We start from the raw sequence: 144,179 nt of genomic DNA, 5'->3' as shown, positions 1-144,179 counted from the left end.
AGCTTAAACACCCTTAATGACCAGGCCACTTTTTACACTTCTGACCTACAGTACTTTCACCGTTTATTGCTCGGTCATGCAACTTACCACCCAAATGAATTTTACCTCCTTTTCTTCTCACTAATAGAGCTTTCATTTGGTGGTATTTCATTGCTGCTGACATTTTAACTTTTTTTTTTGCAAAAAAATGACATTTTTCACTTTCAGTTGTAAAATTTTGCCAAAAAAACGACATCCATATATAAATTTTTCTCTAAATTTATTGTTCTACATGTCTTTGATAAAAAAAAATGTTTGGGTAAAAAAAAAATGGTTTGGGTAAAAGTTATAGCGTTTACAAACTATGGTACAAAAATGTGAATTTCCGCTTTTTGAAGCAGCTCTGACTTTCTGAGCACCTGTCATGTTTCCTGAGGTTCTACAATGGCCAGACAGTACAAACACCCCACAAATGACCCCATTTCGGAAAGTAGACACCCTAAGGTATTCGCTGATGGGCATAGTGAGTTCATAGAACTTTTTATTTTTTGTCACAAGTTAGCGGAAAATGATGATTTTTTTTTCTTACAAAGTCTCATATTCCACTAACTTGTGACAAAAAATAAAAACTTCTATGAACTCACTATGCCCATCAGCGAATACCTTGGGGTGTCTTCTTTCCAAAATGGGGTCACTTGTGGGGTAGTTATACTGCCCTGGCATTCTAGGGGCCCAAATGTGTGGTAAGTAGTTTGAAATCAAAATCTGTAAAAAATGGCCGGTGAAATCCGATAGGTGCTCTTTGGAATGTGGGCCCCTTTGCCCACCTAGGCTGCAAAAAAGTGTCACACATGTGGTATCTCCGTACTCAGGAGAAGTTGGGCAATGTGTTTTGGGGTGTCATTTTACATATACCCATGCTGGGTGAGATAAATATCTTGGTCAAATGCCAACTTTGTATAAAAAAAATGGGAAAAGTTGTCTTTTGCCAAGATATCTCTCTCACCCAGCATGGGTATATGTAAAATGACACCCCAAAACACATTGCCCAACTTCTCCCGAGTACGGAGATACCACATGTGTGACACTTTTTTGCAGCCTAGGTGGGCAAAGGGGCCCACATTCCAAAGAGCACCTTTAAGATTTCACCGGCCATTTTTTACAGATTTTGATTTTAAACTACTTACCACATATTAGGGCCCCTAGAATGCCAGGGCAGTATAACTACCCCACAAGTGACCCCATTTTGGAAAGAAGACACCCCAAGGTATTCCGTGAGGGGCATGGCGAGTTCCTAGAATTTTTTATTTTTTGTCACAAGTTAGCGGAAAATGATGATTATTTTTTTTTTTCTTACAAAGTCTCATATTCCACTAACTTGTGACAAAAAATAAAAACTTCCATGAACTCACTATGCCCATCAGCGAATACCTTGGGGTGTCTTCTTTCCAAAATGGGGTCACTTGTGGGGTAGTTATACTGCCCTGGGATTCTAGGGGCCCTAATGTGTGGTAAGTAGTTTGAAATCAAAATCTGTAAAAAATGGCCGGTGAAATCCGAAAGGTGCTCTTTGGAATGTGGGCCCCTTTGCCCACCTAGGCTGCAAAAAAGTGTCACACATGTGGTATCTCCGTACTCAGGAGAAGTGGGGCAATGTGTTTTGGGGTGTCATTTTACATATACCCATGCTGGGTCAGATAAATATCTTGGTCAAATGCCAACTTTGTATAAAAAAATGGGAAAAGATGTCTTTTGCCAAGATATTTCTCTCACCCAGCATGGGTATATGTAAAATGACACCCCAAAACACATTGCCCAACTTCTCCCGAGTACGGAGATACCACATGTGTGACACTTTTTTGCAGCCTAGGTGGGCAAAGGGGCCCACATTCCAAAGAGCACCTTTCAGATTTCACCGGCCATTTTTTACAGATTTTGATTTTAAACTACTTACCACATATTAGGGCCCCTAGAATGCCAGGGCAGTATAACTACCCCACAAGTGACCCCATTTTGGAAAGAAGACACCCCAAGGTATTCCGTGAGGGGCATGGCGAGTTCCTAGAATTTTTTATTTTTTGTCACAAGTTAGCGGAAAATGATGATTATTTTTTTTTTTCTTACAAAGTCTCATATTCCACTAACTTGTGACAAAAAATAAAAACTTCCATGAACTCACTATGCCCATCAGCGAATACCTTGGGGTGTCTTCTTTCCAAAATGGGGTCACTTGTGGGGTAGTTATACTGCCCTGGCATTCTAGGGGCTCTAATGCATGGTAAGTAGTTTGAAATCAGAATCTGTAAAAAATGGCCGGTGAAATCCTAAAGGTGCTCTTTGGAATGTGGCCCCCTTTGCCTACCTAGGCTGCAAAAAAGTGTCACACATGTGGTATCTCCGTACTCAGGAGAAGTTGGGCAATGTGTTTTGGGGTGTCATTTTACATATACCCATGCTGGGTGAGAGAAATATCTCGGCAAAAGACAACTTTTCCCATTTTTTTATACAAAGTTGGCATTTGACCAAGATATTTATCTCACCCAGCATGGGTATATGTAAAATTACACCCCAAAACACATTCCCCAACTTCTCCTGAGTACGGCGATACCACGTGTGACACTTTTTTGCAGCCTAGATGCGCAAAGGTGCCCAAATTCCTTTTAGGAGGGCATTTTTAGACATTTGGATCCCAGACTTCTTCTCACGCTTTAGGGCCCCTAAAAAGCCAGGGCAGTATAAATACCCCACATGTGACCCAATTTTGGAAAGAAGACACCCCAAGGTATTCAATGAGGGGCATGGCGAGTTCATAGAAAAAAAAAAAAATTTGGCACAAGTTAGCGGGAATGGATTTTTTGGGGGTTTTTTCTCACAAAGTCTCCCTTTCCGCTAACTTGAGACAAAAATTTCATGGACTCAATATGCCCCTCAGCGAATACCTTGGGGTGTCTTCTTTCCAAAATGGTGTTATTTGTGGGGTGTTTGTACTGCCCTGGCATTTGAGGGTCTCTGCAATCATTACATGTATGGCCAGCATTAGGAGTTTCTGCTATTCTCCTTATATTGAGCATACGGGTAATGAGATATTTTTTTTTCGTTCAGCCTCTGGGCTGAAAGAAAAAATGAACGGCACAAATTTCTTCATTTGCATCGATCAATGTGGATGAAAAAATCTCTGCCAAAAAAAAAAAAAGGAGGGGAAAGGCGTCTGCCAGGACATAGGAGCTCCGCCCAACATCCATACCCACTTAGCCCGTATGCCCTGGCAAACCAGATTTATCCATTCACATCAATCGATGTGGATGAATAAATCATTGCCGGGATTTTTTATTTTTTTTTATATATACAAAGTGTTTGTCAAAGCATATGAACACCGCCGCCTCCCCAGCTCATATGCCTCGACAAACGTATCTTTTACTGCAGAGGAGAAATCTCGTCTTGCAGCACCGCATACACCGACTTGTGTGTAATCTGACAGCAGCGCAATGCTTCTGTCAGAATGCACATCAGTGCTGCAGCTAGTCGATCGGTTGGTCCACCTGGAAGGTAAAAAAAAACAAAACAAAAAAGAAAAAACCAGGCCGCAACGCAATAAATTTTATTAACTTTATAATAACTTTTGAACAGAACATATAAGCTTTTTTTTAACTTTTTGAACTGAAGTTAACTTTTTTGCTTACTGGTGTTTTTTTTTTTTTACCTTTTATAGGACAAACCTCTCCTTCCCCATGGGACAATGTGCAAAGTGCAAATCGCCCAAAGATGTGGCTAAGTACATTATGCACTTTATCCCAGGTGAAAGGAGAGGTTTGCAGCAGCTGTGAGTAAAAGGGCCCTAATAGCCCTGTGTGCCTGTCCTGTGAGATGCAATCCCTATGCTAAGTGTACCTGTGTGTGGTACTTCCGGAAACACTCTCCAAAGCATAGGGCAGGGTGGTCAGGACAGTCAGGACAGAAATAGCGGGTGTCACGCCTTATTCCACTCATGCTACAGACACAACATCTTTTTCGGGGTGACAGTTGGGTTGAGGTACCAGGAACGACACTGGGGAAATGTCGCTCGTGTAGATGGCTAACTACACTGGTGGATGGGGCCACGGAACCTTCTGGATACAGGAGGTTCTCGATGATCTCTTCCTGAAATTTGAGGAAGGATCGTGTTCTCCCAGCCTTACTGTAGAGAACAAAACTATTGTACATCGCCAATTGAATTAAATATACAGACACCTTCTTATACCAGCGTCTGGTGCGTCGGGAAACTAAATACGGAGACAACATCTGGTCATTGAAGTCCACCCCTCCCATGAGCAAATTATAGTCGTGGACACAGAGGGGCTTTTCAATGACACGGGTTGCTCGCTCAATTTGTATTGTCGTGTCTGCGTGAATGGAGGAGAGCATGTAAACGTCACGCTTGTCTCTCCATTTCACCGCGAGCAGTTCTTCGTTACACAAGGCAGCCCTCTCCCCCCTTGCAAGACGGGTGGTAACGAGCCGTTGGGGGAAGCCCACGCGACTAGTTCGCGCGGTGCCACAGCAGCCAATCTGTTCTAGGAACAAATGCCTGAAGAGGGCCACACTTGTGTAGAAATTGTCCACATAAAGATGGTACCCCTTGCCAAATAAGGGTGACACCAAGTCCCAGACTGTCTTCCCACTGCTCCCCAGGTAGTCAGGGCAACCGACCGGCTCCAGGGTCTGATCTTTTCCCTCATAGATCCGAAATTTGTGGGTATAGCCTGTGGCCCTTTCACAGAGCTTATACAATTTGACCCCATACCGGGCGCGCTTGCTTGGGATGTATTGTTTGAAGCCAAGGCGCCCGGTAAAATGTATTAGGGACTCGTCTACGCAGATGTTTTGCTCTGGGGTATACAAATCTGCAAATTTCTGGTTGAAGTGGTCTATGAGGGGCCGAATTTTGTGGAGCCGGTCAAAAGCTGGGTGGCCTCTGGGACGGGAGGTGGTGTTGTCGCTAAAGTGCAGTAAACGCAGGATGGCCTCAAATCGTGCCCTGGACATAGCAAAATTTTTGATTTCGGAAACTTGGACTGGTTTCCACCGGAAAGGCTGGGCATAAAAGTTTCCCGGGTTGGCGGATATAAATTGAGTGGCATACCGATTTGTTTCTGCCACGACTAAGTCCAAGAGCTCCGCAGTCAAGAACAGCATAAAAAATCCCAGGGCCGAACTGATCTGAGCTGTCTCAACCCGAACTCCAGACTGGGCGGTGAAAGGGGGAACTAATAGTGCGGCTGAAGTTGGTGACTGCCAATCAGGATTTGCCAGCACCTCAGGGACTCTAGGGGGTCTACGGGCCTGTCTGTGCGGTGGCTGCGACGGGGTAACTACTGCACCTGCCACCGTACCAGCTTCAACTGCCCTTCTGGTGCTCGCCACTTCACCATGTTGTACGGCAGTGCTGGTACTAGGTTCAGGGAGGGCTGCGCTGCTGGTGTATGCCTCACCACGTGATCCGACAGCGCCAGCCCCACTCTGCTGCTCTTGAAGCGGATCCTGCGCAACCTGTGGTCTAGCGACAGGGGGCCGGGTACGCCTGGTTCTATCAGGGACCTCAACCTCCTTGTCCGAACTTTGGGTCAGACTGCCACTGCTTTCTACAGGTTCATATTCTAACCCGCTAGATTCGTCAGATGAGGGTTCCCATTCCTCATCTGACTGGGTCAGAATCCTATAGGCCTCTTCAGAAGAATACCCCCTGTTTGACATTTGGACTACTAAATTTAGGGGTATTCCCTGAGACTACCCAAGAAAAAAAGCAAGCCTGTCTTACAAAGGGGAGGCTAGCGAAGTACCGGAGGCCGCTGTGGTTGATAAAAAATATCAAAACTGATTTATTTATCGCCGCAGTGCTTGGAAAGTGATTGTGCAGTGATCAAAAAAATATATATTTTTTGTCACTGCGGTGGGGCGGGTGTGCGTGAACGCACGTGTGGGCGACCGATCAGGCCTGATCGGGCAAACACTGTGTTTTGGGTGGAGGGCGAGCTAAGGTGACACTAATACAATTATAGATCTGACTGTGATCAGTTTTGATCACTTACAGATACTATAAAAGTACAAATGCTGATTAGCGATACGCTAATCAGCGAATCAGTGACTGCGGTGCGGTGGGCTGGGCGCTAACTGACGCTAAACTACCTAACCAAGGGGCCTAAACTATCCTAAAACCTAATAGTCAATACCAGTGGAAAAAAAAAGTGACAGTTTACACTGATCACTTTTTTCCTTTCACTAGGTGATTGACAGGGGCGATCAAGGGGTTAATTCGGGTGATGGGGGGTGATCTGGGGCTAAGTGTGGTGTTTGGTGCTACTCACTGTGATGTCTGCTCCTCTGCTGGAACCAACCGACGAAAAGGACCAGCAGAGGAGCAGACAAACCATTTAACACATCATATTTACAAATATAATGTGTTAGATGGCTTTTGATTTGATTTTTTGAAAATTGCCAGCCTGCCAGCCACGATCATTGGCTGGCAGGCTGGTGACGAAATACTTCTTTAACTTTTGCCGGCCCGCGATGCGCATGCGCGGGCAGGCTTTGAGCGAAATCTCGCGTCTCGCGAGATGACGCATATATGCGTGACTGTGCGCAGGGCTGCCGCCTCCGGAACGCGATCCTGCGTTAGGCGGTCCGGAGGCGGTTATAAACCCATTTTTACATTTTGAGGGGTTCTATGACAGTAGGAAAACATGGCTCCGTTCTTCCAGAAACAGAGCCATAAGCTGTGTCTTGTATGAGCTGCAATACTGGCCAGAACCCATGGACAAGAGCGGCGCTGTTCGGGAATGTTTTTCTAATCTCATACAACCCCTTTTTGATGAATTTAACTGTTTCCTTTTCTCTTGGAGTACTAGTAATAGAATACACTTTGAAGAGTAGTTATTAAGCCCTGCAGTCTGGAAAACTGGCTTCAAAAAGTAAAAATAAATAAATATAGGGATCTGCAACTTTTTCATTTTATTTCAGCATTTGACATTTTATTCATTCCAGTATTGAAAAGTGGGTGGGGTAGTGGGTGTGGTTAGCTATGCTAACGAGTTTCATTCCAGATTTATCAATGCAACTTTTTTTTTTTTTTATGTTGCAAAATTACTCTAGTAGAAGAGGAGTGGAGTAAAAAACAAACAAACTGCATTTCCAGACAAAAGTGTTAGGCCTCATTCACACATACGTGGATTTTCACGGAACACCTGTCCGTGAACACCCGTCCTGCTAAGTGCACGAGCAAGCGGCGTCATTGGTTGCTATGACACCGTGAGCTTCGTGCCGCCACTGCTGTACAGTAATACACTCGTATAGACCATTCACGGATTGCATTTGATACATTTGGCAAAAATAGTACTCTAATACAGACTCAAGAACTGACTTAAAAAATTGCATTTTACATTTTATTATTTTATTTGGGACTAAGGCTACTTTCACACTAGCATTTTGACTTTCCGTTTGTGAGATCTGTCATGGGCTCCCACAAGCGGTCCAAAACACAGATCAGTTTTGCCCTAATGCATTTTAAATGGAAAAGGATCCGCTCAGAATACATCAGTTTGCCTCTGATAAGTCTCCATTCCGCTCTGGAGGCGGACACCAAAACGTTTTGCTATCCGCTTGACGAAACTGAGCCAAATGGATCCGTCCTATGTAAGTCAACGGGAACGGATCCGTTTTCTCTGACACAATCTGGCACAATAGAAAACGGATATGTCTCCCATTGACTTTCAATGGAGTTCATGACGGATCCGTCTTGGCTATGTTACAGATAATACAAACGGATCCGTTCATGACGTATGCATGCGGTTGCATTATTGTAACCAAACTATTTTTGCAGATCCAAGACGGATCCGCCCAAAACGCTAGTGTGAAAGTAGCCTTAGTAGGTTTTCATTCAGACCATCATATGTATATGATTTAATGTATCTGGTAAGGTCATATTTTGTCTAGATGGGGACATTTTAAAGGGTTGGTAAGGTTTGTCTGAATTCCTCAGAAAAAATGCTGTAAATGAAGAATGAGTATTCTGCTTCTTTACTATGGGTGGCAATAGGACCCTAGTGAGCAGGATACTTGGGCAGTAATTTCCAAAATCATAGGATTTGTTAACCATTTGTCAGTAGGACCATACAATTCTACAGGCCACACTGCTGTACTGATACAAAACTGTCAGCAGTCACAGTGGGAGCTGCACTTCTATTATCCATCAGGATGAAAGATGTCCGGTTAGGCTCCATTCAGAAGTCCGTAACGTGTTTTGCGGATACACGGATCCGCAAAACACGGACAGCGGCAATGTGCGTTCCGCATTTTGCGGACCGCACATTGCCGGCACTAATAGAATATGCCTATTCTTGTCCGCAATTGCGGACAAGAATAGGACATGTTCTATTTTTTTCGGTAACGGAATTGCGGACCCGGAAGTGCGGGTCCGCAATTCTGTGTCCGGGCAGCACCATAGAAATTAATGGGTCCGCAATTTTTGCGGAGCGAAATTGCGGACGTGTGAATGGACCCTTATCGGCAGTATATCTCCGTGTGATCAGGGAAGCACTGCCGATAGTAAATAGAAGAATGAGGGAGGAACAGATCATTCCTCCAGCATTTTGTTTGCATTGGCCAGTGTTCTCAACCATGGTCGCTCGCACCAACTGAACATCAGGGAGTGTAACAGCAACCTTGCTATCTGCAGGATATAGGATGAGGTAGTCACATGACCTGGGTATATCAATACACTGGGACATTGAGTTATTTGTACATTATATTTCACAGGATCATCAAGAAGTATTTACGTATATATATCCTTGTGGCTAGTTACATTAATCTCTTAGATGCAGCCAAAATACTGTGTGATATAAGGAGTATAAAACAACAGGAGGGAGTTCCATTAGTTTCACCTCCAGTACTGTGATTGTCAGAGATGATGCTTTTATCCTTATAGCCCAGGGAGTATGTACCTGGCTTTAGCTCAAAATCACTGATGGGGGGGGGGGGGGGGGGGTAAATGATTTGTGGCTTGCTCATGGCGGAGTAAGACGCACGTTGGAACAGCTCTCACACCTTCCCTGTCATATTTGGCTATCCGCTGTGCAATTTGCCTCACCAACCTTCCAGATGGGCCAGAAAACAGCAAAGGGTCTGGTGGAAACCGAACCCCAGCCTGAGAACACCGGCATTCAGAAGTTCTTTGGCTCCCAGGCGAGTGCTGCCAAGCATCAAGCTATGCCTAAGATGGCCGCCGCTTCCTCCCTTCCTAGCGCTGAACGCAGTGCGCACTCATCGCCTCCTGAAATGGATTCTCGGAGCCCCTCTTCATGCGCTTCAGACAGCGGTTGGGATCTCCATGCTCAGCTGCAGGCATTACCCACCAAAGAGGACCTTGAGAATTCGGTCTTCAGGCTGGAGAGGACGTACAAGGCCGAGATGGAGGTACTAAAGGGGGAAATCAAACACCTGGGCCACCGGGTAGAGGCCTCTGAGAAGGCGCAGGAGGCCATCATGGGGCATCTGGAAGATCACCACAAGGTGTTGGAAGCCCACTCCCAGCATCTCTCTCAGCTCCTTTCCCACTTAGATGACATCGATAACCGCCATTGCCGGATCAGAGGGGTCGCGGAATCGATACAACCCGGTGACCTAGAGAACACCATACAGTCACTCTTTGGCTCCTTATTAAATGGTGTGGTCACACTACCTATTGAGCTCGATCGTATTCACAGGGCTCTTGGGGCCTAAATCGATGGACCCGGCCAGACCACGCGACATTGTATGTCGTGTCCACTTTTACAAAATCAAGGAAGCCATCTTAAATGCTGCTCGCCAGGCAAAGAAAGTGGAGATTGAAGGGTCTCAGATCCAAATTATGCCTGACCTCTCCAGAAGAACACTCCAACTCCGCAGAGCGGTGCATCCTATCCTTACCCTGCTAAAAGACAAGGACATTACCTACAGATGCGGCGGACCTCTCCAAGTTCCTAGAGACTTTCTCATTACCTCAGGTCTCCCTCCCGGACTGGCCGATAGTCCCATCTTTGCTGCACATGCCAGACAGGGAGCAGTGGTCTAAGGTGTCCCCAAGATCATCGAAATAGAGGAAGACATCTTGATAAACTTCTTGTTTATTAATCTTTATTCGCATCTAACTGCGTTTATACAAAGGGCCTGATAGTGTGCCCTCATGCGGAGCACTCACTGTGCTCCTTAATGCTTACATTGCTGTTAGGAAGTTTGTAATTCCCATATGCTTCAATTACCTCATTTGAGGTCTATACGTCTTAGGTTGGTTATAGTTTACTATTGATGGATAGTTCTGTTCATTTAGTATAAATTTGGTTCAGGGTCGGTGGGGGGGCGACATGCTTCGTCTGGGCCTCCACTCTCCTTCCCTTTACTTACATATTTTGGGTTGCAGGGTTACCCATAATAATTTCCGAGTTTTTGGATTTGTATGTTTAAGTAGATGGTTCACAAGAGCTGTTTGACCTATCTGTTTTGTCCCCCTGTTTTGTTCTGTCTAACCTCTCGTCTCCCCCCTCCCAATCCTTCCCTTGCGAGGTACAAAGATATTCATCTATATACTGATTTATGGCTTCTATTAAGATCTGCTCTTATAACGTTAATGGTCTAAATGACCCTGCTAAGAGAAATCAAATTTTGTATAGCCTTCATAAGCAGAGGGTCTCCATAGCTCTTCTGCAAGAAACACACTTTAAAACTGGGCATGTCCCTACCTGCAAAAATAGGTATTTCTCTGAGTGGGTTCATTGCACATTCCCAGAGTCCAAATCCAGAGGTGCGTCTATAGCTATACACAAGTCGACCCCTTGTACTATTTTAAATACTGTAGTAGATAAGTCAGGTCGGTTTATCTTCCTTAAGGTGTCTGTACATGCTAGAACGTTGGTAATAGCGAATGTCTATTTTCCTAACACAGGTCATTCCAGGTTCTCCCCCGCGATATTTGCTGCTCTAGAGGAATTTGCTGGTGGCCTACCGATTATACGTGGTGGTGACCTGAACTTCCCCTTGCACGCCTCTGCTGACGTTTCCTCAGGTAGGTCTTCTGCTCCTGCTGGGGTGTCCCATGGATTTAAGAGACACCTACAACACCTTAAACTTGTTGACATATGGCGTATTCTCTACCCCACAGTTGGAGATTACACTTTCTTTTCTGCCTCTCACAACAACTACTACCGTCTTGACTATCTCCTCCTTTCTCATTCTCTCCTCGATGCTCGCCCTTCAGCCGGTATTGAACCGATCCTTTTCTCGGATCATTCCCTTATTTGGGTGACCCTGGAAATTGGTGACCATACCCGCTCCCAGGGTTCTTGGAAACTTAATGATAACATACTAAAAGACCCGGTTTGTGTGGCTGATGTTAAAACTGCTATCTCAGACTTTGTGGAGGTTCACAAAACTGATCCCTCAAGCCCAACCATCCAGTGGGAGGCCTTGAAATGTGTAGTACGAGGTAAACTCCTTATGCATGCCTCTAGATTAAAGAAAATGAGAGTTGAGTAGATAGGGTCTTTACTGCAGAAACTGGCTGCTCTTGAACAGAGTCATAAAGGCTCCCTCTCTTCTGAGGTATATCAAGAGTTATGTGACACATGTTTGGCTCTTAAAGGGATTCTGTCATGACATTTTAGCCCTATAACCTAATCATATGGCCAGGTCCGTACAAATAACATGAATCCGAAACTGTACTTATTAAATCTGCCCGTGGCTCTATTAGCACATAAAACAGTTTTTTATAACCGGTCAATTGCCTACCTAAGGTGCCCAAGGGGACGTCAGTTAATATAGGGTGCCCGGCCGTCTGGTGCCCAGCGCCTCCTTCCCAGTAATAATCGCCGCCTTCCTCACCTCAGTGCCGCCTCCGCCAGATCCGGCTGGCTGTCTGCTAGATCCGGCGCCTGCGCACTATTCTCAGCCTGATGCGCCGCGGACTCCTGGCAGCGGCTTTGTTGAGCGAAGTGCGCATGTGGCCGGGCGCATGCGCACTTCACTCAACAAAGCCGCTGCCAGGAGTCCGCGGCGCATCAGGCTGAGCATAGTGCGCAGGCGCCGGATCTAGCAGAGGGCTGGCCGGATCTGGCGGAGGCGGCGCTGAGGTGAGGAAGGCGGCGATTATGACTGGGAAGGAGGCGCTGGGCACCAGACGGCCGGGCACCCTGTATTAACTGACGTTCCCTTGGGCACCTTAGGTAGGCGATTGACCGGTTATAAAAAAAAACTGACCAGAAGTACCTGGGAGCCAGAGATAGACTCCAAAAGCTTTTCTATGGTCAGGGAGATAAGTGTGGTAGACTGCTGGCAAGAGCTTTGAGGCCAAGACCTAACTCCTCCTATATTACCTCCCTGAATAGGAGGGTAGGGGGCCGTGTTCATGCTACAGGGGATATTTTGTGAGAATTCCAAACATACTATGAGGAGCTCTATAACATGAAAGGGAAGTATGCTGATCTTCACTTAAACGTTAAAACACAAAAAAATTAGGAATTGCTTAATCGGGTTTGTTGGGCCCCAAACTCCCAGGAGAACATAGGGACATACTAGAAGGGGAAATTTCAGTTCATGAAGTAAAATGCAACATTAATAGGCTAGTTGTTGGGAAATGCCCTGGCTCAGACGGCTTCACACCCCATTTTTATAAAACATTCCTTGAGGACATCTCCAGCCCCTTTACCAAAATGCGTAACTCTTTAGCAGACAGCTCTTCTTTCACTCCTCAGGCCCTGGCAGCTCATATTTGTGTTATTCCTAAGCAGGGGAAAGATCCTTTGGTCTGTAGCAATTACCGCCCAATTTCCTTAATAAACGTTGATGTGAAAATTTACTAAAGACTAAAACCTTACTTACCCTCTTTGATTCACGAAGATCAGACTGGTTTTGTTCCGGGTCGGGAATCCAGGGATAATACCATCCGTTCTCTCCACTTTGCCCTCTCTCGGTTGATGCCGAAAAGGCGTTCGACCGTGTAGATTGGACCTTTCTAAGTGAATCTTTGAGGGCCTTTAGTCTAGGCCCTAATATGATTTGTAGAATTATAGCTCTTTATCATGGCCCCAAGGCTCAAGTCCGGGTCAATGGCTCTCTTTCTGCCCCTTTCCAGATACATAACGGTACTAGACAGGGATGCCCACTCTCCCCCCTGCTGTACGTTATAGTCATGGAATTCCTGGCTAGGGCCCTTAGGGCTAAGGAATCCATCAAGGGCCTTCAGATAGGGGATATGGAGTCCAAAATTGCAATCTATGCAGATGACTTGCTCATTTATTGTTCTGACCCAATAGTTAGCTTTCCCAATATTCTAAAGGAGTTCTGGCCCTTCGGCGATCTTAGCAACTTTAAGGTCAACCTTCACAAATCTGAGATAATTAACATCACGCTACCTTCTAACTTGGTACATACCCTACAGGCCTCTTTCCTCTTTCAATGGTCACCTAGATACATCTCCTACCTTGGTACAGCTATCTCCTCCAAGATTTCTGATCTCTTCCCTCTAAATTTTGCCCCACTTTTAAATGAAATTAAAAAGGATCTGATGGCTTGGAAGAATCTTCCATTGTCATGGTTTGGGAGAATTCATACATTAAAAATGAATGTTCTACCGAGGATACTGTATCTTTTCCGCACTATCCCTATCCCTCTCCCGTGCAGTTTCTTCTGGGCTCTTAGAGCACTGTTCCTGAAGTTTATCTGGGCGGGCTCTGCCCCCAGACTGGGCTGGCGCTATTTAGTCCGGCATAAATCGATGGGTGGCGTGGGGGTCCCAGACCTTCAAAGATACCATAGAGCAGCAATTCTCTCTTATGTGTTGGATTGGTTTCATAGTGGTCTTTCCAAACGCTGGATTCAGTTTGAGAGGAAAGAGGTGGGTTATCCTACCCAGAATTTGCTTTGGATACCTAAGGTTAAAAGACCCCTGCGCCTCCCTTCAATAACATCAGGTATACTGCAGGTGTGGGACAGAATAGCTGTGCCTTTGGGTCTCTTCTCGCTCCCTGGCCCTATGACCCCCATATTTAACAACCCTGACTTCCCACTGGGAGTAAGAAGGCGTATGTTATTGGGCCTTCAGAGTGAGGAGAACACCCGGGTGTCCCAGCTAATTGTGAACAAAGCCATTCACCCACTGGATTCTTTCCTGGAAGGTCATTCCCAAGGTGCCTGGTTCAGCTATACTAGCTTGACAAACTTTATATGTAAGTTAGGCCCCATAGAAGTTCTTGCCAGAGATTTCACTCCTTTTGAATCTCTTTGTCTCCAACCTTCACCACCCACACATTCAGTGTCTCTGGTTTACGGGCTGCTCCAGGAGGGCCCCCTTCTTCCTTGCTTTATGTGAGGGCGTGGGAGAGGGAATTGGGTAAATCCTTCTCCACTGAACAATGGGGAAAGGCATTCGCTTTATCACATAAATTGTCCATAAGTTGCAACTTACAAGAGAAGAATTTTAAGATCATGTCTAGGTGGTATAGGACTCCTGATCTCTTGCACTCTTTTTATCCGTCCTGTCCAAGCACCTGTTGGCGATGTGAGCAAGAGACAGGTACCATGGCCTATATATGGTGGCACTGTAGTCGGTTAATTTCCTTTTGGAAGACCTTAAACGATCTATATGACCGGGTTAGTGGCACCACTACACAATGGACTGGAAGGGTCCTTGATTTCTATGCTCCATGGTTCTATATCTATCCTGAAAAGGGGTCTATTACGTTTTTTTGTGCAGGCCGCTCGCTTGGTCATACCCAGATATTGGAAGACTACAAACACCCCACACTTTAGGGATTGGCTCAGTACCTTTGAAAAAATCCATAGAATAAAGGAGCTCATGGCAGAGGATGAAGGGAATTTTGCTAAATACCTAAAAATCTGGTCCCCTTGGATTCTAAATAAGGATTCTAGCGACTACCAGTCGTGGCTGCGGAGATTAGATGCCACTTTATAAACAATTTCTGTTTTTTGTCAGCGCAAATACGCCTCCCCACCCCCTCCTTCCCTTGTCTGATTCTTGTTGTTTGTCATTTATATGTCTGGTATCCTCCAGGGCCAAGATCCTCCATATCTGGGTGGGTTTGATCGCCATCTTCCTGTCTGCCTTACTGATGTATCTCACCCATGCTGTGTTTATGCTTATATAATGTTTACGTGTCGCGTGATGCTTTATCGTGATTTCCAAGACACTGCATTGTACCATCTGTGCCTTCTTCTATTTGCTCTTTAATAAAAGATATTTAACAACAAAATCATTGATGGAAATAACTGACATGTGAATGAGGCATAAGGCGTATCTGTAAAAGCTGACATGGCAGCCCCCATATTAATGTTCAGGAAACAGAATAAAAAATTGTAAGATTTCTGTTTTAAGAAAATAAAAACAATAGAAAAAAGGACGCGTGTAACTATCCTGCAGAAAAAAAATATAGGCAACACATTACCTTTAAAATGGCAACTGAAACTTTTCTGACAGAACAGTAAGGTCCTCGGCACTGACTGATGTATTATACTGTAGAAGGAACATGTAAAGTGTTTTGATATGGTGTTCGTTTTGTCTGATAACACCCACAAGCTGCATTGTATGATAGTCGCCAACTGTTTCTTATTTCCAGGAACAGGACAGTATACTTCCTTGTAACTGTGTTCCAGCAGTGCCAGCACCGTAAGAACAGTCCAAACTCTTCATTCTACATGCATCTGGAGAGGTTGAGATATTTCATGAAAGCATTTTTTTCTTCTTTTTTTGTACTGTACTCACTGGCACTTTTTGGCGGCACTTGAGAAGAGTTGTCACTGTACCATTTCATGAATTCAAATTACAAGTATTTGTTCCAAGTAGGTATCAATACACATGAACAGATTCAAGGTCCAAATACTTGAAAGCCCGGTACTTGTGGCAGAAATGCTATAGTAAAGCATATAGGTTCACAATTAACCCCTTCTACCCCGGGCCAGTTTTCACCTTCCTGCCCAGGCCATTTTTTGCAAATCTGACATGTCACTTTATGTGGTAATAACTTCGGAACACTTTTACTTATCCAAGCCATTCTGAGATTGTTTTCTCATGATACATTGTACTTCATGATAGTCATACATTTGAGTCAATATATTTCACCTTTATTTATGAAAAAATCCCCAATTTACCAAAGATTTTGAAAAATTGCAATTTTCTAAATTTCTATTTCTCTGCTTTTAAAACAGACAGTGATACCTCATAAAATATGTATTACCGTATATACTCGAGTATAAGCCGACCCGAATATAAGCCGAGGCCCCTAATTTTACCCCCAAAAAATGGGAAAAATTATTGACTCGAGTATAAGACTAGGGTGGGAAATGCAGCTATAATGCAGAGTGTATGTGTATATAATGCACACACTCTACATTATATACACACATCTGCAAGAGGGTGACTCAGATTGATGGGAGTCTGACTCTGACTCCCTGTATTTAATGCAGAGTGTGTGCATTATATACACACACACTCTGCATTAAATACAGGGAGCCATCCACAGATCTCCCCCCTAAACAGTGCCATCCACAGATCCCCCCTAAACAGTGCCATCCACAGATCCCCCCCTAAACAGTGCCATACACAGATCCCCCTCCCCGACGCTCACAGCAGTATATTTATAAAATAATCAGTAACTACTTTAACTTTAATCATTGCTCATTGCTGAGCTCTTTACTCTGATTATTTGGATATCTTACTTTGTCTTAGCTCCGGTAATAGCAGGCAGTGCGGACGGGCGGCGCTCACTGACGTCACGCGCCTGCTTCTCCCACTAGGCGGCGCAGGCGCGTGACGTCAGTGAGTGAGCGCCGCCCCCCACACTGCCTGCTATTACCGGAGCTAAAACAAAGTAAGATATCCAATTAAATAATCCAGGGCTTTACACATTATCTCCTGGGGGACCGCGTGGGCCCCCCTGACTTAGGGGCCCGGTCGAAATTGCGACCGCTGCGACCCCTATAGCTACGCCACTGTTGGTCTGTATTATGGCAATGTAAGTTGCCATAATACAGACCTAGACTCGAGTATAAGACGAGGGGGCTTTTGAGCACAAAAATATGTGCCAAAAAACCCGTCTTATACTCGAGTATATACGGTACTTAACATTCCCCATATGTCTACTCTATGTTTGCTTCATTTTGTAAATGTCATTTTATTTTTTGGGGATGTTAGAAGGCTTAGAATTTTAGAAGCAATTCTAAAAAAATTTAAGAAAAATTCCAAAACCCACTTTTTAAGGACTAGTTCAGGTCTGAAGTCACTTTGTGAAGCTTACATAATAGAAACCCCCCATAAATGACCCCATTGTAGAAACTACACCTGTCAAGTTACTCAAAATTGATTTTACAAACTTTGTTAACTCTTTAGGTGCCCCACAAGAATTAAATGAAAATGGGAATGAAATTTGAAAATCTCACTTTTTTTAGCAGATTTTAATCAATTTTTTTCTGCAACACATCAAGAGTTAACAGCCAAACAAAACCCCAAATCTATTACCCTGAATCTGGAGTTTACAGAAACACCCCATGTGTGCTCAAAAACTGATGTATGGGCGCACAGCATGCTTCAGAGTGGAAGGAGCACCATATGGCTTTTGGAGGACAGATTTTGCAGGATTGGCTTTAGGGAGCTATGTCGCATATGAAGACACCCTGAGGTACCCCTAGAGTGGAAACCCCCAAAAAGTGACCCTGGAAACTATACCCCTCAAGGAATATTTCAAGATGTGTAATGAGAACTCTGTCCTCAAAGGGGATTCATGTAATTGACTGTGAAAATGAAAAAAAAAAAATTTTTCCAGAAAAATTGATTTTAGGCCCAAATTTTTCACTTTCACAAGGGGGAGCTGGAGAAAATGCACCCCCTAATTTATTGCCCATGTTCTCCTGATTACAGCTTCTGGAAGGCAGATTTCACCGGAATAATTGACAGGCGCCATCTTGCAATTGAACACACCCTGAGGTACCCCTAGAGTGGAACCCACAAAAAGTGACCCCATTCGGAGAACTACACCCCTCAAGGAATATTTCAAGGTGTGTAGTGAGCACTTTGACACATCAGGCGTTTCACAGAATTAGGAAACGCTTGCTGTGAAAATAAAAAATTTACACCCACATTTTTCACTTTCAAAAGGGGTAACAGGACAAAATGCACCACACATTTTATTCCCCATTTCCCCCCGAATACGCCAATACCCCATATGTGCTAAAAGAATAATGTATGGGCGCACAGCAGGCTTCAAAGTGGAAGGAGCACCATATGGCGTTAGGAGAGAGGATTTAGCTGGAATGGTAATTTGGAGCTTTGTCGCATGTGAAGACACCCTGAGGTGGCCCTACAGTGGAAACCCCAAAAAGGGACCCCATTCCAGAAACGACACCCCTCAATGAATATTTCAAGGTGTGTAGTGAGCACTTTGACCCATCAGGCGTTTGACAGAATTAGGAAACCCCACATTTTGTTCCCCATTTCCCATACGCCAACACCCCATATGTGCTCCAAAAATTATGTATGGGAACACAGCAGGGCTCTAGATTTAAACAGCTAAATATGGATTTTGCTGACCTGAATTGGTAGACATTTATTTTAGGTGCCATGTCGCATTCAATAAATTCCTGAGGTCCCGAGAAATGAAAACCCCCAAAAAGTGACCCCATTTTGGAAAGAACCCCCGTTTGAACATTTTAAGTGGTGGAAAGAGTACTTTTCAGAAAACAGGTGACTCACAGAAGGCAGTAATACTAGAGAAAGCATTTCAAAGCACACATTTGTAAAAATGAAAAATTACTAGCAGACCTTAATTATTTACTTTCACAAAGGTTAAAGGAGAAAATGCACCCCAGTATATGTTCCCCATTTCTCCCCTTTTTGCAAACACCTCATATGTGCTTGTAGCCTGTTGTATTGGCGCACAGCAGGTCTCTAGAGGCAAAGTGCAAAAAAAAATTTTTGCAGGCCTGAATTTGCAGACAAGTATTTTAGGTGCCATGTCACAATAAATCAATTTTCTGAGGTCCCCAGAAATTAAAAACCCCAAGAAGTGACCCCATTTCAGAAAGAGCTCTCCCGTACGAACATTTTAAGTGGTAGAAAGGGTACTTTTCAGCAAACAGGTGACTCACAGAAGGCAAAAATACTAGAGAAAGCCTTTCAAAGCACACATTTGTAAAAATGAAAAAATTACTAGCAGACCCCAATTTTTCACTTTCACAAGGGGTTAAAGGAGAAAATGCACCCCAGCATATGTTCCCCATTTTCTCCCCCATTTTGCAAACACCCCATATGTACTTGTAGCCTGTTGTATCGGCGCACAGCAAGTCTCTAGAGCCAAAGCGCAAAAAATGTTTTTTGCAGGCCTGAATTGGCAGACATGTATTTTAGGTGCCATGTCGCATTAAATAAATTTCCTGAGGTCCCCAGAAATAACCAAGAAGTGACCCCATTTTGGAAAGAGCACCCCCGTATGAACATTTTAAGGGTGGAAAGGGCACTTTTGACCTACAGGTGTTTCACAAAAATGAATATGTAGCAGTTGGTGAAAAGTGGATATGTAAGTTATGCAAACTAAATCAGAGATATAGGTGGTAAAACTACAGGGTACATCAAGGATGAAATTAAATTAATGCTCCACCGAGAATGGTAGATTCTGAAACAGTCTTTGATGCACAGGCCAGGTTTTTCTGAGCAGGTTTTGCAATGGTAAATGGTGTCTTTCCCTTATCCCCCTTTTGGAACACACCCCTGCATCTTTTTTGGGTCCTTCCCTTCCTCGCTGTTTGAGGGACGTGTGGAAATGTTGCCCTGGTACAACTCGGGCACTGTAACTTGCAGAAGTACTGGGGCCTCCTTTGCTTGATTTGGAAGAATTAGGGCCTTTATCAACACCTCTTGAAATTGTAGGAATGTTCTTGTCTGGCCTCTAGATCTAAATAGTACATATGCATTGTACAGCGCCATCTGTACGAGGTGCATGGCCAGCTTTTTTACCACGTACAGAGGCAGGGGAGCTGGTGTTACTGTGAATAGTAGTCAGTATAAGGACATCCCTCTTGTCCTTGTACTTAACCACCATGTTCTCATTGAGAGCACGGCTGTCTCCTTTTCTTAGTGGTTGCCCTACCAGGGATCTAGGGAGGCCTCTCTGATTTTTGCGTACTGTGCCACATGCCACAGTACCTCTGGAACTTAGTGACCGGAACAGTGGTAGACTCGTGTAGTAATTATCCATGTATAGATGGTAACCCTTATCCAGCAGTGGGTGCAGTAAGTCCCCACACTATCTTCCCACTAACTCCGAAGACGTTGGGGGGGGGCATTCTAGGGGTTCAATCCCAGTGTCCCTCCCTTCATAAACCCGGAACATGTGAGCAGAGGTCGCGCTACATTTTTTCTGAAAGAGTAAAAATACTCCTCTTACCATTTTTGAGGAGTATTTTTAGCCGATGAGGAGTATAAAAGTTACAGTAATTCAAATAGCTAATACGAAGGCCTACATAACATTAAGGGGTTGCTATTTATGCAGGGAAACCATTACCAGTATTCTTCATGCATAAATAGCAAATTTAGACAATTTAAAATTTAGCTGAGGTCACTGTTGCGCTTAGGGGTCGGTACCACTGAGGTCACTGTTGTGCTGAGGGGTCGGTACCACTGAGGTCACTGTTGCGCTGAGGGTCGGTACCACTGAGGTCACTGTTGTGCTGAGGGGTCGGTACCACTGAGGTCACTGTTGCGCTGAGGGGTCGGTACCACTGAGGTCACTGTTGCGCTGAGGGGTCGGTACCACTGAGGTCACTGTTGTGCTGAGGGGTCGGTACCACTGAGGTCACTGTTGCGCTGAGGGGTCGGTACCACTGAGGTCACTGTTGTGCTGAGAGGTCGGTACCACTGAGGTCACTGTTGCGCTGAGGGGTCGGTACCACTGAGGTCACTGTTGCGCTGAGTAGTCGGTACCACTGAGGTCACTGTTGCGCTGAGGGGTCGGTACCACTGAGGTCACTGTTGCAGTGATTTTATGAGGTTTAAAGGGTTTGTCCTAAGATCGATATTTCTCACTACTTGCACACCTTCCCCATGTAATAACAATCCTGGAGCATCTATTCTTATGACCTTATGTTGCACAATTCCTCTGTTATTCCTGTTATTAGTTATGAAAGACTTGCTGGCAGTTTTCAGTGAAGGTCCAGATGGGGGTGTCCCTGCACAGCCTGACATTATTCAATCAGTTGCTGTCAACAGGTAACATCCAGCTGGACCCTTATTGCAGACTACTAGCAATTCGTTCATAAGTTCTAGTGGGAATTAATAGAGGAATGGTACAATATAGAGTCACAAGAATTGACTCCCAGAATTGTTATTGCATGGGAAATGCAAGGTCGTTACTAAAACAGACATGTCCCCTTCAAGTACATGATCGCTGAGGGTCCCACCTTGGTTACCATGGTCTACGTGTTCTCTGGGTCAAGTATGGATAGGTAAATAATTGTTGATCTTGGGACAATCCCTTTAATTTTTGCTGCTGTTTCTGTGCCGCTGGTCACTGGGTATGCCATCCATCACGTGGCCAATTGCTGCCCTCCAAAGTTCATCCTTGTAGATGAAAAAATGTATTCCCAAGTTTATCAAGACATTTTGCAGGAGAACTTAAAGCCATCTGTCTACCAGCTGAAGCTCAACAGAAGATGGGTGTTGCAACAGGACAACGACCCAAAGCATAGAAGTAAATCAACAGAATGGCTCCTGACCGTTGTGCATATCTGATCTGCAACTACAGGAAACGTTTGGTTGAAGTTATTGCTGCCAAAGGAGGTTCAACCAGTTATTAAATCCAAGGGGTTCACATACTTTTTCCACCTGCACTGTGAATGTTTACATGGTGTGCTCAATAAAAACCTGGTAACATTTAATTCTTTGTGTGTTTATTAGTTTAAGCAGACTGTGATTGTCTATTGTTGTGACTTAGATGAAGATCAGATCACATTTTATGACCAATTTGTGCAGGAATCCATATCATTCCAAAGGGTTCATATACTTTTTTCTTGAAACTGTATATTATATCTCTCTAACTAACTACCACTAACTGCAGTTCTTTTTCACACACAACAAAAAAATGGAAAAAAAAACTTAAATGTGCAGATGCTACTAGAGCACACTACAAATCGTGCGTGCAAAAACTATGGTATAAAAATTTACTACAGTGAACACTGGCTAAAAATGTTACTTATATCTATATATATAGAACTCTCTCTCTTATATATTTATATATCGTATTTATATAAAGCTCTAACTACAGTTCTTTTTTAACAAAAAAAATATAAAAAATTGCCCAAAAAATCAGCACAAATAATCCCCAGGTGCTCATCAGGCAGGTACGCACTGGCGGTCACAGCTCGCACGCATTAAAAGTGGTGCAGAGCTGGAAAATGATAAAAAAATAATAAAAAGATCAAAAAAAGTGCACGGACCAAATGGAGTCCGTAAAAAAAAGGACGGGGGGGGGGGGCGGGGTTTGCTAGAAGGGACAGGGCTGGAGGGTGGTTTAGGGATCTGGAACAGCTACAAATGAAAAAAATCTGCTTTTCTTCTTTCAGTAGGAAAGGGTTAAATCACAGTGGTGGTGCACCACAAGTCCCAGCTAGCCAACAACAAGCACAGAAAGATTAACAGAACCTTTCTGCACGCAGTCACCAGCTAGAATGGCTGCATGCAGGGAAGTTCTGCCTCTTCCTGTGCAGCTATAGCGCTGCCATTGGCTGGAGCGTTGTTTCCAGCCAATAGCAGCGCTGGCAGGGGACCCAAACACTGGTGTCCCCTGCCTGACCTAGGAGGAGGACATTCTAGTAACCCTTTGTTGGGCACTTCATCAGGAGCCGTGGGCAAGGGTGCTGAGAATACTGGCTAAATGCCTAAGGTAGGTAACTAGCGGAGGCGCCGCACGTGGAGCGGCAGCAGCATCGGCACTGGAATGGCGGGTGTGCCCGTCCGTTCCTGCTCAGAAGTGGTTTTCACTGTAAGAGGAAAAATAGCAATTAGCTAGGCACAAAAGCTTATATAGTATTTGACTTAATTTTGGTCAGCAAACACTAATGATATAGATCTCACATTTGCTAATAAGGGTACTTTCACACTAGCGTTTTTCTTTTCGGTATTGAGTTCCATTCTTAGGGGATCAATACCGGAAAAAGAACTGATCAGTTTTATATCCTAATGCATTCTGAATAGAGAGCAATCCGTTCAGTATGTCTTTAGTTCAGTCACTGTATGGTTTTTCTCTGTCCAAAATTCCGGAACACTTGCCGGAATGCCGGCATTATATTAACATCAAAATGCATTAATGCCGATCCGGCCCTAAGTGTTCGGAAAAACGGATCCGGTTTTGCGTTCTGCGCATGCCGCAGACCTTTACAAATGTGAAAAAGATAAATACCGGATCTGTTTTTTCGGATGAAAACTGGAGAGAGGGATCCGGTATTACAATACATTTGTGAGACGGACCGATCCGTCTACAAATGGTATCCGTTGGCATCAGATTGCCGAATCCAGCGACGCTAGTGTGAAAGTATACTAAGCAAATGTACTAAATGTAACCAAAAATCTAGTCAGTGCCTAAATTCAATAGTCCCAACCCCAGAATATGCAAAGAGGAAGCAGACAAACACTATCGGATGTTGACTATGGTTTTAGTATGCAAACAGATCTAGAAAGGAAACACTTGAAGATATAAAATATATTTTTATTTAAGTTGTATAAAAAGAGCTGTGGAAGCTCTAAAGACAAGGAGGGAGATTTATCAAAGCTGGTGTAAGTAGAACTGGCATAGCAACCAATCAGATTCCACCTTTTATTGTTCAGAGCTCCTTGGAAATGAAAGGCAAAATCTGATTGGTTGCTATGGGCAACCAATCCAGTTTTCCTTTACAGCATTTGATAAATCTCTCTTATGAAGTTCAGAACAGTGAAAAATAAAATTGGGGAAATTTAGAAAAACAGAGTACAAAATAGCAATTTGAATATTGTGGTGACCACCTGATCAAACAGAGGAAGTAGTATGTGTCAGAGTAAAACTTAACGTTTAATTAGAGCAATTAGAAAATAGGTCTTGGACTATTTTTCTAATTGCTCTAATTGAAACGTTACGTTTTACTCTGACCACACTCAAATTTAGAAAAACTACTGCAAATTTAGAACACCAATTCTTATAAACATATATTTTTGATATTATACGCACAGAATTTATAACTTAAAAAAAAACATTTAGTGTATATATCTAGTTTAAAAACAAATGTCCAGCCGCATAGGATCGTGTGGCATCTTGGATACCCCTTTAACACAAAGAGGGAGATTTATCATCTCCGTTGCGACTTTTTAAAATGCAACTTTTGAAAACAGACAAACAAAAAGTCGCAAGCATCTCTTTTTTACGCCGCCCTTGCACTTTTCCAAAAAGGGAAAGGTAAGGGCAGAAAGGGGTGTGGCCAAGACAAATTTATTTTTATTTACGCCAGTTTTTCTGGTGCAAATGAAGCCATAATTCTACGGCAGCTCTTGGCTGTCGTAGATTTCTGTTTAGGCACACAGCCTCACGGAGGATGCGCCTAATTTATGACGAGTGGTGCATCCTCCGGCAGCGCAGGGGGTATCAAGACTAGTGCAGAAAGGCACCTGTCTTGATAAATCTCCAGAAAGTTTTTACTCTAAAAAAATATACATAGAACATTAAAAGTACAAACAAAAAGTTCATGATAATTTTCTGCAAATACAGATTAGAAGTTCACACAAAATATTTGGCCTAACTCAATATACAAACTCTATTTGGCAGATCTTTATACAGTAATTATTATTATTATTATTTTTTTTTTAGATAACTACCCCAGTTATTTTATCAAAATGCTTTCCTTGTAGGTTTCTGTATTCCATGGTATATGCACCCACACACATTACGGTTGATCAAAACAGACATTTCAACCAAAATGAACGTTCGTGCGGTTGAAATATAACAATATATGTCAGGCCGTTATTGTTTGAAAAGTAGTCGGCCACGTTTAATATCTCATCTGATAGACGAAAGGTCTTTTTTTGTTCAAAGAAAGACTGTTCGTGAAACGAAAGATCTTTCGGCCATCGCCCAATTTCATTTAAGGTGTATGCCAGTTTGAACAACTATAACAACCAATATAAACTAAAATTATATAGCCGTGTCTGTGAGAGTAACGTTCACTAGATGATTGATTGTTCAACCAACTTCTATCTATGTATATGGCCACCATTAGGTAGCAGAAATCGATTTGAGTGAATAAATATTATACACCTGCTTGTGGTACTTCTATCATGCCAAGAGCCATTATTGTTAAAAGGAATCTGTCACCAGGAATTTCACTATTAAACCAGGCATAATGCCTTGCTGGCTAGCTTTGACACCTTTTAATTAGTAATCAGCTCTGCTCACTTCACTGCTTGAAGAAGATTGAAACCAAGAAATCTTACGCAGGCAGTGCAGTGAGCTGAGTGCCTGCATGAAGTCGGGACTATGAGGGAGGAGTGGGGCTCCATTCAGTGCTGAGGGGAGGAGCTGGGCCTCCATTTAGTGCTGAGGGGAGGAGCTGGCCTCCATTCAGTGCCCAGGGGAGAAGCCGGCCTCCATTCAGTGCCCATTCAGTCCTCTATTCAGTGCTGTGGGGAGAAGCCGTCCTCCATTCAGTGCTGTGGGGAGAAGCCGTCCTCCATTCAGTGCTGAGGGAAGGAGCCGGCCTCCATTTAGTGCTGAGGGGAGAACCCGGCCTCCATTCAGTGCCCAGGGGAGAAGCCGGCCTCCATTCAGTGCCGAGGGGAGGAGCAGGCCTCCATTCAGTGCTGAGGGGAGGAGCAGGGCTCCATTTAGTGCTGATGGGAGGAGCAGGGCTCAATTCAGTGCTGAGGGGAGGAGTCAGGCTCCATTCAGACTCCATTTAGTGCTGAGGGGAGTAGTCGGGCTCCATTCAGTTGGGCGTGCCTGGGCACCATAAATGATGGGACTGCCCCATGAGCTAATTTGCATATGAATTATAAGACAAAAGGTAAATTTGGGATACAGGACAGGGCACCAGGAATATTTTCATTTGTGAATTTGCAGTCACAGACTCCCTTAAAAAATTTTGACTTTGTTTACAATGGCCATGACTTCATATAAGAGTCATTACGGATATTTTGGATATCCTGAAAGATCCTTATAACTTATAATAGACCACCATATATCCTAGCTTATTTAACAGAATAGAACAGCACAGCAAACTATTGATCTTCTGACCAATCAACAGTAACCTGACAGAAAAGAATGGAAGTGTGAACTTGAACAAGTGTGTATGTAGAAATCTAATGTGCTGGGGCTATTGTTTTATATATACTTTCTAAAGAGATCCATTACAAGACAATGATCAGATAACTGGCCATAGATGGGTTTTTTTTCTGTCTATTTGTAACGTAAAAATAAAATATCTACTTTGTGACCTGCAATTCAGGCTAGAGCTTAAGCGTTATCAGCTTGCTTCTCCCTTATGAGCATTTGGATTCTGAAGTTTCTGTTGTTTGCGTTGAAGGAAACGTTCTTTGGCATCAGATATGGACTTGTCGTCATTTCTTTTCTGCATTTTCTTTAGTGAGGCTTCTAGTCCCTCTAATAAGTAAAAAAAAAAAAAAGAATAAAAAAAAAAGTGCCAAATGGCTTGTGAGAAATTATGGTTACATACTACTGTATAAGTACCAGCAGGCAAGCATTTTTTACTTTTAACTTCCAAAAACTGACAGCTTCCCCCACCTAACAACAATTCTCATTGGCAATTCTCAAGTGACATAAAAAAAACACCAGGAAAAAAAACAAGGTGGGGTAGCAACCTAATACATAATAATCTTACCATTGTTGCGTTTTGCTTGTTCTCTTGATTCCCATTTGGCAAGTTCCTCTTCGGTCACTTCTTCTCTGGCCACACTGCTCAGTTCATAGGCATCTACATCATGAAGTTTTGGAAGCAAATCCTTAACCCATTCATAGCGGATGGGACACACAGTTCGGACATATATCTTCGATGTAACCATAACGTTGTGGAATAAAATCCACTCCAGACTGGCCTCCTGTCCAAACAACTTAAGGAAAAGAAAAAAGAAACATAAACCCAGAAAACCTAAAAGCAATCCGCTTTTCCAGCATCAGGAGGTCTGCAGCTTTATGTATATCTCAGAGAAGCTGCCAAGAGGACCAGCAGATTTACAGTAAAGAATATTTTGCAGAAGTAAATGTGCAGCTTGAAGATGGAGAAGATAATGTACTGCTTGGAATGATGACAACATGCTGCTGGGTGGAAGGTAAGGCCATATACATTAGTCGGAAGTTGATAAAAATAGACAATAGTTTGACCAAGATGATAATTTGTCGGGTGGAATTTAACAATGACCAATCATTTTAGTCTAACGATGACCAATCACCATTGTTTGGAAAGAAGTTAGCTGTGTTTATAAGGGTTTTATGGGTCTTCTTCTATATTGATGGCCTATTCTTGAGATACGTCATCAATGTGATCGGTGGGTCGTCTGACTTCCAGCACCTCTGCCAATCAGCTGTTTGAAGAAGCTCTGGTCCAGTGAGCGCTGTGGTCACTTCTAAGACCAGTGACGTCACATTCATCGGTCACATGGCCTAGTTGTATCTCAGTACCATTCAAGTGAATGGGGCTGAGCTACAATACCAAGCACTGTCACTATACAATGGAGGGCACTGCGCTTGGTATGCTAAAAGGAGACCGGAGCGCCGGCGCCTCTTCAAACAGTTGCTTGGTAGAGGTGCTGGGAGTCGGACCTCCACCGATCACATATTGAAGACCTATCGGGAGGATAGGTCTTTAATATAGAAGACCCAGAAAACCTCTTTAAAATTTTCATCTCATAGTCATTAGTCCACATACAATCTTTCAAAGTGAAAATGTTTATAAAAACATTGTTCATCCTTTGCCTGGTGTCACTGAATACGTTCGGCCAGTATGGACTTAAACTTGTATGTCTGTGTCTGCCAAAAGACCATTCACCAGGCAACTGTTCAACATCAACCTAGTTCTGTCTAATGTGTATAGCCACCTTAAGAATTTGTTGGTGGGGGGTTTCAAGAATGTACTAATAAAAAAAAGAATATGTTAACGGAGGGACATTCTACATGGTAAAGATTATGTGCTACAAAAGGAGGTGAAATCAGTTGCTTTAATGGGCTGGAGAGTAGATATTCTGGGGGTGTGCCGGGGGTACTGGCTATTGCAAGTATGATTTCATCTGTGCTACTACAGAGTTGATTAGAGATGGCGAAGTATTGAAAAATTGTAACTGGCTGCTTCGCCGAATTTTACAAAAGTAATTAGTCACAAAGTGAATTTCAGTGTATGTAGTGGGTGCAATGACAGGGAGCGGCGATTGCGTCATTGTACCCCTCAGATGCTAAGTTCACACATGATCGCGGCATCCGATAGTAATAATCGGGTGTAAAAAATAAAAATTCAATCATACTTACCTCATCCGTTTGCTTGCAACAGGCCAGCTGCCGCCATCTTGCTTGAAGATCTGGCGCAAAATGTGCACATTTTGTGCGAGATCTTCAAGCAAGATGACAGTGGCCAGCCGTTGCGAGCAAATGGATGAAGTATGATTTTTTTGTTTTTGACACCATTTCAGGGAAAATCTATTTGCTTTTTCCATGAACAACGAGGAAATCCGGCTTCGTGGCGAATTGAATTTTCTTTGAAATTCCCTGAAGTGGACTTCGATTCGTTCAACACTAGAGGTGATATATGATAACAGAAGTGTATATGATGCCATGGAAGTGCAAAGTGCTTTTGTGACACTGTACACTGCCGAGCTGAGGGGCCCTGCTACTTACAGTCAGGTCCATAAATATTGGGACATCAACACAATTCTAACATTTTTGGCTCTATACACCACCACAATGGATTTGAAATGAAAAGAGCAATTACAACGAGCAGATAAAAGGTCCAGAGTTCATTTCAAGTGTGCTATTTGCATTTGGAATATGTTGCTGTCAACTCTCAAGATGAGACCCAAAGAGCTGTCACTATCAGTGAAGCAAGCCATCATTAGGCTGAAAAAACAAAACAAACCCATCAGAGAGATAGTAAAAACATTAGGCGTGGCCAAAACAACGGTTTGGAACATTCTTAAAAAGAAAGAACGCACCGGTGATATCAGCAACACCAAAGACCCGGAAGACCACGGAAAACAACTGTGGTGGATGACCGAAGAAATTCTTTCCCTGGTGAAGAAAAACACCCTTCACAACAGTGGGCTAGATCTAGAACACTCTCCAGGAGGTAAGGTGTATGTGTGTCAAAGTCAACAATCAAGAGAAGACTTCACCAGATTGAATACCAGAGGGTTTCACCACAAGATGTAAACCATTGGTGAGCCTCAAAAACAGGAAGGCCAGATTAGAGTTTGCTAAACGACATCTAAAAAAAAGCCTTCACAGTTCTGGAACAACATCCTATGGACAAATGAGACCAAGATCAACTTGTACCAGAGTGATGGGAAGAGAAGAGTATGGAGAAGGAAAGGAACTGCTCATGATCCTAAGCATACCACCTCATCAGTGAAGCATGGTGGTGGTAGTGTCATGGCGTGGGCATGTATGGCTGCCAATGGAACTGGTTCTCTGGTATTTATTGATGATGTGACTGCTGACAAAAGCAGCAGGATGAATTCTGAAGTGTTTCTGGCAATATTATCTGTTCATATTCAGCCAAATGGTTCAGAACTTATTGGACGGCGCTTTACAGTGCAGATGGACAATGACCCAAAACATACTGCAAAAGCAACCAAAGAGTTTTTTAAGGGAAAGAAGTGGAATTTTATGCAATGGCCAAGTCAATCACCTGACCTGAATCGATTGAGCATGCATTTCACTTGCTGAAGACAAAACTGAAGGGAAAATGCCCCAAGAACAAGCAGGAACTGAAGACAGTTGCAGTAGGAGGCCTGGCAGAGCATCACCAGGGATGAAACCCAGCATTTGGTGATGTCTATGCGTTCCAGACTTCAGGCTGTAATTGACTGCAAAGGATTTGCAACCAAGTATTAAAAAGTGAAAGTTTGATTTATGATTATTTTGTCCCATTACTTTGGTCCCATAACAAGTGGGAGGCACATATGCAAACTGTTGTAATTCCTACACCGTTCACAACTGATTTGGATGTAAATACCCTCAAATTTAAGCTGACAGTCTGCAGTTAAAGCACATCTTGTAGTTTCATTTCAAATCCATTGTGGTGGTGTATAGAGCCAAAAATGTTAGAATTGTGTCGATGTCCCAATATTTATGGACCTGACTGTATGTGTGTACTACATCTTTCAGGTGCAACATTTTTTGTGTCCCTGTCTAGGAACCTATTTGCAACCCCTATTTAAAGGGAATATGTCACCTATATTTTCTTCTGCTACTCAAAACTAGATAGTGACTCATATTCCTTTTTATTGTATTTCCTGAAAATTATTATGGGGCTGCTATCTTGCCTAATGCCTGTTAACAGCATTAAGAGATATGTTTTAACAGCAGCCACCATGGACCAAGGGACACAATGGACTGAGGGAACTCATTGATTTCTATGGGAGAGTTTTCTAGACATGCTTTGTGACCTGTACAGAGGTCAGGTGGGAGTAGATAAGCTGTGATATCACCTATTGAGAATGGTGGTTCCTGTGTTGTCTATCTATCTAATATTGGTCATTTTAATTCTACCTGTAATCATAAGCAGATGACTGCAGTAAAGTGATCTGTACAGACTAAAAAGTGGTGCTTATTATTAGGTTTAGCGGCCAGTACGAAAACTGCTGGATTTTCTTTTTATATATATATATATATATATATATATATATATAGAGAACAAAGAAGTAGGACTGCACTCCAAGATAGTGATAAAATCAGCAAGTGGTTTATTCACCCATAATATGGCATGTCTTGCGACGTTTCGGCTCACAAGAGCCTTCCTCGAGGAAGGCTCTTGTGAGCCGAAACGTCGCAAGACTTGCCATATTATGGGTGAATAAACCACTTGCTGATTTTATCACTATCTTGGAGTGCAGTCCTACTTCTTTGTTCTCTATACCATTGGGGATTGCCGTTACCCTACGTTGGACCTTGCACCCACATGCTGGCTGGTGCTCCCACTGGACTTTTTCTTCTCTCTCTATATATATATATATATATTATATATATATATATATATATATATATATATGAGTGGACATGGACAATTAAAAATATTATCTATTAAAAAAAATATATATATGTTTAACATAAAAACCAAATTTACCCGGTAAGCAAAAGCTCATTTTTGGATGACACATTCCTTTTAAGCAGGTTTGGTTCATTCCGACTCCTTCATATTAGGACAATAGGACTAGAAATTACATATGGATGTCACAGCAGTATACTGATATTATAACAGTGCTGGTAATCTTTTTATGAAACGTTTACATAAAAACCCAAATAACTAATTTCTATGAATGGTGTGTCACATGCATTACTTATGATGAATTTACAGAAAACAACAATGCATCTAATGAATCCAACAAACGCTGACTGATTATAGAAGTAACCAATGAGACTACGCTTATATTCAAATACTCACAGCTGAGGAAGGATGGATATGCACCATGCTGCCATTTCCATCCATTGTGCAGAATGTCCTTCCTACTGACCTAGAAGTACAGTATAGAAATGTGCACAATGTAAATGAAGCATTTTACTCAAATGAAGTGGAATTATTTCCAAATGCATACAAAAGTGTTTGGCTATCAGGCAGTGACCAAAAAAAACTAATGTTACCCACTTCTACGATGTCCCCACTATTCCAAACTTTGTTACTGAACTGTTTTCTGACCCTTAAACAAAATGTAATATGAAATGAAGGCAACCTGAAAGCCTTTCTATAGCATCACCAAGGCCAGTGTACAAGATCCAGCAAAATAGGATTCTTGAGGGTATGTGTCATTTCAGCGATGGCATTTATCATGTAGATAAAGTTAAAGCGGTTGTCCAAGTTATATTTATGATGACCGATCCTCTGGATAGGTCATCAATATCAGATCGGCAGGGGTCCGACACCCGGTACCCCCGCCGATAAGCTGTTTGAAGAGAAGGCGCGCGCCGTGCCAGCGCTGCCTCTTTCACTGTTTACCTTCTAGTCGTTGCATCTGCAGCGGTGAGCAGGTGTAATACCGCCCCATTCATTTCAAATAGTATGGATCGCTGTATAGGACCGATCCGTACCATTGATCGGCGGCGGTTGCGGGTGTCGGACCCCGACGATCCTGATATTGATGACCTATCCTGAGGATAGGTCATCAATAAATATAACTTGGACAACTCCTTTAATACAAGGCACTTATAATGTACACTGCGTGCAGAATTATTAGGCAAATGAGTATTTTGACCACATCATCCCTCTTTATGCATGTTGTCTTACTCCAAGCTGTATAGGCTCGAAAGCCTACTACCAATTAAGCATATTAGGTGATGTGCATCTCTGTAATGAGAAGGGTGTGGTCTAATGACATCAACACCCTATATTAGGTGTGCATAATTATTAGGCAACTTCCTTTCCTTTGGCAAAATGGGTCAAAAGAAGGACTTGACAGGCTCAGAAAAGTCAAAAAATAGTGAGATATCTTGCAGAGGGATGCAGCACTCTTAAATTGCAAAGCTTCTGAAGCGTGATCATCGAACAATCAAGCGTTTCATTCAAAATAGTCAACAGGGTCGCAAGAAGCGTGTGGAAAAACCAAGGCGCAAAATAACTGCCCATGAACTGAGAAAAGTCAAGCGTGCAGCTGCCAAGATGCCACTTGCCACCAGTTTGGCCATATTTCAGAGCTGCAACATCTCTGGAGTGCCCAAAAGCACAAGGTGTGCAATACTCAGAGACATGGCCAAGGGTAAGAAAAGGCTGAAAAGACGACCACCACTGAACAAGACACACAAGCTGAAACGTCAAGACTGGGCCAAGAAATATCTCAAGACTGATTTTTCTAAGGTTTTATGACTGATGAAATGAGAGTGAGTCTTGATGGGCCAGATGGATGGGCCCGTGCTGGATTGGTAAGGGCAGAGAGCTCCAGTCCGACTCAGACGCCAGCAAGGTGGAGTGGAGTACTGTTTGGGCTGGTATCATCAAGATGAGCTTGTGGGGCCTTTTGGGTGAGGATGGAGTCAGGCTCAACTCCCAGTCCCTACTGCCAGTTTCTGGAAGACACCTTCTTCAAGCAGTGGTACAGGAAGAAGTCTGCATCCTTCAAGAAAATCATGTTTTTCTTGAAGGACAATGCTCCATCACACGCGTCCAAGTACTCCACAGCGTGGCTGGCAAGAAAGGGTATAAAAGAGAAAATCTAATGACATGGCCTCCTTGTTCACCTGATCTGAACCCCATTGAGAACCTGTGGGTCCATCATCAAATGTGCGATTTACATGGAGGGAAAACAGTACACCTCTCTGAACAGTGTCTGGGAGGCTGTGGTTGCTGCTGCACGCCAATGTAGATGGTGAAGACATTCAAAACACTGACAGAATCCATGGATGGCAGGCTTTTGAGTGTCCTTGCAAAGAAAGGTGGCTATATTGGTCACTGATTTGTTTTTGTTTTGTTTTTGAATGTCAGAAATGTATATTTGTGAATGTTGAGATGTTATATTGGTTTCACTGGTAAAAATAAATAATTGAAATGGGTATATATTTGTTTTTTGTTAAGTTGCCTAATAATTATGCACAGTAATAGTCACCTGCACACACAGATATCCCCCTAAAATAGCTAAAACTAAAAACAAACTAAAAACTACTTCCAAAAATATTCAGCTTTGATATTAATGAGTTTTTTGGGTTCATTGAGAACATGGTTATTGTTCAATAATAAAATTAATCCTCAAAATACAACTTACCTAATAATTCTGCACTCCCTGTATTGTGATTGCCCATATTGCTTTCTTTGCTGGCTCGATTCATTTTTCCATCACATTATACACTGTTCGTATCCAGGGGTTATGACCACCCTGCAATCCATCAACGGTGGCCGTGCTTGCAATCCATCTCTGGTGGCCGAAATTATGGGATTGCGCAAAGGCCGACACTTTTTCCTACAGTTTGCAAGCCAGACCACTGCTGCTGGATTGCAGGGTGGTCATAACCATGGAAACGAGCAGTGTATAATGAAAAATGAATCAAACTAGCAAAGGAAGCAATGTGGACAATCACGATACATTAGTAAGTGCTTTCTCTACATAAAAAATTCCATTTGCTGAGGAGAGACAACCCCTTTATGAGTGCAGCAAAATGGAAACCATTACGGATAAGCACTACAGCCTCCTCATGGTGTACCAAACACAGTGCCACACATACAGCTCAACCCCATTCAGTCGAATGGGACTAAGCTGCACAAAGCCCATGTCACCAATGGATGTGACATCGCAGGCCAAGGAAGAAGCCCCTTCGCTCACCCAAATGCTGCAGTCCCATCCAACAGATGGTCAGTGGGGTGCTGGAAGTTGGACCCCCATAGATCAAATATTGATATCCTAGAAGTCCCACACATCCCATTTAAAAGAGAAACCTACTGTACCAAATGTATCTGAATTGAAGCAGTTCTAAAAAGAAAAGTGGGTAAAAAGTTTTCAAAAATAACATGAAAGACTGACAGCTAATTATAGGAAGCTTCTAGCTCCAATTATTGCTGCTAATGGTGGTCAGCCAGTTACTAAGATTGAAGGCAAATTTTTTTATTACTGCACTGTACAGTCGTGGCCAAGTTTTGAGAATAACACAAATATTAGTTTTCACAAAGTTTGCTGCTAAACTGCTTTTAGATTTTTGTTTCAGTTGTTTCTGTGATGTAGTGAAATATAATTACACGCACTTCATACGTTTCAAAGGCTTTTATCGACAATTACATGACATTTATGCAAAGAGTCAGTATTTGCAGTGTTGGCCCTTCTTTTTCAGGACCTCTGCAATTCGACTGGCATGCTCTCAATCAACTTCTGGGCCAATTCCTGACTGATAGCAACCCATTCTTTCATAATCACTTCTTGGAGTTTGTCAGAATTAGTGGGTTTTTGTTTGTCCACCCGCCTCTTGAGGATTGACCACAAGTTCTCAATGGGATTAAGATCTGGGGAGTTTCCAGGCCATGGACCCAAAATATCAACGTTTTGGTCCTCGAGCCACTTAGTTATCACTTTTGCCTTACTGCACGGTGCTCCATCGTGCTGGAAAATGCATTGTTCTTCACCAAACTGTTGTTGGATTGTTGGAAGAAGTTGCTGTTGGAGGGTGTTTTGGTACCATTCTTTATTCATGGCTGTGTTTTTGGGCAAAATTGTGAGTGAGCCCACTCCCTTGGATGAGAAGCAACCCCACACATGAATGGTCTCAGGATGCTTTACTGTTGGCATGACACAGGACTGATGGTAGCGCTCACCTTTTCTTCTCCGGACAAGCCTTTTTCCAGATTCCCCAAACAATCAGCAGTCCATTCACCATACTTTCTGCAGAAGATCAATCTGTCCCTGATGTTTTTTTTGGAGAGAAGTGGCTTCTTTGCTGCCCTTCTTGACACCAGGCCATTTTCCAAAAGTCTTCGCCTCACTGTGCGTGCAGATGCGCTCACACCTGCCTGCTGCCATTCCTGAGCAAGCTCTGCACTGGTGGCACTCCGATCCCGCAGCTGAATCCTCTTTAGGAGACGACCCTGGCGCTTGCTGGACTTTCTTGGACGCCCTGAAGCCTTCTTAACAAGAATTGAACCTCTTTCCTTGAAGTTCTTGATGATCCTATAAATTGTTGATTGAGGTGCAATCTTAGTAGCCACAATATCCTTGCCTGTGAAACCATTTTTATGCAACGCAATGATGGCTGCACGCGTTTCATTGCAGGTCACCATGGTTAACAATGGAAGAACAATGATTTCAAGCATCACCCTCCTTTTAACATGTCAAGTCTGCCATTTTAACCCAATCAGCCTGACATAATGATCTCCAGCCTTGTGCTCGTCAACATTCTCACCTGAGTTAACAAGACGATTACTGAAATGATCTCAGCAGGTCCTTTAATGACAGCAATGAAATGCAGTGGAAAGTTTTTTTTGGGATTAAGTTAATTTTCATGGCAAAGAAGGACTATGCAATTCATCTGATCACTCTTCATAACATTCTGTAGTATATGCAAATTTCTATTATAAAAACTTAAGCAGTAACTTTTCCAATTTCCAATATTTATCTAATTCTCAAAACTTTTGGCCACGACTGTACTTATTTTGAGCTAAAAATAATTTTTTCAATTGGTCTTTATTAACAATATGGAATCCTTTTTTTGTGTACAGAGCTTACATGCTCTACTTGCTGCCTGTGGATTTTTGTCCTTTCAGTCATCTGAGGAACAGACAGACTTCTTATCTCTGCTCTCTCACATCATAAACACTCATTAAGGCCTCATGCACACGACCGTTGTGTGCATCTGTGGCCGTTGTGCCGTTTTTTTTTTCGCGGACCCATTGACTTTCAATGGGTCCGTGGAAAAATCTGAAAATGCACCGTTTTGCAGCCGCATCCGTGTTTCCTGTCCGTCAAAAAAATACGACTTGTCCTTGTTCAAGTCAATGGGTCCGAAGATCCGTCTGCATAAAAGCTTTTTCAGAGCTGAGTTTTCACTTCGTGAAAACTCATATCCGACAGTATATTCTAACACAGAGGCGTTCCCATAGTGATGGGGACGCTTCTAGTTACAATATACTACGAACTGTGTATATGACTGCCCCCCTGCTGCCTGGCAGCACCCGATCTCTTACAGGGGGCTGTGATCCGCACAATTAACCCCTCAGGTGCCGCACCTGAGGGGGGTAAATTGTGCGTATCATAGTCCCCTGTAAGAGATCAGGGACTGCCAGGCAGCAGACCCCCCTCCCTCCCTCTATTGTATTATTTTCATTGGTGGCCAGTGTGCGGCCCCCCCTCCCTCTATTGTATTATTTTCATTGGTGACACAGTGTGTCAACGTCAAACGGATCTGTCCCCATTGACTTGCATTGTAAGTCAGGACGGATCCGTTTGGGTCCGCACGGCCAGGTGGACACCAAAACGTTTTTTTCTTCATGTCCGTGGATCCTCCAAAAATCAAGGAAGACCCACGGAAGAAAAAACTGACACAGATCACGGACCTACGGATCCCGTTTTTGAGTTTGGTTTGGCTGTTAACCCTTGCTTTGTAACTGAAAAAAAAATTATTAAAATGGAAACTTTGCCAAAAAAGTGAAATTTTGAAAGTGTATCTCTATTTTCCATTAATTCTTGTGGAACACCTAAAGGGTTATCAACGTTTGTAAAATCAGTTTTGAATACCTTGAGGGGTGTAGTTTCTTAGATGGGTCACTTTTATGGAGTTTCTACTCTAGGGGTGCATCAGGGGGGCTTCAAATGGGACATGTTGTAAAAAAAAACTGTCCAGCAAAACCTGCCTTCCAAAAACCGTATGGCATTCCTTTCCTTCTGCGCCCTGCCGTGTGCCCGTACAGCGGTTTACGACCACATATGGGGTGTTTCTGTAAACTACAGAATCAGAGCTATAAATATTGAGTTTGGTTTCGCTGTTAACCCTTGCTTTGTAACTGAAAAAAAATTATTAAAATGTAAAATTTGCCAAAAAAGTGAAATTTTGAAATTGTATCTCTATTTTCCATTAATTCTTGTGGAACACCTAAAGGGTTAACAAAGTTTGTAAAATCAGTTTTGAATACCTTGAGGGGTGTAGTTTCTAGAATGGGGTCATTTTTGGGTGGTTTCTATTATGTAAGCCTCGCAAAGTGACTTCAGACCTGAACTGGTCCCTAAAAATTGTTTTTTTGAAGATTTTCTTCTAAACTTCTAAGCCCTGTAACATCCCCAAAAAATAAAATATCATTCCCAAAATGATCCAAACATGAAGTAGACATATGAGGAATGTAAAGTAATAACTATTTTTGGAGGTATTACTATGTATTATAGAAGTAGAGAAATTGAAACTTGGAAATTTGCAATTTTTAATTTTTTTTAAAACAAAATTGTTTTTTTTATAAATAAAAATGAATTTTTTCTACTTCATTTTACCAGTGTCATGAAGTACAATATGTGACGAAAAAACAATCTCAGAATGGCCTGGATAAGTCAAAGCGTTTTAAAGTTATCACCACTTAAAGTGACACTGGTCAGATTTGCAAAAAATGGCCTGGTCCTTAAGGTGAAATAAGGCTGTGTCCTTAAGGAGTTAAGGGTTATTGTCTTGCACAGGTTTGTTTTCTAGGGGTATTCAGGCAGTAGTTCTACTGTACCTGCACTCTCTGATGCTCCACCATTCAAAGACAGCGGCAACAGTTGCCAAAACCTGCACTCCTGAGTCATTGCTGTGCATTTACTGTCTGTAACTGCAGTGACCTCACCACTGCCCTTCTCCATGGCTGGCTGCTTTTTATGTCTCTGGAGGACTTTATACTCTCTTATAACTGATTCCTCCAGCATTTGGGTATACAATGTAATGTAGAATCAGCTGCAAGAATAACCATATTGCTTACCGGTAATTTCCTTTTCATGAATCCTCCATGACGGCATACCATGAGATGACCCGCCTCCGACCAGGTAGGGACAGGAAGTATAAAATAGACCCTCCTCCAGCATATCCTAAGTGTCTTCTGGACCGACAGCCTAGAGAATCTATTCTTCCAAGTCATATATATACATATATTATATTATATATATATATATATATATTTATTTATTTTTATTGCACACACACATACCTAACACCTCCTTATATAAAAGTCTTTTTTTTTTTGGGGGGGGGGAATCCCTGCCGTCATGGAGTATTCATGAAAAGGAAATTACCGGTAAGTAATATGGTTTTTCCCTTTCATCCTCCATGACGACATACCATGAGGTATATCAGATCAAATACTATCCTAGGGAGGGACAACAGCCTTTAAAACTCTCCTACCGAAGGAAAGCTCCTGTTTTGACTGAGTATCTACCCTATAATGCTTTATAAAGGTATGAGGGCTGGACCATGTTGCTGCCCTACAAATTTGTTCTATTGAAACATTAGCTTTTTCTGCCCAAGAAGTGGAAATCGATCTTGTGGAATCGGCTTTGAAATTTTGGGGCGGAGAGACGCCCATAGAGTTGTAAGATTCTAATATTGCCGACTTAATCCATCTGGCTAAGGAGTCTTTTGTGGCTCTATGACCTCTAAATTTCCCCTGGAACTGGACAAACAAATAGTCTGATTTCCTGAAATTTTTGGTGGCCTCTAAATAAACTAAGATGGCTCTGCATACATCAAGTTTGTGAAATTTTTCTTCACCTTCAGATTTTGGATTGGGACAAAAGGAAAGGACAACAATCTCCTCCTGTCTGTCAAAATTGGTAACCACCTTAGGCAGGAAGGAAGCATCCAACCTAAACATTCTATCTGGAAATAATCATGAGAAAAGGTTCCACTATCTTAAAGAGATTCTGTCATCAAGATTTTCGATATGGAGCTGTTCATATCATCCTCTCAGTCTCCATTATCTAATTAAAAATATACTAGTTTTACCCCCACCTGTCCTTTAATTTTGGATTAAAATCAGTTTTATTAATATGCTAATTACCTTACCAGCCGTAATCTCGCGCATGCGCCCTAAATCCACTGGTCAGCGCCTGCGCGGTGCCCTGGCAGCAGCCTCAGCGAACGAAGCGCGCATGCACCAGCTGTCTGCGCACTTCGCCCACGGGCGCTGACCAGTGGGTTTAGGGCGCATGCGCGAGATTACGGCGCACCATCGGCGATGAGAGGAGTGCATAATTAGCAGTGGGGCGGCACTGGGCTACGAGATAAGGGCCGTGGCTGGGCACAAACAGCCAGAGGGACAGCCCCTTGCGCATGTTAGTAAGGTAATTATCATATTAATAAAACCGATTTTTATCCAAAATGAAAGGACAGGTGGGGGTAAAACTAGTATATTTTTTATTAGATAATGGAGACTGAGAGGATGATATGAACAGCTCCATATTGAAAATCTTGATGACAGAATACCTTTAAGTGCCTGAATCTCACATATTCTGCGAGCTGATGTGATAGCCACTAAAAATTAGACCTTTAGTGTAATATATTTTAAGGACACATCTGACAACGGTTCAAAGGGGGCTACAGTTAACCCTGAAAGGACCAGATTAAGGTCCCAAGGAGGAACAGAGGGTCTAAAAAAAGGTTTCAATCTATCTGCCCCTTTTAAAAACCTGATGATCCAAGGGTGGTCAGCGATTTTCATATCAAAAACTAAACTCAATGCTGGTACATGCACCCTTAAAGTATTAGGACGTAACCCTTTGTCAAAACCAGATTGTAAGAATCCTAATACCATCTGAATAGAAAAAATCTGGCATGAATTTTTAGATTGAGAACACCAGTCACAAAATTTTGACCAGACTCTGGAATAAATCTTTGAGGTTACTAACTTTCTGCTAGCTGCCACGGTATTGATTATATCATCTGAAAGTCCTTTGGCTTTTAAAGTTAACCTTTCAGATTCCAAGCAGCCAGGTGTAGCTTCTCTAATCAGGGTGACAGATTGGACCTTGGACTAGTAGTTTTTTTGTCCTGGGAAGGATCCATGGACTCTCTAATGACAAAAGTTTTAACAGAGGGAACCATGATTTTTTTTGGCCATAGTAGAGCTATCAGTATCACATGAGCCCTTTATTGTCGGATCTTTCTCAATACTCTGGGAATTAACGCTAGAGGAGGAAACGCATACGCTAGGCAGAATTCCCATTTTTGTGCCAGCGCATCTACCCCTATGTTTCTGTCGAAGGGATTTAGAGAAAAGAATCTTTCGAGTTTTGTATTTTGTGCAGTGGCGAAAAGGTCTACTTGCGGAGTCCCCCACATTGTGTTTATTTGTGTAAAGACCCCCTTCTCCAGGCTCCATTCTGTTGATTTTAGAGGTACTCGACTTAAGAAGTCCGCTTTTACGTTTAAAGATCCTTTGAGATCTACTGCTGATAAGGAATTTACCTGACTTTCTGCCCAAGATTTTTTTTTTTTCCGCCAATTGACCCAGACTTTCGCTCCTTGTTCCTCCCTGATGATTTAGGTAGGCTACTACCATTGTATTGTCGGACCTTATTTGTACATCTTTCCCTATTATATCTTGAGACAGAGCTTTTAATGCCTCCCAAACAGCCCAGAGTTCTCTCTGATTTGATGACTGACTCATCTGATCCATGGACCATCGTCCTTGGCAGGCATGAAGAGAGCAATAAGCTCCCCATCCCCACAGACTTGCATCGGTGGTGATCGTTTGAATCTGATCGGGGGACCAATCTACTCCTTCTTTTAGGTGGTCCGTATTTAATCACCACTGAAGTGAGTTTTTTACCCAAGGAGAAATCAGGATTATCTGATCTAAGGCCTCTTGCTTTCTGTTCCAACATCCTAGTAACCATTGTTGCAGGGTACGAGTGTGGAATTGGGCCCATTTTACTGCAAGAATGCACGATGTCAGAGAGCCCAACAGTTTCATGCTTCCCCTGACTGAACAACTTGCAATTTCTGTGAATCTTGATACTTTTTTTTATAATTTCTGATACTTTTTCGGCCGGAAGAAACGTTTTTTGCAGTATGGAATCCAAGCAAACACCTAAAAAGATTAATCTCTGTGAAGGGGCGAGTTTTGACTTTTCCCAGTTTATGATCCACCCTAATTGGGACAGAATCTGACATGTTTTTGATATATTTGTTTCTAGATTTTCCTCTGAGTTCCCTACCACAAGTAGGTTGTCTAAGTAGTGTATTATTAAGATATTTCGTCTTCTCAAATGTGCCATGACCTCTATCATCACCTTCGTGAACACTCTCGGAGCCGAGGTGATCCCGAAGGGAAGAACCTGGAATTGGAAATTATATAACTTTTTCCCCAGAAATACCGCAAACTGCAGATATCTCTGAGCTTCTTTGCATATTGGTACATGGTAATATGCATCTCTTAAATCTATTGATGCTAGGAAATATCCTTTTTTTAATAAGTTTATGGTTGACCTTAGGGATTCCATTTTGAACTTTTCGTATTTTATGAATTTGTTAAATTTTTTTAGATTTAGGATCAAACGGAACTTCCCATTGGGCTTCTCCACCAAAAACACTGTTGAGTAGTATCCTTTTTCTAGTTGAGAATAGGGTACTGGAATAATGGCTCTTTGAGATAGAAGGTTCCGGACACCTTAATCGAGAGACTCCTGAAGGAGAGATGTCTTTTGAATGGGTGTTATCCTGAAAAAATTTACCGGGGGAGGAAGACGGAAGGTAATATCGAGACCTTCTGCTATAATGTTTAGCACCCATGCATTTTGGTTGATATTTTCCCAGTCTTTTAGGAAAAAATGTAGCCTTCCCCCCACTTGAATCTTGGCGTCATTGTTTTGAAGTTTCCGAATTTTTGGGGGTGAACATGAAACTTCTGTTCCTTCCCATATTTAGATTTTTTCCTTTTGACCACTGTCGTCCTCTGTCTGTTCTTTTGGAATGAAATGCACCCCTTTTCTTAGCTTTATAAAACGGAAATTTTCTTTTATTCGTTTCTTTTGGAAAGGATTTTAATCCTGTCCGAACATTAAGTTGCCATGAAAGGGTAAATTACACAATTTAATTTTTGATGCAACATCCCCCTGTCCATGATTTTAACCATAGGGCCCTCCTTTCTACTACCGATAGACTAGAGGTTCTGGCGGCCATTCTAACTGACTCCGCTGTCGCATTAGATAAAAATTCTACCGCTTTAATAAAAGAGGAAAATATCCTCTAAGGTATCATAAGGTCTACCCTCCTTAACCCTTTCATGACCAATGGTCATTGATGCCCCAGTGTCCAGGTCAAAATATACAAATCTGACATGAGTCACTTTATATGGTAATAGCTTTGGAACACTTTTGCTTTTTCAAGCCATTCTGAGATTGTTTTCTCGTGACACATTGTACTTCATGACAGTCATAAATTTGAGTCAATATATTTCACCTTTATTTATGAAAAATCCCAAATTTACCAAAAAATTGTAAAAATTGCCAATTTTCTAAATTTCAATTTCTCTGCTTCTAAAACAGAAAGTGATACCTCATAAAATATTTATTACATAACATTCCCCTATATGTCTACTTTATGTTGGCATCATTTTGGAAATGTTATTTTATTTTTTTAGGACGTTACAAGGCTTAGAGGTTTAGAAGCAATTCTTAAAATTTAAGAAAATTTCCAAAACACACTTTTTAAAGGACCAGTTCAGGTCTGAAGTCACTTTGTGGGGCTTACATAGTGGAAACCCCCCATAAATGACCCCATTGTAGAAACTACACCCCTCAAGTTACTTAAAACTGATTTTACAAACGTTATTAACCCTTTAGGTGTTCAACAAGAATTAAAGGAAAATGGAGATGAAATTTCAAAATTTCACTTTTTTTGCAGATTTTCTATTTTATTACATTTTTTTCTTTAACACATTAAGGGTTAACAGCCAAACAAAACTCAATATTTATTACTCTGATTCTGCGGTTTACAGAAACACCCCACATGTGGTCGTAAACTGATGTAAGGGCGCACGGCAGGGCGCAGAAGGAAAGGAACACCGTATGGTTTTTGGAAGGCAGATTTTGCTGGATTGGTTTTCTGAACGCCATATGTTTGTTTTTTTTCTACCGATTGTCTTGTGCAGGGGCTTGTTTTTTGCAGAAAGAGTTGAGGTTTTTATTGGTACCATTTTTGGGTACATATGATTTTTTGATCATTCATTATTACACTTTATGGGGCAAGGTGGCCCAAAAATATATATATTTTTTTACAGCGTTCATCTGAGGGGTTAGGTCATGTGACAGTTTTATAGAGCAGATCGTTACGGACGTGGCGATACCCAATATGTATACTTTTTCTTATTTATTTAAGTTTTACACAATAATAGCATTTCTGAAACCAAAAGATGTTTTAGTGTCTCCATAGTCTGAGAGCCATAGCTTTTTTATTTTTTGGCCGATTGTCTTAAATATGGGCTCATTTTTTGCGGGATGAGGTAACGGTTTGATTGGTACTATTTTGGGGTATATCCGCCTTTTTATCGCTTGGTGTTGCACTTTTTGTGATGTAAGGTGACAAAAATAGCTTATTTTTTTACACCGTTTTTATTTTTTATGGTGTTTATTGGACGGGGTTGATGATGTGATATATTTATATAGATGGTCGTTACGGACGCGGTGACACCTAATATGTGTGTTTGTTGTTTTTTTATAGGGAAAGGTAATTTATTTTTTAAATTTTTATTTATTTATTTTTACTTTTATTATTTTCACATTTTTTTTTATCAGTTCCCTCTTGGATCTTGAAGATCCAGTGGGGCTGATGGTTGTACTATACTTTGCAATGCTCTTGCATTGCAAAGTATAATACAATCAGATGCCCTGTAGGTGGCAGCATCGGACGCCTATGCAATGGCAACCGGACGCCTTTGCAAAGCGTTCGGTTGCCATGGCAACCATCGGGCGCTGCGATCGCAGCAGCCCTGATGGTTGAGAGAGGGAGCCCCCTCCCTCTATTAACCCCATGGATGCCACTACTGCGGCATCTATGGGGTTACAGCATAGAGCTGACACACGCTGCTGATGGCGGCGGCTCAGGAATGGAGCCGCCGCCATCACACACAGAAGGGGGACCGATCGGGGGCAGCGCTGGAAAGGGGGGAGGGGGGGCAGCATTCACAAATTACAGATCAGGGCAGGAGGGGGCGGACCGCATCGGGGGCAGGATACATGGATGGGGGGGCGGGGACCGATGGCAGAGGCAGGGCTCACGATGGTGGTGGTGGGGGGTTGGAGGCACACAAGAAGGGGGCACAGATCGGGGGCTTCAAGAAGGGGGCACAGATCGGAGGCTTCAAGAAGGGGGCACAGATCGGGGGCTTCAGGACACATTACCTGATTTCAGGCTCTGATCTGCAGAGCGCAGATCAGAGCCTGAAACCGGCATTTTAACACTGCCGCGATCCGATTGGTTAGTCTGCACAGACTAACCAATCGGATCAATTGCCGGCAAGGGGCCACTCTGATTGGTCCCTTGCCGGCATTACTAGACTGTATGCTGTCCGTGACAGCAGCAGGACACGGGCTGAAGCTTTAATCCAAGCACTTTGCAGCGCTTGGATTAAAGAACTGCAATGACGTCTATACACGTGATAGCTGCACGGGGCATGTGCAGCTATCACGTATATATACGGATTGCAGTCATGAAGGGGTTAATAAGGACTTCTAACTGCTGTAACAATTTTTTCAAGGATCGAGATACTGAAGTTGCAGCTAAATTGGGCTTAAATATGGCTGCAGCAGATTCCCAGGCCTTTTTTAGAGTGGAATCTACTTTCTTGTCCATAGGATCTTTTAATGATCCCATATCTTCAAAGGGAAGAGAATTTAATCCCTTAACTAACTTTGAAAGGGAAACATCAACTTTGGGGCAAGCGGTTAACAGTGTCTCATCCTCATCATTAAAGGGAAGTCTACGCCTCATAGTTCTGGAAATAAATAACTTCCTATCTGGAGATTTCCATTCTCTTTTAATCATCTCTAACATATTTTTAGGTACTGGAAAAAACTGTTTTTTTCTGTGCTCGAGACCCCCATACATTTTATCCTGAACAGACCTATGAATCTTTTCGTCAGAAAGATCCATAGTCGTCCTAATTGCTTTTATCAATTCATTGGTATCTTCTGAAGAAAATAGAAAGTTTCTTAATTCTGTGTCTGAGCCTGAGGAATCAACAGAACCATCACTATCTGAATCTGAATCCTGATCTGGGTCCGAAGAAAGGGATTCGTAATTTTTACCCCGTGACTTAGTTTTATGCATAGTCGGGTCAGGGTTAGATGTGGACTGTTCAGACAAAACTGACCGCATCTCCTCTCTAATCACATCCCTTAGTTCATCTCTAATGGATGGGACTAAGTTTTTAGCCATGTTAGCAGTGCAGAGTTTCCTTGAACCTCTATCTGACAGTTTTGTCAAACAACTCACACACTTTTTAGTATTAAGAGAGCATTTTGTTTTTTTAACCCCATCTTTATCACTCTACAGGCACACAGGAAAGAGAGAAAAAACACAATAAGTGAGGAAGACATTAGTAATGGCAATACAAATTTACATAGTCTTCCCCCACTGGATGTGACTTACTGCAGCTGCACTGCCAGAAGGCTCCATCTGTCCTGCCGCAATATCAGACATATTGCCAGCCCTGCATGCCCTCTTAAATCTCTCCTTACCTGCAGACCTCAGATCAGCGGAGACTTCCGTCTTGATCTGCCGCGCCAAATTAAGCTCCACCTCCTTGCAGCCGTCACGCAACCCGGAAGTCCCTGTGGAACGCATGTGGGACGCGTCAGACTTCCTGTGACGTCATCACTATGCACCGGAGAATCGGCTGTGATGAGGAACATTCTTCAAGACCGGAGGAACTAAATAAGTGTCTGGTCAGCACATGGCCCTTCCAGGCTGACGCGCTAGCAAGGAGGTAAGGAACAGGGTCTCCATACTTAGACCTCCAGCACCAAAACAACTCCAGTATAGGAGGCTGGTGCTGCTTGCCCCCTCATGTGCATTAAAGGCATCCTAAAATTATCCCCACCTCTGCCTGCCTACACAGAAGTGGACCCATAGCAAATGCCATGAGTGGTAACCAGTCTCCCACCTGGAGGGACACTAAGACACTGAGGATATGCTGGAGGAGGGTCTATTTTATACTTCCTGTCCCTACCTGGTTGGAGGCGGGTCATCTCATGGTATGCCGTCATGGAGGATGAAAGGGAAAACATCAAGTTCTCCAGTGCTATAAAATGATAGCAAAAGCAGGAGAGGTCATCAGTGCAGTGATGACAACAGAGCCCTGCAGCAAAAGCTAATAGCAGCACAGTACTGACAGAGGGAAACGGGGTTTGGCAACTGCCTGCAGCATTTCCTAGAAAGCAAAGCAGTGGAGAATGCAGAGAGAACTACTGCCTAAAACCCTTAAAAATGTGCATTTGAGCAACAATGGCTGACAAAAGGCAACTTGGCTTTGCTTAAGGACGCAAGTTAGGTGCATTTTATAGTCTACCCTTAATGATTAGAGACCATTCAGTGTGTTGAATATACAATAATGAGACGTTTTTTCACATAACCAATCTAGTGTAGATTTTATGACTGTAGTTTGCCTTGTAATTATGCGCTTATAAAACTATATTATGACCAAAAATAAACTATTCTACAACAGAATAACAGCAGCAAAACATCCTAGCACATCACTCTCACCATATCTACCCATCCCTGAAAGTGGTTTAAAGGAAACCTGTCACCATGATTTTGCGCATAGAGCTGGGGACATGGGCTGCTAGATGGCCACTAGCTCATCTGCAGTACCCAGGTCCCATAGCTCTCTGCGCTTTTATTGTGTTAAAAAACCGTTTTGAGTGATATGCAAATTACCTGATATGAGTCCTGTAGCCGGAGATGAGTCAAGCGGAAAGGAGCCCAGCACCGCCCCGCGTCCTCCGAATCTCCTCCTTGCCGGCTGACGTCACAGAGCTGGAGCGCCGAAATCTCGCGATGCGCGAGCTAGCGCATGCGTAGTTCGTTCCCTGTGCTGATGCCAGCACAGGGAATGAACATGATGCCGACACTGCGCATGCGCTAGCTCGTGCATCGCGACATTTCGGCGCTCCTGCTCTGTGACGTCAGCCGGCAAGGAGGAGATTCGGAGGACGCGGGGCGGTGCTGGGCTCCTTTCCGCTTGACTCATCTCCGGCTACAGGACTCATATCAGGTAATTTGCATATCACTCAAAACGGTTTTTTAACACAATAAAAGCGCAGAGAGCTATGGGACCTGGGTACTGCAGATGAGCTAGTGGCCATCTAGCAGCCCATGTCCCCAGCTCTATGCGCAAAATCATGGTGACAGGTTTCCTTTAAATAAGGAATATGGATTGCTTTTTCCTCGGAGGATAGCTAAAGTAGTGTATCATCTGGAATGTGACCTGATCAATGTGAAACATTACCCAGGAGCTTTAGCCCCTTCAGCAATATATGTCATGCAAGGCAGAAGCACAAAGGATTGACAGTAAACTGGAAAATACATTTCTCAAAATAGAGACAGTAAAATAAAGAAACATTCTATCTGTAATAAGACCAATAAAATAGTGAACGCGAGCACAAGAATCTGAACAAACAGCAAATGACAGACAAACTGCGACGATGTCAAACCGGATGTTTGTTAGGGTACTTTCACACTTGTGTTTTTTTTTTCCGGCACTGAGTTCCGTCAAAAGGGCTCAATGCCGGAAAAGAACTGATCAGGTATATCCCCATGCATTCTGAATAGAGAGTAATCCGTTCATGATGCATCAGGATGTCTTCAGTTCAGTCTTTTTTAACTGATCAGGCAAAAGATAAAACCGCAGCATGCTACGCTTTTATCTCCGGCCAAAAAAACGAAAGACTTGCCTGAATGCCGAATCCGGCATTTTTTCCCATAGGAATGTATTAGTGCCGGATCCGGCATTCAAAATACGCGCAGACCAAAAAAAAAGTGAAAAAAAAAAATGACGGATCCTTTTTGCCTGATGACACCGGAAAGACGGATCCGGCATTTCAATGCATTTTTAAGACTGATCAGGATCCTGATCAGTCTTACAAATGCCATCAGTTGGCATACTGCTTGCCGGATCACTCTGCCGCAAGTGTGAAAGTAGCCTTAGTTTGTCTGTACATGCATGTCTGGAGGTGTGGCAACTCCAGGTTTGAATGTGCCTTGATTTTGATTTAATGGTAATATTCAGGTGCACCTGGGCAGCCTGCGTCACATGAGCCGGTAATAGGTGGGACTCACAGCCTCCTCCCATTGTATGTGTGATTTCACACTGGAGGCAACTGGGAGTTGTTGGCTGTGTGTCGGACTCTATGCCCCTATCCGTAATTGCTCATATGGCATAGATAGGTTAGCGTTAAGTCCCGTGCCACTTTGAGAAACCTTGATGGGGTGCGCGGGCTCCGGTATGTTCTTGATATAAGAATATATTGTCGAAAGTCTCATTTTAATATCAGTGTGAGGGTTTAGCTATATACAGCAAGAGACCAACAGCCTGTTGCTATAGCAGATTGCGGCCCTGAGGGAGACACTACCAGCGGCGACCTAGCTCTAGCCAGCGGCCTGGGATAAAGTCCGGTCAGCTTTGAGGAAAATGACTCCGGAAGACGACGTGGAGGTCTTCCTCACGGTTTTTGAATCTGCCGTCCGACCAGTGGGCTGAAGTGGTGGCTCCGTTTCTGGTGGGGGACGCACAGAAGGCCTACTTTGACCTCAGCCGAGAGGATGCCCAGAACTATGGGAAGCTTAAAAGGTGAGGTCCTGGCCCGCATGGGGGTCAATACATATGTCGGGCCGAGCGAGTGTACCAGTGGGCATTTGTAGAATCTCTGCCCGCTAGGTCGCAGGCTTATGATTTGTTGTACCTCGTGAAGAAGTGGCTCCAGCCTGAGACTTTGGGCCCAGCCCAGATGATAGAGTGGGAGGTGGTGGATCGGTTTGTGCGTACTCTGCCAGTGGCCATTCAGAGTTGGGTGGGTCAGGGGGGCCCGGGCAACCTCGACCAGTTGGTCAGCCTGGTCGAGCAGTACGTGGACACCCAGGATTTGGTGCAGGACACTTCTCAAAAATGGGTGACACCCGACCCCACTTATAGAGACTGGGAAAAAGTCCTGATCCCAAGCAGGGGATAATGGAACCCATAGGCCCCTTAAGCGCACCCCCGTGGGCTCGTGAGGACACATTTATCCGATGCTGGCGGCGCCAGGGGCCTGGACATAGGGCTGCTAACTGTCCCTTGACCACTGAACCCATGGACTGCTGGTTTGCTCGGCGGTCCTCATTATACGGCAGGCCTGTCTGTACCGCACACCCTGCTGAGTGCTGGTGAACATCCCATGTGCCAGGTGTCCATTAACGGGTACCGGATTAACGCACTGTTAAGACACCAGAAGTCTAGTGACCCTAGTGCACGGGTCACTGGTTTGTCAGAAAAATCCCTCTGAACAAAAAGTCTCCGTTATCCATGGGGATATCCAAGAGTATCCAACAGCGATGGTTGTCATAGCCATGCCGGGCGGGGAGGTACAGCACGTGGTGGGAGTGTTAAAGAATCCTCCATACGGAGCTATTTTGGGAAGAGACTTACCCATATTCTGGTCCTTATGGAAGGGTGGAGCGCAATTTCTTGTGAAGAAAGATTCTCCAGGTCCTGAACCCGAAGACCCCAATTCCAGGGTACCGGCCGAGAGGTATTGGCTGGTGAGGCCGCAGAGACCACATCTATCCCAGAGCTGGAGGTGTCCCAGGACAAGTTCGGGACCGCCCAACTCCAGAACCCTACTCTGGTACGGGCCAGAGAGAGAGTGACTGTAGTCAATGGGGTAGCCCAACAACCGGGCGCAGAAGCAGTGTTTCCTCATATGGCAGTCTCCCAGGACATACTGTACCACGTCGACAAGGTCCAACAGGAGGTAGTGGAACAGCTAGTAGTACCACAGCCCTACCGCCAGGCAGTATTAGACTTAGCTCACACACATGTAATGGGAGGTCATCTAGGGGTCAAAAAGACACTAGAGTGTATAATCCAGCGGCTCTTTTGGCCTAGTGTCTATGACGAGGTTAGGAGGTTTCGTGAGTCGTGTCCAGAGTGTCAGATTACTGCTCCCACAGTGAATTTCCATAGTCCACTGGTACCTCTTCCCATTATAGAGGTACTTTTTGAGCGGATCGCTATGGATCTTGTGGGGCATGTGGTAAAGTCAGCCCGGGGCCAACAGCACATATTAGTGGTGTTGAACTATGCGACTCGGTATCCGGAGGCCATTCCTCTCCGCCATACCTCATTCAAATTTATTGCCAGGGATCTATTTGCAATGTTTTGCCGTATTGGGTTGCCCAAAGAGATCCTTATGGATCAAGGTACTCCTTTTATGTCCAAAGTGACAAAGGAGTTGTGCAACCTGCTTCAAATCAAGCAGTTATGCACATCAGTGTACCACCCCCAAACATATGGGCTGGTGGAAAGGTTTGATAAAACCCCAAGGAGTATGTTAAAAAGGGTAGTATCCCAAGATGGGAAGGACTGGGATATGTTGTTGCCATATTTGATGTTCACTATCCGAGAGGTACCCCAGTTCTCAACAGGGTTTTCCCCGTTCGAACTGTTATATGTCAGACATCCCAGAGGCCTGTTGGACATTGCCAAAGAGACATGGGAAGAGCACACTGCAGATATGCAGGACAGAATTGCATCAGCAATGCCCATTGTGAGATAACATCTAGTAGAGGCTCAGGCAGCTCAGAGCCGTGGGTATAACAGAAAGGCCACAGTCAGGACCTTTTCCCAAGGAGATAGAGTTCTTGTGCTTGTACCCACTGCTGAGAGTAAGTTTCTGGCCAAGTGGCAAGGGCCCTATGAATTTCGGGAAAAAGTGGTCGAAGTTAATTATAAAATGTATCAGCCTGGGCGGAGAAAATCAGAACAGGTATATCACGTAAACTTGCTAAAGGCGTGGAAGGACCGAGAATCCCTGTGGGCCACTGAGGCGTTGGTTGTGACTAGTGTAGACCCTCCAACATCAGTCCCGACAGAGGTCGGAGTAAAAATAACAGAAACCCTGTCTAAACAACAAAAACAGAAGGTCAGGAAGTTAGTGCAGCAGAATACCGATGTCTTTTCAGAAAAGCCCAGTCGTACATCGGTGGTCCAGCATGACATTGTCACCGAGCCGCGGGTAATGGTACGAGTGAAACCGTACCGTGTGCCAGAGGCCCAGAGACAAGCCATTACAAAAGAGGTACAGAAGATGCTTAGGCTAGGAGTTATCGAGGAATCCAAGAGTGAGTGGGCTAGTCCCATTGTGTTGATTCCAAAGCCGGACGGATCTTTACAATTTTGTAACGATTTACGGAAATTGAATGAAGTGTTGAAGTTTGACCTTTATCCAATGCCTCGGGTTGACGAGCTGATTGAAAGACTGGGCCAGGCCCAGTACTTCACGACGCTGGATTTAACCAAGGGTTACTGGCAGGTACCTCTGACAGAGTCCGCAAAGGAAAAGACCGCCTTTGTCACACCAGAGGGACTTTATCACTATGTCCAGAGGCTAATGGACATAGTCTTAAAATCTCATCGGAAGTCCGCATCCGCCTACTTGGTGGATATCATTATCCATAGTAGCGACTAGCAGCCTCATTTGTCCCATGTGCAGGCAGTCGTGGACTCACTCCGGGATGCGGGCTTGACTGCAAATCCTCCAAAGTGTACCATAGGACTAGAAGAGGCTTGTTATTTGGGGTACGTGATTGGCTGTGGGATTATCAGAAGAGGCTTGTTATTTGGAGTACGTGATTGGCTGTGGGATTATCAAACCTCAAATAAACAAAGTCGAGCCCATTCAAAATTGGCCCCAACCTCTCACTACGAAGCAAGTCAAAATGTTTCTCGGCATAATTGGGTATTATAGGCGGTTTATACCCAATTTCGCCGGGAGGGCTGCACCCCTGACCGATCTGCTGAAGGGAAGGAAGTCAGTCAGGATTCAGTGGGCCTTGGAATCCTTACGGTACTACCTGCTGGGGCGACATTTTCGCCTGGTGACAGACCATTCACCGTTGGTCTGGATGAGAAATTCCAAGGAGAGAAATGCTCGGGTCACCAGGTGGTTTCTCTCCTTACAGAATTTAAATTTCTCGGTGGAACATCGAGCGGGAAAACTACAGGGTAATGCGGATGCCCTGTCACGAGCATCATGTTTTGGTGCAAATGTTCATTACCACAGGTTTGAACAGAGGGGGGAGGTGTATGTGAGGCAGGGACATGACTCATATATGAGGGAAGGCATGTATCTCCCAGAATGGTGCAGGAAACCTATTAAGGAGATACATATTGTGGTTTGCTGTGGTGCACCTGAGACGTGCCACTAAGTGGAGTGGAAGCCAGAAGCTAGAGTGTCCACTAAGATAGATAGTGGACACTGTTGTTACCTAGTATAGCTGGTAACAGCTAATCCGGGCCTGGTTTTTCCTGGGAGTAAGCAAAGAGCAGGGTGGGTGCTTACTCCCCACGATCCACTCCGGGGTTTATACGTGGCCCATGTCCACGATTGCGCTTAAAAGTCAGCAGCATGAGGCAGGGTGTGTCTGTTGTGTGAGAGGCTGCAGACCACACCCTGGAAGGCGCGTGTGAAGCAAATACCAGCCTGTGGACACTTCTAAAGGAGCCCCGAGACTGCTTGACTTTATTGTGGATGACATGAACTGATTACTTGTCCCGGCTGAACTAAACTATAAGGGCTAATTTGCTGCGTAAAAGAGTGCCAAGCCGCGCTCTGGACAGCATAGACAGGGAGCATTAACATGATGGATAATGCTCCGTGCCTCTCTGTGATCTTTTTACTACAAAATCACAGTGAGATAAAGTTGCCACCGTGATTTTGTAGTAAAAAGATCAGAGAGAGGCATGTAGCATTATCAATCATGTTAATGCTCCGTGTCTCTGCTGTCCAGAACGGGGCTTGGCTGTCTTTCACGCAGCGGATTACCCGCACAGCATCCGCTCGTGTGAAAGAGCACTAAGTTGGCTGAAACAAGCAATAAACTGTATTGAAGTGACTTTGTTGTGTCCCTGCCTCTCTTTAAAACTGGTCATAGGAGCCCATGGCATTACAGTATGTATTTGCAAAGAAATAATGTGAAAATTCTTAATAGAATATCACTTATGGTTCAATAAATAAAACATGCAGGTGGAATATCATTTATGTGTCTAGCATGTTATGAGATTGGCATGCTAAATAATAATGTGCATGGTCTTACCTTCTTGCCACATTGGAAAAAAATCCAGCACACAGACACCGCTGAAGCAACTCATTCTTGGGTATATCACTCTTTTCCACTGGAAAATGTTTCAGCTACGTACATACAGAGGGGTATTACAGGTATTCGATTTAAACACATATAGAAGTTTCCATATACATTTCTTTAAAGGGATTATCCCAGCATAACAATTTATTACCTATGCACATAAGCCACCATTCAGGGGAACAATGCCCCCCTTGCAGGGCCGGCGCTACCCATAAGCAAGGTACGCCGCCGCGTAGAGCGCACTCTTGCTGTAGGCGCCGGCCCGCGGCGCCACCTCCTAGCTAATTTAATCACTTGCCTCTGTGTAATCTCGCACAGGGACACTGGCAGAGGCATCGTCGAGCAAAGTGTGCATGCGAGATTAAGGTGCTTCTCTGCAATTACACAGAGGCAAGTGAAGTGAATAAATTAGCTAGGAGGCAGCGCTAGGCGGGGAGGGGATCTTTGGATGACACTTATGGGTGATCTGTGGTGGATGACACTTATGGGTGATCTGTGGTGGATGACACTTATGGGTAGGGCTGCAGTAAATGATTATTTTAGTAATCGAGTATTCTATCGATTATTTTTTACGATTAATCGAGTAATCTAATAAGAAAAAAATAATACTGTTTTACTTTATAAAAACTCAGACCCCCTGCCACTAGTCCCCAACACCCTTTGTTCCCCACTGTGCGATCAGCCCAAGTGCATCAGTTCCCCCAGTGCCATCAGCTCCACTATCCCCCAGTGCCATCAGCTCTCCCCACCCAGTGCCATCAGCTCTCCCCACCCAGTGCCATCAGCTCTCCCCACCCAGTGACATCAGCTCTGCCCCCTTGTGCCATCAGCTCTGCCCCCTTGTGCCATCAGCTCTGCCCCCATTGTGCCATCAGCTCTGCCCCCATTGTGCCATCAGCTCTGCCCCCATTGTGCCATCAGCTCTGCCCCCATTGTGCCATCAGCTCTGCCCCCATTGTGCCATCAGCTCTTCCCCCATTGCGCCATCAGCTCTGCCCCCATTGTGCCATCAGCTCTGCTGCCATGCTCCTCCTGACACCCGGATTGCACAGCGTCACTGGTTTCTATGACGCTGTGCACTCCAGGCGCCTGGCCTTAGTTGCGCCCCCACCCCCTCGGTTTCACCAACTTACCTTTCAAGCAGGGGCACTGCCGACACTCCATCGTTCTGCGCTGCTCTGCTCCTGACGTCACACAGTGCGTCAGGTCACGACGTGGGTACGTCAGGAGGTCAGAGCAGCGCGGGACCATGGACGTACTGTGGAGTGTCCGGAGGCCGCCTGCTGGAAAGGTAAGTATTCCAAGCGCCGCAGGAGACCACGGAGCGGGAGTAATAGCAAGCGCTTCACTCCCGCTCCGTGGTCACATGACACAAACGAGTCTTCGATGCAAAAAATTTGCATCGAGGATTTTTTTGTGTCGAATTACTCGATTTAATCGAGTAATCGTTTCAGCCCTACTTATGGGTGATCTGTGGTGGATGACACTTATGGGTGATCTGTGGTGGATGACACTTATGGGTGATCTGTGGTGGATGACACTTATGGGTGATCTGTGGTGGATGACACTTATGGGTGATCTGTGGTGGATGACACTTATGGGTGATCTGTGGTGGATGACACTTATGGGTGATCTGTGGTGGATGACACTTATGGGTGATCTGTGGTGGATGACACTTATGGGTGATCTGTGGTGGATGACACTTATGGGTGATCTGTGGTGGATGACACTTATGGGTGATCTGTGGTGGATGACACTTATGGGTGATCTGTGGTGGATGACACTTATGGGTGATCTGTGGTGGATGACACTTATGGGTGATCTGTGGTGGATGACACTTATGGGTGATCTGTGGTGGATGACACTTATGGGTGATCTGTGGTGGATGACACTTATGGGTGATCTGTGGTGGATGACACTTATGGGTGATCTGTGGTGGATGACACTTATGGGGATCTGTGGATGACACTGATGGGGATCTGGGGATGACACTTATGGGGATCTGGGGATGACACTTATGGGGATCTGGGGATGACACTTATGGGGATCTGTGGATGACACTTATGGGGGATATGTGGATGAGATTTATGGGGGATCTGTCGATGACATGGTATGTAGCTGAAGGGAGAAAACATGGCCTTACCACAATGAAGGGTACAGTCTGTATAAATAAGTGGCCAACAAAAAAGGGGCGGGTCAACGGGCGTGGTCAATAGGAGGAGTCAAGGGGGCGGCAAAATTAGCTTTTGCCTAGGGTGGCAAAAAAAATCCTTGCACCAGTCCTGCCCCCTGGTTTGAATGGAGCAGCGTTCAAACATGCACACTCCCATTCCATTAAAATTTATGGGACTACGGAAGTACAGAGCTTGGCTATCTCCAGCAGTCCAATAGAGTCTACATGGAGAGTGCGCATGCTTGACCACTGCTCCATTAAACTAGAGGAAAATGGACCCCCATTCTCATGATCAATGGGTGTCCCAATGGTTGACCCCCACTAATGAGACACTTATCACTTATCCCGTGGATAGGTGATAAGTTGTCATTCTGGGACAACCCCTTTAAAGTATCACAAATAAAGGGAAAGATTTTGATAAACATACATACTAATGGACTTGTTTAGTCAGAGAGCAAAACAAGTATTGGCATGTAAGTGGTCAAGTACGGTGCGTCATTTTCTAAAAATACATACTGCTAGGTTTATTAATGTATATATGAAAGGTGAGGCAGAAAAGAAGAACCATGAACCATGTTATTATATAGTATGGTATAATGTGCGCATACTATGGGAGAGATTTATTATTATTACTGTCTTAGGCCATATGGACACGACTATGTATTCTATTGTCCGCAAAGCACTGATCTGCAGAATGTACCGGCCTTTTGTCAAAATGCTGATTCTTGTCCGGAAAAAAATTACAAGAACAAGACATGTTCTATCCTTTCTGCGGAACAAACAGATGCGAACAGCACATGGATGACATCTGTGTGCTGTCCACATTTTTGGAGGCCTCATAGAAACTAATGGGTTTGTGTGCAATCCACAAAAAATGCACACCGGACGCAGACCGAAAATAAGTTGTGTGGATGAGATCATAAAGGAGTTATCCTATGATTAATGTAAAAAATTAAAATCTGATATCACATAGTACATAAAAGAACCAGCCCTGTACATCACATGGAACCAGAAATCTACCCATCCATTGTTCTGCTAAATTTAGTTCAAGCTGGCAGCTCTGGGTATGTGCATTCTCAAGGGGTGTGTCCTTTCTCAGGGACATGTCCTTTCTATTGCAGCTGGTGGCAGTTGAAGGATGTAACTGAGCATGTGCTTCCATCTGAATAAGCAGGACAGTAGGTGGCAAAAGGGGCAAACAGCAGGTGGCGCTATACAGATATATTTCAGTAAATAGCTCAGTGGCTATACTAAATTTCTTATTACATGCAATTATACAAGTATTCTGATTCAGGTGCTGGTTTGAAAAATGTTGAATATTTTTTGTGGGGCAATCCCCTTAACTGCAGACAGCTAAGAACTAGACCAGGCAAGCAGAAAATGCATTAAACCTATCACTATGGCTCCTGCCGTGTGATAGACATCCTGCTAGGCATGTTAGACATTTTTCTGTTCTTTTTGCCATCTTCTGGCTGGCTTACTTTCGACCAATATTTAGTAGTATTTGGCGCAACTATATGCCCGTTTTCTTTGTCTAAAACAAATAATAAATCTGGCACAAGACATGTACAATAGTTTTTTGGGGCATACTGAGCCAGAATTAGTAAATCTCCCCCAGTGTGTTCATTTACTTATGCATGTTTACAAAGGCCACCTCTATAGACATGCTTTTTAAGAGACCACAATGTAAGCAGTGTTTATGGGTGTGCATTGACTGTATATCTATAGAAGCTGTATGGATGTGTGCGTAAGCAGACTCAGCACATCCATACAGATGCGTTTCCTGATGTCCCCTCTGTAGAGCCTGCTGTAGCACTTTTATTTCTGTATGTCCCAATTAATGCTGACCAAAGTAAGTATGCATATTGGTCCATGTATACATTAAAGCAGTATTGTCCAACCTACGGCCCACGGGCGAAATCCGGCCCGCGAAGCTGTGTCATGCGGCCCGTGCAGTGACCAAAGGCATAGCTTGCGGCACTGTCAGCTATACAGGGGGTCAGGGGCGTAGCTATAGGGGGTGCAGAGGTAGCAGTCGCTACCGGGCCCAGGAGCCTGAGGGGGCCCAAAGACCCTTGTGTCACATAAGAAGACACCAGTATTATAGAAAGACACCAATATTACAGAAAGTGCATGCTGGTCAAGTTATAGCTCTGGCTGGAGGGAAGGGGTTAGGTCAAGAATTTGGCTGGGGGGGGGGGGGGTCTACTGTTTCAATTTTTTGCTGCAGGCAGCATGAAGGCTATGTGCTTCCCTAGCCACAAAACACTGAGGGAAAGGGGGGGCCCAAGCTGAACCCTTGGACCAGGGCCCATGAGCCTTTCGCTACGCCCCTGCAGGGGGTGCAGTGCCACCGGCATCAGGCAGCGAACTGTGAGTGAAAGAACATCTCGGCCGGCCATTGCAATTCAGTGAATCATTAACTGAATGGATCAGGCGGGATGAGCGCAGCCAGCAGTGACAGAGACAGAGGAGGGGAGGTCACGTGGGCAGCGCCTCAGCAGCGGGATCAGCCTATGAAGTAGCGTGCGTGCTCTGAGTCAGGGAGTGTGCCCGCATCTATCTCACTCACTTGAATGCTCACCGCCGGCTGCAGCTCACTCTCCTCCATGTAGGAAAAAAATTTCCATCTTTGCAGCTGCTCGCTCGATCCAGTGCTCCTCTCTTGTCCTCCTGAAAATGGCTGCGTGCCTTGTAGTGAATTGAAGTGACCACCAGTGTTGTGTGTCACAGACAGTGTGTGTGCAAATATACACTGTAGCCGAGCTGAGCCTGCTGCTGCTTCAGTTAAAAAAAAAAAAACACCCACTGTGGTGTGTGTGTGTCAGGGCATTATTACTGTGAAGGGTGCACAGAGGGCATTACTACTACAAAGGGACACAGAGGGTATTATTACTATTAAGGGAGCACAATGGGCATTATAACTATGGAGGGGGCACAGAGGGCATTACTACTGTAAAGGGGGCACAGAGGGCATTACTACTACAAAATGCCCAGATGTGCCCCCTTCACAGTGGTAATGCCCGGATGTGCCCCTTTCACAGTGGTAATGCCCAGATGTGCCCCCTTCACAGTGGTAATGCCCAGATGTGCCCCCTTCACAGTGGTAATGCCCAGATGTGCCCCCTTCACAGTGGTAATGCTCAGATGTGCCCCCTTTACAGTGGTAATGCCTAGATGTGCCCCCTTCACAGGGGTAATGTCCAGATGTGCCCCTTCACAGAAAAAATGCCCAGATATTTGCCCCTTTACAGTAGTAATGCTCACACGTGCCCCCTCACAGTGTTTGCATTTCTTTCTGGCAAAGCTACCAGGTTCTGGCCTGCAAAATTTATACCATGTATAGTGCGGCCCTCAGACGAGACATGGTTGGGCACCACTGCATTAAAGGAAATTTATACATTACATGAGAGTGACAGAAAGGGAGAAGGATGAAGATTTCGGAGCTAATTACAGAAAGTAAAGTACAAACCTGTTTGAGCCTATCTGTAATATCTTTAAGCTGCTTTTCCACACTGAAAGCAGATTTTACAGCTCTCCAATGAACAGCATGTTTACGACACCACAAAACAGGATTGTCACTGGGAAAGAAAAAATATCATCATATGTTATAGTAATGTAAGTAAAAGCCAGCATGACTTTCTATGTATTCTCTCATAAGATTATTTTATACCAATAGAAAAACGAGGGACGAAATTCTGAGGCAAGCATGTAAAACTCTAATTTATTTGAAGGATGTCTGGGACATATTCTTTACATTATTTCATTGATGGTCTGCAGGGGTGGATTGGGAACTTAAAGGGAGTCTGTCACCAACCTGACCGGTTTTAAACTAATCACATAGTTCAGTGGGACACAAAGACATGACACAGATGTTACCTTTGTTTCGTTTATCAGATCATCCAAATCGCCCAAAAAGTAGTTTTTATGATATGCTAATGAGCCGTCGCAAGTGCCCAGGGGCGGAGAGTTTGCTGAAAGTGCCCAAGTTCCCCTGCCTCATTCTAGCCTAACTCCGCCCCTCAGTAAACTCCGGCCAGCCCTGTGGCTCTGTGACATCATATTTCCCTATAGGCCGTTCGTGCATCGCAGAGGCACAGAGATATGCAGTGTGCATGCACCGATTTTACGCCAGTAACTGGCGCATGCGCACTGCATATCTCTGTGCCTCTTCCCACTGTGGGCAGAACACTGCGCATGCCCGGGCCCGGCAGTGATGCGCGAACGGCCTATAGGGATATATGATGTCACAGAGCCACAGGGCTGGCCGGAGTTTACTGAGGGGCGGAGTTAGGCGAGAATGAGGCAAGGGAACTTGGGCACTTTCAGCAAACTCTCCGCCCCTGGGCACTTGCGATGGCCCATTAGCATATCATAAAAACGATAAATAAAGGTAACATCTGTGTCATGTCTTTGTGTCCCACTGAACTATGTGATCGGTTTAAAACCGGTCAGATTGGTGACAGACTCCCTTTAAAGTGGCCCTGGAAAAAAAAAACGAAAAAAGTGGCCCCATGTTGTTGTTGGGTCCAAATTGACAGAAGACGGGAAAAAACAAGTAGGCAGGGACAACAGAAGTAGGCGGTACCTGCAATACCGTAGTGCAGCACAGAATACCGCCCCAGCAAAACCAAATACCACAGGGCAGCACAAAATACTGCCTCCCCAACCAAAGTACTCAACTGTATGACAGTTTAGTTCAGGAAGGCACCTGTGGTCGTTGAGCATCAGATCATTATGTACCTGGTCTGAGGCCATCAAGAGGGCTTTGTGGCCCCCTTGAAAATTTCCCTGGCCAATCCGCCCCTGATAGTCTGTTCTTAGGATGGTTCTGCTGAACGGTGAGTGTCCTAAGGGGACTGGTAATGAAATAAAGGTCCAATAAAACCCCTTTAAAAGATGTCACGGATCATATTTCCCACCACTAGCCTCTTTTCTACTTCTGTGCAGCTGATCAGATGCCATCAAACCAGGTGACAGATGCAGCCAATCACAGGCCTCAGCTTGTACAGCACTAGACCATTGAGGCCAGTGACTGGCTGTAGAAGTATACTTAGAAGCAATGTGATGAGCTGCATGTATACCGAGGACGGCAGGGGCCATCGGATTGGACATGGGCAGAACAGTTCATCATGAGCTACTGGAAGAAAAGTGCATAAAGCAGAATGGATTTATCATATGATGAAATGATGATTGCTCCAAGAATGAAGAAAAACAGCACTGTGGTGAGGGGCTGTCTTTACACTTACCTAGACTTGCACTCTTCAAAAATGGAAATAAGAGTAGCAAAGTCATTGTCTCCTCCAGCCATTTCTGATAATGTTTTGTGACTTATTTCAACTTCCTTTTGTTTCTGAGTTATCCCTAAAATAAAAAGTTTTTTTCCGGTTTTTATTATTATAAGGAAAGAACATCTGTCAGCATTATCAAGCCTATTAAAGGTTTTCTACCATCAGAATTACTGTTATGTAGCTGACTGACATTAGCGATGTGATAATGTCAGCACTACATAACAGTGTGTTTTTTACATTTCTCCCTGCAGCCGTTTTGCTAAATTACACACTTTTATAATATGCTAATGAGCCTCTAGGGGCTATGTGGGCGTAGATTCAGCACCTAGAGGCTCCGTCTACTCACCCATTATCCCGCCCAGGTCCTCCGTTCTGCCCGCCCCGCTCCTCTTGATTGATGTCCAAGTTCCATGCATCGTTGAGGAAATCCCGCGCCTGCGCTGTTCACTTCTGTAGTCGCCGCAGGCGCAGTGAGTATAGGCCGCTCTCCTGGTGCCTATACTCAGCGCCTGCACTGTTCACTTCTGTAGTCGGCGCAGGCGCAGTGAGGAATCCGGCACCAGGAGCACATCATTCACTCACTGTGCCTGCGCCAAATACAGAAGTGGACGGCGCAGGCGCGGGATTTCGTTAGCGATGCTGCGAACCGTGACATCAATCAAGAGGAGCGGGGCGGGCAGAACGGAGGACCTGGGCGGGATAAAGGGTGAGTAGACGGAGCCTCTAGGTGCTGAATCTACGCCCACATAGCACCTAGAGGCTCATTAGCATATTATAAAAGTGTGTATTTTAGCAAAACGGCTGCAGGGAGAAATGTAAAAAACACACTGTTATGTAGTGCTGACATTATCACATCGCTAATGTCAGTCAGCTACATAACAGTAATTCTGATGGTAGAAAACCTTTAAACCAGACATACTGCCCCTTAGGGTTGATCATGCAGAGTGAACTGACACCTGTCTTTTAACAATCCTTTGTGCAGTTTTCGAGAAATGTATACTTTTATACTTATGCTAATTAGGTGTTCAGAGCACCGAGGGGTGGGCCTAGTCCCTTGGACTACTTTCCCCCCTATGCCGCTTCTTCCCATTGAGTGACAGGGCCAGGCATCCTCAATTTCCACCTGCCTGATCCTGAAATCTCATGAATGCATCAGTGACAGTTCAACTGGCACATGCACAGTTTAGATCTCAACAACGGGGACAGGTAACTGAGATCTAATGCACATGAGCCAACTGAAGTCTCACCAGCACGTGTGAGATTTCAGGGTCAGGCAGGAGGACAGTGAGGATGTCTGGCCCTGTCACTCAATGGGAGGGAATGACTAAAGGGGAAATATGGTGGTGAAGCAGTGCTCTGAGAGACTAAGCCCGTCCCTTGGTGCTCCAAACACCTAAATCGCAACAGAATAAAAGGCAGAATGAATTGCTACCTGACAGGGGATGTCTCACTCAGCATGATCAATGCTAACAGGCAGTATGCCTGGTTTAATAGGCTTTAATGTTCAATAGTTTTTATTGGGTTTTCAAACAGTTATCCAAATACAGTTTAGCAAAGTAATGTCAATACATCTGTGCATAATGAAAACCACCTGGGGAGCATTCATGCTTGTAGACATATAATATCAGGTGGTGTTAAGACATCCACATTAATGTATCATGGAACATAATATAAAAGCACTAGCAACTTTTATAAAAGAACTTCAACGGAAACATAAGAGAAGAAAAGAAAAGAAAAGAAATGGCAGAGAAATACCATATGCATCGTCGAGGCATATGCTTCAAGCTGGGATTTACACATGCATGTTTAAGCAATAGTTTCCTCCCAGTCCTGTCACCTCCCTCCACTCGGTCATGGTAGGACGGATGCTATTGGATACAGACTGGCCCACGCGGCCCACTCCTCCTCATATTTTTTGAGTGTTAAATCTTTGTGGGTGATCATTCTTTCGTATGATCTCGTTGTTTCTACCGCTCCCACTACTTCATGGTAGGTAGGAATGGTGGTGCTTTTCCAATTTTTGTTAATAGCTCATTTGGTAGCCTAGAACATATGCATTGCAATTATCCTATGACTACGCGGTATCTGTGTGAAGTCAATTAGTAACAGGGCCAGGGCCGGATCTGGGGCCTATCTGCAATAGCTTGGAAGACACGGGACCACAAATCAGACAATTTGGGACAATCCCATAAGATATGAAGGAGAGTTCCCTTCACATCCTCTCCAGCATACCTGAGCGGAGCCTGGGAAAACATGGCTAAGTCTCATTGGGGTGAAATACCACCTAAGTGTTGTCTTCATGTAGGATTCAAAATGTGAAGTACATTTCAAATGTAATACTGCAAATCTGATGGCTGTGGACCATTGAGCACGGGAAAAGGTCCTCTTCAGTTCAGCTTCCCATGATAAGAAGGGAGTCGATTTGGTGAAGGAATCCTTACTTCCCAAGTATGAGTATATCGGTTTTATCCCTGCCACTATTGTATTTGCTAGGGACCATTGTCTGAAAAGCAAGATTCAATTTACTTATGAGTGTAGGGTTCTCTATCAAAAGGTGCCTAATTTTTAGGTATTTAAAGAAGTCCTTATGTGGGATATTATATAATTGTTGCAGTTCTGCGTATGACTTTAACCACTTCACATCCGGGCCATTTGCCCCCTTCCTGACCAGGCCTAATTTTGCAAATCTGACATATCTCACTTTATGTGGCAATAACTTTGGAACGCTTTTACTTATCCAAGTCATTCAGAGATTGTTTTCTCGTGACACATTGTTCATGCTAGTCATAAATGTGAGTCAATATATTTCACCATTATTTATGAAAAAATCCCAAATTTACCAAAAAAATTAAAAAATTCGCAATTTTCTAAATTTCAATTTCTCTGCTTTTAAAACAGAAAGTGATACCTCATAAAATATTTATTACTTAACATTCCCCAAATGTCTATTTTATGTTGGCATCATTTTGGAAATGTCATTTTATATTTTTAGGACGTAAGAAGGCTTAGAATTTTAGAAGCAATTCTAAAAAAAAATTAAGAAAATTGCCAAAACCCACTTTTTAAGGACCAGTTCAGTTCTGAAGTCACTTTGTGGGGCTTACATAAAGGGATACCCCCATAAATGACCCCATTGTAGAAACTACACCCCTCAAGTTACTTAAAACTGATTTTACAAACTTTGTTAACCCTTTAGGCGTTTCACAAGAATTAAAGGAAAATGGAGATAAAATTTTTAAATTTCACTTTTTTGGCAGATTTTCCATTTTAATCCAATTTTTTCTTTAACACATCGAGGGTTAACAGCCAAACAAAACTCAATATTTATTACCCAGATTCTGCGGTTTACAGAAACACTCCACATGTGGTCATAAACTGCTGTATGGGCACACGGCAGGGCGCAGAAGAAAAGGAGCGCCACATAGTTAAATGCCATGTCCCAATTGAAGCCCCCCTGATGCACCCTTACAGTAGAAACTCCCAAAAAGTGACCCTATTTTGGAAACTAGGGGATAAGGTGCCAGTTTTATTGGTACTATTTTTGGGTACATATGATTTTTATGATCATTCATTATAACACTTTATGAGGGAAGGTGACCAAAAAATTGGTTTATTTTTACAGCGTTCACCTGAGGGGTTCGGTCAAGTGACATTTTTATAGAGCAGTTCGTTACGGACGTGGCGATACCCAATATGTATACTTTTTCTTATTTATTTAAGTTTTACACAAAAATAGCATTTTTGAATCAAAAAAATTATGTTTTAATGTGTCCATGTTCAGAGTGCTACAGGTTTTTTATTTTTTAAATGATTTTCTTATGTAGGGGCTAACTTTTTGCGGGATGAGGTGACGGTTTTATTGGTACCATTTTGTGGGACATACGCCTTCTTGATCACTTGGTTTTGCACTTTTTGTAATGTAAGGTGACAAAAATTGCTTTTTTTGACAAATTTTTTTTTTTTCTTATGGTGTTCACCCGAGGGATTAGGTCATGTAATATTTTTATAGAGCTGGTTGTTACGGAGGCGGAGATACCTAATATGTATACTATTTTTTATTTATTTCATTTTAACACAATAATAACATTTTGTAAACCAAAAAAATTATGTTTTAGTGTTTCCATGTTCTGAGAGCTGTATTTATTTATTTTTTTGAGCGATTTTCTTATGTAGGGGCTCATTTTTTGCGGAATGAGGTGACTGTTTTATTGGTACCACTGGTGTTGCACTTTTTGTGAATTAAGGTGACAAAAATTTATTTTTTGGACAGTTTTTATTTTTTATGGTGTTTATCAGACTGGGTGGATCATGTGATATATTTATAGAGCCGACCGTCAGGGACGCGGCAATACCAAATATGTCTATTTTATTTTTTCTATTTTTAACATTTTATTTTAATTCCTTACTTGGGGAATTTTTATTTTTTTTTACATGTGAAACCTTTTTTTTATTTTTACACTTTATTTTTTATTTTTTTATTTTACACTTTTCGTCCCCCATAAGGTCATACAAGACCTCTGCGGGACATTTAACTTCACTTTTTTTTTTTCACTATTGATTTCTCCTGTAACTGGGGCTGAAACAGTAGCCCCAGTTACAGTGGAAATACACCCCCCAGAGAGGCTGTACAGTGGTATACTGCTCTGTACAGCCTTAGTGCAGGGCTGATCGAGGTCTGTGAAAGACCTCACAGCTCCTGCACTCTCCGGCCTCGGCAGTCACATGACCGCCGAGCCGAAACAGTGTATACAGCGATCTAGAAGGCAGGGACACCTGGGCACTGTCCGTGCCTTCTCTAAGGGTTGCCCTGCTGTCACTGACAGCGGGCAACCCGATCTGCAGCTGCACGATTAGCGTGCAGCTGCGATCTCCGAATGGACGTTCCAGAACGTCCATTCAGAGATGGAGAACCACCTCCCGGACGTTTAAAGTCAACGTGCGGACAGGAGGTGGTTAAGGAGGACTGAGACAAAAGGTCAGCTACTTTTTCAATCTCTCTCTCCTTCCCCAAAGACAAGTCTGGAATGAGGCATTGCACTGATTCAATCGGGGTTAGCTGGGCCAATGGAGTTGAAATCCATTTCCCTTTTTCATGATAGGATCTCCAAAGGATTAAAGAGATGGAAATAAAGTAAGGGGGTATGGAGGCAGAAAAGCCTTTATGTAAGGAAGCCATAAGTAATGCTTTCAGATTCTGCGATGGGGCTTCTGCCTGTTCAATATGTACCCAATGCCATGACGGATCCGCAAAAAACGCTAGTGTGAAAGTAGCCTTAGCCAGTGATTTGCTGAGCAGGCATTCCAAGTCATTTCCAGTGTCGAGCCCAAGAACAGGAAATGGAAAGAAGCGGGAACCACAGAAATGGCTGAACAGCAGTGGCAGGATCGGTTAGGTTAGTACCGACTGTTTATTATTTTATCGCACTATAACACTTTTTTTAAATTAAAATTATGTCACTGAAATACCAAAATTAGGAGGCCATGAGAATCTAAAAGACTGGAACTGGGCATATTTGTACATAATAAAACAGAAAAAAAGTACATTCCATAAATGGATATTTTAAAGCTGGCCGTAAACATAATATTAAAGATTCCTCCAAATCTTGTGCCTTTATTTTGTGTTATTGGGAACGTCCTCAGGTTTCTTTACCACTCCCTAGTTAACAGTGTTTGTTACATCTGCTTAAAAAGTTCTTTTTTACTTAATTCATCACTTTCTACACCTGCTACTAAAGAATAAAGAAGTGATTTAGTTACAAAATGAAGTCAATTTCTTCATTTACACACTCCAAGTCTACACACCAGTTTTAAGACCTACGGCTCACCCTGTGATTCACTGCAGCTTAGATTCCTGTTAAATCTCCCTTAAAAGTAAACTCCCTTTTAGCAATAAAAGTCTACATACAAAGCTGAGTAACTTTGTTAAATGCTATCCTTTACTGATTCTGAGCTACAGTCTATGTTCCTTCCTCACAATTCATACCCACAATAAGAGTAAAAATTCTGCTGCACGTGGTTTATATGTACTCCGCAGACAATCCTGCGGGTTATAGCTTTGCTCTGCATGTAAGTGTCATCCGAGTCTCCAAAAATGAAAAAATACATTTGGAAAATCAGCACTGTAACGGAATAGAAAAGAAGCATCTTATAATTAAAAGCAGTACATTTTCAACATTATGTATGTTTAAACTGTGGAATGTTGTAAACGGTTTGTAAATGTGGAGTGATCCTCTAAATAACTACTAAGAAAATAAAAGCAATTTTCTGCTGAGATATGTCACATTCCTTTTCCAATGCATTATTTGCAAGGTCTTGAAGCAAGATTGTGCCGTGCATGGCCATTAATCTAATTACGTAGGGGCAATAGAGCAAAACCAGTCAGTAAGTGGCCAGTGTAATATATTGAAAAGCTGCTGTTGGAGGTGTAAAAAGATACTTTTTAACTCACATCTAACTGAGGAATAAATTAACTATGGTTATTTTGTCACTTGCTCGACAGATACTTTTAAAGGCAGACAGAACAAAAGTCAAAGGTCTTTAGTTTACGATGGGCCCTTAAAATAGTTCTCCAGGCTTACTTAAATGAATCTGATACATCATTTTATTACAAAATGATGTCATTTACTGGTACATTATTGTAACTTCTCATATTATTGGTATGGTAGGCTTGAATGGTTTGTTTTGTTCCTTCTGGACACTTCAATGGATAGGCACTTACAGCTACGTCCATATATATTTGGACACTGACACAAATTTAGTTTTTATTACCTGTTTACTAAATTATATTCAAGTTATAGTTATATAATGGACATGGACATAAAGTCCACTTTTAGCTTTCATTTGAGGGTATCCACATTAAAATTGGATGAAAGGTTTAGGAGTTTCAACTCCTTTACAAGTGGCACCATGTTTAGGGACCAAAATTAATTGGACAATTGAGTCAAAGGCTGTTTCATGGGCAGGTGTGGACAATTCCTTTATTATTAAATTCTTGTTTAAGCACATAAAAGGCCTGGAGTTGATTTGAGGTGTGGTGCTTGCATTATAAAGATTTTGATGAGAAGTAAACATGCTATCAAAGGAGCTCCCCATGCAGGTGAAACAAGCCATCCTTCATCTGCGAAAACAGAAAAAAAACATCCAAGAAATTGCTACACTATTAGGAGTGGCAAAATCTACAGTTTGGTACATACTGAGAAAGAAAGCACTGGTGACCTCAACCATGCAAAAAGACCTGGACGCCCATGGAAGACAACAGTGGTGGATGATAGCAGAATAATTACCATGGTGAAGAGAAACCCCTTCACAACAGCCAACCAAGTGAACAACACTCTCCCGGATATAGGCGTATCAATATCCAAATCTACCATGAAGAGAAGAATGCATGAAAGTAAATACAGAGGGTTCACTGCGCGGTGCAAGCCACTCATAAACCTCAAGGATAAGAAGGCTAGATTGGACTTTGCTAAAAAAACATCTAAAAAAACCAGCACACTTCTGGAAGAACATTATTTGGACAGATGAAACCAAGATCAACCTGTACCAGAATGATAAAAACAAAAAAGTATGGTGAAGGCATGGTACAGCTCATGATCCAAAGCATACCACATCATCTGTTAACCACCTCAGCCCCCAGTGCTTAAACACCCTGAAAGACCAGGCCACTTTTTACACTTCTGACCTACACTACTTTCACGGTTTATTGCTCGGTCATGCAACTTACCACCCAAATGAATTTTACCTCCTTTTCTTCTCACTAATAGAGCTTTCATTTGGTGGTATTTCATTGCTGCTGACATTTTTACTTTTTTTGTTATTAATCGAAATTTAACGATTTTTTTGCAGAAAAATGACATTTTTCACTTTCAGTTGTAAAATTTTGCAAAAAAAACGAGATCCATATATAAATTTTGCTCTAAATTTATTGTTCTACATGTCTTTGATAAAAAGGTAAAAAAAAAATGGTTTGGGTAAAAGTTATAGCGTTTACAAACTATGGTACAAAAATGTGAATTTCCGCTTTTTGAAGCAGCTCTGACTTTCTGAGCACCTGTCATGTTTCCTGAGGTTCTACAATGCCCAGACAGTACAAACACCCCACAAATGACCCCATTTCGGAAAGTAGACACCCTAAGGTATTCGCTGATGGGCATAGTGAGTTCATAGAACTTTTTATTTTTTGTCACAAGTTAGCGGAAAATGATGATTTTTTATTTTTTTTTTCTTACAAAGTCTCATATTCCACTAACTTGTGACAAAAAATAAAAAGTTCTATGAACTCACTATGCCCATCACGAAATACCTTGGGGTCTCTTCTTTCCAAAATGGGGTCACTTGTGGGGTAGTTATACTGCCCTGGCATTCTAGGGGCCCAAATGTGTGGTAAGGAGTTTGAAATCAAATTCTGTAAAAAATGACCAGTGAAATCCGAAAGGTGCTCTTTGGAATATGGGCCCCTTTGCCCACCTAGGCTGCAAAAAAGTGTCACACATCTGGTATCTCTGTATTCAGGAGAAGTTGAGGAATGTGTTTTGGGGTGTCTTTTTACATATACCCATGCTGGGTGAGATAAATATCTTGGGGTTGAACATTTGATATTGATCACCTATTCTGAGGATGGGTCATAAATAGCTGTAGCCCCGACAACCCATTTAATAGATGTAAAGACTAGGTGAGACTGAGCAGTGGAACAACTAGTCAAAATTAGTCAAAAATGATTTAGTTTCTGTATTATCTATATTTAATTGAAGAGGATCTAGATGTTCTTCCGTGATGGATGAGCTCTAGAGTTTATAGCCAGTACTGGCCTTTACCTGTCCTATTTACTATTAAAATACCTTGGTCTAATATACAGTTACAGGATGCAAGGTAAAAAAGATCAGCCGCACTCACCGTCCGTCTTCATATCTTTATTGCAGAGTACATACAGGGGCAGACTCACATGGAGAATCGATATACAGCGACGGCCGTTTCGCGGTATGTACCGCTTCTTCCGGCTGTTTAATCCACGCTGAGAATCGTGTGTGCGCTGACTTATAGCGTCATCTAGGGGAGGGTTCAACCGACCCATCACTTAATAACCTTAGACGCTGTAGTAGCGGCGCACGCACGAGACATAAATACATAGATACATTTAATTTTAAAGCAGCAAGCATATAGATACAAAAAAGTTACAAACAAGTTACATGGAAGTTTTTATTTTTTGTCACAAGTTAGTGGAATATGAGACTTTGTAAGAAAAAAAAAAAAAAAAAAATCATCATTTTCCACTAACTTGTGACAAAAAATAAAAAATTCTAGGAACTCGCCATGCCCCTCACGGAATACCTTGGGGTGTCTTCTTTCCAAAATGGGGTCACTTGTGGGGTAGTTATACTGCCCTGGCATTCTAGGGGCCCAAATGTGTGGTAAGGAGTTTGAAATCAAATTCTGTAAAAAATGACCAGTGAAATCCGAAAGGTGCTCTTTGGAATATGGGCCCCTTTGCCCACCTAGGCTGCAAAAAAGTGCCACACATCTGGTATCTCCGTATTCAGGAGAAGTTGGGGAATGTGTTTTGGGGTGTCATTTTACATATACCCATGCTGGGTGAGAGAAATATCTTGGCCAAATGCCAACTTTGTATAAAAAAATGGGAAAAGTTGTCTTTTGCCAAGATATTTCTCTCACCCAGCATGGGTATATGTGGTTTGCTAAATAGGAGGCTACTGTACTCAATGTTTCTGCTTTAACCACTCCAAACAATAAGGGGACAAAAACGTTTGCTGCAGGGACACTTTTCAAACTTTCGACAAACATAAAACTTGAATTATAAAATAACAAAATCATAGTTTACCCCTATAGCCAAATATTTTCTGAAAGTAGACAATTTTACATCAAAGCGTAGCATTTTGTTTAAAAATCCATGTTAGTGGTTATAATTCTGACCCCCTTGAAGAGGGGAAGAGGTGACAGTAACACCTGCAGATTCCCCATCCAGAAGGTAACACTTTTCATGCTGCTCCCCGACTTTGTAAGCACATGCAAACAAATGCTGTGTCTTGAATATTTCACCTGGTATCATTAGCTTCAATATGATACCAGGATCATGACATATTTACTACATGTCATTGGAAGTGAAAGTGTTCATCCACTTTTAAGTGTCTCTGTACTTAAAGGGGTTGTCCGCTTTTTTTATTTTTTATATTGATGACCTATCCTCAGGATAGGTCATCAATATCATGTCGGCAGGGGGACGAATTCCCCCGATCAGCTGTTTAAATAGACCTGAGCGTTCATATGTTTGAGCAGGTAAACAATACCTAAAAACAGCTGATGGGTGGGGGTGCCCTGAGGATAGGTCATAAATATAAAAAAATAAAAAAATATAAATTCTCGGGTACGAGGAGACTTTGAAGATCTTTTCTGCAGTTTTCCCCTATACAGAGTACAGTATCAATGTGTTTTCTGCCTGACTTCTTCAGTTATCAAATTGCAACAAGCATATTCTAATTAATGTGTAACTGTATATTAAAAACTTTTGATAAATAATAGCGACGTATCAAAGGTTTTGATTGGTTTAATTGCTAGAACGAAGAGAAAAAAGCAATCACATATCGCTCTCTGTCCTTGCTGCAAGAGACGGAATCCCTTAGACTTTCTATTGAGTCCGTCTCCTTCAGCGAGGAGAGAGTACGTTCTGTGTGAATGCTTCTACCTCCTCATTTTAGCAGTCACAGGGTTTTAGGACTCGGATCCACACCAGTTACAATTTAATTATAATATGCTTCTTACAATTAGATAACTGAAGAAGCCAACACATTGATACTGTACTCTGTATTGGGAAAAACTACTGAAAAGTTCTTTGAAGTCTCCTTGTACCTGAAAAGTTTTGCTAAGGCTCTGCTGACACTAGCATAACAGGCTCAGTTTACAACAGAGCTATGACATCTATGCTGGAGCCATTTTGCATTATTCAAGTGTCAGGGTTTCAGTATTTTTGACAACAAGAACAAGTGCCACACACTGCACTATTCTTGCCATCTAAAATGCCGTAAGGGGCAGCAGAAATCTAACAGAGGTTCTGAATTTAATTGCATAAAGAAATCATGGTATTTTAAAATACATATATAGCATAACCAGTAATTACCTTAAATACCTTAAAGGGGTGTCTCACTTCAGCAAATGGCATTTATTATGTAGAGAAAGTTAATACAAGGCACTTACTAATGTATTGTTATTATCCATATTGCCTCCTTTGCTGGCTGGATTCATTTTCCCATCACATTATACACTGCTCGTTTCCATGGTTACGACCACCCTACAATCAATCAGCGGTGGATGTGCTTGCACACTATAGGAAAAAGCACTAGCCTATGTGAACTCCCACGATCCCGGCCACCATAAAGGCCGGCACTTTTTCCTCATGGATTGCAGGGTGGTCATAATCATGGATACGAGCAGTGTATCATGTGATAGAAAAATGATTCCAGACAGCAAAATTAAGCAATATGGATAATAACAATACATTAGTAAGTGCCTTGTATTAACTTTCTCTACACAATAAATGCCTCTTGCTGAAGTGACACAACCCCTTTAGGCTCCATTCATACGTCCGCAAAATTTTGCGGAACGGGTGCGGACCCATTCATTCTCTATGGGGACGGAATGGATGCGGACAGCACACAATGTGCTGTCTGCAGCCACAATTGCGTAGCGCGGCCCCGATTTTGGGTCCGCAGCTCCGCAAAAATAGCTTGCGGACAAGAATAGGCATTTCTATGGGGGTGACGGGCTGGTGTGTTGCGGACCCGCAATTTGCGGGTCCGCAACACACCACGGACGTGTGAATGTAGCCTTAATGTCATAAATCAACCAAATAAATTATAACTGTCCACATCCACCAGAACAAATTCAAATGCAAATGTACTAATTAAAGAGAACAGTTTCATAACTTGGACTGGGTTTGTATCATGAAATCAATGGTCCGAGGGAGGGACTGGGCAGAGAAAGGAGCAGATCCTGGGTGCAGCAACAGCAATTACACTAAATGCCTCCTTTGTATATTGATAAAAAGCATAATTTTGGCATTTCTGCAGGGGAATGGCTGATCAACAAATCAAGTGTACCACTGTAATCAGGTGAGCAATACATATTTGACACTGGGCTTTGTTACATAGGGATGCTGCTGCTAAACCAAAATCACGAGTGGATGGAAAAAAGAGAAGTGAGAAGTATAAATGTGTCCATCATACATTACCTGTGTTTATGGTAAACTCCTGGGGGCAGATATATTAATGCATGTGCCCCCTGAACTTATTTTATTTGAGCTAGCATTTGAGGCACTTACTCGTTGCACCTTATATATTAAATGTGCACACCAGAATTTGTACCCATCTGTGACAGTCTAGACATGGCTGTCTGTAAGTCAACTTTTCTGCCAGCTATTTGTCTAATCCCATTTTGCACCTTATTTTGTCTCAGTCTTTTCGTCAAAAACTATATCACCTCCATGGTGTTCTAAAAAGTAGAGTAAAATTCTGGTAGTTTAAAGCTCTAAGGCGCACATATATATTGCATCCTCCAAGAAGTTAAAGGGGTTCTGTAACTTCTTCTTACTGATAATCTATCCTCTGGATCTCATCAGCATTTGATCGGGACGGGGTTTAGGCTACTTTCACATTTGCGTTCGAAGCGGATCCGTCTGGTGTCTGCCCAGACGGATCCGCTCCTATAATGCAAACGCTTGCATCCGTTCAGAACGGATCCGTCTGCATAACACCTTTTTTCAGATCGCATTTTTCACTTCGTGAAAACTCAGATCCGACAGTATATTCTAACACAGAGGCGTTCCCATGGTGATGGGGACGCTTCAAGTTAGAATATACTAAAAGAACTGTGTACATGACTGCCCCCTGCTGCCTGGCAGCACCCGATCTCTTACAGGGGGCTGTGATCCGCACAATTAACCCCTCAGGTGCCGCACTGGCCACCAATGAGTTAAATACAGGGGAGGGAGGCTGCACTGGCCACCAATGAGTTAAATACAGGGGAGGGAGCGAGGGGGGCCGCACTGGCCACCAATGAGTTAAATACAGGGGAGGCAGGGAGGGGGGGTCTGCCCCCTCCTGACTGGCAGCACCTGATCTCTTACAGGGGGCTATGATACGCACAATTAACCCCTCAGGTGCTGCAAGCTGCGTTCGGGTGTCCGCCTGCTGAGCGGAACGGAGGCCAACGGTGGCAAACTGATGCATTCTGAGCGGGTCCGCATCCACTCAGAATGCATTGGGGCTGTACGGATCCGTTCGGGGCCGCTTGTGAGAGCCTTTAAACGGAACTCACAAGCGGAACCCCGAACGCAAGTGTGAAAGTAGCCTTAGCTGTGCATAGGCCAGTGATACTAGTCGTGACGTCACTGGCCTGAGGGAAACAGCGCGAAGGCAGTGGCGCTACTGCCAACGCCGCTGCCTTCTCCAAGAGCTGATCGGCAGGGTCCCGGGTGTCGGACCCCAGCCAATCAGATGCTGATGATCTATCCAGAAGATAGATCATCAGTAAGAAAAAGATACAGAACCCCTTTAAGCAGAGAGAGGCCTTTCTAGCCAAGCACTAGCATCTCTAAACACCAGGTAGGCCTTTTTAACTTGCAGTTTTACAAATGATGACAGAAATATTTTGTTAGCAATCATACAAGATACCTGATTGTATAAGCACATGTTCAACAGACAACATGGCTGCCGCAGGAAGAAGAAGATCCTCACATCCAAGAGAGGTTGCTTTAATAAGAGCACAGGCCAGATTAGGCGATAATGGAAATTCAATGATGAATCGCCCAAGATCTGTAACATTGCCGCTCCTTTGAAAGGCAGACAAGGAGATAAATTATAACTGGGTCAGTTCTGCAGGACTGTCATATAATATGTAACAAAGATAAAAACTAGAACCAAAATTACGGTAGCTGCAGACTAGTAAGCAAATATTTAAAGGGGTTGACCACTTTCTGATGAAATTTCAAAAATGGCCTAATACGGTTACCGTATTTCTTACCCAGGCACAGAGAGTGAAGCTTTCTGTCTGTGTGCCAGGGTGAAGAATGACACATTTTACAATTAAATATGCTTGTACCCATCTGGTTAAGACATTTTCAAAATTTCATTAGAAAGTGGCCAACCATTTCAGAAATAATCTTGATTGGGAGCATTTCTGCTTGAACCAGGCATGGCCAGTACACAATGGACAGAGCTGTGAAGTACTGATGCATGGTTCTGGTGCTGGAGCTTGTGAAAACAGCTGACTGTCAAGAGGTGGACGCTGCAAATATGATATTGATGACCAAGTCTAAGGATAGGTCATCAATAAGTTAGTCCTGGAAAACCCCTTTTAACCTTTCAGCCCCAGAGGTTTTTTTCCTTTTTGCGTTTTCGTGTTTCACTCCCTGCCTTTCCGGGGCCATAACTTTTAATTTTTTTGTTCACATAGACATATTAGGGCTTATTTTTTCAAGTTGCACTTTCTAATTTCACCATTTAATATTGCAAAATAAAAAATCCAAATGGGGTGAAACTGGAAAAAAACACAATTCCACAACAGTTTCATGGGTATTGTTTTTACGGCGTTCACTATATGGTAAAACTGACATGTTACTTTCATTCTCCAGGTCAGTATGATTACGGTGATACCTAATATGTATAGTTTTTCTTGCGTTTTAATACTGAAATATAATTTGTCACGGGATTCTGACCCCTATAACTTTTTTGTAGTTATGTATACAGAGCTGTTTGAGGGCTAATTTTTACGGGACAATCTGTACTTGTCAATGATACCATGTTGGGGTGTGATTGAATTTTGGATCACTTTTTATAAAAAAAATTGTGGGAGGTGAAGTGACCAAAAAAGGACAAATTGGCCATTTTGACATTTTTTTCCCGTTTTGCCATTTGCTGCATCGGATAAATATTTTTAGATTTTAAAAGTACAGGCATTTTTGCATGAAGCAATCCTCATGATGTGTATTTTTTTACGTATTTTTATTTACATTTTGGGGAAGGGGGGGGGCTGATTTGATTTTTTTTTTTTTATTAATGTGCGGCAACCTCGTTACTCAGGAGGACAGAGGCTGCTGCAAACTGCATCCGGCTCCCCCGATCCTGGCCGGTTTTTGCTTGTACAACGTGACCACGGCATCTGATGGTTTAAATGTCATGATCAACATTAACGCCAGTGACATACATTAGTCCTGGGTACCTGCAGTTTAAAACAGCAGGAACTTGGTGGCTATGGCGCCCCCTCTGTTTGCAAGCAGGAGCCAGTGCTGTACATGTACGCTGCTGGTCGGGAAGGGATTAAGATATCTTACCATTTTGTAAATAAAGTTCCTATGCAGAGACTATGGCTGCTGCAGTTTCTTTTAGGCCCCTCCATCTGCTCCCTGCTGCTTGCTACCTTACAGACAGTAAATGAGGGAGACATTGAAGGGTGTATCATATCTGTATGATCTACACGCAGGGTTTGTTTGTAATCTGCAACCATAGGACTGCATAGGAGCTGTGTACACAGTATGGTAGGATAGTTTGTAGGCTTTAATGTTCACATGTGTAAAATAAAACCTAGACTCCCATTCTCCTACACTAGCGGGAGTTTCAGTGGTTTTAAAGTATCTTTTCAGTTAGGAGCTTCCTTTATGGCTGCTTTTCACCTCAACTACATTAGGGCAGATCTGTGACTACAGCTTACCTACCGTGCCTACAGGGAGTTAGGGCTGTATTACACCAACAGATTATCTGACAGATTTAGTCTACTTTCACACTCGCGTTTTGGCTTTCCGTCTGTGAGATCCGTTCAGGGCTCTCACAAGGGGTCCAAAACGGATCAGTTTGCCTTCTAATGCATTCTGAATGGAAAAGGATCCGCTCAGAATGCATCAGTTGCGTCTCCATTCCACTTTGGAGACGGACACCAAAACGCTGCTTGCAGCGTTTTGCTGTCCGTCTGATGAAACTGAGCCAAACGGATCTGTCCTGGCACACAATGTAAGTCAATGGGGACGGATCCGTTTTCACTGACACAATCTGGCACAATAGAAAACGGATCCGTCCTCCATTGACACTCAATGGTGTTCAAGACGGATCCATCTTGGCTATGTTACAGATAATACAAACGGATCCATTGTGAACGGATGCAGACGGTTGTAATATCTGGACGGATCCGCACTAAACGCGAGTGTGAAAGTAGTCTAACACACACAGATCTTTTGTTATACACACCAGCTATTGGTCTGAGACTGGACAGAAATTGATATGTTTGTGTAATACAGCCCGTAGTCTGAAACACACCTCTTTTCTTATCTTTTGGTTAGGCTGCTGTTCCCTCCTCAGATTGGCTGATGTTTATAACACAAGCTTGATGTGATATCTCATGGATATGTCACTAAGGCCCCATTCACACGTCAGCAATTTTGTTCCGCATTTTGCGGAACGGAATTGCGGACCCATTCATTTCTATGGGGCCGCATGATGTGCGGCCCGGCTCCGGAAATGCGGACCCGCACTTCCGGGTCCGCATTTCCGTTCCTGAAAAAAAATAGAACATGTCCTATTCTTGTCTGCAATTGCGGACAAGAATAGGCATATTCTATTAGTGCCGGCGATGTGCGGTCCGCAAAATGCGGAATGCACATTGCCATGTCCGTGTTTTGCAGATCCGTGGATCTGCAAAACACGTTACGGATGTGTGAATGGACCCTAACAGTCACTGAAATACAGCTTTAAAGGGTTTCCAGAGACTAGTGATAAAGGATCTGACTCTAAAACGGCAGCGGTCATTTTCATGGGCTGTGTTTAGCATTGCAGCTCATAGTTTTCTTAAAGCTTCAATGTCACTTTCTGATGATCCTGCAGAACAACATCCCTGAGAGCTTAATATATAATAGATGTTAAACGCTCAACATGTTATACTGGGATGGGTGATGATTAACCATGAATAGACACACTTATTTCAGACAGATACATTTTCCACCCATGGATAATCTTTATTTTCCCCTACTAAATATGGTATTGTGTCATGTACTTATTTTATGTTCATTTATTTGCTGTAAACATGCTACGGTACATCCTTCACATTCTAAATGTCAAAATACTCTGTTTTGTCATTTAAAATTACCATTTTACATTGAGAGGCTGAAAACCTGTAAAGAACTAGTCTCACTCAATCCTCTAGAAGTGAACATATCACCCAATAATAACTTTGATTGTGGGGTTCCCACTGCTGAGTCACCTGCAAATGATTTTGTGGGGTAATTCACGTGCTCCAGATGATGAACCACTCTTTGTAGACGCTCTTCACTCTGGCTAATTGAAGGGGGTAACAAGCAGGGGATCCCCCTGTCCTATTACATGAGAACAAGGATTGTCCAAGGCAGACAATAAATCTGTCACTCAGACCTGATCAGTAGAAGCTAATAAATAATACATACCTTTACATACCCCTCGGTCATGAAAAAAAATACTTTTTAGATAAGGGCTGATGTAAATGGAGAGATTGAAATCTGCACCATGATATTCACTTTTTTCTGAGTTGCTTCCTTTACCTTCACGGCCTGTTATATTCAACAACACTGCATGCAACACCAAAACCTCTGAGCTCAGCGAACTTTCTTTGTGAACCATGCTCTCTCCCCTTCCCTCAATACTCTATCCTGTGGCCTGGTGTCTTCTACCTCTTGCAGACTGACATTATCCTCTGCTGTGATCTCTATGAGAAAAAGCAGCTCAGAAGTCTCCTCTGGGATATATGGCATGCTATGTGTGAATAACACTAACCTGATCAGAAGAATAAAGCGCTCAGGAGCAGAGAGTAAAGGTGCACATGCGCCTTCAATAGCTGCATTTATGTGTTTTCAATGGGAAGAGAGGAGAAAGCTGCCGGTGGCTTATCTGGTGATGGCTTATATCCGAGGAAAACTAAATTATGAGGTGTTAAAATTCAAAGTGGACAATCCTTTTCTCCCACAAATCATCTGTCGGGGAAGTCAGGAGCTTCACATACATATTCGATTCCTGATGAGAACAGTAGGTTTGGCCAACAAGACATTAATGTGCATGGAGGCTTTTGCTCATGGCTGCAGGATCAGACACACAGACATAGGGGCACTTTTATTAAGACCAGCGTTTTAGACGCTGGTCTTAATAAAGGCCCATAGCTGGCGGTGGATCCGCCGATGTAATGAAGAGGTGCCAACCTCTCCAGAACTTCAGCGCATCCAGCACCAGTTCTAAATGTAAGACAGCTTCCGAGCTGTCTTACAATTAGACCTTTTTCTACATCTAAAACAGGCATAGAAAATGGTAAATGAGACGGGCCTGCTGGCCCTTGCCCTTCCCCACCCACAATTTTAGACCTGGCGTGAGCGGGGCGAAGTCGCATTCAGCAGCGCAAGTAGCCTAATTTAGGTCTATTCTAGCATAGTAAATGACCCCCATAGGGTTCACTTGCAGCTGCATCTACCTGGTTTACACAGGTCTGCTTGATCTCTTACCTGCAAATCTTCTACCTATAAATGAGTTGGGTATCAGTAATACATTAAGGAATTGCTGATAAGGCACCTTCCGTACATTTGTTTCAGAGTGCCTCCAAGCTAAACAGAAGGATAACAGTGCCAGAACATTCTAAAGGATGACCGTTTTGAAGGGTAAAATAAAAGCTGCTTCTGCTATGGTAGCAAAGCGTGCTGGCAACCCCTTCAGGTAGCTCAAGGGTGTCACAGTGTGTAATAACATTCAGCATCAATATATGATCAATAGCATCATAGCAGGACACATACAATGAAAGTGCTGTAAATTATATTCATTTAACATCTGCAGGAAACATGAAATCATTTACTCTGCATTAGGCTTGTTTCAGATGGGTGTTTCAATTTAAAAAGGACCTCTCACTACAATAAAAAATCTAAACTAAGCATACAGACATGGAGAGCGGCGCCCAGGGATCTGCCTGCACTTACTATTATCCCTGGGCGCCGCTCCGTTCTCCCGGTATCTTCAGATTTTCGGCTCAACTGGGAGGAGCCTGCCGGTGTCTCCTTCTCCCAGGCTGGAGTGCTGGCCAATCGCAGCGCTCAGCTCATAGCCTGAGAAAGAAAAAAAACTCTCCGGCAGGCTCCTCCCAGTTGAGCCGAAAATCTGAAGATACCGGAGCCTATACCGGGAGAACGGATCGGCGCCCAGGGATAATAGTAAGTGCAGGGAGATACCTGGGCGACGCTCTCCATGTCTGTATGCTTAGTTTCGATTTTTTATTGTAGTGAAAGGTCCTCTTTAAATCTTCAAAAAACTAATGAATATCATTCTGTGTGGACATCTGTATGGCATCTGTTTTTATCACAACCATACACTTGAGTGAAGGAGTCTCAGATGGGAAACAGACAAGAACAGCGTGTGCTGCCAGTTTCTCGGTACAGACCGATGGATGCATGAATTGACCAATTGGCTTTAAAGAGGACCTGTCACCATAAAATGCAGTGTAAGCCTCAGGCAGCATGTTGTAGAGCAGCAGGAGCTGAACAGATTGAAATATAGTTTTATAGGAAAAGATTCAGCATCACTTGTAATTTATACAATTTTATCTCTGCTTTTTCTAACTTCAGTTTTACATGGGGTAGGTATTATCAGTGATTGACTGTATTCCCTGTATGTGTACACATAGAGAGCTGTCAGTCACTGATAGTTGTACACAAGGGAGGTGTTATCAGTGATTGATAGCATTCTCTGTGTAAGGCCTATTGCACACGACCATACGGCTTTTTCAGTGTTTTGCGGTCCGTTTTTCACGAATCCGTTGTTCCGTTTTTTGTTTCCGTTGTGCTTCCGTTTCTGTTCCGTTTTTCCGTCCCATTTTTCCGTATGGCATATACAGTATACAGTAATTACATAGATAGAATTGGGCTGGGCATAACATTTTCAATAGATGGTTCAGCAAAAAACGGAAAGGAAACGGAAGACATACGGATGAATTTCCGTATGTGTTCCATTTTTTTTGCGGACCCATTGACTTGAATGGAGCCACGGAACGTGATTTGCGGGCAATAATAGGACATGTTCTATGTTAGAACGGAACGGAAAAACGGAAATACGGAAACGGAATGCATACGGAGTACATTCCGTTTTTTTTGCGGAACCATTGAAATGAATGGTTCCGTATACGGGACGCAAAAAACGGCCAGTAAGCGGGGAAAAAAAACGGCCGTGTGCAGGGGGCCTAAGTGTGTATACAGTGATCGCATTCTCTATGTAAGGGCTCGTTCACACAAACGTTTTTTGCGTTCCGTATACGGGTCGTTTTTGCGTTAAGTATACGGCCCGTATACGGAACCATTTATTTCAATGGTTCAGCAAAAAAAAAGGAATGTACTCCATATGCATTCCGTTTCCGTATTTCCGTACAGAACATGTTCTATTATTGCCCGCAAATCACGTTCCGTGGCTCCATTCAAGTGAATGGGTCCACAAAAAAAAGGAACACATACGGAATGTACTACGTATGTCTTCCGTATCCGTTCAGTTTTTGAAGAAACATCTATTGAAAATTTTATGCCCAGCCCAATTTTTTCTATGTAATTACTGTATACTGTATATGCTATACGGAAAAACAGAACAGAATCAGAAACACTACTGAAAGAAAAAACTAAAAAACAGATCCGGGAAAAACTGCCCGCAAAACACTGAAAAAGCAATACGGTCGTGTGAACAAGCTCTATGTATGTATACATAGATAGCTGTCAGTCACTGATAGTTGTACATGGAGGAGATGTTATCAGTGATAGCATTCTCCGTGTAAGTGTGTATACAGACAGTAGCTGTCAGTCACTGATAGTTGTACACAGGGGAGGTGTTATCAGTAAATGATAGCATTCTATCTGTGAGTGTGTATACATATATAGCTATCAGTCACTGATAGGTGTACACTGAGGAGGTGTTATCAGTGACTGATAGTATTCTCTAAGTGTGTATACATAGTTGTCAGTCACTGATAGTTGCACGTGGGTGAGATGCTATCAGTGACAGCATTCTCTGTGTAAGGGCTCGTTCACACGAACGTGTGATGCCCGTTGCCGAATTGCGGACTGCATTTGCGGATCTGCAATACATGGGCACCGTTCTGTTGCCATTCCGCATCACGGATGCGGACCCATTCATTTCAATGGGTCCGCAAATCCTGAGATACGGAACGGTAGAACGGAACACTACGGAGTGCTTTCTGGCGTTCCGTTCCGTGCTTCAGCTCCGCAAAAAGATAGAACATGCTCTATCTTTTTGCGGAACGGAAGGATCGCAGACCCATTCAAGTGAATGGGTCTGCGATCCCCATGCGCCTGCCCGACGGATGGTGCCCGTGCATTGCGGACCGCAATTTGTGGTCCACAGCACAGGCACGGGTTTCACACGTTTGTGTGAACAAGCCCTAAGTGTGTATATATACAGTAGCTGTCAGTCACTGGTAGCTGTACACAGGGGAGGTGTTATCAGTGATTGATAGCATTCCCTTTGTAAGGGTTCATGCACACTAATGTATTTTTCTTCTATTTTTGTTCCATTTCCATATATACGGAACCATTCATTTCAATGGAGCTTTAAAAAAAAAAACTGAAATGACTCTGTGTGCATTCCGTATCCATAGGTCCTATTCTTGCCCATTTTGCGGACAAGGACAGGCATTGTTACAATGGATTTGCAAAAAAAAAAATGATGCAACACGGACGTCACACACATCCATTTTTTTGCGGATCTGTGTTTTGCAGACCACAAAATACATATGCTCGTGTGCATAAGCCCTAAGTGTGTAAACAGAGAGAGCTGTCAGTCACTGGTAGCTGTACACAGGGAGGTGTTCTCAGTGATTAATAGCATTCTCTGTGTAAGTGTGTATACAAAGATAGCAGTCAGTCACTGATAGTTGTACATGGGGGAGATGTTATCAGTGATAGCATTCTCTGTGTAAGTGTGTATAAATACAGTAGCTGTCAGTCACTGGTAGCCCGTGTCGGACTGGGGTACCTAGGGACCACCAGTAAAATTTATTTTGGGGGCCCACCGTACGGATACATTCAAATATAATAAATAATCTAACATTTTTTTTTATATGAACATAAGCTGGTTGAGGTGCTGTACATTGAATATATGTATGTAGTGTACTAAATCTAATGTGTTATGTGCCACTTGTGCAGGGGGTGGGAGACTAGGGGCCCACCTTGCTCAGGGGCCCACCGGGGGATTCCCCTGTACCCCTGTGGGCCAGTCCGAGCCTGCTGGTAGCTGTAAACAGGGGAGGTGTTATCAGTGATTGATAGCAATCTCTGTGTAAGTGTGTATACATAGATAGCTGGCAGTGTTGTAGGGTTTTGCTCTGGTAGATAGGGTAAGCGGACGCAGTACAGAGGCAGTGTTTATTCACACTTGAGGCAAATGCACAAAACAATGCGTTACTTTGCAGTCTTGGTGTTTACTTCACACACATTGGATTGTTCATATAAGACCAGCCTATTTAAGGATAGCCAGGTGCTGCCAAAAACCCGGACCGGCAATAAAAATACAGTCCGGTATTTGACCCCACCTGGCTGCAAATCAGCCCAGCAGCACACGCTGGGAGGAAAATACCTGTCCTCCCAGACCATACCCCTCACTGTGTCACAGTGTGTATACAGAGATAGCTCAGTCACTGATAGTTGTACATGGGGAGGTGTTATCAGTGATTGATAGCATTCTCTATATAAAAGTGTGTACACATAGATAGCTGTCAGTCTGATAATTTAAGAGCTACAGCTCAGAAAGAGTAGTGATATAAATGCATAAATTACAACTTATACTGAATCTTTTCCCGCAAAACTAAATGTCAATCTGCTCAGCATCTACTGCTCTATAAAATGCTTAATGCATACTGCATCCCATTTTGTGGTGACAGACCCTCTTTAAACCCCTTTTAATTTTTAAATTTTTGATTTTTCCTCCCCACGTTGTTTTTCCTCCCCTTGTTTTTTTGCGTAACCAACTGTAGTTTTTATTGGTACCATTTTTGTGGTATGTACAACTTTTTGGGGGGGAAGGGGGTCCAATTCCTGGCATCCCTACTGATCAGCTGTTTGAAGGGATCATGGCACTCATGAGACCACTGTGTCTTCTTCAATATTTACTTGCACACTATCTCCATTGTAGCAGCAGTGCAGTGTAATTACAACTGCTCATCCCGTTCAAATGAAAGAGAGAGGGTGGTGTAATTACATTGCACAACTGATACAAGGGAGACAATGTGAAGGTAAATATTGAAGAGGACCCAGCGCTTGCACGAGCACCATGAGCCCTACAAACTGCTGATCAAACCCTTTAATGGGCTGTGCATGTGGATAGAGCATGGATGGAAAATACTCTCATGTAAATCAAGTCTTTATGAGAAAAGGCAAACTACACTACTAATTATACGTGTTAAGTCCTGGGTTAAAGTCAATATTAGATAAAAAATAGATTTCACCTGTCAATTGCACTGCACTGGTAGAGCTTCCTGAGTGCCTCTAAAATAAACTTTTCTTCAGGTGGATCCAAGTAGGGGAACCTGTGGGTAACATCGGGAGCCAATAATGCATATGTCTTGAAGCAGCAGTTATATTAAAATCACACCAACTGAAACTCACAATTGGAAGGGCGCCTTAATATGGTTTTTCAATCTGGAACAGTTACCAATAATCCAATGCAGAGGTGATAAAAAAAGGTATACCAATTTATACGAACCTAACAGAGGCCAAAAGGACACTCTTTTGGCCTCTGGCAGGTGGGCGAGGACCACACACTGTGACTGCACATGTGTTGCAAGCTTTCAAAGAGCATATGTTGGACATGTTCACATAACGAGATGTGAACACAGCCTGAGGTAGTAAAAATCATGCAATTTATGTGATTACACAACATCTACAATGGACACTGTCATTTTTTTCAAGATCACTTATTTGTAATATTATAACTAGGATCCACATACATTAGTAAATTGAAGCACTGTATCCTGAATGTGTGTAATCCTTAGCATGAGAAAAACTTCAATTAGACAGACTAGTGTCTGGAGACAGAGGAAGCATAGAGAAACTATATTTTAGTACATAGGGTAGCAGGCCCACTGGAAACAAGCATTGACGCTTACTGGTCCTCTGTATATTATTGATCAGGTTTACAAAACGGAGACAGGCACACTAGTCTGTCTAATTGATGGGAAGCATTTCTAATGCTAGGGATTACACACATTCAGAATACTGTGTTTGTATTCCTAATGTACAGTACGTAGATCTGGAACTATAATAGTGGTCTCTAAACTGAAATAAACTAGAACAATATTTCCATTAATGTGGTCGACTTCAAGCAACAACTTTCCAGGGTTAATATTACAACAAGGGTGCAATACTAAAGTAACAATGTATTTAAGGAAACACTGGATTACCTGATGACATCATTTACCTCCAGGCATTTAAGGGTCAGGATGACAGATGTAAGGCTGGTTCGCTTAATCTCAGGGATCATGTGATCTGGCATACATTTCTCCCAGAACTCCTCACTGTAAATACGATGGCATTTCCCAGAAGCTGTCCTGCCAGCCCTGCCAGCTCTCTGCACCGCTTCGCTTCTTCAGGAAATAAAATAACAAAATTTAAAAGAGAACAGCTCATAATAATCTAATACAAATATAGCAATATGACACCATTCAATTTCACTTACTTTGAAATAGGCACAATTTCTAAAACATCTAGACCAGCTCTGGGATTATGGTTTAACTGTTTCACAAAGCCGCTGTCTATGACATACCTGAAAAACATGACGAGTTCAAAAAAATTAAAAAAATTGTCTCAGAAATATTATTTGTCTAGGGCGGTTTCCCATAGTCTACATTTTTGACAATATTCACCATAAATGTCTGATAAGTGAGGGTCCAACTCTGCTGCTCCGGCTCCTGAAACCCCCTATTGATAAGCTGTGCCATGTCACTTCCTAACACACAGTATAATGGGCAGGGGTCACATTGTGCTTAGCAGCATGAATTTGACAGCTGTATGCTATGGCTAACCGGGGGGTTCCCAAGGGAAGGAACCCCCTCTGATGTCCAACCTCTTTAATTCTCCTGAGGACATAACCACTTTAATATTCCTAATGTAAAGAATGCACCATGTGAACATTGTTCTGAAACTGCTGCAGTGATGTGTCCCACATAGAAGGCTTATCAATAAATTACAGTCTTTGGGCTTGGACTCCCGTATTGTTGAATGGATTAGGCAGTGGCTGAGGGACAGACAACAGAGGGTTGTAGTCAATGGAGTATATTCAGACAATGGTCTTGTTACCAGTGGGGTACCTCAGGGATCTGTTCTGGGACCCATATTGTTTAATATCTTTATCAGCGAAATTTCAGAAGGCCTCGATGGTAAGGTGTGTCTTTTTGCTGATGACACAAAGATTTGTAACAGGGTTGATGTTCCTGGAGGATACACCAAATGGAAAAGGACTTAGGAAAACTAGAGGAATGGTCAAAAATCTGGCAACTAAAATTTTATGTTGATAAGTGCAAGATAATGCACCTAGGGCGTAAAAACCCAAGAGCAGAATATAAAATCAGTGATACAGTCCTAACCTCAGTATCTGAGGAAAGGGGTTTAGGGGTCATTATTTCAGAAGACTTAAAGGTAGGCAGACAATGTCATAGAGCAGCAGGAAATGCTAGCAGAATGCTTGGGTGTATAGGGAGAGGCATTACCAGTAGAAAGAGGGAGGTGCTCATGCCGCTCTACAGAGCACTAGTAAGACCTCATTTGGAGTATTGTGCGCAGTACTGGAGACCATATCTCCAGCAGGATATTGATACTTTGGAGAGAGTTCAGAGAAGAGCTACTAAACTGGTACATGGATTGCAGGATAAAACTTACCAGGAAAGATTAAAGGACCTTAACATGTATAGCTTGGAAGAAAGACGAGACAGAGGGGATATGATAGAATCTTTTAAATACATAAAGGGAATCAACAAGGTAAAAGAGGAGAGAATATTTAAAAGAAGAAAAACTGCTACAAGAGGACATAGTTTTAAATTAGAGGGGCAAAGGTTTAAAAGTAATATCAGGAAGTATTATTTTACTGAGAGAGTAGTGGTTGCATGGAATTGCCTTCCTGCAGAAGTGGTAGCTGCAAATACAGTGAAGGAGTTTAAGCATGCATGGGATAGGCATAAGGCCATCCTTCATATAAGATAGGGCCAGGGGCTATCCATAGTATTTAGCATATTGGGCAGACTGGATGGGCCAAATGGTTCTTATCTGCCGACACATTCTATGTTTCTATGTCCTTCATAGTCATGTTGATGCTTTGGTCAGCCATAGGCTGCAAAGGTCACATAGTCCTGTCATCATTCTGCAATAGGGACCTCAGTGGCAAACAGCATGGAATTTTAAACGTATGTATATTACATTTTTATTTTGAGCCAATAGAAAGTGATATTTTTTTTAGGGCTGGTAAACCTTTTAAAAAATTTCATATTTACAACAGCAGAAGCTAGTGAAGCCCAGATTTAACAGATTTACATACACAAGCCAATCAGCAAATTTGACAGCCAGTCATAGCGTGCCTTATGCACGTGCGCTGCTAGCCAGGACACCGCTATTCCAGCGAACAAACAAAACTGTAATTGTAACGGCCTACATAATGTCAAAACTTTGTACCTAATGCCTTCAATTGTCACAGACGTGGCAGCAATGTTTGTGGCTACTACACACTTCCTGATGCCTTTTGGAGGTGGGAGAAAAATTCTTTTTTGCTGATCTACAAAATAACACAGGATATAAAAACGGGAAATATAGTTCAGTACTTTAACACACATATTCCATAAAAACATTTTCAACATTCATATTGTCTAGGATAGAAACATTACCCTTCCTTTACCATTATATTTATAACTATATGTCCTTAAATGAATGTAAGCTACATGTTAAAGAGGACCTGTCACTACACCTGACATGTGTTTTAATAGCTTCATGCATTCCCCATGTAATAACAATTTTGGAGCATCTATTGCTAGCAGTCTGTAGTAAGGGTACAAACGGGCGGTAACCAGTCAGGGTGGGGTGGGGGTGTACCTGCACAGTCTGAAAATGGCAGCACTGATTGGATAGACTAAGTCTGTGCAGGTATACACCCCTAACTGGTTACCACCCCTCTGTACCCTTACTGCAGACTGCTAGCTATTCATTCATAACTTCTAGTACAAATAATAAAGGAATGGCACTACATAGAGCAGCCATAAGAATAGATGCTCCAGAATTGTTATTACATGGGGAATACGTGAAGCTATTAAAACAGAAATGTCAGGAGTGGTGAAAGGTCCTCTGAGCATATCTTGAGGGCTCCATAGTGTCAAAAATACACTTTTTGGCCTCTGGCCCCTAAGGGCTGTATTTACACCTAGCGATAGTCGGGCAGATTATCGCTAACAAGTTTTCGTAGGAGCGCTCATTAGTGACGATCTGTCTGTGTAATAGTGCCTACCATTACCCAACAAGCTCGTTCATCAGGAAATCACAATTTTTAAACAGGTTAAAAAAAATCATTGCTTGCCGGCGCCAGATCATGCTGTCTAATCATGGTATCCTGCCGGCAAATAATGATTCAGTATAGGGATGAGCGATGGCATTAGCGATCACTTCTCCCCATACTGTGGAGGAGATCGCTGCATGTAATAGTAGATGTCTCCTCCACTGATGAGCAGGCGATTGTCGGGAAGGAACATTTCCTTCCAAACAATTGTCTGCCTCATCTACTGGTGTAATACCAGCCAGACTTCTTTACCCTTTCTTTTTACTGTATAGGAAAGTGGCACTTTCTATGCTGAAACACCCCACAAAAAAAACAGAAGTACACTATGCAAAAAAACAGAAGTATATGTTTTTACAATGGGAGTTTATGGAGTCTATATAGGTATAGTAAAATATGTTGCAGCCTCCATCTAAACTATATGTAGGGAGCTATTCCATTCATACAGGAGTAACAGGAGTTGGACCCCTACCAATCAGACACTTATGCTCCATCCCATGGTTAGAGAAGTTTTTAAATCTTGGAACAACCCCTTTTGAATTGAAACAATTATTTTCTTCTAAGCAGCAGCCTGAACATATGTAGACTTCTTTAGGGAGTCTGAAGGACTCCTTAAGGAATGTTAAACTGCAGATTTTCTAGGGAGAGTATACAACCTTCTCAACAATAACACTTCCAATCATGGGTTTTGCAGTGATGGAAATTTGTCAATTAGTGCAATTTTAAAAATGATAGAGAAAAGAAATAATAAAGTGTAATACCAGTAGAAAAATTAAACGTGTTCATTGAAAATAACAGAATATCACTGTCTTACCTGTTGGCATGGAACCATACAATGGCAAGATAAGAAGTCCTTCCACAGAAGAGTCAAAGACATCATGCCTGTAGTCTATCATTTCAGCTTTATTGTACAGCACATCACATGCCTTCTCAATTTCTGACTGGCCTGTAATATTTAAAATATAATGGGAAAGTCATCTTTACTGGGATGGGACAACAACTCCCATGTCTTAAAATGAAGAGGATTATTATTAAGGGGTTGTTCGCGATAAAATAAAACTCAGACAGTGGCAGTAAACATTTAAAAATAAATAAATAAATAAAGTCCTACCCACCCCTTTTTCTGTATGACACTTCCAGCATCGCGTTTCAATCCTGCAGTGATCAAGCCATCCTTTTGGCTGCAGCAGTAACATTCCATGCTCAAAAGGTCACTGTGCATCCAATTACTGGCCTTAGCAGTATAAAGGCCACTGATTGGCTGCAGCAGTGACTTGTTTTATGCGGGACATTAGCACTGCAGCCAGGAAAACAAACACCAGAGGGAAGAACCAGAGTGCTTATGCTGGAAGCGGCAGGGGAAAAAAATTGTAGAGTATAAGTTTCTTGTTATTTTTATTGTTATTTACTGCTGGTGCCTGAGGTTTTATTTATCTCCAACAACCTCTCTAATACTGCTATACACTAGAGATTCTGGAGTGCTCACCATTTCCGGCCAAACAATGGTGCCTGTCCATGACACAAACAAGCATGACAAATGCTGACCAATGGAAGATACCTATTGTGAAGTTGGTCAGCCATGTTGGGTGCTGTACTTGAAAACGAGATTTTTGTAAAACTTACCTGTAAAATCTCTTTCTCGCTCTTCATTGAGGGACACAGAGACCTTGGGGTATAGCTATGTCCTCTAGGAGGCGTTGACACTAGAAAAAGCTGTTAGCTCCTACCCTGGCAGCTATACCCCCTCCAGCCTGGAGAGAGAGCTTCAATTTGTGAGAAGCAGTAGGAGAAGCAAGTAAACCAACGAAAAAACGTGGAACAGCAACAATGCCAAGAACCGAACCAGGTTCCAACCAGCAACAGCCACAACTGTGGTCGAACAACAACATTGGGTGGGTGCTGTGTCCCCCAATGAAGAGCGAGAAAGAGATTTTACAGGTAAGTTTTACAAAAATCTTGTTTTCTCGCCCATATTCATAGGGGGACACAGAGACCTTGGAAAGTCCTAGAGAAGTCCACAGGGAGGGAAAACCACAGACCCATGGAGCAAGCGCCCCTGCAGATAACTAAGAACTGCCGCCTGTAAGACCAAGTGGTCCAAAGACGGCGCCCGCCGAAGCATAGCATGCATCTGGCAAACCTTTGTGAATGTGCGCAAGGAGGACAGTAGCCGCCCTGCACAACTGCGCGGCCGAACTCTGAATCCTCCGAGCCCAAGAGCGCCACCGCTCTGGTGGAGTGAGCCGTGACCCCAAAGGGCGGGACCCTGCCCTGGGTGCAGTACGCTTAAGCAAATGTAGATGTGCAATTGCCCCCTGGAGGCCGCCAATGCCTTGCGAGGACCCTCAGTGCTGACAAAAAAAGAAGGAGAGTCCATACCCCGGAAGGAACTGGAGGCTAGCAATAAATTGTCCGAGCCCTGACAACTTCCAATGATCTAACTCCCGTTCCCTAGGGGGAGAAGGGGAGGGACACAGTGATGGAAGGACAGTTTCTTCATTGAAATGGAACTCAGAGACCACCGTCGGAGAAAGGAATGAACGGGCCGGGGAACCGCTTATCCCTGTTAGAACCAGAAGGTTCTCCGCAAGAGAGCGCCCCAACCCGGACACCCATCTGATGGATGTGATAGCCACAAGAAAAAAACACCCTCCAGAACCGAAGTCGAAGAGACATCTCCCGCAAGGGTTCAAGGGGAGAATTCCGGAGCGCTGAAAGGACTAAGGTCAGATCCCAAGGCGGTAAAGGAGAACGGTATGGAGGAACCGCATTTGCCCAGGAAACAACACATTGGCTAGGTAAATGCTGAGGCGATATGAGAATCACCGGCGGTGGAGTTCCGTCAACGACAGTGTATTAACGGAGTAGCAACACTGCTCGACAGGAAATTTCGAACAGACCAAGACGAGAGAAAAAAACGCCTGCCTTGAAGAGGAAGAAAAGAAGGGGTGTTTCGTTCCAGAAACAAAACTCCATCAACAGTTGTGACAGCACCCTTGCTCAGCCTGGCGTGGTGAGTCTCGTAGTCTAGCCACGGAACATGCAGTGAAAAGGCATGACTACATCAGACTGACATGGCAGTAACTAGTCAAGACTTGAGAGGCAGTTGTAGATACGGGTAGTACACCCAGGACCAACGGGTAGGAGTTGGAAAAAACATCACAGCCCAACCGTCATTCCGGAACAGGACTTGGAGGGGAAAAAAACACGGAACCAATACCCTGCATCCACATAGATGAGGGGAAGTAGTAACGTAGGAGATACCAAGGTTTGCGGAGTGGCCGTGAACCCTGAGCCAGAAAAGGAAAAGAAAATCGGAAGAAAAAAAATTTAATAAAAAATAAATGACAAGTCCATTACCCATCTGAGAGTAGCACTACACCGAAGTAGCCACCGGATGATAGTGGCGGTGCCACACTCCGCCTAAAGAGGGGGCCATGCAGCGCACGCCACCGAATCTAGCGATAGAAGAATTCGTCACCTGACGGAGGAGCCGTGTAGGAGGAGCCAGAGTATGTAATGGCTACTCCAGGACCCCCGTACTGTAGTAGTCCCAGGGCGCCCGCCAGACCAAGCTGAGGGGCAGACTAGAGGGATCCGGTAGAGGCCATGGTACCATACTGCCTCAGGAAGGAGAGCTAACCTTAAATACTTCACCAGGGAAGGGCGTTGAACAGGAACAACCGCCAAGCCAGCGTCAGGGTAGAACCCCTACCTGAGGGAATGACCCACTGCAACGACTGCGAACGCTAGTATCAGCGTAAAAAATCTGCATCAGCGGAGGAGAACACGCTGCAATGCTAAACCAGAGTGCCAGCACCACTACTTCCCATATCAAAGATGGTGGATAGGGAATATCGAGTCAGTGTAACACTCGACTTGCTGAAACTTAATCACAACATTACGTGCCATGGTGTACGCACTACCTATTGTTGAAGACCCATATTGGAGAGAGGTTGTCATACTCATCCCCTAAAACGGTACCAAGAAAAAGACACAACGTGGAAACAGCCACAGTATCCCTGGTGGCACCGAAATACCATTAGAAGAAGCATACAGGGCCCCAGCGTGTATCGATACTTGCTACGCTCCACTTGCAAAAGAAGCCAAGACAACTATAACCGTGGCGTAGTTGAAGTGCAACATCCAAGATGTGCACTCATTCCCCACGGTAGTGGATCAGTCGTGAAAAGGGCAATGTTGCAATGATCCCACCATTTAAAAGGGGGTAATGCTTACGGCAAGCACTACACTAGTGGTAGTGCAAATACTCCTTCATGAGGGTGGCGATGCAGTAATGCATCTAGCAGGAACTGAATCCAAGTAGAGAGAGTACGCCTCTTACGGAAAGGGCAAGGCATAAGGAGAGTCCTGTATCCATACCCCACCTACGTAAAGGGGTAATACATACAGCAAACACTGAACCAGGGACAATGCCATAGCGCCACCTATGCAAGAGGCTAATGCCTACCATAAGTACTGTCCCCAGTGGGAAAACAGTTCCCCCGCCTCATAAAAGGGGAAACACCTACTGCCGGCACTGAAACCGTGCTAGGGCGGTTAGACCCCAATAGAGGAAGGTAACAACCAAGGGAGTACTGCATCCAGTAGTAGTGCAAATACTCCGCCTGAGGAAGGGGGTAAACTGCTGTCTCCTCGGACGCCATCTTGGAAGATCGCACCGGAATCACGGCTGAGACCGAACCACTGATCCCCCTTTCAGACCGAACCTCTCCAGGGAGGGAGGGTGCGCCTGAGCGTGACCCTAGGGAGGAAGGGTAGGGGTGTGGAGGTGACCGAGATGGAATATAACCCGCTCTGGCCCACTATGTGCAATCCTGCCTCACAAGAATACGCCCATGGCAGCTGAGATTGCGCCGGTGGAATCTATCAACCAAATTACTTGGGGTGGAATGGCAACGTCTAGAGGCTCACTCACCGGATTGCGCAGGCGGAGGTACATCAACCAAAAGACCCCAGAGGGTAAAATGGGAATTTTCAGAGGTCCTCCATTGGGTTGCAGCGGCAGTTCTTTAATCAAACGACCTCGGAGGGTGGATTGGGAAAGTCCGGAGATCCACCATTGGATTATGCCGGCGGTGCATATCCCAGCAAACAACCCAGGAGGGTGATTGGAAAGATCTAGAGATCCACCATTGGATTGCGCAGGCAGCGCTTTATCAACCAAACTGACCCCGGAGGGTGATTGGGAAGGTCCGGATGTCCAGTATTGGATTGCGCAGGTGGTGCTCATCAATCAAACGACCCCCGGAGGGTGATTGGGAAGTCCGGATGTACACAATTGGATTGCGCAGGTAGCGCTTTATTAACCAAACGACCCATGAGGGTGATTGGGAAGTCCGGATGTACACCATTGGATTTGCGCAATCACCAAACGACCCCGGAGGGTGATTGGGAAGGTCCGGATGTACAAAGTCGGATTGCGCAGGTGGTGTCTATCAACCAAACAACCCCGGAGGGTGAGTGGGAAGGTCCGGATGTACATCGTTGGATTGCGCAGGCAGCGCATGGCAACCACACGGCCCCAGAGGGTGAGTGTGCAAAAACTGAAGTGTCCTCTTTTGACCGTGATAGGACCCAGGCCCATAGAAACATAGAAACATAGAAACATAGAATGTGTCGGCAGATAAGAACCATTTGGCCCATCTAGTCTGCCCAATATATCTGAATCCTATTAATAGTCCCTGGCCCTATCTTATATGAAGGATAGCCTTATGCCTATCCCATGCATGCTTAAACCCCTTCACTGTATTTGCAGCTACCACTTCTGCAGGAAGGCTATTCCATGCATCCACTACTCTCTCAGTAAAGTAATACTTCCTTATATTACTTTTAAACCTTTGCCCCTCTAATTTAAAACTGTGTCCTCTTGTGGTAGTTTTTCTTCTTTTAAATATGCTCTCCTCCTTTACCGAGTTGATTCCCTTTATGTATTTAAAAGTTTCTATCATATCCCCTCTGTCTCTTCTTTCTTCCAAGCTATACATGTTAAGGTCCTTTAACCTTTCCTGGTAAGTTTTATCCTGCAATCCATGTACTAGTTTAGTAGCTCTTCTCTGAACTCTCTCTAGAGTATCTATATCCTTCTGGAGATATGGCCTCCAGTACTGCGCACAATACTCCAAGTGAGGTCTCACCAGTGTTCTGTACAGCGGCATAAGCACTTCACTCTTTCTACTGCTTATACCTCTCCTTATACATCCAAGCATTCTGCTGGCATTTCGTGCTGCTCTATTACATTGTCTTCCCACCTTTAAGTCTTCTGAAATAATTACTCCTAAATCCCTTTCCTCAGATACTGAGGTCAGGACTGTGTCAAATATTCTATATTCTGCCCTGACACAGTTTGAGGGGGAGGACCCGACTGGCCTTTTTTGTGTTAATTTAATATTTTTTTTTTTTAAACTGGGATGCTCACCTCAATTGAGCAAGAGGTAGAGGAGATGAGTCCCTCAACAGTAAAGCCCCTCAGCCAGAACCCCATATAACCCTGTGTCAGCTTCAGGAAAAGGCTGACCAGGAAGGGTTAACTGCCTGAGGACCGAGGGCAGGCTCTGCGAGCTACAGGGGGAGGGGAAGGCAAGGCGGGAAGAATTCGCGCCAGACCGCCCCCCTGCCCGGAGAAGAATTGTGTGCTAGTAGGCCGCAAGCTGGGGTCTAAAGTTATGGGACCCGGCCGACTGTACCGTCGGTGCACCGAGGGCTGTGGGGACAACTGTGTATGACCGCCGCCGGCCGAATCGGAATGCGCAGGTGAAAAGGTCCGGCGCGTACCACACACATCGCTGTAAGCGCAGGTAGTGCTTTAGAATGGCGCCAGACTGTAGAGCGATGCGCCTGCATGTGGGAGCGCAGGTCGGAGTGAAGGCGGAGCCAGATTAGTGGTGTCCGGAGCCAAGCTGGCGTTAGGTTCCTGGAGCGTTGCGCACTTAGGCGCCCGCTTCCAGGGATGAATATCACAGGGGAGCAGAGGTTATAAACGACCCCTGTGTCAGCGAGTTGCGCAGGCACTCTGCGTCCGTTCCCCACACCCGACCAAAGCGGTGCGCACGGAGCCCGCTGTATAATATAATAGCGCCTGCGGGAGCTGGTCATTAACCCCTTTATGTGCCCGAATATAAACATCACAGAGGGGGAGGGAAGAAAGACTTGGAGCTGGGCTAGTGATAAATCAAGCCCTTGTCTGGCCAAAGAGGGAGCCTTTCCGCAGAACCCTTTAATAGGAAGGGGAGGTAGGGGGTTAACATACTCACCTAGTCCCGTACTCACCTATTTTCCTCCTCTTCTCTTCACTCTCCCTAAGGCCCCTTTCACACGGGCGTTGCGGGAAAATGTGCGGGTGCGTTGCGGGAACACCCGCGATTTTTCCGCGCGAGTGCAAAACATTGTAATGCGTTTTGCACTCGCGTGAGAAAAATCGCACATGTTTGGTACCCAAACCCGAACTTCTTCACAGAAGTTCGGGCTTGGGATCGGTGTTCTGTAGATTGTATTATTTTCCCTTATAACATGGTTATAAGGGAAAATAATAGCATTCTGAATACAGAATGCATAGTAAAACAGCGCTGGAGGGGTTAAAAAAAATAAAAATCATTTAACTCACCTTAATCCACTTGATCGCGTAGCCCGGCATCTGCTTCTGTCCCCTTTACTGAATAGGACCTGGGGTGAGCATTAATTATAGTTCAAGGACCTGTGATGACGTCACTCCGGTCATCACATGGTACGTCACATGATCTTTTACCATGGTGAACCACCATCAGAGTGCGGCCGCAAAACTGAGCAAGTTTGCTCGCACTGATAGCGGTGTGGGCGATTGGGCCGAGGGAAAGGAGACGGACGCACATACCTCCTCTGAACAGGAGGACGGATCCATTGATGGGGAGGCCCTGGATGCGGTGAATTGGCCGCCATTGACCCCTGCACGTCCAGCTAAAAGCACAGTAGGCCCTAAGGCTGCGGCCAATGAGGAACCCACTTTAAAAGATATCATGGCAGCTGTGGCCAGCTGTAACAGCACCCTGAAGGTGCTCACAGTGCAAGTTGGCAGCCTGAGGTCAGATGTGTCTATAATTAGACACGACCTGCACAAGATTTCTGAGCGCACCTCTGAATTGGAGAAGAGGGTGTCCACGATAGAGGATGATATTCAGCCTTTGCAAATGGCGGCAAAAACAACTGCTAAGGACATAGCTGCTTTATATGCCAAAACAGATGATCTGGAGAACAGGTCCAGAAGTAATAACCTGCGGATTGTGGGAATGCCAGAGAAGACGGAGGGGGATAATGCCACAGAGTTTGTTGAAAAATGGTTGCATCAGCTATTTCATGAGAAAGGTCTATCTTCCTTGTATGCGGTGGAGCGGGCGCACAGAGTCCCCATGCGGCCGCTTCCGCCAGGCAGACTTCCCCGTCCTATACTGGCGAAGATCCTGCATTTTAAAGACCGGGACACTATCCTGCGGCAATCAAGGGACAATGAGGAGATGGTGCTGAATGGGGTTAAAGTGTCCATATTCCCGGATTATTCCAACGAGGTGCAGAGGAGGAGAAGTAGATTTATGGAGATAAAGAAAAGGCTGAGAGGTTTACAAGTCCAGTATGCTATGCTGTTTCCTGCTAAACTGCGTGTGGTGGCATTGGGATCCACCAGATTTTTTGAAGATCCGGAGGAGGCGGCGCAGTGGCTGGACGTCCACGAGCGACAATTGAGAAGTGGGGCCCTGGACACTTGAAGGAGGCAAAGATATGGGTTCTTATGTTCACTCTATATATGCATTTGCACTCTAGGGTTGCTTTAAATGTTGCACCAGTTAAGAAGTGTATTATGTAATGCTACCACATGGTAGATCCTATGGAGGGAGTAGGTGGTTGAGAGAGTAAAATGTATTTCTCAGATGTGGGGAGGATTCTCTACCTGAGGAAATGTGTTATAATCTGTTATGATTGTTATATGTTGGGGGGCAAGGTGCTCTCGGATTGCCCTGTTTTAATGCGTGAGGTTGATACCAAAGGGACAGTGATCCCAAGTTACAGTAATCTGATTATGAGAGGGAGGGAGGGGGGTGGGGGGGTAGGGAGAAAGTTGGGGGGATGGGATAAGGTCTTGAACTATGAGCAGAAGGAGTCTGAGTGGGTCGTGAGATTCAAGTATGGTTTGATGTTCTACCATGTCACAGGTGATTAGCGTTTTAAGTTGGAATGTGAGAGGGATGGCAGATGCACGGAAGAGACAGTGTATTTTTCAATACTTGGGGCGGTTTCAGCCGGCTATATGTTGTCTTCAGGAAACGCATCTGATTGGAGATAATTTACACTGGATGAGTAAAAATTGGGTGATCCATTCGTTACATTCAACTCATTCCTCTCACTCTAGAGGTGTAAGCATGATTGTGCATAGTAGCATTAGGTATGAACATATGCAGGAATGTGTGGACGCTGATGGTAGATATGTGTGTGTTGTGTGTAAGGTGGATGGAATACAGGTGGTGCTGGTGTCTGTGTATGTGCCTCCACCGTTTGCTTCCCCATTGATAAGAGAGATTATGGAATTTGTGGCGGACTTCCCTGGGTTGCCGTGGCTACTGGTTGGGGACTTCAATTGCACGCTGAATGACTCCCTAGATAGATGCCGGGTGGAAGGAGCAGGTGGTTTACCGGGGAGTGTGGCTCTCAGAAATATTATGTGTGAAATCGGTGTATATGATGTATGGAGACTGCGTAACCCTGATAAGCGTGAATTCTCGTCCAGATCAGCCACGCATCACTCGCTATCGCGTATTGATTTGGCCCTTGTTAATGATATAATGCTGCCACTGGTTAGGGATGTTGTCTATCATCCTCGGTCGTTGTCTGACCACTCTCTGGTGCAGATTGACTTGTGCCTGGGGGTGCTCAGACAGGGACCGAGGCTGTGGAAATGTAACTCACATTGGCTGAATGTGTTGGGTGATCTGTCCGGGATCTCTCTGGAGATTAAGGAATTTTTTGCTATCAATACAGGGACGGCTTCGATACTGGGTGTCTGGGATGCCATGAAAGCATTCCTGAGGGGAGTCTTGATGAAAGAAATTAGCAAGCACAAATCTAGGTCTAGGGAGGCGGATGTTAAGGCGCATGTCCTAGTGGCTGAGGCTGAGAGAGAGTTTAGTAGATCCCCCACTCTGATTAATAGTGAGGCGCTGGCGGTAGCTCAGGAGCAGCTGAGGTGTCATTTAGTGCAGGCCGCAGAAAGAAAGAGAAGTTTCTATCGTCAGAGATCCTTTGAAAAAGGCGAAAAGGTGGGTCATCTGTTGTCTGTGGTTTCACAGGCCCAGAGAGGCTCCTCTTGTATTCAGGAACTGAGAGATGACATGGGGAATAGTAGCCAGGACACGAAAGGAATATTAGATATTCTAAAAAATTGGATTTTTTGTACTCACCGTAAAATCCTTTTCTCGTAGTAGGCATTGGGGGACACAGCACCATGGGTATATGTCCAACTACCACTAGGAGGCGACACTAGACATAAAAAAGTGTTGGCTCCTCCCCGTTGGGCTATATCCTCTCCACAGACACTAGGCAGCTCAGTTTGTACCAAAAGCAGTAGGAGAGAGAAGAAAGGTAAGGAACCAACAACTCCCGTACCGGGAAAGATCAAGAGACCAGCCCGGAGAAGCGGAAGTAAAACAACATAGGGTGGGATCTGTGTCCCCCAATGCCTACTACGAGAAAAGGATTTTACGGTGAGTACAAAAAATCCAATTTTCTCGTGCATGGCATTGGGGGACACAGCACCATGGGACGTCCCAAAGCAGTCCCCGAGGGTGGGAAAAGGACAGCCATGCCACCGGTTGGGCATACAGGTGCGGGAGAACCACGTGACCCAACAGGGGGAAAGCACAGAATAGGCAAGAAGCCTCATAATAAGGTAGAAACCCCAATGAAGCAACAGCGAAGATTGCCCGCACTCCAGGACAAATGCCTGGGAGAAGGACCCAAATGCAAGAAGGCGGCAAAAGGGAAACACCGAGCTCCACCAAAGGCTGGAGAGAGAAAGTAGGACAGCACCACGTAGTGGAGCTACACAACATTCTAATTGACTCAGGCAAAAGCACAAACACCCTGAAGTCAAACCCTGACAGGCCAGGGGAACAAGGGAACATGGACTAATTGAAGGCCATACGAGTGAGGGAAGCCATAGCAAGGCTCACATGAGAAGGGAGCAGGCCTCCCCTCAGCGCAAAACAGGTGATGAAGATAAGCGCCCTATTGAAAAGAAAAAACCCCAAAGACGATAACGGAAACCGACAACCCTTGTAAAGGGAAGGGGTTGTAAGTAAATGCCAGGAAAACAGAAAAGATGAGGCCGGCATCACAAAATCAGGAGACGAGGAACGAGCCCCTGAAAACAAAATATCGCTGAGAAGCGCAAGACCGGAGAAACTCTGGCCAAAAGAAGTATCAGGGAAAAAAGGGGACCAGATGCAGGCCCCGGAAATCTCAGCAGGGACACCCTGGAGTGAGAGAAGCCATAGCAAGGCTCACAATGAAGTGAGCAGGACTCCCCCACCGCAAGGCAGGTGATGAAGTTAAGCGCCCTATTGAAAAGTTGAAACCCCAAAGGCGCCAAGGGAAACCGCCAACCCTTGGAAAGGGAGGGGGTTGCAAGTAAAGGCCAGGAAAAAAAATAAGATAAGACCTGCATCCCACAACCAGGAGACGAGGAACGAGCCTCTGAAAACAAAATATCGCTGAAAAGCGCAAGACCGGAGAAACTCCGGCCAAATGGAGTATCAGGGAGATGCAGGCCCAGGAAATCTCAGCAGGGACACACTGGACTGAGAGGCATGGGAGGAGAAGGAGAGTACTCCCAACAATCTAAGGAGGAAGATTCTACAAACAACGATTATCATACAGAATCTGCGTGGTCCATGAACGGGGACAGGGACTCCAGAAAAGGAGTACCCGGTATGGGCTCACAAGGAACCAGGAACTGAACCACCAGAGGCCAACGAAAGGTAGAATAAGCAAGAAAAAATTAAGAGAACCGCTACATGGGAAGGGATTGGTCATGGACAACTAACCATTCTAAGAATAGTGGCTAGCAATCTATATACATTGTCCCGGAGAGGACAAGTACAGCGGCTTGGGTTGTACCACAAAATCGACAAACACCCATACGCATAAGGAATGGCGAAGTCGTTATAAAGAAACTGGGAGTGACTACACGAAATGTAGAAACCAGCTGCGACCGACACACAGAAGACTCCCAGGGGGAGAAAGTACCAGACAGGCGCAGACAATAGCAAGGTCCAAGGGAACTGCCCTCTGTCATATAGTACAACTAAGCAGAGAATATAAGGGAACACCCGGACCCAGAAGGAACTACGGAACCCTGTCCGATGCCAGAGCAATCAGCAGAAAATTCACCTACCAGGCAGGTGTATGGCGCTCAGTGTTTCCGTCCCTACCATTAGGAAAGACGTCCAACGAGGAAAAAACGGTGACCCCAGAAGGATTCCGTGTGGCGGAGGACATCCAGTGATGGCCGAAAACCGCTGCAGCGGCCGGAGCTCACCAAGCTCGTACCCCAACAAGGTAGAAGATCCAGTGGAGATGACTGTACTCCACCAGGAGTGGTCCGCCCTGTAACAGAAAACAACGCGGGTACTCCTTATGATATGGGGTAACGCGGAGTGCCGCGGACAGAAGTACTTTATAGGGATGGCAAGAGCAACCTTAGCACGAAAGCCAACAACCACCTGGCCATGGTGTAGGGAGCGTGGTTGTATGTGGACCACCCACCAGATCAGAACAGATCAGCCATATACTGGGTACACCAGAAGTAGCAGTAGACCGACAAGGTGGCGGTGGGGGTTGGGCTGGCCCACCCCTGCCAGATATGGTTAACGTGCACATGCTGAACCAGGATGGCCTGTTGTAGACAGTGCCTTGAGAAAACACAAGAAGACCATAGAGCACGACAGTAGATGTCTGGAGTATAGAATAGAGTCCAGGGAAGGAAGCACCCCGTAATACAGAAACTGTATGGGCCACAGATTGCACCCTAGGGCCCAGCACGTGGGCTAAAAATACACGCCTAAAACCGAGCTAAAGTGGCAGCATGTTGCACACTAAGGAGAGTGGAAACAAAGCCACAGCATCCGGAAATGCAACCGCATTTGGAGGGTACAGGTCTACAACCTGGTAAAGTAGCAATACGGCTGTGTAGTGCAGAGATACAACCAGACAGGTGCAATGGGTACAGCATCTGGAGATGGTAGAAGTACTAGATTTAAGATTAGAGAAATGTGGCCGCATGGTGCCCCATAGGACCAGAGAAGTCCAGCGGCTACCGCGTTAGCAATGCTACCTATATTCCGCTCGGGAGGGGGAAAATAGGGCCACACGGTACCACAAAGAACGACAGGTGCACACCACAATTAAGTGCAATGGCAACTGAAGGAGGCCCTCTATTTCACCAGAGGGAAACAGGGCCGCAAAGTACTCCATAGAGCCAGACAGGTGTAACGGTTGCAGAAATCTACCTAAGAAGAGAGTAAGATGGCTGTTTGGTGCATACTATGATGAGGTAGGTGCAATGGCCACGGCAATTGGAGGAGGCCTCAATATCTCGTCCGGTAAGGGAGAGAAAATGCCACATGGTAAACCATAAAGCCAGACAGGAGTAACGGCTACAGCATCCGGAGATGGTGCAGGTACTCTACCTATGAAGGGATCAAGGTGGCAACTTGGTGCCCACTAGACACAGAGTGGGGCAATTTTGTGGCAATTGAAAGTGGCCTCTACATCTCGCCCGTAGGGAGAAATGTTGCCGCATGGAACACAATAGAGCCCGCCAGGGGTATTGGCTACAGCATCAGGAGATGGTGTAGGAACTCTATCTATGAAGGGAGCAAGGTGGCTGGAAACAGACAGGGGCAATTGCAACGGCAATTGAAGGCGGCCTGTATATCTCACCCGGCAGGGGGAAATAGTGCCACGTGGAACACCATAGAGCCAACCAGGGGTAATGGCTACAGCATCTGGAGTAAGTGTAGGAACTAATCGCCACGGCAACAAAAACAGGCCTGTATTCACTGATACAGGCTACTACAAAAGAACCTTTAGAGGCCGAGGAGGGTTACCAACCCTACAAGAGGCGTTTGCCTGAATTATCAGCTTGCCTGGAACATAGCCCCTGGTGAGGGGAACCAGGAAGGTCTGTCGTGTACAGCCTACGAGGGCGCACGTACCAGAGACACCACGTAGGTGTCCCAGTTGCTAAGCACGGAGACGGCTGGCTTACCAGTGCGGTAATTACCTGTGCAGGTAGGAGAGCGCCATCCGAAAGTCCACTAGAGGGACACCGAAACCTGGGTAGGGTAGGTTCCTCCGTGCACGTTTGTCTTGACCTCACAGAGGGCTTCTGTATGGTGGAAGACCGCCTGATGCTCTGTTCCGAGAGAATCGGTGCAGAGGTGTCCCCAGAGGCAACTGACAGAGAAGGCTTCGTCACCAGCCTCAGGCCTGTCCTGGGGGGACCCAAGGATGCCGAGGAGGGGTGGAAGCTAGTTAAGACCACCAGAGGTTGGTCCGTGGGCTACTCCTTGCGTGACCCTGTATCGACGTGAGCCTAGGGGGGAGAGGAGACCGCAATTCGTGGGTAGCGCTCCAGCGACTCCGCCGGGGATTGGGCGAGTCAGGCCAGGTTCCCATGGTTCGACAAGGAGGGAGCCCATTCAGGGGGGACCTACACAAAAGGGTGGAAAAGGGGACGACGACGACAAGGCGACCACATGGAAACCTTCGTAAGACAACGGACGCACGTGAAATACGTGGCGAACCGATGAGGAGGCTGGGAGAGGAAATCCTCATAGAGCAGCAGGGCTGACCTAACTGTCCCCGGAGCCACTGTTCCAAGAGGTGCAGCAGCAGCAATAGATCAGGTGGCAGGGCTGCAGGAGAATGCAGCAATTGAGAGGAAGGAGAGGGGGGGGGAGCCTGCAGAGCAAATTAGCCAGAGGCTGCCTACCCGACCCCAGGAGCTGTGTCAGCGCGCCCCATGCAGGAGAAGATGGACCCGGTGAAGAGAAAGAAGCCGGCAGCCGGAGGAAGAACCGCCCCTCTGACAGAGCAGGGCAGCTGGAGCTGGATTGGGTAAGGAGCAGAGGCCCGTCCCACGGAGGGAGGGAGAATGAGAGAGCCCGGGAGCCAGGAGTGGGCGGAGAGAAGGCTCCGCCCCACGTGACGCTGGATTGGGCAAGGAGCAGAGGCCCCTCCCAGGCTCCTCCCACGGAGGGAGAATGAGAGAGCCCGGGAAACCAGGAGTGGGCGGAGAGAAGGCTCCGCCCCACGTGACCTGCGGCCTAGTCGGCCGAAAAGCCGGGGCCTAGATTAGGGAAGTGCAGCCGGAAACGGACGCTTGCGATCGCGGGGGCGTCCTGAAGCCGGGAGGAACACAGGGCCGAGGGGAATTGAGGAAGCCCTCAGGAAAAACACCCGAAAATGACCCCCATTAATGCTGCGGCTTCTGTGAAAGTGCCGGACCCAGAAGAGACATGGGCCTCTCTGCAGGTATTTTGGCCCCCAAATAACCCCCCCTTCATGGGGATAGGGGAGATAAGTGGGTGGACCAGCAAGCAAAGTGCCCCAGACCCTAAGAGGCCATGGGAGGGGGTTGGGGAAGGAGGGAGGGAGAAGGGGACTACAGGGCCCCCACAATGGATCCGGATCTCTACTTACCTTCCGATGTCTTCAGGCGCAGCAATGACCACCCCCTCGGCGGACTCAACACGGGAGCCGTGGGTCTACCGGAATTCCACTGCGGAAGCAGTTACAAGTGGGGACTGGGTGGCTGCCAGGGACCTGAGTACGCGCCCGCAGGGGGGCAACTAAAGTGGAACACGATGGAGCCACCCCTGCCGCAGGCCGAAACCTGCAGAGAAAGAAAAAATGATTGAAGAAAAAATAAAATAAAAAAGTAGCAGGATGACCTGCACAAAAAAGCAGGTCAGGTCTGCCTCCTATGGACACTAGAACAAGACTGATCGGCCTAGTGTCTGTGGAGAGGGTATAGCCCAACGGGGAGGAGCCAACACTTTTTTATGTCTAGTGTCGCCTCCTAGTGGTAGTTGGACATATACCCATGGTGCTGTGTCCCCCAATGCCATGCACGAGAAAGTTTTTATGTATCTCTATATGCTTCCACCGGCTCTAGTTCTGAGGAGGCTCTGAATGATTTCCTAGTGGAGGCACAGTTACCGGCGCTGCCAGAGGAGGATAGAGAAAGGCTGGAGGAGCCGATTTCAATTGAAGAACTGGAAGCTGCGCTTGGAGATATGGCAAATGGTAAGGCGCCTGGAGCTGATGGCCTCCCAGTTGAGGTGTATAAAAAGCTGCAGGGGATATTACTTCCTGAATTACTTAAGGTGCTTGAACACTCATTGGAGGCAGGTTTGCTACCACATTCGATGCAGGAAGCTATAATTGTGGTTATACCTAAACCTGGGAAGGATCCTAAAATACCGGATTCCTACAGACCAATTTCGCTTCTCACGGCTGATGTTAAGCTCCTGGCGAAGGTGTTGGCGAACAGGCTGTCCAAGGTGATTCTGACCATAGTACACCCGGACCAGACGGGTTTTATGCCTGGGAAATCGACGGCTATCAATCTCCGTAGGCTATATGCTAGTTTAAATATTCCGGCGGATAATCGTGGAGACAGGGCCTTGCTTGCTCTCGACGCCGCCAAGGTGTTTGATAGTGTGGAGTGGAGCTACTTGTGGGGGGTCTTGAGAATCATGGGCTTTGGAGCGCGGTTCATTCAGTGGGTAAAGGTCCTGTATTCTAGTCCTAAGGCGAAAATTAGAGCTAATGGAGGGTTGTCAGATTGTTTCGCCCTTGCCAGGGGCACCAGACAGGGATGCCCATTGTCGCCCTTATTGTTTGCTCTTGCAATAGAGCCGCTCGCGGCGCATATCCGCTTATCAACAAATATAGAGGGGTTTAGATACGGTGGGCTGCACAACAAAGTGGCTATGTACGCTGATGACACTCTGCTTTTTATGGGCGATACTGGTGCGTCCCTGGATGCGGCCATGGCATTGATTGATAGATTTGGTGGCTTCTCTGGGCTTCAGATAAATTGGCAAAAATCCTCTTTGATGCCAATTGATGGGCAGGCCCTGTCAGGCAGACAAATAGATAAGACGGGTTCCTTGGGTGGATAAATTTAAATACTTGGGACTGTATATAACACCTAGATTGTCGGAATTCGTGGACCTTAATTTGTTTCCGTTGCTGGCTACTTTCAGGCTAAAGGTGAGGTCATGGTGTAGGCTCTTTCTTTCAGTGGTAGGTAGAGTGAACCTCTTAAAAATGGTTATGATGCCCCAGTTGCTCTATGTATTGAACAATGCTCCCGTATGGATCCCCCTCGATAGATTTAAGAAAATTCACTCTATATTTAGGGATCTTATTTGGAAATATGGTCAGGCTAGGATTAAACTGGAGACATTGCAGTACCCTAAGTCGGAAGGGGGCTTGGCTGTTCCTAATGCATGGATTTATTTTTTGGCTTCCCAATGTCAGCATTTCAAGGGGTGGATTGGTTCCCAAGTGCCGGATATGACTGGACAGATATTGAAGCATTGGTTGGGCAGTTGTGATCTCATGGGAATTCTGGAAGGGAAAGGTATGCATGCTGGAAGGGGAAAACTCCCTCTTATTGAACTTATGAAAAAAGTTTGGGCAAAGGTGAAGCAGCTAAGAGGTGTAGGTGGAATCAGTGAACTTTCCCCTATTAGAGATAATCACCTGTTGCCTGAATTTTTTGCCATGTCAGGACTTCGGAACTGGGAAACTTATGGAGTGACGAGAATTGGCCAATTAATTGAGGATAAGATATGTAAGTCATTTCAGAACCTGCAGCAGGAATTCAATATCCCTAGGGGATGGTTCTATAAATATCTTCAAATAAGGCATGCCCTTGAGGTCACGCTGCGGAAAGGATGTGTGATAGCCCAAATGGAGGTGGTTCATAAGCTTGTTCTCCCGACTGGAAGGGGGGGGGGGAGAGGGCTGATATCACAGGTGTACGCTCTTCTACTTGATAAACTCTTAGAGGGGTTCCCGCTTTCAAGAATGAAGAAATGGGAGGCTGACTTGGGGGAAATGTCTAAGGATAAGTGGGATGATATATTGGAAGGAGTCCCCAATGTGTCCTTGAGTGAACAGGGCAAACTGTCCCAACTATTTATCATACATAGAGTGTACAAAACACCGGTGTTCCTAAAAAAGGTTGGAGTAAGAATTGATGACAAGTGTCCAAAGTGTATGGAAGATGGTGCGGATTTGTTACATATGCTTTGGTCTTGTCCAGTAATTGGTAATTATTGGGAGGATGTAAGGAATATGATTAATAGTAAAATGACGTTGGAAATTCAAAAAGATCCCAAGGTGTGTATATTGGGGTATGTGTCTGAGATTGGAGGGACTGAATCGGTCAAGGTTGCTGTGGGGAGGTTGTTGTATGTGGCCAGGAAGTTGGTGGCTATGAGATGGATCCAGGGAAGTCCGCCTACACTGGGTGAGTTTGAACGGAAGGTGCATGACATGCTGATATTGGAAAAAGGGGTGTATGTGAAGAGAGGGTGTCCTCAGAAGTTTGACAAATTGTGGAGTGATTGGTTATCTCATACTCATGTGGTTATATAGGCTCGGGTTGGTTTAAGACTAGTTTACAGGGTGGGGAGGTGGTAGGGAAGGGTGGGGGGGGGAGGGGATTTGAGATTGTTAGGTCTTATGCAATTCCTTGTCTCAATATTTGTTTCTACAAGTGTACTTGTTATGTTTGGATATACGATATAACTGTATGTTGATATTTCTACGGATATTGCTGTACACTGATTCCACAATGTGGATAAAGTAAGAAAAGACAATGTATTGTTTTTGTAATATCCTGCATTTATTGATTTAATAAAAACGATTTGATTTTAAAAAAAAAATCGCTACTCAGCGCAATATTAAAGTGTACAGCCCCCTATACTGCATGCTGTACAAGAGGCATTAGTGTACATTTTGATCAAAAGGCATAAGCCCACTCACCACGCCAAGGTTGCCTCTATGTGGGACGTACCCTGACAAAAAGGTGAAGCACAATGCGGTGACAAAGCAGCACTGCCCTAGTAGGCGGCAGGACCCAAGAGTCAACCACGCCAAGGTTGCCTCTTTGATTGGGACCTACTGACAAAAAGCCGCAGCACAATGCGGTGACAAAGCGGCACTGCCCTAGTAGGCAGCAGGACCCAGGAGTCAAACAGCAACCCTGCTGTCTGACAATGCCACCCATGGCACTGTGTCCCACCAACCCACCAGTACAGCGCTACAAAAACAAAGGCCACCACTCAGTACTGCACCATGTGAACAGTTGTCTAACACAACATGTCCATTGCTATTCGGAACTGCAGGTCAATTACCACTTATATGCAGACTTCTGCGATTAAAACCACCTGTGCCGAATGGGAGGAGTGCTGATACCAGTAATAAAGAAGAAAATGCTATGCTATGCCACAATGCTATGCTATGCAGTACTGCGTGGTGGCCTTTGTTTTGTGGCGCTGTGCTGGTGGGTTGGTGGGACCCAGTGCCATGGGTGGCATTGTCAGACAGCAGGGTTGCTGTTTGACTCCTGGGTCCTGCTGCCTACTAGGGCAGTGCCGCTTTGTCACTGTGTTGTGCAGCAGCTTTTTGTCAGTAGGTCCCACTCAAAGAGGCAACCTTGGCGTGGTGAGTGGGCTTATGCTTTTTGATCAAAATGTACACTAATGCCTCTTGTACAGCATGCAGTATAGGTGGCTGTACACTTTAATATTGCGCTGAGTAGCGAGTTTAATTAGATCTAAGCATAGCATTGTGGATGTGCGATCCACTTCTGTTTTTCTCCCCTTGATATACGCTGTATATAATGCTCCATCTTTAAAGGAAAGATCAGAATCTGGGCATATATGGTAAACAGCAGTTTCAGGCCTAGGTTCAAAACCTGTGGTCAGTGCACAGTGGGGTCTAAGATCTTTGAGAAACACTTACCTGTGAGAAAAACAAGAATATCCCCAGCCAGCTCATTTAAGTGTGTCTGTAGTGTCACTTTCACAGTCTGAGATTAAAAATGAAACACGTTAAATATTAAAACTCTGTGCTTATAGAACTTTCCATAAAAAGCATGACATTTATCGTGTTGCCAAATGACACTATAGATAGACCATTTCTGAATAAACTTTGCATGCACAACACAAGAGCTGTACAGGTTGCATTGCGGGTAATCTGTATGCATGACAAAGATTTATCTCACATGATTATTCTTTTACTATTAGAGAATTTCTTTCCCTTTAAGAGCGTATTCTGTAAATAGTGCTGCAGAAAGCAACCTTGAAAATTAGATTTCAGTGTTACTATTCTACCTTGTTGACACAGGAGTCATTCAGCTAACAGGTTTATTTTAAAGGGGTTATCCGGGATTACTATAGTTTTTTAGAGATATGCTCATGTTGTTGCTTACCTTGTGCATCTTCCCCATGTTTATTTTATTTTTTTCCAATTTGGACTCTGCTAATCCGTTTTCACCATGTAAGCAATTCCCTCCGATTTGTTTTCATCCTATATGTAGCACTTCCTGTTGCTGTATCCAACCAAACCCATAATGCACTTCTTCTACCACAGCTCCAGCACCACCCCTAGAGTGCATCTTTATGACAGTCTCAGGAAATCCTGTTATGCCTTTTCAGAAGTGTAAACAGTTATATTTACTTATTCTAGTTATAATGGATATTCATTGCCTTTAAAAGCAATGTTGGTTTATATTCACTATTTTGTATGGATTTTTAATGTAGGCCAAAGTAAGTCCATGGGAAGATTACTGCGTCGCTCAAAAGAACTAGTGTTATTGTAAAAATCAATTATACATTTAGACAGTTAGAAGATATACACCTGCAGAAGTAGAGGCTTCATTTTATTTCTTATCTGAACATAAATTCCACAACGTGAGAAGTGTCAAGATGTTCCCCCGAGTCTATATTATAGTTGGTTCATGTATCAAAGTTTGTCCCTCAGCTCTGAGATAAGGCTTCCAGATGTCAGGTATATGTAGTGTTGAAGATGTCAGGCATGTATGAGTTAACCCTTAATGGTATGATGCTTATAGCTTATACAACAGTGCCAGCTAGGTATGAGTAGGTAACACTACACCAGTAGCAAAAGTGCATTGTGGGTAGTGTTATGACATCACATTCCTTATCAATGTACTTTCAGACAATGATTGGAGAGTTCCAAACTAGGAAGGTGTGTTCATCTGATAAGATTTTGGTTAGGAAACCATATACCAAAAAGAAAAGAAAAAAAGGAGGGAGAGAAACAAAGAAAAGAGGAGGAGGAAACAAAAAAAGAGAGTCTAGAGAAGGATCTTGATTAGGAAAAGTCTTGAGAGCTGACTTCACCTAAATTCTCGGGTAATGTATGATTTTTATGTGTGTGTAGTATTGATAAATTCATTCGCTTGATGTCTAGCCAAAATCCCCATTTTGTGTGGATATAGTGTTACGGTGCTACTTTAATATTGGTGCTGTTCAGTTACGATGCATATAACTGAATAAAGGATCTAATACTGAATTCTGAGAAAACTTCTCTGTTGGGAATCTATATATTCTCTAGTTTGATATCAAGCCGATAAATTTATAAGCTTTATTGCAATACTACTAATACATTCCGAAATTGGTCATAGTTAGCAGAGCAGTATCTTCTTGATTGAATTTCTGTGCATAATCAATTGATTGATATATCTCTCATAATTTAAAGCAGTATTGCATAATATTCTTGTGTTGGTTGAGTAGTGTTTTGTTGGCACCATCTAGTGGCGAATTTTGGGTACTGCATATCATTGTGTATCATTGAAATTTACATTGATTAATTTTTGATTGATCAAACTCTTTTTGAGGTGTCTATATGTCCACCTCGCGGATCAATATCATTTGAATAATTTTTCTTTTGATCCATTTTGATCCTTTATATCCCCGACAATCCTGAAATCTCTATAGAGCTGTTCAGGTTACTTGCAAGACCGAAACCACATACCTCTGTAACATAAGCACTGTTGTCTTTGTCTCTGGGGCCAATGAGGTTATGGAATCTCTCTTTAATTGGGAAGACCTTTCCTGGAATAACGCATACTGGACAACTGCCAAAGAATTCAGACAGTCTCTCAATGTCCAAAGTGGCAGACATTACTATAACTTTGAGAGGGTATTTCCTTTTTGAGGTACATTTCATCAGGAACTGTTTATTCAAAAGACCAAATAAAATATCCTGGGGAAAAAAGTAAGAAAGTTTTTATAAAAAGTGCATTAGTCAATTGTAATGGTTGCACATAATTACATAATATAGATTTTAGAGGGGTTATACTAGGCTAGTAGGTGACAGACATTACTTGCTTGCACAGCTTTACTTAAAAGCAATATACCTTATTAAATCTAGATGATACAGTTAATACCTGGACTAAAACGGGGTGATCATTTTCTTTTTACCAGGTAAGGGGAAGATACCATGAACATTCCCTTAATGGAAGTTATGGAAAAGAGAACTAATATCAAAGAAACATATGTTTACAAGAATAATTCCCTCCCTTTTGTACTACAGGCTCCACTTCTAATTGTAATCACTGATATTTGCCATGCCAGGAACCTGTCCAGCATCACAGATGAACAGGTCCTTAGTTATGGGAACCTGTCATATTATACTATGTAGCCCTATTTGTGGGCAGCATGTTATAGAGAAGGAGGAGCTGAGCAGATTGATAAATTATCTTGTGGGAAAAGATTCAGTATAAATTACATTACATTCAGTTACATCTCTGCTCACTGGGGTCTAGTGGGTGGCCCTACACAGTGATTGACAGCTATCTCTGTATGAAAAGACAAACAGCGAAGGCTATCAGTCACTAAATAGGACCACCCACTGACCTTTGAAGCTCAGAATGAGCAGAGATTTAAATGAATACATTTTGCTGAATCTTTTCCCACAAAACTTTAGAGTTCGGAGCGGGAAAAAAAAGTAAGAGCGCGTCTGATCCCCGACGCGCTCTTACTTTTCTTCCCGCTCCGAACTGTGACAGGAATAAGCCGGTTGTAGAGACAGAGTCGAAGCAGGGAGGGCGCCAGTGGCAGGGGCAGACTGGGCATGCGCTGCTCTTATTAGGAAAAGCAGCCCATGTGCAGTTAGAATAAAGCCATGGACGAGCTTTCTCTAAAGCTCCTCCATGTTGCAAGCAGCCATGGACGAACTGGCTGCACGCAGAGCAGGGCTGAGGGGGCGGGGCTCATTATAAAACCATTACCATTCTGATTTTTTTAATAAAGTATATTAGGAAACTCTTTTTTACCCTACCTCCCACTATATAGTGGAAAGTACTTATATAGTCGCCAACCCCTTTAACTGTAAGAGAGAAACTGCAGCTGCATCCCTCACCTTCCCTTATTATATAAATCTAGAGCAGGGATGTATTTTTTTTAGTTCAGTGGCTGAATTGTATCACTCTCAAGGGCCGCAATAAAACTTGAAGGGCCTGTGTCATCCAGGACTTTGCTACAGTCCCAGGAGTGGTGACCTAAGGGAGCCTAGATGCATCACTGCTGAGTGAGAGCAACGTTTGCTGTCTGACACCGTGTATTAGAAGCATTGTGGAATTTTTTAGGCAGTAAGCAGGTAAAGGTTTTGCCTGTGTCCCCCTGACAAGTTGGAGTCCGAAAATCTATACTCCCACCTATCAGACATTAGTGTGCCACATGGGGATACCTCTTTAAAGTGGTTATCTCATCTGAGATATTGGCCGGCATGTCACTTGAATATGACATCAGTCAGATAGGTGTGGGACTCTGAATTTTATGGTGGCCATTTTGGCACATAACAGGTAGTATTTAATGTTAGGTTCCCATCTTATAGAGATCGCCTTGAGGTTTGGCAGACGGGCCCAAATAATTTTGTACAAAATGTATTTGCCAAGAATCTCAAATTTGCAAAATAAGTATAGCATTAGCACCAGAATATTTTCTATAACTATGGCATTATTGTACTTTATTTGTGTTTGCAGAGTGCTGTTGCATTGTCCTTTTTTCCATGTTTTCTAGCCATGGCAGCGTGCACCTGCGCATTGGGATGAGCTGATTGACCCCCTTTTTTTTTGCAGTTGTACTGGAGGTGTTGCTGACTCCAGCTGGTCTTGCACCCCTGATTAGCGTGACTGCCCCATAGGCTGATTTTAATTAGATTAAGTATAAAGCTGTAGCCTGCTCTCATTGTACGTATTGGAAGCCATTTGGCACCAGGAGAAGTATAGTGTGGGCTCAGCATGCATGTTGGTACCTGCATCCCTGGATTTAATGGTGGCCGTTATGGCACCAAAAATGGTAAAAAGCAACCTGCTTACTGCCTAAAAAATTCCACAATGCTTCCAATACACAGTGTCAGACAGCAAACGTTGCTCTCCACTCAGCAGTGATGCATTCAGGCACCCTTGGGTGAGCACTCCTGGGACTATATTAGAAAACTGTGTGATTTTTACATACAAAAATATTAAAGGGTCACTGAGTGTTTGTAAAACCAATCTCTAGAAAAACGAGAGAGAAGTGCTTGCATGCAGAGGACGGAATCGAGACGGGTCCATAGACTTCTATTGAGCCCATCTCCTGCAAATGAGGAGAGGGTGATATGTGCCTCTCTCTCCTTGTTCTAGCACTGTATATGTTTATAAGTAGTCTGCATCTAAAACTGTACTTACAGTACTTAAACTCCGCTCATGAGCTTCATCCAAAACAACTGTGCTGAATTTGGTGAGGTTGGGATCGGTCAGTGTGTGTCTCAGCAGACATCCATCAGTCATGTACATGATTGCAGTTTTCTACAGAAGACATCATACTGTATATTAGATATTACATATATCAATATCAGATTGGTTAACAACCATCTACTCCTGGTGACCCCACCAATCAGCTTCATCACTGTATAGTGGTTGGGATTCAGGTAAGTGGGAATGAGCTTTTTAAATTAAACTGCCAGAAAACCCATTTAAATGGAACAGAAAAGTCCCACTAAGTTGCCCCAGCTTGTTCTTTAATCCTCAAGACTAGTTAACATCCTTTTACATTGCCTCATACAGTGAACTCCGAAGTCTTACAAGATGTGGGGCCCTAGCACACAAATTATACTTTGGTGATGCTGAAGCAGGACATCAACATAAAAAGCTGAAAATGTGCTGGGTCAGCCTAGTGACAACTGTGCTGTGCAAGTCGGCCCAACATAAGGAACCAAAAATATGCATTTTTTTCCTTTTTAAATTCACTTATTTTTTATAAAGTGTATTTAATAGAATGCTGCCCTGCTCACACTTTGAGAATGATACATTCTCTTTAAAGTGTAACTGTACCTTCAAAAAACGTTTAATATGTCATAGTGGGATATCAAAGGCTTTTACAAGTGGGGTTCCAAATGCTGAGACTCCCACCGAGAATGAGGAGAAAAAAACGCTCACATACAGAGCTGTGTCTCCTTGCTGCTTTTTTTTTAAATCAAGTCGTTTTTATTAAAGTTTTTCGGATAAGTACATTTATAAATCCAGCACGTGTACATTTAAGTAAACAAGTACATACCCAATTTGGGTGCATTAATAAGCAATCTTTGAACATACAAGAATGAAGAACCCTCCCCCCCCTAACCTGCACCATGCCATATTGTCATTTTGCTTATCTCTTCCACTCTACCTGTGATGTTATGTCCCCTGTTTCTACTATATCATGACTTTCAATAAAGTTATAGTATTTTGCTTCCGTTCAACAATATCTAGCATTCTGCCCCAATTGTATAGACAGGAGACGTCCAGAGGGTAGTCCTGGCGTTCGCATCCATGGTCCCCATATAGACTCAAACTTCTTAATCGTTCCTCTTTTAAGATACACACCCCTTTCTAATCCAAATATAACATTCATGCATGCAATATATTCCTCTTTGGCCGGTACTGTAGTGCTTATCCAATACTTGGCTAATAATTTCCTAGCTTGATACAGTGATCTGCTTATGCCAATATTAAGATCTGTTGTGGAATCCCCTTGTAACAGGCCCAGCACACATGGTTCGGCTGGGAGTCTGATCCCAAACACCTAAAAATAATGTCTAATACTATATTCCAAAAAGGACCTATGGCAGTGCACTCCCAAAACATGTGAAGTATATGTGCCCCAGGAATATTGCATTTAGAGCAGTTAGAGGTGTAACGTACACGTATCTTATGTAGGAACTCAGGTGTTCTGTATACCCTATGTATCAGGTATAGTTGTGAAAGTCTGTGTGTCTCGCACAGTGATAGCAAGGGGATCTTAGACAATATTTCAGACCACTGTACATCATCTAGGGGGCCAACCTCTTGGGACCATTTTTCCCTAACATTCAAAGGAAAGTGGTCTTGATAAAATGAGAGTAACAACTTGTAACATCCTGAGATCACTCCTTTGGTGTTACCTCCTTTCCTGATTTCTTCTGCAAACATAGATGCCTGTATAGTCATATCCATTGTCCTATCCTGCACCGTCAAGGCATGGCGTAATTGTAGATATTGATAAAAGTTTGTGTTGGTAAGTTTAAATTCTTCCTTTAATTGTTCAAAACTTTTGAGATTCCCATTTGTATAAAGTTGCGACACCCAATAAAGCCCCCTTTTCTCCCAACTACCAAAGCCTTCCAACTTAATTAGTTCCGGGAGGCTTGAATTGTTCCATAAAGGAGTAAGGGCGCTACACCCCGAAAGTTTGGTAATTTCTTTCAGTTTTTTCCATACCTTGCAGAGCAGGGCAACACTCGGGATAGATTCTGGGGGGGGCGGACAACAGAACCAAGCTGTAATATATATCCTGGTGGTCTCCCTCCCATCAAATAAGACATTAGCGCACTAACGATGTCCGAGGTACCCATAATACTACAGTATTTGCACTGCTAAGCCTGTGCCATGGGTTGGGAATCGCCAGTCCACCACTATCCTTCTCCCTCTGTAAGGTCTCTAAGCGAATTCTTGGGGATTGTTTATTCCATATAAGGGCCCTAAATAGTCCCTGTATTTTGTAGAAGTGTCTCATTGGTATCCACACTGGGCTATTATGCAAAATGTATAGAAATTGTGGCATCAGCACCATTTTAACTAAGTTAGCTCTTCCAATAACAGATAGTGGCAGCTTACACCAGCTATTTACCTTTTGGGCACTACTTTTCAACAATGGGTTCAGATTTAAGTCTACATATTCCTGTGATCTATATGTTACCTGTATCCCTAAGTATTTAAACGTACTGGCCAATTGTAAAGGGGCTATTTTATCCTGGAGTGATCTTGGCACTGAATCCAAAGGAAGCATAACCAATTTGTCCCAATTAATGGTTAGACCTGAATATGTACCATAATCCTCAATTAGCTTCATTACATGGGGTATAGAGTGGTCGATTTTATCTCCTCTGTCTCGTCTTTCTTCCAAGCTATACATGTTAAGGTCCTTTAATCTTTCCTGGTAAGTTTTATCCTGCAATCCATGTACCAGTTTAGTAGCTCTTCTCTGAACTCTCTCCAAAGTATCAATATCCTTCTGGAGATATGGTCTCCAGTACTGTGCACAATACTCCAAATGAGGTCTCACTAGTACTCTGTACAGCGGCATGAGCACCTCCCTCTTTCTACTGGTAATGCCTCTCCCTATACACCCAAGCATTCTGCTAGCATTTCCTGCTGCTCTATGACATTGTCTGCCTACCTTTAAGTCTTCTGAAATAATGACCCCTAAACCCCTTTCCTCAGATACTGAGGTTAGGACTGTATCACTGATTTTATATTCTGCTCTTGGGTTTTTACACCCCAGGTGCATTATCTTGCACTTATCAACATTAAATTTTAGTTGCCAGATTTTTGACCATTCCTCTAGTTTTCCTAAATCCTTTTTCATTTGGTGTGACCCTCCAGGAATCCCTCCATATCTTCCATCATTTCTACCTTACTTTTAACGAGATTACTAGTAGTACAGAGAGACATGATATTATGGTCATGGTGCGGTTCCCCAGAACTGACAAAGTACATTGATACAACAATATTCCCCTCTGAAACGCGGGGATATAAACTATTAACCAAAATATACCCAGCTACTATGGGCAATGTGAGTGTATACTCTGCCTGAGGTATGGAATCAGAGATTATATCTCCCTCTGACTACTCTAACTCTTAATTTGCCCTCCTCCAGGACATATTGTACATAATAAACAAATATGCATCCTATTGTGCTTAATGTAGTGCAACCAGTTATATCACCATATAATTCTGCTAGGTACATTACTGTGCCTCACAAAGATTCTTTAACTAATGTAACAGAAACTCAGAGTCCCATGGTGCCCTGATACCCTTCAGATCAATGCCGCTGCCCCCTGCATATACTGTTCGTCCAAGGTATCCGTGCAGCTGACATCCAAACTGGCACTTTTCAACCCTCCGTCGTCCATAGATCATCCCGAAGATGGCTCAGGGTGTCTTGGTAAACTGGTAGCCTCTAGCCATTGCACCGCCGCACCACTGTTTCAAAGATATGGACTTTTCCTTCAGCCACCACTCGTAGCCTGGATGGATATAACATGGAGTACGGTACTTGGTGCTCTCATAAGCGACGTTTCACTTCCGCATACTTCGCCCGCTTCTTCTGTACCTCTGCAGAAAAATCCGGGAATATGAGCACTTTTCTGTCATTTATCCGCAAGTCTTTATGATCCCTTGCTTTCCTTAAGATGGTGTCTCTGTCTTTGAAATGCAGAAGCTTCATCAGGATGGGTCTCGGAGGGGCCCCTGGTGGTGGAGAGCGGAAAGGCACTCTGTGCGCTCGTTCTATAGCGAACATATTTGATAGGGAGTCTTTCCCAAATTTCTCAATCAGTCGCTGCTCAAAGAAAACTGCAGCATTTGTGCCTCTACTTTCTCTGGGACACCCACAAGCCGCAAATTATTCCTGCGGGCTCTGTTCTCCAAATCGTCCGCCTTATTCAGCAGATATGAGACATCGTGAGTGATTTTACCCAGGTCTTTTCTTAAAGGAGACACTATCTTCCAAGCAGCTGACCCGTTCTTCCACTTCTTTAATTCTCTCAGTGACCTTCCTGAGGTCCTGCCTAATAAAAGACATATTTTCTTGCAGGCTCCCCATTTGTGTATTCAGGGTTATAAGCGCTGTGTTACAGTTGGTAACTGCCTTAAACACATCAGTCATTGTTGGTTCAGTGGGCAACTGTGCAGACTTTCCAGCATTTTCAGCCCCTCCAGTCGACACTCTCACCACCTCCTCTCCCTCTGCCCCTCGTTTCTCCATGCTGCCAGCACTACCTGCAGTCGTATCAAGAGGTGAGTACACCCAGTCTTCAGCGCCCTCACTATGCTGGTCCACCAGAGATTCTGATATATTCAGGGGATTCGGTCTGGCAAACTTTCCCAGCAGTGCCGCGATCTCTGCAGCCTTCTCTCCCGCTCCAGTGCCATCTTGCCTAGAGGGCACCGCTGGCCCGCTCACCTTCTCCTCCCTCTCCTTCTTACTGTGTCTTTTCATAACACCGGCGGTCGATGTATCCGGACTCCGGTATCAAATAGCGCTGCTGTGAGTAACTTTCTGTGCAGTTATATGGTGGATGCCGACGGATTAACAGGATGTTTGTCCCGGAGAGAAGGATTCAGAGTCTCCTCACATGCCGCACTAGGCCACGCCCCCGTGTCTCCTTGCTGCTTAAAAGCTACGGACACCTTCAGGGCACTTATTTCATTTCATTTCATTTTGGGCTAAAATCATTTTTTTATTTGGTCTTTATTAAAAATCTCCAACTATTTTTGAAATATAGGGGTTAAAAGTCTACAGAGTATCACCTCTCAGCCCCATCAGCTGAAGGCTCATGTGAAGCCTCATCTCTGATCCCCTGACCTCATAAACATTCATTTAAGCCATATTCTTATCAGTTTGATAAGAGTTTAGCTATAATGAGCCACAATGGTCACAAGATGCAAAATGAGCATGTAACCGTTTAAGCATTATCCACCCTTTAAGTGATTGCTAGGGGAGATTGCCACACAAAAAGGTGCAAAGGTATTAAAGTGTTATTCAGAAGAGCGGTGTGTCCGGGTGCAGTCTGAGTGTAGAATACACAGCACACGGACTGAACTTTGACACATTATAGTCAATGGCCCAATTCACATGTTCGATTTTCTACACAGATTATCAGTCTTAACAGAGAAAATATCAGCATGCTTTACTCTGGTCTGATTTTTGCTCCAGACTTGCCCAGTAATCAATGGATCCTTGCAAAAAATGGACAGCACACAGATGCCATCCATTTGCGGTCCATTAAAACTGTCTGTTTTTAACGGGTGGAACACGGGCATGTTTTACAATAATCATCTGAATAAGCACTACAGAGGTAAAATCCAAAAACATGAAAGATGAAAGGAACTTAAAGGGAACCTGTCACCAGGATTTTGTGTATAGAGCTGAGGACATGGGCTGCTAGATGGCTGCTAGCACATCCGCAATACCCAGTCCCCATAGCTCTGTGTGCTCTTATTGTGTATAAAAACCGATTTGATACATATGCAAATTAACCTGAGATGAGTCAGAGCTTGAAAATATGACTCTTCTCTGGTCACACAAGTAAGATATGACTCTTTTATGTTAATTTGCATATGTATCAAATGTTTTTTTATACACAATAAAAGCACACAGAGCTATGGGGACTGGGTATTGCGGATGTGCTAGTGGCCATCTAGCAACCCATGTCCTCAGCTCTATACCCAAAATCCCGGTGACAGGTTCCCTTTAAAAGATAGAGACTACTTACCTGTGAAGTGTAGTCATCAAAACGCACTTGGTAACCTACTGTACTCCCCAACGAACAATCCATTTCCTCTGCGACTCTTTGTGCCACAGAAATTGTTGCTACTCGGCGAGGCTGGGTGACACCAATAATTCCATGTTTACCAAAACCTTAAAAATAAGTCATTAATCTCTGGTCAGAAGAGGAAAATAGGTTCAGCCACTATGCATCATATATTGGGATGTTGCAAAATTTGTCACAGCAGTACGATAAACCTAGCTAAACATCTACGTGGGTACGGCATATAGACAGGGGTTGTTTTCATAAAGACCCTTCAATGATGACCTGTCACCACAAAATGCAGTGCTGTCTGCAGGCAGCATATTACACAGCAGCAGGAGCTAAGCAGATTGATTATAATGTATTGTGGGGAAAAATTCAGTAAAACTTGGAATTTATAGATAAAATACATATTTTCTGACTCATTGTTCACGTCGGCGGTGTTATCAGTGATTGATAGCATTCTCTGTGTAAGTGTGTATACATAGATAGCTGTCAGTCATTGGTAGCTGTACACAGAGGAGATGTTATCAGTGATTGATAGTATTCTCTATGTAAGTGTGTACATATAGATAGCTGTCAGTCACTAATAGTTGTACACAGGGGTGATGTTAACAGTGATTGATAGCATTCTCTGTGCAAGTGTGTATACATAGATAGCTGTCAATCACTGATAGTTGTACACAGCGGAGGTGTTATCAGTGATTGATAGTACTCTCTGTGTAAGTGTGTGTATATATAGATGTCAGTCAATGATAGTTGTACACAGGGGAGGTGTTATCAGTGATAGCATTCTCTGTGTAAGCGTGTATACAGAGATTGCTTTCAGTCACGTTTTTTTTAAATATGTTTATATAATAAAAACATGTTCTATAGAAAAATTTTATGTCGCCACAGGGTTATGACTTTTTTCTTTCTGTCAATATAGCCACATAATAGAAGAGAAGATTGCGGCACACAGGAATATCTTTGCAATTATGTATCATTTATTGATTAAGCATCATAATTTTTAACTCATGATCCAGATACTTCATGCATTATCATAGCCACTTTTAGTAAACATATTGACCGGACGTTTCGATCCTAGTTGGACCTTCTTCAGCAGTCTAGTTATCTGCAATACAATGACAATATGGATCCCATAGCCACATATGGCCATGTTTTTTATTGGATGAGTTAAAGTTTTTAGTGATACTATTTTTGGGTGCATATAAGTTTTTGATCAATTTTTAGGGTGGCTGGATATTTTTTTTTTATGGTGAACTATTAAAAAAGTCATGGCTAGTGTTGAGCGAAGCAAGCTTCGGATGTTTAATCTGAAGACGCTTCGTTCAAAACTTTGGAATAATACTGTACAGAGATTCGTCTCCGTACAGTGTTAGAACGTATGGGCTCCCATAAGCTGACAGCTTAGGTCCCGACTAGCACCTGATGGACCTGAAGACGAGTTAGGTTTCAGGTTTTAAAGAGGTTTTCCACTTTAAAAATCAACCAAAGTTATTCAATGAAGTCACACGTGACTTCGTCAATAACCAACGTCTGCTCATCGAGGCTCATACATTCTAATACTGTACAGAGACAAATCTCTATACAGTATTATTCAGCAGTTTCAAACTGTTTGCTGAATTGGAGAAAGACCTAATTGAGGAGGTCAAAACCACCTGGGATATTCTGACGCTAGAGAAATATCTGGCTGAACAGAAGATCCCAGAGGGATTAAGGTGGCAATTACGGCACTACCAAATTTGGAAGAAAGTAGCGACCTAGAGGAGTGGGAAAATGTGATGAATGAGTGCGGTTTTAAACTAATGAGATTTATTATATGTAAACGTAAAAACAAATTAGTATGAATATATACACTGCTCAAAAAAATAAAGGGAACACAAAAATAACACATCCTAAATCTGAATTAAATATTCTTCTTAAATACTTTGTTCTTTACCTAGTTGAATGTGCTGACAACAAAATCACACAAAAATGTAAAAATGGAAATCAAATTTTTCAACCCATGGAGGTCTGGATTTGGAGTCACACTCAAAATTAAAGTGGAAAAACACACTACAGGCTGATCCAACTTTGATGTAATGTCCTTAAAACAAGTCAAAATGAGGCTCAGTAGTGTGTGTGGCCTTTACGTGCCTGTATGACCTCCCTACAATGCCTGTGCATGCTCCTGATGAGGTGGCGGACGGTCTCCTGAGGGATCTCCTCCCAGACCTGGACTAAAGCATCTGCCAACTCCTGGACAGTCTGTGGTGCAACGTGACGTTGGTGGATAGAGCGAGACATGATGTCCCAGATGTGCTCAATTGGATTCAGGTCTGGGGAACGGGCGGGCCAGTCCATAGCATCAATGCCTTCGTCTTGCAGGAACTGCTGACACACTCCAGCCACATGAGGTCTAGGATTGTCTTGCATTAGGAGGAACCCAGGGCCAACCGCACCAGAATATGGTCTCACAAGGGGTCTGAGGATCTCATCTCGGTACCTAATGGCAGTCAGGCTACCTCTGGCGAGCACATGGAGGGCTGTGCGGCCCTCCAAAGAAATGCCACCCCACACCATTACTGACCCAATGCCAAACCGGTCATGCTGGAGGATGTTGCAGGCAGCAGAACGTTCTCCACGGCGTCTCAAGACTCTGTCACATCTGTCACATGTGCTCAGTGTGAACCTGCTTTCATCTGTGAAATTTGCCAATCTTGGTGTTCTCTGGCAAATGCCAAACGTCCTGCACGGTGTTGGGCTGTAAGCACGTCGGGCCCTCATATCACCCTCATGGAGTCTGTTTCTGACCGTTTGAGCAGACACATGCACATTTGTGGCCTGCTGGTGGTCATTTTGCAGGGCTCTGGCAGTGCTCCTCCTGTTCCTCCTTGCACAAAGGCGGAGGTAGCGGTCCTGCTGCTGGGTTGTTGCCCTCCTACGGCCTCCTCCACGTCTCCCGATGTACTGGCCTGTCTCCTGGTAGCGCCTCCATGCTCTGGACACTACGCTGACAGACACAGCAAACCTTCTTGCCACAGCTCGCATTGATGTGCCATCCTGGATAGGCTGCACTACCTGAGCCACTTGTGTGGGTTGTAGACTCCGTCTTATGCTACCACTAGAGTGAAAGCACCGCCAGAATTCAAAAGTGACCAAAACATCAGCCAGGAAGCATAGGAACTGAGAAGTGGTCTGTGATCACCACCTGCAGAACCACTCCTTTATTGGGGGTGTCTTGCTAATTGCCTATAATTTCCACCTGTTGTCTATCCCATTTGCACAACAACATGTGAAATTGATTGTCACTCAGTGTTGCTTCCTAAGTGGACAGTTTGATTTCACAGAAGTGTGATTGACTTGGAGTTACATTGTGTTGTTTAAGTGTTCCCTTAATTTTTTTGAGCAGTGTATATATATATATATATATATATATATATATATATATATATATATATAAAAACTACAAAATCTGTTGAAACCGTATAAGGATCCAAAAGGAATATGTAGATCTGTGCAACAAACGTCAGACTAATATAATGAAAGTGGAAATGGAGGTAAAAAATAAAAAACAAAAGAAGTTCCGGAAAGTATGTGAGGATTATAAAACTAATAAAGTATACAGATGGAAAAAAATTTATTAAAAAGGGTGTTAATCTCGTTAAGGAAGGGCCATTAAGCAGAGATATAGGTTCACCTACACAGGGAAATTACATGGAGCAACAAGGAGGGGCGACACAGAATGCATCGTATCAAAGGGTGAGTTTTACAGGCGATAGAAATTTTTATAGGAATCGTTTTCAACCAAAAAGACATGATACATACAGATTTAAACCCTGGTATAGACCCTATTATAACATTACACCATCGTTCGAGATACATGTAAACTGGTGATAATGGGCAGGGTGGTTACCATGAACCATACAGAAATTACTATGTGCAAAACCAGCAAAGACAACAAAACCATATTACCGGAATTATGGGTACGGAGGAGATAATACAAACTATAGACCGTCACCGTACTATTCGAATCAGGGCAATAGAGGAGAACCAGCGCTACAGGTACAAACACAAAGTGAGAGGGATTTAACTCAGAATGAAAAAAAAAATTCCCCATCAAGCGATGAGAGATATACAGAGAAACAACCCAATGGAGAGAGAAAAGCAAGGAAGTGTCGGCACAACCCCCCTAAAAATAAGTCATAAAGAGGGAGGAGAGGCAAGGGGAAGCATAAGCCCAAAAGCCAAGAAGAGCAGGGAGAACTGAGGGGAATTTTTACCCTCAGCTCTTATACTCTATCTGAACAAGAAAAAGGGGTATTAGGGAAGGGATAAAAATTTGCGCCAACCAATAGACCGAACAAATTTGAGGCTTTCTTAGATGTACACAAATATATTAGAAAACTAAATACTGCCAAATAGTGTTTGAATAACCAGACACCCCCTCTCAAGAATGCAGGGATGGAAAATGGAATGATTCATACTTGTATTGAGGCATTTAAAAGGGGACTACTAAAAGAACTAGATAAGATGGATACCAAACCTAAATACTATAATCTAACGTCTGAAGAAAAAATAGCTTTGAGGAATCTGGAATCTAATTCCAGCATCGTTATCAAGCCGGCAGACAAGAGAGGGGGGGGGGGGGGGGGGGTTGTTATAATGGATATTGATAAATACGAGAAAGACTACTTTCAGATGATGAAACATACATGGTCCTAAAGAAAAATCCCACACTAGACTATAAAAAAGAACTAGATAAATTACTACGAGAGGGCTATAACAATGGAATTATTAATAAGAGGGAATTTGATTATCTGACAGTGAAATTCCCAGTCACTCCAGTTATATACCAGCTACCAAAGATACATAAAAGCTTGACAACCCCCCCCCCCCCCCCCCCCCCCCGGGAGACCCATAGTCTCTGGAATAAAGTCACTTACTAGTAGACTTATAGAATATGTAGACTTCTTTTTGCAGAAGTATGTAATTCAGGCTCATTGAATTAGTCAAAGGTTTAGGGAGGAGCCAAGAAAATACATGGCTCGCTACAGTTGACGTGACATCTTTATATACGATTATTCCAAAAGAACTAAGACTAAGAGCAATCAAAGAAGAACTAGATAAAGACCCCCTAATGTCAAGTCAGCAAGGGAAATGTATTTTAGATAGTGTAGATTTTTGCATCAGCCATAACTATTTCTGGTTTAACAACACCTACTATTTGCAGCGAACTGGGACGGCGATGGTGGCGAAATTCGCCCCCAGTTTCGCTAACCTTTTTATGACCCTTTGGGGGGGGGAGAGAAAATATAAAACCAATCCTCTCCAAAAACGCAGATGGGGAACTGATTGTGTGGAGACGGTATATCGTCTGACTGTCTGTTAGCTTGGGAGGGAGAGAGACAGGGTCTGGAGGATCTTATAAATAAGTTAAATAGGAATGACTGGAATTTAAAATTCACCAGCAGTATCAGCACGACCTCTATAAATCTTTTAGATCTTACAATATACATAGAGGATAACACCTTTAAAACAAAAACCTTCTTTAAGGAAACTGACGTGAATGCTTACCTCAAAACTACCAGCTGTCATTATGGCCCCTGGTTGAAAAATATACCAAAGGGGCAATTTAAAAGAATCTATAGAAACTGTACGGACAGAGGGGTGTACGAAGAACAAAGTCAACTTATTCAGGAGCGCTGTAGGGAAAAAGGATATTTAAAAGAGGATTTAATCAGATGTAGCAGGACTATAGACGAAAGCTAAGAAAAGAGGGGAGAAAGACTGCGAAAAAAGAAAAAGATTTTCGCTTTACCTTTTTCACGCAGTACAATGTGAATGCTGGGGTTATGAAGAATGCTATTAAGAAAAACTGGGCAGTTTTAAAAAATGATCTAATTTTGGGAAAGGCGATTCCTGACCATCCTGAAATAACATTTAAGAAAGCCCCAAATATATGTAATCATTTGGTGCGCAGCTTCATCCCAGGAGAGATTATAAAGAAGAAAAACAACCGGTTCACATGGTGCAGTTTCTGCCTCCCTTGTAGAAAAAAATTGGACTAAAGAGAATAAGAAGAGTAATGTACAAACAATTCATTCCAATAAAAGAGACTTAAGCTATAAAATAAAAGGGGAGATCACATGTGAACATGAAGGGGTAGTCTACCTATTGGAGTGCCCTTGTGGACTCCATTATGTGGAGTGGACAATGAGAAAACTAAAAACAAGAATCCAGGAGCATATTCGGAACATTAAGAAAGGCTTGGAGACACATAGTGTATCTCTCCATTTTAAAAGAGTGCACCAAAAAAATAGGAAGGGTCTGACATTTACTGGGGTTGAATTAGTTAAACCGCATTGGCGGGGTGGAGACCCCATTGCCAAAATAAACCATTGTGAAGTTGAATGGATATACAGACTGGATACACTACAACGGCAGGGAATTGGAATTCGATCTCAAGCCTTGTTCGATGTGACGAGAACTGCTTCTGGGTCTTAACTATACGATTAATAGAGAAACGGTGATGTAAATTGTATTCTCTACCTTATATGTATATGGGAAGTTGCGATTTGTACTGTTGATTCTAAGTATGTGGTAATGTTAAAAGTTTGGTGTGAACTGGATTCAATAACATCCCTTACCTTCTGTGTGCACGGGAGGTTGTACGCTGTATTGTTGGGCGTGCGATTTTGCGATGGCCGGATGGAAAGGAGGTGTGAATGGGATCTGATATTTGTAAAGTTAATAGCACGGCATTTCCGAGGTAGGGAGGAGCCCTACGGGGTAATGGTTTGGGGAATGAATAGGGTTGTAATTGGCCAGAATCTGTCATGTGAATGAGATTGAGCAGTTGAATGGGTTATGTGTAGTGAGGTTTTATATATGGATGTCAATCGGAGGAAATTTATGGAGCATGGGACTTAAGTATAAGTAGTAACAGCTAGTACTCTGCTATGGTTAAAAAGATTAAACCTGTATATTGTCTTCTATATGTTTTATATATTTTAGAAGAATGGTAAACTATGGATTTTTGAGGTTGTTGATGCTTTTAGGGTATAGATATGCTGGAGGACAATGAAGTATATGTTTAAAAAAACTTTTTAAGTATTGGGGGGATGGACTTGTGTGGATTCAAAAGATAGCCTGAAATAGGGAGGAGTATTAGCCCCCCGATGAAGCGTGAGCGAAACCCGGGTCAGGCAGGAATACGAGGGCTTACACCTTTTATGACATGTTTTAAACTTGCTTACGTCTGTGAGTATAATAAATCTTTTAAAAATGTACCCTGGCTGACAGTGCTTCACTATCTGTGCGACCTCTTTGCTGATTCACAGAGTGGCTCAATGAGAAGGAGGGCGTCTTATGTGGATACCGATGTTTTCCTATGTCTTAAGGTGCATATGGCTCCAAGTTAAAAAGGAACACTTTGAGGATTCTAAGCAGCGCGGTCTGACAAATACAAAGATTTACCGTGTGAACTTTACCCACCTCACTGTAGGACCTGCAGCGCAAAAGTGACAGGCAACATATTGGAGACTTTTTATATTTGTGATGGCCTACTAGGAAGATGGTTATGGTGGACCTCTTTGTTAGTCCTTCCCTGCCATAGTAAAACATGAAATCACCCTGCAATCGCATCGCAGGGGGTCAATTACCTAACCAAAAGAGTTCCCTCCCTCTGTCAAACACCTCAGATGCCACAGAGTTGGTCTCTAAAATTATCAGAGACCAACTTTATTGGTCTCTGATCAGCAGCTCAATGATGGAGGTTGTTAGTAAAACCCTAGGTATAGGGATTACAGCACGCATAGCCATAAAAACAGTATGTAGTAGCAATTGAAGGGTTGGGGACCTATATTTACTGGTGGTATTTGATGTGTACATTGCAGAATACAGTCACCTGCTTTGTAGAGATACTGGGGAAGCTGAGTAGTCTTCCCACTTCCAGTCTCTCCCGTCACAACAAAAAACGGATGCTCTCTTGCAGTCTGAAGAAGCTTATCTTTGCATTTGTGAATAGGAAGAATCGGTAGGTAATACTGCCTTTCACCATCCGTTTCATAAGCTCTGGATTTGGACTGCATTGCACCTAGTTTACAATGTTCTGTAACAAAGAAAAACATTTCATTAGTCCAGCTTTATGGTACGCCCACACAATAGGTATGTGATTCAGTAAAGTACCAACTGTGCACTTTCAATAATCTGACTGCATGGAAAGATCTACAGCGGACAGCCTTTTCAGTGAACTTGGCTGGAATCCAACAGGACCACAGGGATACTGAGCGCTGTACATGCGAACCTTCCCTTCCCGTCAGGAACCGGATTATATGAAATTAGGTAAAACAAACCATATAGTTCTTTTAGTTTACTTTGTTTCTGCTCTGACCATAGCCCAGTATTCACATGATAGACTGCAGTAGCTATAATAATTTGGAGCGGATCCCAAAGTCAATGCCCAAATATTGTATATGAAATATTAGGAATTATTTGCACTGTAATGAAAAATTAAGACTATATAGGGGGATTTATTAACACGTTTGTGCCAGCACGCAAATGTCACCCATTTTTGTGTAAAAAAGGTAAAGTCATGCGGTTTTGTGCTTTTTAAAGTCACTTTTTTAAATGACAAGGAAAGAGGTTGGGGTTTATCCTGCTCATAGCTGGGGTAGATTTGATATTCTGTCACAAGGACACCCAACAGATGTTTCAACTTTTTAAAGAGGCATATGCTTATACAATGTATAGCGCAGGGGTAGGCAACCTCTGGCACTCCAGCTGTGGTGAAACTACCACTCCTAGCATGCATACTTGCTCTGCTCTTCTAAGAACTCACATAGAAATGAATGGAGCATGCTGGGAATTAAAGTTTCACAACAGCTGGAGTGTCGAAGGTTGCCGATTCCTGGTATAGCAGCTGTGCTTGGTAACGCATCTCAGCCACATTGACTCCAAAGGGGCTGAACTACACCTAGGCCATGTGACCATATTTTCTGTCTACATCTTATCTGCACAAAATGCTAATCAGATGTGGACAATCATTTCTATAGGGCAGCAAAAGATAAGGGCAGCACTCTGCATGCTGTCCACATCCGTATATAGTTCCGCGGCTCCGCCAAAAAGATAGTGCGGGATGTGTGGAATGGGAAAATGCTGGGCGCACACGGCTGGTATCTGTGTTTTGCGGATCTGTGGTTTGCAGACCACAAAACGGATACGGTATAGCTATAGATAGTGTCTACAGTTCTGGGGCCCATTTTGTAGATTTCTGGTCAGTCACTGAGCAGGACTGCCCACATGACTCCTAGGCATAAAAAGAGCAGACGGGTATTCCCATCTATACATTTAGGGCCATCAATTTCTTGCAGATGCATGTGCAGCTTTCTTGATTCACTGCTATTAAATTTACTGGCGAGGTGGCTGCACATGCGCAGTATTCGCTCCATACACTGCTATGGAAAATAGCCAAGCAAGTGCGCTCGGCTATTTTCATAAGTCCCAAGGGAGAGGCCGCTGTGCATGCGTAGTGTCCTCTTCATTCACAGTAGGGCCCTGTTCTTGATATAGGAGCATGTTCCAGAGGTGTCATTAGATTGTGCCTATGTAGCGAATGGCACGTCACTGCTCGGCACATTACAGTTTTCAAACTTAATTTTGTTAAAACCAACCATTAAGCCATTTTTCGGAAATAAAAGTTCGTATTTTTTTGTACTAACCAGATGTCATTGTGGGACAATGAGACACAGGGGCATATAACTGGAGCGAGGAGGAAGCACAGTGTTTAATGATTGCGCAGGCATGCGATTTCAGAGGAACTTGCGCTGACTTCAGGAAGCTAAGAGAATCAAAGCGAGGTGAGCAGGCTGGCAGCAGTGACATCGTGACTCAGGGATTCCAGTTATACGACCTGTTGTTTCCTGGTCCCACAATGACATCAGGTTAGGACAAAATACTTTACGGTTTTATGGTTTACGGTTAACTTTGAGAAAACTACGATTAAAAATGGTGCAATGTGCAGAGCATCGACGTGCAATTTGCTGCCATTAGGCACAGTTTGATGACAGGTTACCTTTAACCCCTTCCCAACATGTGACGCAATAGTAGGTCACATGTCGGGTCCTTAACCGCTTCACGTCCGCCCATAGGATATAAACATCCTATGGGTGGACGTCCGTTCAGAAAGTGCAGCTGCACGCTAATCGTGCAGCTGCTGATCGGGTTGCCCGCTGTCAGTGACAGCAGGGCAACCCTAAGACAAGGCAGGGACAGTTCCCAGGTGTCCCTGCCTTCTAGATCGCTGCAGACACAGCGCTCACCGAGCGCTGTGTCTGCAGAGAAGGAAGCGCTGTGCGCTTCCTGTTCCGGCCCGGCGGTCATGTGACCGCCGTGACCGGAGTGTGCAGGAGCTGTGTGAGGTCTCTCAGAGACCTCGATCAGCCCTGCTGTGAGGCTGCACAGCGCTGGATTGCTGCTGTACAGCCTCTATAGGGGTGTATTTGTCTTGTAACTGGGGCTACTATGTCAGCCCCAGTTACAGGAGAAATCAACAGTGAAAAAAAAAAAAAAAAGTGAAGCAAATGTCCCCCAGAGGTCTTGTATGACCTTATGGGGGACGAAAAGTGTAAAATAAAAAAAATAAAAATAAAAGGTTGAAAATAAAAAAAGAAAAAAAAGTTTCACATGTAAAAAAAAAAAAGTCCCCAAGTAAGGAATGAAAAAAAAAAGTTAAAAATAGAAAAAATAAAAAAAAGTATACATATTAGGTATTGCCGCGTCCGTAAAAACCAGCTCTATAAAAATATCACATGACCTAACCCCTCGGGTGAACACCGTAAAAAAAAAAAAAAAAAAAAACTGTGTCAAAACAAGCAATTTTTGTCACCTTGCATCACAAAAGGTGCAACACCAAGTGATCAAAAACGCGTATGTCCCACAAAATAGTACCAATAAAACCGTCACTTCATCCCGCAAAAAATGAGCCCCTACATAAGAAAATCTCTCAAAAAATAAAAAAACTATAGCTCTCAGAACATGGACACATTAAAACATAATTTTTTTGTTTCAAAAATGCTATTATTGTGTAAAACTTTAATAAATGAGAAAAAGTATACATATTAGGTATCGCCACGTCCGTAACGATCTGCTCTATAAAAATGTCACTTGACTGAACCCCTCAGGTGAACGCTGTAAAAATAAATAAATAGAAACTGTGCTAAAACAACCAATTTTTTGGTCACCTTGCCCCATAAAGTGTTATAATGAATGTTCAAAAAATCATATGTACCCAAAAATAGTACTAATAAAACTGGCACCTTATCCCCTAGTTTCCTAAATGGGGTCACTTCTTGGGAGTTTCTACTGTAAGGGTGCATCAGGGGGCTTCAAATGGGACATGGCATCTAAAAACCATGTGGAGTTCCTTTTCTTCTGCGCCCTGACGTGTGTCCATACAGCAGTTTACGACCACATGTGGGGTGTTTCTGTAAACCGCAGAATCTGGGTAATAAATATTGAGTTTTGTTTAGCTGTTAACCATCGATGTGTTAAAGAAAAAAATTGATTAAAATGGAAAATCTGCCAAAAAAGTGAAATTTAAAAATTTGATCTCCATTTTCCTTTAATTCTTGTGGAACGCCTAAAGGGTTAACAAAGTTTGTAAAATCGGTTTTGAATACCTTGAGGGGTGTAGTTTCTACAATGGGGTCATTTATGGGGGTATCCACTATATAGGCCCCACAAAGTGACTTCAGACCTGAACTGGTCCTTATAAAGTGGGTTTTGGCAATTTTCTTACAAATTTGAAGAATTGCTTCTAAACTTCTAAGCCTTCTAACGTCCTAAAAAAATAAAATGACATTTCCAAAATGATGCCAACATAAAGTAGACATATGGGGAATTTTAAATAATAAATATTTTATGAGGTATCACTTTCTGTTTTAAAAGCAGAGAAATAGAAATTTAGAAAATTGCTAATTTTTCAAATTTTTGGGTAAATTTGGGATTTTTTCATAAATAAAGGTGAAATATTTTGACTCAAATTTATGATTATCATGAAGTACAATGTGTCACGAGAAAACAATCTCTGAATGACTTGGATAAATAAAGGCGTTCCAAAGTTATTACCACATAAAGTGAGATATGTCAGTTTTGCAAAATTTGGCCTGGTCAGGAAGGGGGCAAATGGCCCAGATGGGAAGTGGTTAAAGATGTCACCCGCTCCGGGAACTATAAAAAAAAAAAAAAAAAAAGGAGTAAAAAAAAAATATATATTTTTAACCACTTCTCATCCGCTCATAGGATATAAACGTCCTATGGGTGGATGTTTATCTCTGAATGGACGTTCTAGAACGTCCATTCAAAGATGGCAGCTGCACGCTAATCATGCAGCTGCCGAGCAGGGGGCCCGTTGTCAGTGACAGCAGGGCAACCCAGAGAGAAGGCAGGAACAGTTCCCAGGTGTCCCTGCCTACTAGAGCGCTGTATACACAGCGCTCAAGAGCGCTGTCTATACATATCAGGAAGCTCTATGCGCTTCCTGTCCCGGAACGGTGAACATGTGACCGGCGGGGAGAGTGCAGGAGCTGCCGGGTCTTCCATAGACCTCGATCAGCACTGCACTGAGGCTGTACAGCGCTGTATTGCGCTGTACAGCCTCTTTGGGGGCTGTATTTCCCCTGTAACTGGCGCTACTGTGTAAGCCCCAGTTACAGGAGAAATCAATAGTGAGAAGAAAAAAAAAAGTGAAGTTAAATGTCCCCCAGAGGTCTTGTATGACCTTATGGGGGAGGCAAAGTGTAAAAAAAAATATATATATATATATATATATATATATCACATGATCCACCCCGTCTGATAAACATCATAAAAAAAAATATAAAAACTGTAAAAAAAAAAGCCATTTTTGTCACCTTACATTACAAAAAGTGCAACTCCAAGTGATCAAAAAGGCGTATGTCCCACAAAATGGTACCAATAAAACCGTCCCCTCATCCCACAAAAAAATGAGCCTCTACATAAGAAAATCGCTCAAAAAATAAATAAAAAAATATAGCTCTCAGAACATGGAGACATTAAAATATTATGCTATTATTGTGTTAAAGTGAAATAAATAAAAAAAAAAGTATACATACTTCTCGCCGCATCTATAAAAACCCGCTCTATAAAAATATCACATGACCTAACCCATCAGGTGAACACCGTAAAAAAATAAAAATAAAAACAGTGCCAAAAAAAAGCACCTTACATCACAAAAATTGCAACAACAAACGATCAAAAAGACTAATGCCCCCAAAAACCGTCACCTCATCCTGCAAAAAATGAGACCCTACCTAAGACAATCAGTCAAAAAATAAAAAAATAACTATGACTTTCAGACAATGTAAACACTAAAATGTTGTTTTTTTTGCTTCAAAACTGCTATTATTGTGTTAAACTGAAATAAATAAAAAAAGTAGACATATTAGTATTGCCGCATCCGTAACAACTAGCTCTATAAAAATATCACATGACCTAACCCCTCAGATGAACACCGTAAAGAAAAGAAAAGAAAAACAGTGCCAAAAAAGCAATTTTTTGTCACCTAACATCATATAAAGTGATCAAAAAGGCATATGCCCCCCAAAATAGTACCAATCAAACAGTCACCTCATCCAGCAAAAAACGAGAGCCTAACTAAGACAATCGGTCAAAAAATAAAAAAGCTATGGCTCTTAGGCTGGGTTCACACTTGAGCGCATTTTATATGCGCGTTTAACGCGCGTTTTTGTCACGCGTTTTTATGCGCGTTTTTTGCAATAGTAAACGCGCGTTTGTGTGATTGACTGCAGTGTCCTATGGCCACAAACGCGCGTCAAAACGCCCCAAAGAAGCTCAAGAACTTGTTTGAGCGTAGGGCGTTTTTCAGCGCTGTAAAACGCTCAAGTGAGAACCAGGGCCATAGGGAAGCATTGGTTTTCATGTGTTAAGCGTTTTACAGCGCGTTTGAACGCGCTGTAAAACGCTCAAGTGTGAACCCAGCCTTAGACTATGGAGACACTAAAACATAATTTTTTTGGTTTCAAAAATGCTATTATTGTGTAAAACTTAATAAATAAGAAAAAGTATACATATTAGGTATTGCCACGTCCGTAACTATCTGCTCTATAAAAATGTCACATACCTAAACACTCAGGTGAACGCTGTAAAAATAAATAAATAAAAACTGCTAAAACAACCAATTTTTAGGTAACCTTGCCCCATAAAGTGTAATAATGAATGATAAAAAAAATTATATGTACTCAAAAATGGTACCAATAAAAACATCAACTCTTCCTGCAAAAAATGAGCCCCTGCTCTATAAAAATAGCACATGATCTACCCTGTCAGATGAATGCTGTAAAAAATAAAAACAGTGCCAAAACAGCCATTTTTTGGTTACCTTGCCTCACAAAAAACGTAATATAGAGCAATTAGAAATCATATGTACCCCAAAATAGTAGCAATAAAACTGGCACCTTATCCCCTAGTTTCCAAAATGGGGTCACTTTTTGGGAGTTTCTACTGTAAGGGTGCATCAGGGGGGCTTCAAATGGGACATGGACTCTAAAAACCAGTTCAGCAATCCTGATTCGCATGGAGGAACTAGGGTCAGAATCCCATAACCAAGTACCAACTTTCTCGCGCTCTTGGGAGCCATGGCTCCAATTTCGGAACTCATCCCGTTTTAATCATTGGTTAGCTACCGGGTGTATTAGGCCTCGAGATCCTAATGTGTAATACGTTTGCCTTGCGGTGTTAGGAATATCTCCTTTTTTTTCATAACTCGGACAACCCCTTTAATTCTTGTGGAACACCTAAAGGGTTAACAAAGTTTGTAAAATCAGTTTTGAGTAACTTGGGGGTGTAGTTTCTACAATTGGGTCATTTATGGGGGGTCTCCACTATGTAAGCCCCACAAAGTGTCTACAGACCTTAACTGGTCCTTAAAAAGTGGGTTTTGGAAATTTTCTTAAAATTTTAAAGAATTGCTTCTAAAATTCTAAGCCTTCTAACGTCCTAAAAAAATTTTTTATGACATTTACAAAATGATGCCAACATAAAGTAGACATATGGGAAATGTTAAGTAATAAATATTTTATGAGGTATCACTTTCTGTTTTAAAAGCAGAGAAATAGAAATTTTTAAAACTGCGAATGTTTCAAAATTTTGGGTAAATTTGGGATTATTTAATAAATAAAGGTGAAATATATTGACTCTATTTTACCACTGTCATGAAGTACAATGTGTCACGAGAAAACAGTCTCAGAAAGTCTTGGATAAGTAAAAGCGTTCAAAAGTTATTACCACATAAAGTGACGCATGTCAGATTTGCAAAATGAGGCTCTGTCAGGAAGGGGGTAAATGGCCCGGATGTGAAGTGGTTAATAAAAATAAAAAAATTAAAAAGTATAAAAATTTAAATTATCCCCCTTTCCTCAAAATGAAAATTTAAAAAACATTAAAAAATACACATTATGGGTATCGCCGCGTGTAAAAACGCTAGTACTATCAAAATATAAAAACATTTATCCCATATGGGAAAAGGTGAAACGAACAAGGTTGTCAAAATGGCTGATTCACCGTTTTATGGTCACTTCTCCTCCCACAAATTTTTTTTATTGTGTGATCAAAAAGTCGTACATACCCCAGAATGGTATCAATGAAACAATGAAAAGTACAGATCGCCTTGCAAAAAATGAGCCCTCAAACAGCTCCGCAAGCATAACTGCAAAAAAGGTATAGGAAAGGTCAGAAAATGATGATTAAAACAAAAAAGATTTTTTTTTCAAGCTTTTACAATTTTTTTTTTCAGTATCAGAACACAAGAAAAATTATACATACGTGGTATCACTGGATTCGTACCTGGAGAATGAAGAGCACAAGTCAGTTATACTGCATAGTGAACGCCGTAAGAAAAAAAATCTAAACTGTTTTTTTCAATTCCACCCCATTTGGATATTTTTTCCCTCACTTCCCACTACATCCTATGCAATATTAAATGTTGGCATTAGAAAGTACAACTTGTCCCTAAAAAAACAAGCCTGGAAAAAAAAAAAAGTTATGGCTCTGGCAAGACGGGGAGCGAAAAATGAAAATGCAAAAATCGCCTCGTCAGCAAAGGATTTAAAGGGGTTGTGCAGCCAGTAAAACTGAAGACCTATCGTCAGGCTAGGTCATCAATATCTGATTACTGGGAGTAAGGCCTCTTTCACACGGGCGTCGCGTGTGAGGGCCGGATTGGATGATTTTTTCGCGCGAGTGCAAAGCGTTTTAATGCGTTTTGCATGCGCGTGAGAAAAATCTGCATGTTTGGTACCCAGACCCGAACTTCTTCACAGAAGTTTGGGTTTGGGTTAGGTGTTGTATAGATTTTATTATTTTCCCTTATAACATGGTTATAAGGGAAAATAATAGCATTCTTAATACAGAATGCTAAGTAAATTAGGGATGGAGGGGTTAAAAAAATAAAATAAGAAATTAAACTCACCCCATCCACTTGTTCGCGCAGCCCGGCTTGTCTTCTTTCTTCTTCTTTGAGGACCTGGAAGAAATGGACCTTTGGTGACGTCACTGCGCTCATCACATGGTCCATGCACGAACAAGTGGATGAGGTGAGTTTAATTTATTTTATATTTTTTTAACCCCTCCATCCCTTATTTACTTAGCATTCTGTATTAAAGGGATTCTGTCATCAGATTTTACCCCTATAACCTAAAGATATCCTCATGTCCGGACTAATAAGAAGAATCCTAAGCTGGCCTTATTAAACCTCACTGTGGCTCTATTTGTCCAAAAAACAGGTTTTTATAACCTGCCAATCACTTACGTAAGGTGCCCAAGGGGAGGTCCGTTAATACAGGGTGCCCGGCCGCACCCCTCGCCGTCCGGTGCCCATCGCCGCCTTCATCGCCGCCTTCCCTGTCTTCAGCGCCGCCTTCTACAGCTCAGCGCCGCCTCTGCAATCCTCCCGTCCCTCTGCCAGATCCCGCGCCTGCGCACTAGGCTCGGCTTGATGCGCCCGTGCGGACTCCTGGCAGCGGCTTCATTGAGCGAAGTGCGCATGCGCCGGCCTGATGCGCACTTCGCTCAACCCTAATATGACCTGCAGTTTGGCTGAGCTTAGTGCGCAGGCGCGGGATCTGGCAGAGGGACGGGGAGGATTGCGGAGGCGGTGCTGAGCTGTAGAAGGTGGCGCTGAAGACAGGGAAGGCAACGATGAAGACGGAAGGCGGCGCTGGGCACCGGGCGGCGAGGGGTGCGGCCGGCTACCCTGTATTAACGGACCTCCCCTTGGGCACCTTAAGTAAGTGATTGGCAGGTTATAAAAACCAGTTTTTTGGACAAATAGAGCCACAGAGAGGTTTAATAAGGCCAGCTTAGGATTCTTCTTATTAGTCCGGACATGAGGATATCTTTAGGTTATAGGGGTAAAATCTGATGACAGAATCCCTTTAAGAATGCTATTATTTTCCCTTATAACCATGTTATAAGGGAAAATAATGAAGATCAGGTCCCCATCCCGATCATCACCTAGAAACCATGCGTGAAAATCACGCCGCATCCGCACTTGATTGAGGATGCTTGCGGTTTTCATGCAGCCCCATTCACTTCTATGGGGCCTGCGTTGCGTGAAAAATGCACAATATAGAGCATGCTGCGATTTTCACGCAACGCACCAGTGATCATGTGCACAGCCCCATTGAAGTGAATAGGTCCGGATTCAGTGTGGGTGCAATGCGTTCACCTCACGCATTGCACCCGCGCAGAATTCTCGCCCGTGTGAAAGGGGCCTAAAGGCTAGGGCTACACGGCGACATGTGTCGCACAACATATAGGGTACATCTACACTGCAACATTGATGTCGCACCAATGTCGTGTGACATATTTTGTAATGGTACATATTTTTGCGACTGTCATGTTGCAGTCGCAGCATGTCACGGTGCGACACCATCGACTACCATTATAAAAATAGTTGCGCGATTTTTGTGCGACAACTGTCGCCGTGTAGCCCTAGCAGAAGAGTCTCAGCACCCCCGCGGATCGGCTGTTTGAACAGGAGGCGGCGCTCGTACAAGCGCTACTTCCTCTTCAGGAATTAAACTGCGCAATATCTTGGATGTCTTGGCGGCGCAGTGTAATTACAATTCACTTGACTGGAATAAACACATAATAATACAGTGCCGCCGCTGCAAGCAACACAACGCACAGTGTCATCTTGCAGAAGTAGCGTTCATATGAGCGCCGACTCCTCTTCAAACAGGAGTCAGAAGACCCCCACCGATCAGATATTGATGACCTATCCTGACAATAGGTCATCAATATGTCCTGGCTGCACAACCCCTTTAAAGGGGTTATCTGAGACTAACAAATGCCCCCCCTCCGCCCATATGCCGGGCCCCTCACACTGAATATACTTACCTGGCTCCCCGCACCGCCGCATCTGCTTCTCTCTATGAGCTGATGAAAACAGCCCGGTGTCGAGGGGGAGCAGGCGGTGACGGAGATGAGCCTCCCTAGCATTGAGGGTGACGCTAGGGAGAGGTGCGGGGACCAGGAGCGGAACAGGGAGTGGGGAGCCAGGTAAGTAGAGTCAGTGTGAGGGGCCCAGCATATGCGGGAGCATTTGTTAGTCTCGGATATCCCCTTTAAGGAATATCCCATCATTATGCCAAAAATGAAAGGTTTTGCGGAGTCATAACCCATATATATATATATACACAATCTGCTCAGCTCCTCCTGCTCTATAACCTGCAGACTGCACTGCATTTCATGGTGACAGGTTCCCTTTAATGTATTCATGTACCTTTATTACTGCAAGTAATAGCAAAACGGTGTATGAATAGCACAAACACACATACTGGTCAGTCAGGAGTGTGTAGTACAAGTATCTGCTATGACATTCAGTCACAGTATTCACCACAGAAATGTCACAAGAATACATTTACGACTGCACTGTTCCTACCACCACTAGTCATGACTGGATGGAGCCATCTTGCCTGCCGGGACCTTCCATAGGGAGTATAAGAGCTGCGTCTCTGCGTTCCACTGTAAAAGCAATAACAGCAGAAATCCTCCTAAATACTGACACTACACTTGAGCTGCATTATCGCACGAATATAAGCATGCTATATAACAGTTTACACACCCGCACGCCAAGACACTGAAGCTTTCTGTCTCTTACCGCGATCCGTAGTGAGAGAAAACTGCAAATATTTCCTGTGTGGGAAGTGTGCGCCGTACTTGGAACACAAACAAGTGGAGAGCGCCACCTAGTGGCATTACTAGAAAATGTTCTCAAGGCTTCTAGTCATGTATGTAAAAGTAGTGCCCTAAATTTCTAATGCAGCCCGGTGCTAATCTGCAGGAGGTGCATTTATTTTTTTTTTTTTTTTTAAAGTATATCGATTGATATTTTCATATAAAGAACTCTAGGAGCCTGATCGTGCCCACTGATAAAATAAATAAAATTAGGTGCTCCTAAAGGTTACAGCTACACGTAACGAATCCGCTGCAGAAAATCTGTAGCTATGTGGATGGACTCTCCAGTGGCAAAAACCTCATCAAATTGTGTTTGTTCCACATTTCCTGTCAAGGATTGTGCAAATTCTAGTGTGGACACATTTTGCAGGGGGCGAATGAGATTTGATACTATTATATACACTGCGGATATTCCGTATGCAATTGTGCGCCGTACCCCAGTTCATAATTAGTTTTTGTGGCACTGATTTTGGTGTGTTTCTGCCTCAAAACCAGCTCCAAAAAAACGCCACAAAACCGCCTCCCTTTTATTTCAATGGGAAGCCGCACTTGCTTTTTTCTGCGTGGAAAAAAGAAGCAGCATGGCCTATGTTGGGGCAGAATCCACTTTGAATATCTCATCAAAATGATTGCGAAGCAGCAAAAAAAAACAAAAAAAAAACAACAGCTCCGTACATGTCCACGTGTTTTTTTTTTCATGTTTTCTGCGGGATTTTTCCCGGGGATCTGCACTAAAAACCACAAGATGAAAATGCAGTTTTGTATTGAAGTAAACTCACCATTGGTTAAAAAAAGGGTTAAAAAAAACATGTGCTGAATTTTGTAGTTGGAGTTTTAAAATCCATTGTCTGAACATACCACCTACACATGTTGCGGATTATGCATGTTTTGTCCATGTGGGTTCTCATGCTGAAAAACTGCAGTGTAAAGACTCATGCACATGACCATATGTATTCTGCGGTCCGCAAAACATGGATCTGCAAAAAATACGGATGACATCCGTGTGTATTCTGTATTTTGCAGAATGGCCGGCCCCTAATAGAACAGGACTATCCTTGTCCGTAATGCGGACAATAATAGGAAATTTTCTATATTTTTGCGGAACGGACATACGGAAACGGAATGCACACGGAGTAACTTCTTTTATTTGTGCAGACCTATTGAAATAAATGGTTCTGCATACGGTCCGCAAAAGAAAAAGGAACAGTATTAGGGTTCTAAGTGGTACTTTGGAACCGAACCCGAGTTCAGGAAATGTTTTTTTACAGTATAAATCAATTTCTGAAGTTATTATGCGAAGTCTCGCGAGACTTCGCAAAGTAAGAACTTCGGCTCATCTGAGCCAATACATTCTAATACTGTACGGAGCATTCACTCCGTACAGTATTGAAACAAAGTTTTATGCGAATCGACTTTGAATGTTTCATCCGAAGTCGATTCGCTCATCCCTAGTGGCAACGTGTTGTGGTCACCTGTACATTTTTTGAACGTGCACCTTCAAGTTAGCAGGGGCTATATTAAGTGACCACTAGAGCACCTTCTTGCATGAGCCAGTGGCTCCTATATAAGATGTCCTTCCAGCCAAAGGCAGTTATGGCATCATGTTGGGTACGGTTATCCTGTGTGAGGAGCCAGGTGCCCTACCACTGGGACCCCCACTGATCACAAGAACAGAGACCCCATACCCCTCTGGACTCCCTGAAATGAATAAAGTGGCAGGTCGGACATGCGCACTGCCATTAAATTCATTTTCACTGGAGCTCTAGAGGCAGTGAAGTTTTTTATACTAAGACACACTACTAACTCAGCCCAATGCCTATCTGTAAATGCCCAATGCCATCCAGTCCCCTTAGTGCACTCACACATTAGTTATTCCCCGTTTGTGCCCCCACACTGTAGAATGCCCCTTTAGTGCTCCTACACAGTCAAATGTCCCCTTAGTGCCCCTTCACAGTAGAATGCTCTTTTAGTACACCCACACAGTAGTTATGCCCCTTGTGCCCACGAACAGTAGTTATGCCCCCATAGTTTTCTCTTCACAATAGAATGCCCCCTTACATCTGGTAGCATTAGAGGCAGAGCTTGCTAAAAGCTCATTTACATACCATTTTCCTTAGTGCCCCCACACAGTACTTATGCCACCTTAGTACCCCTGCTTCATCATTGTATTCAACCGTATTTGTGTCCTTAGGGACCTGCTCGTATCTCCAGAAGTGAAGGAGAGTGCACCGTGCAAGCTCCCTGGTCATGACTGAAGGTTTTTAGATCATTAGAGTGCTTGGAATTGACCTCCGATTTATCTATATATAGTAGTTAGGTCACTTCTAAGTCACTATTTTTGTAAACTACTACTTAATCCCAGTTAACCTTATCTTTCTTGAGAATGCCAACAAGCCATGTCCATCATTAATAAGGCCGCCTGCCTCTGAACCTTCTCAAGCTTTCCTTTTTTCCCATGAGCCTATGTGCCCTTTCTATGCTGCCTATCATCATATTTGTCTTGGCAGCAGCTCTTGGTTACTACTGCAATTCCCTTTCTATTTTAATAGTATTGCTAAATTATTTTCTTTTAATTATAACCTCACATTGATCGATTTCTAAAGGTATCTTTCTACTTTTTTTAAATATCTCTGCTTGCTGTAAGAGAATGCTTAGACTCTTCTTTATATTCAGAAGCTGAAAAACTAACTTTACCTAGTGTTTGCCACAGAGTTGAGAGTTTATTTCAAACAATCAGTGTAGGTTAGGTTCTGTTGACCTTTGTGTTTTGAACTTCTCTTGTGGGTCCTGTCAGTTTTGATGGCAAGAATACTGCAACATTGCCAGAACCTCAATGGATCTCATTATAAGTCAATGGTGTTTGTCGGTCATGCTTTGAATCATTTAAAAATCGAAGCTATGACCCCAGTGGGAACATAGCTAAAAAGAAACAAGGTAAAGTCCATTAAGCTAAGTTCTCACATCTCACATTTGTCACCAGGATCAATCCTATTTAACTAGACATACTGCCTCGTAGGGCTCATCATGCTGATTAAAATAATACCTTTGTTTTGTCTGTATGCAAAATAGATGCAGAGATATCTGTGTTTTTATTTATACGCAAATGAGAATGTTGGAGCACCAGGAGGTGGGGCTGAATCCTGTGAGCACTGCTTTGTAACTCCTACCTTTGTAACTCCCCCCTCCCCTTGATTGACAAGGCTAGACAGCAGGCTGAGGGCAGAGCTGTGTCCTAGAGCTGTGTGCTAGCATGTAAATATCATATACACTATGTACTATAGCTTCACCACACTGAGATCTGCTCAGAAAGCTAATCTACATATTACTGCTTTATTCACAGGCACACTATACGATTATAAAGACACCAGTAATATGTGTTAGTTTGTAAGCAGAGAAAAAACATGCATCTCTATGTGGTAATGTTATATCTTGGTTTTTTTATATCTTGCATGTTTGCCGTGCCATTATAGTGAATGGGGCGGTGGATGCACCTAAGTTATGTGGAGGCTGGCGCCTCTATATAACTTAGGCGCATCATGCGCCAACACAAGGGGTATTAAAACCGATGTCTAAAAGGCCGGTGTTAATAACTGACCCCATCTGTCCTTAGGCCATCAATATCAGATCTGTGGGGATCCAACTCTTGGCACACCTGCAAGTCAGCTGTTTGAAGGGGCTGTGGAGCTTGGACGTCACTGTGGCCTCTTCATAATTTACACTGCATGTCTGGCTGTGAAGGGTAATGCAGCTTGGTCCCCCTTTGCACCTATAAAAATGGCCACCACAGCCTTAGGCTGCATTCCACGGACCACAACGCAGACACGGCGGCACCATGGTTGTGTGAATGCAGCCTTAGACTTCCTTATGCAGAGCAGTCTTAGGATGTCTGAGGCACATCCCCCCTTCTTGTTCATAAGGAGGGCACTGGTTATGTAGACTATACATTTGCCATACTAATATTTTCACTGTAGAATGGAGGGTCCCTACAACTTGCCAGGAGTGGACCTCTAAAGGGAAAGTAGGCTTTTAAGACTGACATGATAGCACTCGCTATCTGGTCACTGTGGAGGGCTATTCAGTATGTGGATCACTAATGTATGCTATCTTGTTTTATATTTTAATGGGTATTTGAATAGCCCTCATGCCCCAGATATAATTTCTCTATTTTCCTCAGTTTACAACTATCCTAATCTAACTGTGAGACAATTTTGGGAGAAGGTATGGTAACTAGGCTAGCCATGTTCTTCAATTAGGACGTGCTACCCCGCATTGTAGCAGCTTAATCTTAATACCGAGTAAAGATGCATTTATAACCCAGTGCGATAGCATGTTTTAATTACATTTATCAGCATCTCAACTTGGATAATTACTGTAAGTCTTAAATCCCCAAGCAGTCAAAGTTGATGAGCTGATAAAAATAGCAGAAGACTTTTTCTGGTATCTGCGATGTCTAGGCAAGAGAAAGTGTTTCATGTTTATCTCCATTACTTTCTCATTAATAATTCAAATCTAATCATCTATTTTACACACAACAGATAAAACTACTTACCGAACACCCATCAACCCAACACCAAATTTCCTTATGAGCTAGAAATGAAGGAAATGTTGTCAAACATATCATGTTTTTAAAGCAAGCTGGGTGAAGTCTTTTTTTGCATTCAGAATATGGATATCATTGAATAAAAAAAAGTCAAATAAAAATGTAAAAGTAAATTAAAGTAAGTGTATTCTAACATGCACTGCAGTCATGGATAGTGGCCCCATAAGCCTTTCCTTCTCAGTCAGAAGAACCAATCCAAATAGTGGAATTGCATGCAGAAAATCTCAATTTAAGGCCTCATGCACACGACCGTAGTTATGGTCCGCA

The 144,179-nt window shown here is 43.5% G+C and overlaps 1 protein-coding gene across 1 annotated transcript; it reads right to left on the bottom strand.

Annotated features, from left to right (window-relative positions):
• Window positions 1–26,439: 26,439 nt before the first annotated feature.
• DHX40 (DEAH-box helicase 40) lies at window positions 26,440–139,229 on the bottom strand. Its single transcript, XM_040424661.1, has 20 exons — window positions 139,200–139,229; window positions 139,017–139,099; window positions 136,542–136,595; window positions 127,941–128,144; window positions 120,014–120,159; window positions 113,907–114,026; window positions 111,209–111,439; window positions 109,172–109,238; window positions 89,895–90,026; window positions 88,213–88,312; window positions 86,228–86,314; window positions 85,953–86,135; window positions 84,999–85,079; window positions 75,182–75,339; window positions 61,461–61,575; window positions 59,684–59,792; window positions 53,991–54,085; window positions 31,666–31,735; window positions 26,899–27,127; window positions 26,440–26,660 (listed from the first exon to the last, which is right to left on the bottom strand). The coding sequence occupies exons 2-20, from the start codon at window positions 139,027–139,029 to the stop codon at window positions 26,524–26,526; spliced, it is 2,331 nt and encodes a 776-aa protein (XP_040280595.1). The 5' UTR covers window positions 139,030–139,099; window positions 139,200–139,229; the 3' UTR covers window positions 26,440–26,523.
• Window positions 139,230–144,179: the final 4,950 nt, after the last annotated feature.

The sequence above is a fragment of the Bufo bufo genome, chromosome 3 (assembly GCF_905171765.1).
Source record: "Bufo bufo chromosome 3, aBufBuf1.1, whole genome shotgun sequence".
In the NCBI taxonomy this organism is placed as follows: Eukaryota; Metazoa; Chordata; class Amphibia; order Anura; family Bufonidae; genus Bufo; species Bufo bufo.
This window is presented reverse-complemented; position numbering and strand designations above follow the sequence as displayed.

What these genes read in the sequence shown, in the direction of transcription:
- DHX40 (XM_040424661.1), bottom strand. An exon ending in GAAATTGTGCCTATTTCAAA is followed by an intron (nt 86,136 to 86,227) that starts GTAAGTGAAATT and finishes TATTTCCTGAAG; the next exon opens with AAGCGAAGCGGTGCAGAGAG. An exon ending in ACATGTGCTTATACAATCAG is followed by an intron (nt 61,576 to 75,181) that starts GTATCTTGTATG and finishes TTTTTATTTTAG; the next exon opens with GGATAACTCAGAAACAAAAG.